The sequence below is a fragment of the Microcebus murinus genome, chromosome X (genome assembly GCF_040939455.1).
Source record: "Microcebus murinus isolate Inina chromosome X, M.murinus_Inina_mat1.0, whole genome shotgun sequence".
Lineage (NCBI taxonomy): Eukaryota > Metazoa > Chordata > Mammalia > Primates > Cheirogaleidae > Microcebus > Microcebus murinus.
Window position 1 is genome coordinate 67,682,420 of NC_134136.1, and position 135,931 is coordinate 67,818,350.

Sequence of the window (135,931 nt, forward strand, 5' to 3'; positions counted from 1 at the left end):
AGCCAAGTATCTGCTTCCTTCAGGAAACACATCTAACCTGAAAGAATGCAGTTAGACTAAAGGTAAAGGGGTGGAGAACAATATTTCAAGCAAACGGAAGCCAAAAGAAAGCTGGCATGGCAGTGCTGATTACAGATGACGTAGTTTTTAAATCAACAAAAGTAATAAAAGACAAAGAAGGTCACTATATAATGGTGAAGGGTACAGTTCAACAAGAAGACATAACAATTCTAAATATATATGCACCCAACCTAGGTGCACCCAGATTCATAAGACAAACTCTACTTGATCTAAACAAATGGATAAAAACAACACCATAATAATCGGAGACTTTAAAACCCCACTGACAGCGCAGGACAGATACTCCAAACAGAAAATCAACAAAGAAATAATGGACTTAAGAGAACTCTAGAACAAATGGGTCTGACTGACATTTACAGGACATTTTACATCCAAACAACTGAATATATGTTCTTCTCATCAGCTCATGGGTCATTCTCTAAGATTGACCATGTCCTAGGACACAAAGCATGTCTCAAACAATTTAAAAAAATAGAAATTATACCATGTATCTTTTCAGATCACAATGGAATAAATGTAGAAATCAATCCTAACAGGAGCTCTTATTTCTACACAAAGTCATGGAAACTAAACAACTTTCTGCTGAATGATCACTTCATAAATGAGGAAATCAAAATGGAAATCAAAAGATTCTTTGAACTAAATGATAAAGGAGACACAAGTCACCAAAACCTGTGAGAAACAGCTAAAGTAGTCCTGAGAGGAAACTTTATCCCCATAAATGCCTGTATCCAAAAGTCGAAAAGATCACAAATAGACAACCTAATGAGTCATCTCAAAGAGCTGGAAAAAGAAGAACAGACCAATCCCAAGCCCAACAGAAGAAGTGAAATCATTAAGATCAAATCAGAACTAAATGAAATTGACAACAGGGAAATTATATGGAAGATTAATAAAACAAAAAGTTGGCTCTTTGAAAAAATAAACAAAATTGACACACCTTTGGCTAGATTAACGAAAATAGAAAAGAAAAATCTCTAATAAGCTACATCAGGAACAATAAGGGAGAAATCACAACAGATGTCACAGAGATAAGAGATATAAATCATGAATACTACAAAAACCTCTATGCACACAAACTAGAAAATGTGGATGAAATGTACAATTTCTTAGAAACACACAGCCTCCCTAGGCTCAACCAGGAAGAAATAGAATTCCTGAACAGACCAATATCAGGTACTGAAATTGAAACGGCAATAAAAAAAATTCCTAAAAAGAAAAGTCCTAGACCAGATGGTTTTACACCTGAATTTTACCACACCTACAAAGAACTGGTGCCTATCCTGCAGAAATTATTCCACAACATCGAGAAGGATGGAAACCTCCCCAACACATTTTATGAAGCAAACATAACCCTGATACAAAAACCAGGAAAGTCTGCAACAAAAAAAGAGAAAACTACAGACCAATATCCCTTATGAATATAGATGCAAAAATCCTCAACAAAATCCTAGCCAATCAAATCCAGGTGCTTGTGAAGAAAATAATTCATCACAACCAAGTGGGCTTCATCCCGGGGATGCAGGGATGGTTTAACATATGGAAATCTATAAATGTAATTCACCATATAAACAGAAGCAAAATCAATGACCATATGACCCTCTCAATAGATGCAGAGAAAGCATTTGACAAAATTCAACACCCTTTTATGATAAGAACGCTCAACAAAACAGGCATAGATGGGGCTTACCTAAAAATGATACAAGCCATATATGACAAACCCACAGCCAATATCATACTGAATGGGGGAAAATTGAAAGCATTCCCAGTTAGAACTGGAACAAGACAATGTTGCCCACTATCTCCACTTCTATTCAACATAGTGCTGGAAGTCCTTGCTACAGCAACCAGACAAGAGAGTGGAATTAAGTGCATCCAAATGGGAGCAGAAGAGATAAAACTCTCACTCTCTGCTGATGACATGATATTACACTTAGAAAACCCCAAGATTCAACCAAGAGACTCCTTGAACTGATAAATGAATTTGGTAAAGTCTCAAGATACAAAATCAATACACAGAAATCAGAGGCATTCATATACACCAACAACAGTACAAGTGAGAACCAAATCAAAGACTCAATTCCCTTCAAAACAGCAAGAAAGAAAATAAAGTACCTAGGAAGATATTTAACTAAGGAGGTAAAAGACCTCTACAGGGAGAACTATTAAACACTGAAGAAGGAAATAGCAGAGGATGTAAACAGGTGGAAGAATATACCATGCTCATGGGGAAGCAGAATCAACATTGTTAAATGTCTATACTACCCAAAGTGACCTACAGAGTCAATGCAATCCCTATTAAAATACTATCATCATTTTTCATATAAATAGAAAAAATAATTTTACGCTTCGTATGGAACCAGGGAAGACCCCATACAGCAAAATCAATCCTAGGCAATAAAAACAAAACAGGAGGTATCAATTTACCAGACTTCAAACTATACTACAAGGCTATAGTAATTAAAACAGCTTTTGACTGGCATAAGAACAGGGACATGGACCACTGGAATAAAACGGAGAACCCAGATATAAAACCATACTCATATAGCCAACTAATTTTCAACAAAGCACACAAAAACATACAATGGAGAAAAGAATCCTTATTCAATAAATGGTGCTGGGAAAACTGGATAGCCACATGTAGAAGACTGAAACAGGTCTCACATCTTTCACCTCTCACAAAAATCAACTCACGCTGGGTAACAGACTTGCACATTAGGTGTGAAACTATTAGAATTCTAGAGGAAAACATTGGAAATACTCTTCAAGACATTGGCCTAGGCAAAGAATTTATGAAGAAGACCCCAAAGGCAATCACAGCAGCAACAAATATAAGTAAATGGAACCTGATCAAACTAAAAAGCTTCTGCACAGCCAAAGAAACTGAGTAAACAGACAACCCACAAAATTGGAGAAAATTTTCGCAAGCTACACATCCAATGAAGGGTTGATAACTAGAATCTATTTAGAACTCAGGAAAATCAGCAAGGAAAAATCAAACAACCCTATCAAAAAGTGGGCACAGGACATGAACAGAAACTTTTCAAAAGAAGACAGAATAATGGCCAACAAACATGAAAAAATGTTCAACATCTCTAATCATCAGGGAAATGCAAGTCAAAACTGCAATGAGATATCACTTATCTCCAGTAACAATGGCCTTTATCAAAAAGTCCCCAAACAATAAATGTTGGCGTGGATGAGGAGAGATAGGAACACTCCTATACTGCTGGTGGGACTGCAAACTGGTTTAGTCTCTGTGGAATGCAATATGCAGACACCTTAAAACGATACAAGTAGATCTATCATTTGATCCAGCAATTCCACTACTGGGCATCTACCCAAAAGATCAAATGACACTCTACAAAAGGGACACCTGCACTCAAATGTTTATAGCAGCACAGTTCACAATTGCAAAGTTGTGGGAACAACGCAGGTGCCCATCAATACATGAGTAGATTAATAAAATGTAGTATATGTATACCATGGAGTACCATTCAGCTTCAAGAAACGGTGATATAGCACCTCTTGTATTTTCCTGGATAGAGCTGGAACCCATACAACTAAATGAAGTATCTCAGGAATGGAAAAACAAGTGCCAGAAGTACTCGCCAGCAAATTGGTATTAACAGATCAACACCTAAGTGGACATATAAGAATAACATTTATGGGGTGTCGGGTGGGTGGGATGGGGGAGGAGGGGATGGGTATATACAAACATAATGAGTGAGATGAGCAACGTTTAGGGGATGGTCACGCTTGAAGCTCTGACTCGAGGGGGGAAGGGAGGGCCTGGGCAATATAGGTAACCTTAACATTTGTACCCCCATAATATGCTGAAAAAAATTTAAAAAACACATCATAGGGACTATTCATTTGTCACTCTCCATGACTGTGTGTGGACAGATTGGAACATGGAAAACAATCTTTTTTTTGGCCGAGAACATCTGAAATCTTCCTTTCACAGGGAAAAAAATGGCACAGAACAAAAATAAACCAAACCAAACTAACCCTGAAGTAGATATTTCAACCATATGGGGAATAAATGAAATTGTTTTTCTCCTCCTTGTGATTAGCTATTAACTCTGCTTTAAAAGACAGTAAGTCTGCTCAAAAGTTGCTTTAAAAATATGTTTTTCTTAGACAACAAACATCCTAATAAAAAACATGCTCTATGCAAATAAACTCATTTCTGTTTCTGCAAATCACATTTATAAGCAGCACAAATACATTTCAATTGATAAAGGGAGCAGTAGGTAAAATGTGTAGTCAAATACTTCCTGTTCACTACCAACATATACATATTTTTCTAGTACATTGCTCAATTGTGCAATCAGGGGCAAAGCATGCAATAAACATTTTTTTGCAGCAAATTTTAGAAAAATATCTGTAAAAAGAAGACCAAATATACCAGTGTTGAATATTACAATGTATTTGATTAATTTTTTCTTCTTTTAATACAAAATTGTCAGATAATCTTGTCCTGAAAAAATACTACATTTTAAAATTCAGTGTGGTGCTATCAGGCACCCCCGGTCTCTTCAAGCTATAACTGGTACCGAGCTCGTGCTGCTTGTCAAAATTTAATGAGAGGGCCCGTTCTAAAATAATTGAATTTTCATATCAGAACGAACCAGGATTACTCAGACAATAAAATTGCTGAGTCCTGTACTGTTACCGGCAAATACCTTTTGCTTTGCTCATGAAATCAGTATGTAAATGTTCAGGGTTTGTATTTAAGGCATCTTAGGCATTTGGACTTGTAGTACTAGCAATAATTTCAAATGGTGCCGGTGATAAGTAGCTGGTTTTTTATAATGTTGAAAGTGTAATTTGTTTGGTGAATCAGGATAAGCATTTGGTTTATATTTTATATAAATGTTAATGCATTTGCAGTTTAATTATATTTCTTAACTTTCAACATTTCAGAAGTCAAATTTGAGGACTAGCCCATCAGAGTGTCTTGCTTTCATAACATTCTGAAAAATGGGAGCACCGATATGTAGTGAGTTTAAAAAGTAAGAGGTGCTTGTAAAGTTCGTGATGGTATGTTTTGGGAGCTGGGAGCACTGATAATGAAGTGGGAGAAATGTCATGCTTAGGTGTGCTCTCCACCATAATGGTGATCTCTCTGAGACACAGCTTCAGACCTGAGAGCCCTTCATCAACAGCAAGGAAGACACCTCCAGGGAGTGGCTAATTTCTTTCTTTTATGATAGCTGAGATGGAGAGCAACTAATGAATAAAGTAGTATAATTTTAAAAAATTAATGAGCGTTTCTGTAACATTGCAATGATTGAGGGTATCAGAACAGAAAAGAGCTCTTTCTAGTGTGACAGAGAAAGTTGGTTTAAGAAATGTTATTTTCCATATTCTTATTTTAAATGATCTGCAGGTCTTTAGCCTTTAAGAAAATGTATACTCAATCAAAAGTTAGCTCTATAATTTGCAAGAGATAACAATACTTGTCAAAATCATAATTTTTTTTCACATCTCTTTCATGTCATGTCTTGGTTTAGTGGAAAGAACATTGGATAATACAGCCTTAGAGGCAGAAGACCTAGCTTTTGCTTTCTTTCATGGTGTAGAATGAAAAGATCATCAAACTACAGCTTGTGGGCCAAATTTAGCTCACTGTTTTTTTTGTTGTAAATAAAGATTTATTGCCATGTTCATTTGTTTATGTATTGTTTATGGTTGCTTTTGTGCTCCAAGGGTGGAGTTGAGTAATTGCAACAGAGATCATGTGGCCTGCCTGAAAAGTCTAAAATACTTGTAATCTGGCCCTTTATGGGAAAATTTACAGCCCCCTGATTTAGTAAATAGCCTTGAGCAGGTTACTTTCCAGTTTTCATTGGTAGTGGTGGTGGTGGTGGTGGTGATGATGATAGCTAACACATACTGAGCACTTAATTTTCCTGAACGCTTTGCACTTATACATTCATTTAACCCTCACAACAACCTTATGTTATAGCACTGTTACTATCCTCATTTTGCATATAAAGAAAAAGAAGCACAGAGAGGTTAAGGGATATTCTACTATCACTTGGCTAGTGAGTGGCAGAGCCAGGCAGTATGGCTCAATAACTTATGTATATTCTTTTCATATTTTAACTTTTAATTATGAAAATTTTCAAGTATACATAAAAAAGAAAAGTATAATGAATCACTACTTGTTACTTAGCTTCAGTAATTAATAGCATATTGCCATTTTTTTTATTTTATCTACTCTTCCTCTCAACATTTCTTCCAATATTTTTATGTATATAGAGAAAATTTCCAACATCGTGTCATTTCACCTGCAGTTACTTCAGTATGTATCTCCAACAGATAAAGATGTAAAAATATGTAACCAAAATGCCATCATGATATCTAACAAAATTCATGATAATCCCATGTCATCTAATATCTGGTCCATATTAATTTTTTTTTCTAATTGCTCTAAATTTTCCTGTTGACCATTGGTTTGTTTAAATCAAAATTCAAGCAAGATTCACTCACTGCTTTTGGAATTATGTTACTACGTTTCTGTTGATGTATAATTGTCCTTGTCCCTTTCTTCCCCTAACCCTGCCATTTATTGGTAAAGAAACTAGTTCTTTGAGCTGTGGAATGTTCTACATTCTGGATTTGATCAATTGCTTATTTTTGCTTTAACTTGTTCCTCTTTTTCCAGTATTTTTTATACTCATAGTTAGGTCTAGATGGTTGATTGAATTAATATGTGTGTATGTGTGTGTGTGTGCACACGCACACATTTTTTTTTTTTTTGGAGATCCTCAGATGGTGCTCGATACTTCCTATTGTATCACATCAAGAACCACATCACTAAAAAGTGATGTAAACTTTTCTCAGGGGGTTCAGGTGATTTCATTCTGATCCTGGAATTATGAAATTTTCCTCATCAACTTCTCTCCTAATCACTCATCAATTAGTGATCATTTCCTTGATCCATTATGTCATAGCAAGTTGCAAAATGGTGATGTTTGGATATTTTTTCATTCCTCTGTCTATATTAGTGGCAATTCTTCCATAAAGAACTTCTTATCAACTATTTGGTTACCCTGAAGTGGAGTTTGTACAGCACAGGCATAAATGCTTAATTCTTTTTTTTTTTTTTGGAGACAGAGTCTTGCTTTGTTGCCCAGGCTAGAGTGAGTGCCATGGCATCAGCCTAGCTCACAGCAACCTCAAACTCCTGGGCTCAAGCAATCCTTCTGCCTCAGCCTCCCAAGTAGCTGGGACTACAGGCATGCGCCACCATGCCCGGCTAATTTTTTCTATGTATATATTAGTTGGCCAATTAATTTCTTTCTATTTATAGTAGAGACGGGGTCTCGGTCTTGCTCAGGCTGGTTTCGAACTCCTGACCTCGAGCAATCCGCCGGCCTCAGCCTCCCAGAGTGCTAGGATTACAGGTGTGAGCCACCGTGCCCGGCCATAAATGGTTAATTCTTATCTATTATTTGAGAATATTCATTGCTACGCCTTAGCATCTTAGCAACTTCTAATAGTGATCAATAATAATTTTATTATAGTATTATTAAAAATTTGTGGATTTTTAAATATATTTTGCTTCAATAGAGTATAGTACATTTTTTTAATGCTCTAATGGCTCCATTTTTAACCAGTGGGAGCTACAGGTTGGCTTTTGTGTATTTTTGACATGACTCTGGTAGTCTTTGAAAATGTATTTGCTTTCTTTTCCTTTTTTTTTCTTTCTAAATATTAAGGTAGTACAAACGTTTTTGTTACACAGATCACTTTTTTAATGCTTGAGTCACAGCTATGAGTGTGCCTATCACCCAGTAGTGTTTATTGTGCTAGTTAGGTAGGTTTTTGCCACTCCCCTCCTCCGGTCTCCCCTCACTTCCCCGCTTGATTTGGACTGAGTTTTACTTCTTTCAGTGCACATGTTTACTTATCTATTAGTTCCAATTTAATAAAGAGTACATGTGGTGTTTGCTTTTCCATTCTTGAGATACCTCTCTTAGGACAATGGTCTCCAGCTCCATCCTAATTGTTTCAAAAGGAATTAATTTATCCGTTTGTGTGGCTGAGTAGTACTCCGTGGTATTCATAGACCACATTTTGTTAATCCACTCATGAATTGATGGGCACATGGGTTGATTAAAGATCTTTGCAATTGTGAATTGTGATGCCATAAACAGAGTACAGGTGTCTTTTTGATAAAATGACTTCTTTTCTTTTGGGTAGATACCCAGTAGTGGGATTGCTGGGTTGAATAATAGGTCTTCTTTTAGTTCTTTGAGGAATTTCCATAGTGTTTTTCATAAAGGTTGTACTAATTTGCAGTCTCACCAACAGTGTATAAGTGTTCATTTCCTTCTGCATCCACACCAGCATCTATTGTTCTTGGACTTTTTAATACAAGCATTCTAACGGGTAAGATGATATCTCATTGTGGTTTTAATTTGCATTTCCCTGATGATTAATGACTTTTTTTTTTGTATGTTTGTTGGCCATTTGTCTATCTTCTTTTGAAAAGCTTCTGTTCATGCCTTTTGCCTACTTTTTAATGGGGTTGTTTGGTTTTTTTCTTGCAAATCAGCTTGCGTTCTTTGTAAATTCTGGTTATCAGCCCTTTATCAGATTATAGTGTGAATATTTTCTCCTATTTTGTAGGCTCTGTGGATTATTTCCTTAGCTGTGCAGAAGCTTTTTAGTTTAATCAAATCCCATTTATTTATTTTCATTGTTGCTATAATCATCATCAGGGTCTCAGCAATAAATTATTTGTCTGGGCCAATATCCAGCAGTGTTTTCCCTACATTTTCTTCTGGAATTCTTATGGTTTTATGCCTTACATTTAAGTCCTTTGTCCATCTTGAATTAGTTTTTGTGACTGGTGAGAGATAGGGATTCTGTTTCACTCTTCTGCATGTGGCTATCCAATTTTCCCAGCACTATTTATTGAATAGGGCTTCTTTTCCTCAGTGTAGATTATTGTCTGCTTTGACAAAGATCAGTTACCTGTAGGTATGTGGTTTTATATCTGGGTACTCTATTCTGTTACATTGGTTGACGTCTCTATTTTTGTGCCAATACCATGTTGTTTTGTGTTGTTTTGTTTACTATAGCTTTGTGGTATAGTTTGAAGTCTGGTAATGTGATGTCTCTAGATTTTTTTTTGCTTAAGATTGCTTGGTTTATTCTTTTAAGTTCTAGGTGGATTCTTGTTATTAGACCTTTATCGGAAGTGTAGAGAGCGAATATTTTCACCCACTCTGTGGGTTGTCTATTTGCTCTAATGATCATTTCCTTAGCAGTGCAGAAACTTTTTAATTCGATCAGATCCCATTTGTGGTGATTGCCTTGGGGGTCTTCCTCATGAATTCTTTACCTAGACCAATATCTGATAGGGTTTTCTCAACCTCTTCATCTAGTATTCTTAAAGTTTCATGCCTTAGGTTTAGATCTGTTATCCATCTTGAGTGAATTTTTGTGAGAGGTGAGAGGTTGGGATCCTGATTCACTTTTCTGCATGTTGCTAACCAGTTTTCCCAGCACTATTTATTGAAGAGAGAATCTTTTCCCCATTGTATATTTTTGTCTGCTTTATCAAAAATTAGGTTGCCATATACAGATGGTTTTATCTCTGGAATCTCAGTTCTATTCCAGATATCGATGATTCTGTTCTTGTGCCAGTACCAGGCAGATTTTACTATTATTGCTTGATAGTACAATTTGAAGTCAGGAAGACTGATGCCTCCCAGTTTGTTCTTTTTACTTAAGATTGCTTTGGCCATACGTGGTTTTCTCTGGTTCCATACAAAGCGAAGAATTATTTTTTCTAGATCTGTTAAGAATGCTGGCTACCTAGAACTTAAAAGAATAAACAAGAAAAAATCAAACAACCCCATCAAGAAACAGGCAATGGAAATGAACAGAAACTTCTCCAAAGAAGACAGAATAATGGCCTACAAACATATAAAAAAATGTTCAACATCTCTAATCATTAGAGAAATGCAAATCAAAACCACAATGAGATACCACCTAACCCCAGTGAGAATGGCCTGTATCAAGAAATCCCAAAACAACAAATGCTGGTGAGGATGCGGAAAGACAGGAACACTCTTACACTGCTGGTTGGACTGCAAATTAGTGCAACCTTTGTGGAAAAGAATTTGGAGATATCTCAAACAGCTAAAAATAGAAATACCATTCAACCCAGAAATAGCATTGTTGGGCATCTACCCAAAAGAACATAAGTCTCTCTATTATAAAAACATCTGCACCCGAATGTTTATGGCAGCACAATTCACCATTGCACGGTCATGGAAACTACCCAAGTGCCCGTCAATTCATGAGTGGATAACTAAAATGTGATATATGCTCACAGTGGAATATTACTCAATCCTAAGAAACGACAGTGAGCTAGCACCATTTATGCTATCCTGGATTAAGCTTAAGCCTGCAATACAAAGCAAGAAAACACAAGATCTGGAAAAGGGGCTCCACATCTCGCCATCAAATTGGTACTGATTGACTAAAACTATGGTGCTCAAAAAAGGGTAGCGTTCAACAGGGATTTGTGTGTGGGGGAGACCCACATCTTAAGGAAGTGGCGAGCATTGTAGGGGGGGATTACCTCTATCCCTTTTTAGGGAGAGATAAAGATACACATTGTAACCAAAATGTGTGGAAAAAAAAATCTGTAATCGGGAAGTGGGCAGGTAGAAGGGGGGAGGAGGGGAAGGGTATGTACTTACACGGTGGGTGTGATGTGCATCACCTGGAGACTGGACACGCTAGAAGCTCTGGCATAGTGGGGTGGGGGAGGGGGGCAGGGGCAAGATATGTAACCCTAACAATATTTGTACTCCCATAATATGAAGTAATAAAAATAAATAAATAAATATAATTTACACCCAGAAAACTGGGAAAAAAAAACACCCTGAATGCCAAGATTTTAAAGTACTTAACAATAAGCTCATTAAAAATAAAAACCCAGACTTTACCACACACACACAAAAAAAGGATCGCTTTGGCTGTTTGGACTCTTCTCTGTTTCTAAATGAAGCATAGAATTATATTTTCTAGACTTGTGAAATATGACATTGATATTTTGATGGAAATGGCATTGAATCTGTAAATCACTTCAGGTATAAGGACATTATGACTATGTTGATTCTACTGATCCGTGAGTATGATATGTTTTCCCATTTGTTTGTGTCATCTGCAATCTCTTTTCTCAATGTTTCACAGTTCTCTTTGTAGAGATCTACACTTCTAAGTGAAGTGTAAAATTATTTTTTCTAGGTATGTGAAATATGATGTAGGTATTTTGATGGGGATTGCATTGAATATGTAAATCACTTTGGATAATATAGCCATTTTAACAATGTTAATTCTACTGATCCATGAGCATGATATATATTTTTCCATTCATTTGTGTCATCTGAGATTTCTTGGCTCAGTGTTTCATAGTTCTCTTTGTAGAGATCTTTCACCTCCTTGGTTAAGCATATTCCTAGGTATTTCATTTTCTTTGTAGCTGTTGTGATTGGTACTGATTTAACTCTCACCTTGATTGTTATTGGTATATAGAAATGCTACTGATTTGTATACATTGATTTTGTAACCTGAGACTTTGCTGAATTTATGAATCAATTCCATGAGTCTCTTGGTGGAGTTTTTGGGGCTTCCCAGATACAAAATCATATCATCAGCTGTGTTTGCTTTCTAACACAAGATATCCCAGGGCTGTCTTGTACATTTTATCTTCCAAACTGAGAATCAGCTCTTTTCTCCATGAAGTTTTGCTTCATTTTACTGGGAAATGGACTGAGAAATCACAGTCTAGGTGCTGAGTAGTCACTGTTTCTAGGCCTTTTAGTGAAAAGAGCTAGGAAATATGTACTTTATAGAAACAGAAAAATAAATCATGAGGTCATTTTGATATTTCCAATTTAAGTATGCAGTTTCAAAATTTTTATATTCTTTGATTTTATATTTATGTCTGCTTTTTCTTATGTTGAGAATCTGAGTTGCTAGTGATATTAGCATACTTATTTGCTTTATCCTATAATTTACATAAGGTAATTAAAAATAACAATAACAATATTAGTATTAATAGTAAGACAGTTTACATTTTCTACCCTCTTAATCTGTATGGTAAATGGCCTCTTCAGAGAATGGAAATTATAATCCTGAACTACCTGAAGGTTCTGTGTGGGAGCAAATGATCTGTTGAGGTCCCTTTATCTGTGAGATATCTTATAAATCAGTATTTCTTTAGATAGTTTCTAAAATGTGTGAGATGGCTAGAGTACTTGTGTTTGGGCCAGAGGGTCCCAGTTGTAAGTTCTACACTAGATTTTGATTCAGAAGTTATCATGATCTTTTGGCATAAGAATATATGCCCCTGCAGATACTAGAAAGCACCCAATTGTCATACAAAACCTAGGCTTATAGGGATTATATATGATTATTTACATATTGTGTATTTTTTCTTATATATAAAACACCTTCTTATATGTCATATTTTGATCCTCATATCTCCCTTTAGTGGCAGGTATTATTATTATCTCTATTTTCCAAATGAGGATCAGAAGGATTAAGTACTTTCCCAGCATCACACAGTTAGTAAGTGGCAGAGTAGGTATCTAAACTGAGGTCTTTGGTCTCATAACATAACCTTCTTTCCAGCACTTCAACATATTCTAGGATGGTGTCTGCAGCCCAGTAGTGGTGGTCCCTTTAACTTCTCTGGGATGATGCAGGAGAGATTGCTTTGGGACATTCTCCTGAGCAGGGCTAATGGTCCTGTCCTTTGGTAGCTCTTAGGTGGTCAGACCTGGAGCCCAAGGCATAGACTTGAGGGCCTCTCGTTTTTATTGTTTCTGTTGCTCTTCCTTTCCCACTCCAGTTGGCTGGTTAAGTTGTTTCAAGCAGGAGGAACAAATCTGGTGAAACTTATTCCTTCAAGTCAGAAAATTACTCAGGAGTAGCCATGCCTGACCTGGTGTCTACTCAACCAAAAACTGCCAGGGTCACCTTCCATTGTCGTTCTGTGTGCAGATCCTGTAGTAGTCATTATAAGAGTCATCCTACTCTTTTCCTCTGATGTATTACATGGAGATTTCAACTCACTTCATATTGGTAATTAGACAGAAAATAGCGTTAGTTTTTCACTATTACCTAGTCCTACTAAAACACTATTTGCTCCCCCAAACTTCTTTGGTTGGAATTTTCAAATGGTTGAAAATTTATTTCAACTATTGCTTCACTAAAAATTATTAAACCTCAGAGCAATATAGGGACTAACCACAAAATGTGGCCAAGTACATGAAGTGGAGCATCTGTATTCTACTAACTTCCTCTAAGGAGCTGGAGACTGTCTGAATTGGACCTGAAGGGAGGAATCCTGGAATGTTTCAGGGTCTGCCATGCCAATGTTGTGACTGTAATTTTGGCAAGTTAGAGGAGAGATAGGAATGTCTCCATCGTGTACACTTGCTGACCTAGGTAATAACTCACTTTGGAGGGTAAAAATTATTTTCTTCACTGTTGCTAGGACCCCTCACCCTCAATTCTCACAAGGGATCCAGAATCAAAATGTCTTGGTTCAAATCCTAACTTTATCAATATACACCCTTGGGAAAGGTATTTAATCTTTCTGCACCTCAGATTTATTATAAGCCAAATAGAGACAAAATAGTACCTAGCTCATAGGGTTGTGAGAAGCCAAGAGATAATGTCATACAATGCTTAGCATAGAGCTTGACACATAACATAGCGATCACTCCAATGCCAGATGTTATTATTTATCATGAATATTATTGTTATTGATTATTGTTATTACCATCATCTTCATCAAAGTAATATATTATCCATGGCTCAAACTCTCATAGTGATATAAATCCCAAGTAGCAGCTGGACTTTTTACTTACCTAAATGGCCACTTTCATTTAAAAGTATGAACATTTTCTTAATAATGTGCTTCAGCTCAAAATGCTTCCCCCCACTCACCAAATCTTCAAACAGCCTGCAGATTATTCCCTCTGCCCCTGGCCTCCAGAACTTTAACATCATGCTTGTCATTTTCTTCCTTAACCTCCTCTTACAGTAAAACACATTGATAGAATTGTTTAGTTTCACTGTCTCCTATTTCTTTTCTCCTCTTCTCTCTTGAACCCACTCCAGCGAGGCTTTCACCCCCACGGCTCCACTCAAAGTACTGTGGTCAACGCCAGTAACAACTTCCATGTTACTAAAGCTCTTGGTCCCTTTTCCATTTTGTTTTATTTTTTTTCCTTATAGGATGACCAAGTGACATTTGATACATTTCTGGATTTTCCTCTTACCTCATAGGCTGTTCCTTCTTTATCTCCTTTGCTGGCTCCACTTTCTTATTGCCACCTGTAAATGAATGTTGGGATATCCTACACCTGCTTCTCTATCTCTTCTTTATCTATGTACAGTTGACCCTTGAACAACATGGGTTTGAACAGCATGGGTCCACTTATACCTGGATGTTTTTCCACCTCTGCCATTCCTGAGACAGTGAGACCAATCCCTCCTCTTCCTCCTCCTCCTGTGCCTACTCAACATGAAGACAATGAGGATGAAGACCTTTTTGATGATCCACTTCCACTTAATGAATAGTAAATAGATTTTCTCTTCTTTATAATTTTCTTAATAACATTTTCTTTTTTCTAACTTTATTGTAAGAATACAGTATATAATATACATAACATACAAAATACATGTTAATCAAGTATTTATGTAAGGCTTCCAGTCAATGGTAGGCTATCAGTAGTTAAGTTTTGGGGAAATCAGGTTATACATAGATTTTCAACTGCATAGGGGATCAGTGCCCCTATCGCTGTGTGGTTCAAGGGTCAACTGCAATTTGTTTATACTAACCACATGTTGAAATGATATTTTTAAATATATTGGGTTAAAGAAAATGTACTAGTAATGTTATCTGTTCTTTTACTTTTTTTTCCAATGCGACTACTGGAAATTTTCAAAATATGTACATGACTTGAATTTGTAGCTCATGTTCTATTTGATTGGACAGCATTAGCCTAGAAGGAGTAACTGCTCCACATCCCTGGGTCTGCCTCATTTTGAGGTCTGGTTAGATCCTCTTCATCCCTCCAGACCTACTGCTAATGCCTCTCACCCCTTTCCTTGCTCTTTGTCATAAGCAAACAGTTAGCCATTCCTCCTAGTCTGCCCTGTCCCTGTAAGTTGTGCTCATTTCCATATCCCCCTGCACCTAACAGGTAATGAAGGAGGCCTGTGGCCACTCCTGGGCTATTGGCAGATTTTCCTCCTTGGTCTTCTCAGAGCTGGTTCATCCTTCTGCTTCAGCGTGGCAGACATTAGTTTCTAGTTAGATATTTATAGCTCTTTCTCTTCACTCTATTGTGAACACCTTGGTGGTCTGCACGGTCTCTATTTTAACTCTTATTTTCAGTGACCAGGCTACCATCTTGCAGTAATTGGGTGTTAATTATGTATTGCAGAGACACACAGATCACTCTCAGGCTGTGTTTCCTGCTGGCAGTTGCCCGCAGCAGTCCCACCCTATGACTTCCAGTTCCCTGGTGAGATTTCACCCATGGCTTTCCCTTCTCTAGCTTGTAACCAGGCCTTCATTGTAATTATTTAGATGACTCCTACTCTGTCTGTGGTATAGCCTGGCTAAGCTGGACCACAACAGGTCTGGCACCAGCTCTGGTATGCAGCCTGGGTAGTAGGTGTGATAGAGGAATAGGTGTGCTCCCTTGAGGGACAGCTGGCTGGAAAAAAATTTCTTTTGTAAAAAGCAGCAATGGGCTGCCTTTTGCCTTGATTGCAGGAGATTTTCCTAACCTGCCTTGTGGTGGGCATCCTTCCAACTTTATGGGTGATGCTTCCATGCCATTTACGGTGAGTAAATGATACACAGAAAGCAGAGTGGGTAGACCCATGGCAGATGTGGGTTTCCTAGCAACATCATTAGCTACGCTGGACCACCATTCAGTCAGCTTTGCCTCCTGTGGCCTGATACCATGGTGACACCACACTCTCTTTGGCCACTCTGTAAACCTTGCACTTACAGTTCTCTCTTTAGAAGGACTGGGGAAAAAATCACTTAGGAGTGTGCTGCTAAGACGCTGAAATCGATGGCAACTTTCTGCTTTCTTTCTTTCTCCCCTGAGGCCTTTGACTGTGTACTTTGTATGAGTTGTTTCCTGGGGATGGACAGCCTTGTAACCTTTTCGTTTTATAAATGTAAAATCTTTGCTAAAGCATCTCATGTCTCTCTGACCATGATGACTGAGAGTAAAAATTTATTTACAAGGATGAAAATGATAAAGTATTTATCTGGCTGAGGTTCCACCCATTTTTAAGGGAACTAAATACCCATCAGATTCCTTCTACAATATTCCAGGAATTGTCAAGGAATGTTTGATATATGTTTGTGAATAACTACTCCTAGCAATCTTATGGTATCTGCCATTTTCTTCCGCCCTGTCCTGGTCCAGCAACTGTAGTGATTCCTGTAGCTGAAATGCCTCAGTGTTCCACCAGGCCACTGCAATAAGGCCATCACTGAGGCCACAAAAGCTGTAATGGTCTCTTTGCTTCTCCACTCCAGATGGGGACTGGCCTGGTTCAGTACACACACTGCTGCCTCCATTTTGTGTTCCAAAAACTTTAGAGTCCCTCCTTCCTCATTCTCCTCCTCCTCCTCTTCCTTTTTCTTCTTCTATTATGGTGTTCCCATTGCTCCAGGACTCATCCTGTGGGGGCTAGACTTGGGGACAACCTGCAGGACAGGCACAGTGATAATGTTTAGAATAATGTCCTCCTCTCCTCTTCCAGACTGGCCTACTGAACATAGACCAAACTGAAGCACCTCAGCTCTCCTTCTAATGGAAAAAGTTCTTTTCTGAGAGGCTACTCAGTCCCTCAAGTAAATAGACACTTGGTGGCCTTGGCCCTATTAGTCTCCTAGACAGGCTAAAGCTGCCAAACTCAAACCCTGCACCACTGATGTGGATGAAAGGTCATCAACTTCTCTATGTCTGCTTGGGCCTTCCCTAAAACATCATCAATGTGGGCACAGAAGAATTTATTCTTCTGGATGGGGCTCTCTCAGGAACTCTGCATGACATCCACAATCAGAGTATTTGGCTTACTGTCTTTAGGATGCCTCCTTCTTAGAGTGTGTCATTTCCTGTGTATTTCTAGAATAGAGTCTAGGTGGTAGGCACTATGAGAATACTATGAAGAATTAGACATGCATTCTGTTTTGAAGGAGCCTTCAGAATAGAGTTTGAGATGATATAACTCAACAATCAACCCAAAGTAGGAACCTCTGTAACAATACTCCTGCCAGGTGGTTATCTGGCTTCTGCTTGGATTCTTACTAGTTTTTTCAAAGCAGGGCTTTTCACACTGTAGTACAGTTTGAATCATTAGAGGTTTTTCCATATTTAAAGTTGAAATCCCAGCTGTGTCCTCTGTAGCCAAACACAATAAATAGAATATTTCCCTTTCACGATAGCCCTTAAGATATTTGAAAACCGCTCTCATAGACCCTCTAGGAATTTTCTTTTCCCCAATTATTAAAGCAATTTTCTTCACATGTTACTTTTATTCTCCCCTGTATGTTCTCTTGTTTTACAAAGCCCTTGTTAGGTAGTGAAGCTCAGAAATAAATCCAATATTATAGGTGTGATCTGACCATCAAGAATAAAGGAGGAGGCAAGTGCCACCACTGCCTCCTCATGCTGCCAGTTCTGGGGCACACTGCTGCCATGGGAAGGCAGTTACCACCAAGCAAGTTGCCAGAGCATGCCTCTATGCCCACAGAAAGTTTCCCCTATGGCTGCTGACAGGAGTTGGTGCAGGGTCTGGTTGCCACCACTGGAAGAGTGCATCCTGAAGCCACCATCAGAAGGAGACCTCAAGAGAAGCTTGGCACCTGTGGGCTCAAAGGGAAAGATACCAGTTGAAAGAGAGTGGTTTTAGGTTTACAAAATATTGATTCAAAAAGTACAGAGGAAGATGGACTAGAAGCAGCCCGTGAGCATGCTGCTCTCAAGGAAAGCAGTGTAAATTGCAGGCAGATGCTGACCTATGGGTAGCTGATCTTGGAAGAAACACTGTGAAATCACAGACAAGTGACACAGGACACCCAGAGTGAAGGACAGGTGACTGGACTATACATTCAACAAGATGGAAGATAACTGTGGGGAAGATCCTACTTGTGGGGAATAGGAGGATAGAATGCTGTGCTCATCCTGCAGGCACTGTGGCTGAGTTGTGAGAAACCTCCGTCCACCGCTGCAGGCCTCTGCCTGGACTGACTAAGGGCCTGCCTGGATTATGTGTACAGTCATTGCACCAGACAACAGGTGCAGTGAGGATTGGGTGGCCATCAATTCTGGGTTTCTGCAGCTAAAGCCATCTTGTACTCTTGAGTGCATGGCACCAAGTTTGCACAGGACTCAAGCTTTACAACAGTGGCCTTCACATTGCCCCTGCTAGGCTGGGGAGGGAACAGGCTAAGCAGATGCTCTTCTGAGCCATACCCTGTGACTATAAGCCAAGCACCCCTCTCCTATAATACAATAGGATCTGAGTATGGGAGTTGACTGAGGCTGTAGGCTTTGACCTGGGAGGCTTTGGGGGACTGCTTCAGTGGGTCCTGGCAGGAGTGGGGAGAACTTCACAGTCACTGGGCCACTAGAACTGACCTCTGCCTATGTGACCTGGCATCTACAAGGTCCCAGAGCCTGCGTAACAGCCTGTTGCCTGCTCAGCCCTGACTCTGCTCTCCAGGTCAGAACAGCCCACTGCATGCAGGGCCCAGCTTTCAGTTCTGAGGCCATGCTCAGAAGCCCTGCTGCTGGCTCCTCCCCTGTCTCAGCTCTGAGGATTTCACACTGGAGTTCAAGGCTTTGCTCCTGTGGCTCAAGAGCTTCCACCAGGCCAAGTAAATGACCCCTGAAATTCCAGGCCTACACCTGGACCCCAAGACCTCACCTTTAAGCCTCCACCCCTGCCACAGGGCTAGCGGAACTGCTCCGAGGTCTAACGCCCCACCAAGGACCTCACAGCCTCAAGCCACCAGTATATTGGGACTGGGTTCAGGCAAATGCCACAGCCTGGGAATTTATAATCACTGCCTAGATAGCCTCACCCAGCTGCCACTGACACCTCCATGGGTAGACTTCAGGCAGAGCAATCCCCACAATGCCAGACTCTGTGGAGAGAGTCTCGTCCAGCTCCCAACTCAAACTTCCTACAACTATTTGGTGAATAATCCAACATCAAGCCCAAAGATCATCCAACACAGACTTGAACAGTAGCCATCACAGATGAACAGGATAAATCAGAACAGCTGTATTACAGGCTTCTAGAGCACACACCCCTTCCCTGCCACATCAACATTCCAGAGTAGGAAAAAAAGCACCATCCAAGGACCTCCCCTTCTTCTAATCAAGCAGGAAAGTTCCCAGCTGTCAGGACTACTCTTCTCTCCAATCCCCTGGTCTGTGGTCTCCCTCTGGCATCTGCCAGTGGGCAGCAGATCAAACTAGCTGAGCTCCCTGATGATGATACTGCAGGCTGGGAGCTTCCCTGTGCAGGATCCCATCCTTGGCTGAAAGCATAGCCTTCCTAAGGGGGAAGGGGTGCTCTGAGAGTGCACTGTGGCTGGGACCCACACTGTACTCTCTTTTCATTTCTGCCCATGCAGGCTCCTTCACCTCATGAGATTAGTTCACAATCTCCCCATCCATGCCCCAAGCAACATGATTGAGTCCTGGAGGTATGGGATCTGGCTTGCAGATCTGTCCCCAGGTCCCCAAAGATCAATCCTTCACTGAGCCAGAGAGAAGTGTGCTGGTCCCAAGTTGCCTATGGGGTGCTCAAGCAGATTTGATGTCCTTCCACTTCGGGGTGTGCCCTGCTCTGATGGAGCAGCCAGGCAAGCAGCATTGGGGAGTGTCAGTGAGTAGGGAGCTCACAATACGAGTGCCCCTTAATCTCCTGCAGGTATTTAAGAGGAAAGGTTTGAGCCCTTCTTTCTGTGGAAGCCCCAGTGTGGTGTACCTACTAACAGGCAGGAAGCAGCAGCTCCTGAGAGCCCTGGCTCAATTGTCTCTCTTGGTAGCTGTGGGTAGAGGAGGAGAAGGGGAGGCAAAGAGTCTGTATGGAGGAAAGCTAGCACTCTGGCCATCTCTGTCCCTCTTTCTGGAAGGCAACCTACCCAGAATGTCCAGGCTCTGGGGTCTTGCAGATCCCAGAGGACCCACCAGCTTTCTGTGCCTCCTGTAGTCTGGGCTACAGTTGGGAAATGTTTATGTGGGAATGAGCAAGACAAAAACTGAGGGGCTGAAGTACCCTGGGGAGGACAAAGGCGAAAGGTTTATGTTGATGGGAAGTGACCCAAGGGGGTTGGCAGGCTGGTGCTTTGTCTTCAAGAAGCTCCCAGTTCAATGGTGGTGGCAGCTGTTTGGTCTCGTCAGGTAGAAAGGCTCTCCAGCAGCTTGGGAACCTGATGACTGCCAGAGATGTGAGGGAGAGAGAAACAAATCACTCCACCTACCTTTTTTTCTGGACTCCAAGCCTCTCAGGGATTGTCCTCTGCCAATATCTTGCTCCTTCTTGTTCTGCTCCACAACTTCTTCCAATGGAAGCTCTTGTAGGTTCTGGCACTTTTCCCTTGGAATTACACCCAATCTATGATTGCTTGTTTGTTTGCTTTTCTTTCATCTAAAGCTTTTCCTTCTTTCTGAGACAATCTGGCAGCTAGCATCTCTGCTCAGCTATCTTGTCTCTCCCTCTTTCACAAAAATTAATTCAAGATGGATAAAAGACTTAAATGTAAGATATGAAACCATAAAAATTCTAGAAGAAAATGTAGGGAAAATTCTTCTAGATAATAGTCTAGGTGAAGAATTTATGACTAAGACTCCAATGGCAATTGTAGCAACAATAAAAATAAATAAATGAGACTTGATTAAATTAAAAGGCGTCTGCACAGCTAAGGACATAATCAACAGAGCAAACAGGCAACCTACAGAATGGGAGAAAATATTTGCAATCTACACATCTGATAAAGGGCTAATATCCAGAATTGACAAAGAACTCAAACAAATCAGCAAGACAAAAACATGCAACCCCATTAAATGTGGACAAAAGACATGAACAGAAGTTTTTCGAAAGAACATAGACAAATGGCCAAGAAACATGAAAAAATGCTCAACATCACTAATTATCAGGGAAATGCAAATTAAAACCACAATGAGATATCACCTTACTCCTGTTAGAATGGCTTTTATTAAAAGGTCCAAAAACAAGAGATGCTGGCACAGATGCAGAGAGAAAGGAACACTTATACACTGTTGGTAGGACTGCAAATTAGTATGATTCCTATTGAAAACAGTGTGGAGATTTTTCAAAAAACTAAAAGTAGGCCTACTATTCAATCCAGCAATCCCACTACTGGATGTTGACCCCAAAGGAAAAGGAGTCATTTTATCAAAAAGATTCCTGCACTCAAATGTTTATTGCATCAAAATTCACAATTGAAAAGATGTGGAATCAATCCAAGTACCCATGAGTTCATGAGTGGATTAACAAAATGTGGCATATGTGTACCATGGAGTATTATTCAGCCATAAAAACTATGAATTAATGCCTTTTGCAGCAATTTGGATGGAACTGGAGACCATTACCCTAAGTGAAGTATCTCAAGAACAGAAAAACAAATATCATATGTATTCTTTAATAAATTGGAAATAACATATGGGTACATAATTTCACATAAGGAAGTAATAAAAGCCATAGGAAATCAAGCACGGGAGAGGGTGAGGAGGGGAGGGTCAAAAACCCACTTAATGGACACAATAAACACTATTCAGGTGATGGGAACATTTATAGCCCTGACTCAAGCCATGTAACAAAAACATTTGCACCCCCTTAATATTTTGAAATAAAAAACAATAAAGTGGGAATATTATTTCTCACATTTGAACTTCAGACATTAAATGCAGCACCTTTTATATTTTAGTAGCCCTTCATTAACATTTCCTTTCTAGGATCTTGGCTCCTATAGTAGAAGCTAGAAACACCCAATGCCTACCACTCGTTCCCCCAGTACTTGCAAGAACAGTGGGGTCTTCAGTGAGCTCCTGGGTGAGCTTAATAACTATGTTCTCACCGTGATGTCCAGTGTTCATGTAGTAGCAGCAGTGTTCATACTATGTGTATTGACTTTATGGAGTGATTTTTGGCTATGACTGTAGCTATTGCCAAGTTTCCTTTATTCCTAACTGTTTAATGAGCCTACTTCCTGATGATTCTATGACCTACCTGATGATTTTTTCAATGGATTTTAGTTTTGTGTAAATTTGCCTCTGTCATTTTCATTTACTTGCAACTAAGAACCCTGATACAACTTCATATTAAACATGAACTCCATTAAAATTTCATGCCCGTGACATGAAAAACTATTAAGCTAGGTCTATCCATCATCCTGTAGATATGCATTTGATATTTTTGAATCCAGACATAAAGTGTATTAATTTGCTAGGGCTGCCATAACAAAATACCACAGACTGGGTGACTTACAGACAGAGATTTATTTTCTCACAGTTCTGTAGTCCAGAGGTCCAAGATCAAGTTGTCAGCAGGTGTTAGTTTCTTCTGAGGTCTGTTTCATTGGCTTGCAGATGGCTGCCTTCTCACTGTGTCCTCACGTGCTCATCTGTCAGTCTGTGTGGTTGCATGTCTGCATCTGAACTTCCTATTCTTATAAGGACACCAGTCTCATTGGATTAGGATCCACCCTAAAAACCTCAGATCTTAATTCCAAATACCATTATGTTCTGAGGTACTGGGGTTAGGACTTCAACATATAAATGTGGGGAGTGGGGGAAACAATTATAGTCATATTTGGGGGGATATTGTTTCAAACTGTGGAATCTTGATTCTGCTGTTACCACAGGTACTATCAATCTGGTTTTGTATTATTTGCAAATTTAACATGCATGTCTCCAATCCTGTGTCTACATCAGTGGTTTCAGGTTATTTTCTATGCAGGTAGGTGCAAGAGAAACCTGTGCTTCTTACACAGAAGGACAAGCAAAAGAGATAAAATGTGAACCAGTGGAAGCTGGAGCAGAGGTTCTACATTCAACCCTAAAAGGTCAAAATCAATGTTTCAGGGCATAGTTTGAAGACAGGTGGTCTAAATTGTTTGTGAACTGTTGAGTGGAGCCTGGTCCCAAATAGGGGCAATCACATGCCGATACAGACTGTTGTCTGGGTTGAGACTGAATTTCTAATGAGCAGCTTTAAAGTACAATTGCTCAAATGCTACCATCCAGCATAAGCGTTTATCTTGCCCAATGTTACACTGAGAGCTTTTGTTTAATGCTTGGTTGAAATCCTGGGCTCTTGAGTTCATTGTTGTGGTTCCCAGATTTAGCTGCAGGGAGAATCATCTGAGGAGTGTCAACTGTAGACAGCCACAGATGAACGCCCACAGCCCAGCTTCGACTATAGTCAATAGCCACAGATGAATGTGCACAGCGACTTTAGCCGACAGCATGATACGACTTTTCTAATTTTTCATATATCAAAATAAAATTGTGAACATTTAAAAATAATGTAATAAAACATATATGTATATGTTATCTATTTTGATATTTACATTACAAGTAAAGCTGCCTGTAAAGTAAAACAAGCTTTCAGTGCTTTAAAGCTTTCCTCATCACACAAGAGCAAAATGGATTCGTCGTCAATGCACACCACAAGCTATCCTGCAGACTATGAGTGCTGGCTGTGGGCAAGGTTTTGCTGCTGGTGAGCGTGGTACCAAAGTGGTTAACAAAGCCCCAAAGCTCCAATGTCCAGGTTGCACCCCACACCAGTATTTTTTGTTTTTTAGAGGCAGGGTCGTTCTGTGTCACCCAGGCTGGAGTGGAATAGTGTGATCATATCTCACTGTAACCTCAAACCCTCAAGCTCAAGCAATTCTCCTGCCTCAGCCTCCCGACTGGCTGAGACTGCAGGCCTGGGCCACCACGCCTGGCTAATTTTTTAATTTTTGTAGAGATGGAGCCTCACCAGGTTTCCCAGGCTGGTCTTGAACTCTTGGCCTCAAGCAATTCTCCTGCCGAGACTTCCCAAAGTGCTGGGATTATAGGCGTGAGCCACGGCACCCATCAGGCATCAGTATTTTTTATGGCTTCCCCAGATTATTCCAATGTACAGCAAAGTTTGGGAATCACAAGTCTATAGCAATTCTCTGATTTATTATTCTCACACCTGATTAAACACACACACACACACACACACACACACACACACACACACACACACACACAGTTCATTTGGTAACTCATGTGGACACCTACGGATTATTTGCATCATTAAATTCAACTATCTGTTTCAAAATTTATTTCAGAATTTATCAGAGGATCTATATTGAGCCAGCCTATGTGGAGGTTCTAGGATTCCTCCTTTCTCCAATATATGAAAATCAGGATATCTCTTTGTGGCTTGAAATCTTGCAGACCCCCTTCTATTCTCCATGAATTATCAAGGTCTGCTGACTATATTTTTCCATCAATTTTGCTGAAGTATAATTTATATACAGCAAAATGCATGTTTTAACATATTTTTGATTTTTGATAAATATATACATCCTTATAACCAGCACCCCAAAGACAGAACATTTATGTCACCTCAAGGGTTTCTTTATCCCCCCTTGTAGCTACCTCCCACCTGCAGCCTCAAGCAAACACTGATTGCTTTACATGACCACACATTATATCTGTCTTTTTACCATATTGCAGGATTCAATACGCCAGAGGTTGGCAAGCATTTTTTCTAAAGGGCCAGATGGAATCATACCGTACGCACACTCTTTTGTGTCTGGCTTCTTTTGCTCAGCATGATGTATTTGAGATGCATTCTTGTTGTTCTGTGTGTCAGTAGTTCATTTCTTTATATTGTTGAGTAGCATTCCATTGTATGTCTATACACTTTGGGTTGATACATTCATCTGTTGATGGACATTTGTGTTGTTTTCCACTTTTTGGATATTATGAATAATGCTGCTGTGAACCTTGGTGTATAAATCTTTGTCGATTCATGTGTTTTCATTTTGCCTGGATAAAATACCTAGGATTGGGATTGTTAAACTTTATGGTAATGATATGTGTTTAACTGAAATAAAGTGCCAAACTATATCCAAAGTGTTCGTAAACATTTACTCCCACCACTAGTGTATGGGAAACTCATATCCTCGCGTGCACTTGATATTTTTAGTCTTTTAAATGTAATCATTTTTAGGAGGTGGTGGCTCAAGCCTATATTCCAGCTACTCAGGAGGCTGGAGCAGGAGGATTGCTTGAGCCCAGGACTTTGAGACCAGTCTGGGCCACAAAGCAAGACTCCATCTCCAAAATTTTTTTTTAATTTAATCATTAAATCATTTAATTTAATCATTAATTTACGCATTTTTAGACTAAGTACTGGCATTTCATTGTGTATGTGTGTGAGTGTTTTAAGATATGGGGGTCTCACCATTGCCCAGGCTGGTCTTGAACTCCTGGCCTCAAGTGATCCTTTCGCCTTAGCCTCTCAAAGTGCTGGGATTACAGGGATTGGCCTCTGTGTCTGGTCTCATTGTGGTTTTCATTTGCACTTCCTGAATGACTAATCTTCATTTCACGTGTTTATTAGTCATTCTGTATTTTATGTGGTAAAATGTCTATTCAAATAATTTCTGTATTTTTAAAAAATTGAACTTTTTTTAGATTATTGCAGATTTACATGCAGTTGTAAGAAATAATACAGAGAGAGTCCAAAGTTATAATACCTCTGGAGAAAACTTTACCCAGGTTTCACCAATGGTAACATCTTGCAAAACTACCGCACAAAATTGTAGAATCAAAATCAAGATATTGACATTGATACAGTTAAGATAGATAACATTTGCACACCATAAGGATCTCTTATATTGCCCCCACTCACTCCCTTCCTGATCTGTCCCCTGCTTAACTGCTGGCAACCACTATACTGTTTGTCTTTTTTATAATTTTTTACAGTACTTAACTGATACAGTTTATTAATAGTAATAATCAACTTTTATTGATTTTTACATAAATAGCTTATAGAATGCCTTTACAAGCATGTTTTTCCAATATAATTATGTTATGACACACATTTCTTCATGAAAGTATTTGTTAAATCTTTGTGCAGAGAAAGTGGGGAAAAGTGAAAGGAGAAGAGGGAAAAGAAGATTTCAAAACAAAGCTTCAGTGATGGGTCTAAATTTTCAACAATTATTTCCTTTTATAAAAAATCACAGGCTTGTAACTTTGAAACATCAAAAGTGCAGTGCATTCATTAAAAAATTAGTAGTGCCAAATATATTACTTGGGCATCACATTTCTCTTTCTAAATAGATTTAGATTCACATATTTTTATACTTATTAAATAATGGTTTTAAACAATAACCATCAAAACCTTTAGTTACATAATCCCAAATCTGGATTAAATCATGGTAGTACTGAAATTTTTAAAATTGCAATTTATTTATTCATCAGTAAAATGTAGTATTTGGCAATGTCCCCAGAGAATAAGCCTCTTATGTGTAGGAAGATGATAGTCTTATTACATCTGCAATCAATTAGGTCATTTACACGGATAATTTGTCCAAATTTTTTTCACACTGATGTTTCCACTTGAATAAAGTAATATCAGTAGTCATTGTTATGCCAATACTGAAGAATTAATCATTCCTAAAACAAGGACCAATCTTTATATTAGCACTTCTTGGTTATGGTTCTTAGTCTTGGTATTGTTAAGCACAATGAATTTTCCTTAATGAATATGTATAGATTAAGGCAAAAGGATATAGCCTAGTCCCCTTAATCATTTATTCTCTATTTTATTTAAAATTGTTGAGGCTATACAAACTACAGATCTGCTGGCTAGAAAGACTCATGTTGTCCCTTGGATCAACATCTGGCCTTTTAAGCATGAGATTAAAATCTTGGTGTTCACCCCGTCTTCTCTCAATTACCATTATGATCATTCCTCAGCAGAACTTACAGTGCTGATTTTCAAATGATACCAATGCTATGTATCTTGGCTGAACAAAGAGAACTTTTCTTAATTTTTCTCTGTATACAAAGAATATTTTTCTTAAATATTAAAAATATTTAAGAATAATTGGGCAATAATCTACTCAGTCTTTGTAAACTCTCCGTTGAATAATTTTTCATTTTTACAACCATTTTCTGCATGGCTGTTGCACTTTTCTTCTGTCATCTTCTTCAGGTAACTAAGTGGTCCTTTCCCCTCAAAGGAGGAGGGATTTGTGAATGAGCCTCCAATTCTATCCCACAATGTAAAATACTGTCCATAGTTGTAGTCAAAGAACATGTGGTGGTCTGTATGATGAGCTGAGTCATTAATAAATGGCTTTAAGATTTTGGGGACATGAAAATCACCATCATGAATGGAAATTGTCCAGATATTAACCAAGATGTACAAATCTAAATAGACCACCTTATGTAATGGAAAAATAAAAGGGTATATATGGTAAGGTAGACTCTGAAGGAAGCCATCCACAGGGTGAAAAGTATGACTTGCAAATGGAGTAGGAATCTTCCAAATATGATAAGGTTTATGTATGCGCTTATATACATGTCTATGATGAAGGCCTCTGTGAATCCAGTAGATCAGCATGTCAGTGAAAAAGAGGAATGATATTACACTAACCATGAGTTGAAATCAACCACTTGGAAACTCGCCTGTGTCGTCATACAATTTGCTGTAACCTCTCAACTCTAGCAGAAACAACGCAACAGTGGGACTACTCATCCATGGCGAAGCCTGGACAGTAAACTTAGTCTCTCGAGAGACTTGATTCTGGTGAGGTCCGCAGTCGCCCCTGATGCCGCGGCTCGCCAGGCTGCCAGGGCAGGTTAGCAATCCGTAGGCGGGCTGGGCCAGGAGGGGCCTGTTTTTCTTTTCTATAATTTTATCATCTCAAAAATGTTATATAATAGAAGCATACAGTGTATGATGTTTTAGGATTGGCTTTTTTACTCAGCATAATTTTCTGGAGATTCATGCAGGTTGTTGCATATATCAATAGTTCATTCTTTTTTATTGCCAAGTAGTATTCCATGGTATGGATGCACCACAGTTTTTTTAGTCATTAACCTGTTGAAAGACATCTGGGTTGTTTCCAGTTTTGACCTAGTACAAATAAAGCTACTTTGAACATCTGTGTACAGGTTTTTGTGTAAACATAAGTTTTCAATTTTCTGAGCTATTTACTACAGTAATATAATTGCTGGGTAATGCAGTAATTGTATGTTTCATTTTATAGCAAACTGCCACATGCTTTTCCAGAGTAGCTGTGACATTTTTAACTCCCACAAACACCGAATGAGTGATCTGGTTCCTCTACATCCTTGCAAGTATTTGATGTTGTCACTATTTTTTATTTTATCCATTATGATAAATGTGTAGTGATATCTCATTGTGATTTTAATTTGAATTACCCTAATAACTAATGAGGTTGAACATCTTTTTATGTGTTTATTTGCCATTTGTCCTCTTCAGTGAAATTTCTCTTTGTGTTTTTTTTTTTTTTTTTGGTCCATTTACTAATGAATTATTTGTTTTTAACTGCTGAGTTTTCAGAGTTCTTTATATATTCTAGATATGAGTCCTTTGTTGGATATGTGGTTTGTGATATTTTTTTCCCACTCTGTAGCTCGTCTTTTCATTCTCTTCACCTGGGCTTTCACAGAACAAATGCTTTTAATCTTGATGAAGTCCAATTTCTTAATTTTGCCATTTATGCATCATACTTTTTGGTGTCAAGTATAAGAATACTTTGCCTAGCCCTAAGATCCCAAAGATTTTCTTTTTCTCTTCCTTTTTTTTTTTTTTTTTTTTTTTGAGACAGAGTCTTGCTCTGTTTCCCTGGCTAGAGTGAGTGCCGTGGCATCAGCCTAGCTCACAGCAACCTCAATCTCCTGGGCTCAAGCAATTCTCCTGCCTCAGCCTCCCGAATAGCTGGGACTAAGGCATGCACCACCATGCCCGGCTAATTTTTTCTATATATATTAGTTGGCCAATAATTTCTTTCTATTTATAGTAGAGATGGGGGTCTCTCTCTTGCTTAGGCTGGTTTCGAACTCCTGACCTCAAGCAATCCTCCCGCCTCGGCCTCCCAGAGTGCTAGGATTACAGGCATGAGCCACCACACCTGGCCGCAAAGATTTTCTTTAATGTTTTTTTCTGGAAGTTTTGTAATTTTGCATTTAAGTCCATGACTCATTTTGAGTTAATTCTTTTATAAAGTGTGAGGTTTAAGTCAATGATCTTTTCTATTTTTTTACTTTTGAATGTCTAATCATTTTGGCACCATTTGTGGAAAAGACTATTCTTCCTATTACACCTCTATCAAAAATCAATTGGGCATATTTGTGTGGGTCTATTTCTGAGTTCTTTATTCGGTTCCATTGATCGATTTATTAATATCTATCTGTCTGCTAAAACCATACTATCTTGATTACTTTAGCTATATAATAGGTCTTAATAATATCAGGTAGAGTGATTATTCCTCAATAATTCTTTTATTATTCAATATTTAGTTATTCTAATGCCTGTGGTTTTCCAAATAAATTTTAGAATATTCTTGTCTATATTTATAAAAACCCTTGTTGAAATTTCTATAAGAATTTCATCAAACCTATATATTAATTTGAGAAGAATGGATATTTTTATTATCCTGAGTCTTCCAATCCATGAACATATTGTCTCTCCATTTATTTAGGTTTACCATCTTAATGGATTGTCTTCTATTTTTAAGTCATAAATATTTTTATTTATATTGTTTTTCTAAGACTAGTCAGGTGAAGCAGTGAAGGTAGAGAAGGAATAAAGAAATGTGTAACTGGTTGTGATCAATTAGTGCTAAACACTGCTGCACTTGGACTAGCTATGTATTCTTGATACAAGTCCTTTGTCAGATATAAATATTGAAAATATTTTCCCCCAGTCTGTGGCTTAACTTTTCATTTTCATAACAGTGATTTTAAGAGCAGAAAATTTAAATTTTAACAAAGTTCATTTTATTATTTTCTTCACTTGTAGTTTGTTTTATATGCCCTAAGTAATCTTTGCCTACCGCCAAACCAGAAAGATTTTCACCTGTGTTTTGTTTAAGATTTATATTTTTAACTTTTAAATTTAGTTGTATCATCCATCTTGAGCTAATTTTTGTGTGAGTGTGAGACAAAGGTTGGAATTTACATTTTCCCACATGGATATCAAATTTAACAAAGGGATAGTACCATTTGTCAAGTAGGATACCTTGATTCTATGTTAAAAATCAATTGAAAATCAATTGCATGCATTTATTCGTGAACCTTCCTGTTTTACTTTTTAAAAAATTGATACATAATATTTATATGTATTTATGGGGTATGTGTGATATTTTGATACAATGTGTAATGATCAAATCAGGATATTTAGGATATCCATCACCTCAAACATTAATCATTTCTTTATGTTGGGAACATTTCAAATTTTCTCTTCTAGTTATTCTGAAATATACAATGTATTATTTTTTAACAATAATCACACTATTGTGCTATCTAACACTAGAACTTATTGTTTTTATGTAACTGTATATTTGTACCCATTAACCAACTTCTGTTCATCTCCCCACACACCTTTTCCAGCCTCTGGTAACTATCATTCTGCTCTGTATTTACATGAGATCAACTTTTTTAGCTCACACATATGAGTGAGAACATGTGATATTTGTCTTTCTGTGCCTGGATTATTTCACTTATAATAATGACCTCGGGTTCCATGTGGACTCTATTTTGTTCTGTTGACCTACTTGTCAATTCTTAAGCCACTACCACAATGTCTTGATTACCAGGTAGTGTAAATTCTCCAGCTTTGTTCCTTTTTTCCCTGTACAAGATTTTTTTGCTACTCTAAGCTCTTTGCAATTCCATATAAATTTTATGATAAACTTGTCAATTTTTACAGAAAAGTTTGTGAAGATTTTATTGGGATTGTATTGATTGCATAGATAAATTTGAGGAAAATGACATTATAAACATATTGAATCTTTTAATTCATTACTTTGGTATATATCTCTATATATTTAAATCTTCATTCATTTGTATTAGTCTTTATAATTTTCAGTATAGGGATTTTGCACATCTTTTATTAATTTGATTTCTAAACATTTTATATTTTGATGCTATTTTGAGTAATTTTTTCAGTTTTATTTTCAAATTGTTTCTACTACTATATAAAAATGCAGTTGATTTTTGTATGTTGATTTAGTATAATATGACCTTAATGAATTTACTTATTAGTTTATTTATTTACTTTTTTCTAGATTACTTAGGGCTTTCTACATAAACAATTATGTTGTTTGCCATTTAATTTTTTTGTTTGTCTTATTGCAATGTCTTCAATGGCCACTAAAATATTGAATAGAAGAGGTAGGAACATACCTCCTTGTTATCTGTATTAGGGTATCAGTGTTCAGTATTTTACCATTAAATATGATGTCATATGTAGAAGTTTTTGATATCATTTATCTCATTGAATAGGTTCACTTTAATTCCTAGTTTTCTGAAATATTTAATCATTAAAGGGTGTTGACTGTTGTCAAATGAACTTTTTAATCTATTAAGATGACTTTATGTGTTTCCTTCTTTATTGTGGTGAATTATATTGTTTGATTTTTGAAGGTTAAACTAATCTTGTATTCCTCATGTATACAGCAATTATTGATAATGTATTATCTTTTAAATATTTAAAAGATTACTGGATTTAATATGCCTGGTGTCAGCAAACTTTTTTCTCTAAAGGACCAGATGTTAAATATTTTCAGTTTTACAGGCCATATGGCCTTTGTGGCAACTACCTAACTTTGCCTTTATAACAGGAAATCAGCCATAGACTATGCATAATTGAATGGGCATGACTGTATTCCAATAATTTTTTTTTTTTAAGTAGTATTATAATTTTTTTTTTTTTTTTATATTTTGGCATATTATGGGGGTACAGATTTTAAGGTTTCAATAAATGCCCAATTCCCCCCTCCCCCCAAAAGTCTGAGTCTCCATCATGACCATCCCCCAGATGGTGCACATTTCACTCATTATGTATGTATATACCCACCCCCCTCCCCCCTCCCACCTGCCCAATACCCTATTACTGTAGTACCTATGTGTCCACTTAGGTGCTACTCAGTTAATACCAGTTTTCTGGAGAATATATCTGGTGCTTGTTTTTCCATTCTTGGGATACTTCACTTAGTAGTATGGGTTCCAGCTCTAACCAGGAAAATATAAGGTGTGCTATATCACCATTGTTTCTTAGAGCTGAATAGTACTCCATGGTATACATATACCACATTTTATTAATCCATTCTTGGATTGATGGGCACTTGGGCTGTTTCCACAGCCTTGCAATTATGAATTGTGCTGCTATAAACATTCGAGTGCAGGTGTCTTTTTTGTAGAGTGTCATTGGATCATTTGGGTAGATGCCCAGCAATGGGATTGCTGGATCAAATGGTAGATTCACTTGTATCGCTTTAAGGTATCTCCATATTGCTTTCCACAGAGGTTGAACTAGTTTGCAGTCCCACCAGCAGTGTAGGAGTGTTCCTCTCTCTCCGCAACCACGCCAGCATTTATTGTTTGGAGATTTTTTGATAAAGGCCATTCTCACTGGGGTTAAGTGATATCTCATTGTGGTTTTGATTTGCATTTCCCTGATGATTAGAGATGTTGAGCATTTCTTCATATGTTTGTTGGCCATTCTTCTGTCTTCTTTAGAAAAATTTCTGTTCAAGTCTTTTGCCCACTTTTTGATGGGGTTATTTGATTTTTTCTTCCTAATTTTCGTGAGTTCTAAGTATATTCTAGTTATCAGTCCCTTATCGGATGCATAGGATGCAAAAATTTTCTCCCATTCTGTAGGTTGTCTGTTTACTTTCATGACTATTTCTTTGGCTGTGCAGAAGCTTTGTAGCTTGATCATGTCCCATTTATTTATTTTTGTTGCTGCTGTGATTGCCTTTGGGGACTTCTTCATAAACTTTTTGCCCAGGCCGATGTCTAGGAGAGTGTTTCCAACTTTTTCCTCTAGAGTTCTAATAGTTTCATATCTTAGGTTTAAGTCTGTTATCCAGCGTGAGTTGGTTTTTGTGAGAGGTGAAAGGTGTGGGTCCTGTTTTAGCCTTCTACAGGTGGCTATCCAGTTTTCCCAGCACCATTTATTGAAGAGAGATTCTTTTCCCCAGCGTATGTTTTTGTCTGCTTTGTCAAAGATGAGATGGCTATATGAGGATGGTTTTATATCAGGATTCTCACATCTGTTCCACTGGTCAATATTCCTGTTTTTGTGCCAATACCATATTGTTTTAATTACTACAGCTTTGTAGTATAGTTTGATATCTGGCATATTAATGCCTCCCATTTTGTTTTTGTTGCCTAGAATTGCTCTTGATATTCGGGGTCTTCTTTGGTTCCATACGAAGCGTAAAATTATTTTTTCTATATCTGTGAAGAATGCTGATGGGATTTTAATAGGTATTGCATTGAATCTGTAGATCAGTTTGGGTAGTATAGACATTTTGATGATATTGAGTCTGCCGATCCACGAGCATGGTATGGATTTCCATCTGTTTACATCCTCTGCTATTTCCTTCCTCAGTGTTTCATAGTTCTCCCTATAGAGGTCTTTTACCTCTTTGGTTAAATATATTCCTAGGTACTTTAATTTCTTTGTTGCTATTGTGAAGGGAATTGAGTCTTTGATTTGGTTCTCAATTAGATTGTTGTTGGCGTATATGAATGCCTCTGATTTCTGTGTATTGATTTTGTATCCTGAGACTTTACTAAATTCATTGATCAGTTCCAGGAGTTTCTTGGTTGAATCCTTGGGGTTTTCTAGATACAATATCATATCATCAGCAAACAGTAAAAGTTTGATCTCTTCTGCCCCTATTTGGATACCTTTGATTCCATTTTCCTGTCTGATTGCTGCAGCCAAGACTTCCAGCACTATGTTGAACAGAAGTGGAGATAGTGGGCAGCCTTGTCTGGTTCCAGTTCTAAGTGGGAATGATTTCAATCTTTCCCCATTCAGTATGATGTTGGCTATGGGTCTGTCATATATGGCTTGTATCATTTTTAGGTATGTCCCTTCTATGCCTATTTTCTTAAGTGTTCGTATCATGAAAGGGTGTTGAATTTTGTCAAAAGCTTTTTCTGCATCTATTGAAAGAATCATGTGGTCTTTGTTTTTGCTTCTGTTGATGTGGTGAATTGCATTTATAGATTTACGTATGTTGAACCATCCCTGCATCCCTGGGATGAAGCCCACTTGGTCGTGGTGGATTATTTTTTTGATAAGTGTCTGGATTCGGTTAGCTAAGATTTTGTTGAAAATTTTTGCATCTATATTCATTAGGGATATTGGTCTGTAGTTTTCTTTTTCTGTTGCATCCTTTCCTGGTTTTGGTATCAGAGTAATATTCGCTTCATAAAAGGTGTCGGGGAGGTTTCCGTTCTTCTCGATGTTGTGGAATAGTTTCTGCAAGATAGGTACTAGTTCTTCTTTGTAAGTATGGTAAAATTCAGGTGTGAAGCCATCTGGACCGGGACTTTTCATTTTAGGGAGATTTTTAATTGCTGTTTCTATTTCAGCTGTTGAGATTGGTCTGTTCAGGGAATCTATTTCTTCCTGGTTGAGCCTAGGGAGGCTGTGTGTTTCTAGAAATTTGTCCATTTCCTCCACATTTTCCAGTTTGTGTGCATAAAGATTTTTGTAGTATTCATAAATTGTATCTTGTATCTCTTTGGGATCAGTTGTGATATCTCCTTTTTTATTCCTGATGGAGCTTATTAGAGATTTCTCTTTTCTGCTTTTTGTTAGCTTAGCCAATGGTGTGTCAATTTTGTTTATTTTTTCAAAGAACCAACTTTTTGTTTTATTAATCTCCTGAATAGCTTTCCTGTTTTCAATTTCATTTAGTTCTGATTTGATCTTGTTGATTTCACTTCTTCTGCTGGGTTTGGGGTTGGTCTGTTCTTCTTTTTCCAGCTCTTTGAGTCGTTTCATTAAATTGTCTATTTGTGATCTTCTTGTCTTTTGGTTATAGGCATTTATGGAGATAAACTTTCCTCTCAGAACTGCTTTAGCTGTGTCCCAGAGGAGTTGATAACTTGTCTCTCCATTGTCATTTTCTTCATAGAAATTTTTTATTTCTGTCTTGATTTCTTCATTTACGAAGTAATCATTTAGTAGGAGGTTGTTTAATTTCCACGTTTTTGTGTAGAAATGTGAGTTTCTGTTAGGGTTGATTTCTAGTTTTATTCCACTGTGATCTGAGAAGGTACATGGTATGATTTCTATTTTTTTAAATTTCTTGAGATTTTCTTTGTGTCCTAGGATATGGTCAATCTTAGAGAATGTCCCGTGAGCTGATGAGAAGAACGTATATTCAGTGGATTTTGGGTAGAATGTTCTGTAGATGTCTGTCAGACCCAATTGTTCTAGAGTTTTGTTTAAGTCCATTATTTCTTTATTAATTTTCTGTTTGGAGGATCTGTCTCGTGCCGTCAGTGGGGTGTTGAAATCTCCGGCGATTATGGAGTTGCTATTAATCCATTTGCTTAGCTCCAATAAGGTTTGCTTTATGAATCTGGGTGCACCTAAGTTGGGTGCATATATATTTAAAATTGTTATCTCTTCTTGTTGGACTGTGCCCTTCACCATTATATAATGACCCTCTTTGTGTTTTACTACTTTTGTTGGTTTAAAAACTAAATCGTCTGAAATTAGAACTGCCACACCAGCCTTCTTTTGGCTTCTATTTGCTTGGAATATTGATCTCCACCCTTTTATTTTTAGTCTATATGCATCCTTGCAGGTTAGATGTGTTTCCTGAAGACAGCATATACTTGGCCTGTATTTTCTTATCCATTCAGCCAGCCTATGTCTCTTGAGTGGAGAGTTTAAGCCATTCACATTTATTGAGAGAACTGATAGGTAAGGTAGATTAATGATCATTCTGTTGGGTTGGATATTGTTGCTATGATTTCTGTCTTGAGCCATTGTAATATCTGGCCTTTAATATCTTTGGGTTTTGGTTGTTTTTATATTCGTGGGTTATTTTTATGATGTTCCGTGCATAACGCTGTTTTAAGTACTTCTTGTAGGGCTGGTCTTGTCTTGGTGAATTCTCTGAGCCTTTGCTTTTCTGAGAATGTTTTTATTTCTCCTTCATATACGAAGCTTAGTTTTGCAGGGAATAATATTCTAGGCTGGGCATTGTTTTGTTTCAAAAGAGTGAGAATGGGGCCCCAGTCTCTCCTTGCTTGTAAAGTCTCATTAGAGAAGTCTGATGTTATTCGAATTGGCTTTCCCTTGTATGTTACTTGCTTCTTTTGTCTTACAGCTCTTTGAAGGGCCTCTTTAGTTGATACTTTGGTTAGTCTGATGACTGCATGTCGTGACGTCTTCCTGTTTGCATTGAATCTCCCAGGGGTCCTCTGAGCTTCTTGAACTTGTATATCAAGATTTTGAGCAAGGCCTGGGAAATTTTCCTCTATTATATCTTCAAACAGCTTGTCCAACCCTTGAGTGTTGTCTTCTTCCCCTTCCTGCAACCCTATGACCCTCACATTAGGTTTCTTCACATAATCCCGCAGCTCTTGTAGGCTTTGCTCTTTTCTCTTGTTTCTCTGCTCTATTTCTGTGACTGATTTATTTAATTGGAGGGTGTTATCTTCAAGCTCTGAGATTCTTTCTTCTGCTTCATCTACCCTGTTCTTGAGACTTTCCACTGTATTTTGTAGTTCCTTGAATTGATTCTTCATTTCCAGGAGTTCGGTTACACTTTTCTTCAATGTGTCTATTTCTTTTCTCATATCCTGGAGATTTTTTGTGGTTTCTTGGTGCTGGTTGTTGAGTTGTTGTTGCAGCTGGGTGAGTGTTCTTATGTTCCACATACGAAATTCCTCTTCTGTCATATTGGTTGCCTGATTTTGGTCGGTGTCCGTTTCTAGGGGGCTGGTGCTCCTCTTTGGGGGTGTGTTTTCCGTTTGGTTCTTCATATTTCCTGAGTTCTTTCGCTGATTTCTTCCCATGTCGATCAGTTGTTGTTTCTTTCCTTTAGGTTATTGTTGGGTATTCACACACCTTGTTTAGTTTCTGAGGCGTTAGGTGGTGCCTGTGGGTGAAATTGGACCACTCCCTGTATATTGAGTCAGTGGGTGCCGTGGAAAGGCTGTGCAAGATGCCGTCCCTGTCAGTAGGTGGCGTTTGCTTGGAGGAACAGGCTATGGTGTTGATTTTGAGTCCTGTTATCAGCTCTGGTTCTGGGCGGAGCTGGGTTGGGTAAGCCTGCCCTCAGGCCATTAGCAGGGGTCAAAGTTCTGTTCTCTGCTGTCAGGGCGGGGCTGGAATGGTCCCGCTCAGCCAGAAAGTCTGGGTGTGGGGGTGGGGCTGTCTGAGACCCGCAGTCTGCAGCAGGCCTCGCTTCTTTCCACCCTCCCCAACTCCGCAGCTACTCCTGGGCCTCTTCCAGCAGGCCAGACCACAAGCTACCAGGCCTCCCCAGACTGTGGTGCCGGCGGGGAGGTTCCCTGCACAGGAACACCACCTGGGTTGGGTGCACGGCCTCCTCCTGGGAGGAGGGTTGCCCTCTAGGACGCCGATCAGCCCCTGGAGGCACACACACCTCAGTAGGCTGTGCACGTATAACCCTTCTGTGCCCCGGGCAATGCTAGCCCTCGGTGCAGGGGATCTGGTCTGCAGGTCCGACCTCTGGGTCCCAGAGTTCAAACTGTATTCCCACCAGGGAGAGGATTTCCGGTCCTAATTCACCCACAGTGAGCCCAAGCTGGGTCTATGTCTCTCAGCCTCTGAGTCGGCACCGTTTTCCTGGGAACACGGTGCCAGCAGCACCTGGGAGGGCGGGCGGGGTCCCAAACGGGAAGGTCCCGTTCCCTGGAGGTGCCTCCGGCTGGTGGCTGTATTGTCTCTCCGGGCAGCCGAGGGTAGGGTCGGCGGAGAGGGGGAGGAGGCAATATGGCGCCTGCCGCACGGCTGGGGTCTGTGCACACGGAGGTGCCCGGAGGAAGTTGGGAACCTGGTGCCACGTCTGCTACAGGCTCACCGTTGGCAGGCGGCGGCAGTCTCTGGGCTGGTGTCCGCAGGTCTCTCCACCCGCTGGGGAGCCCACCAGCAGTCCCGAATGCAGGGGAGGGGAAACAACAGATCCACCTACCCTTGCCGCTGGTCTCCAGGCTGCTCTGGTGGTCTCAGCCTCCAGTTCTCCTACGCAGCCTCCTCCCGTGGAGTCTCCCGGGGTCTCAGGTACCCCTCCTTCCGGCCCTTGTCCGCTGTATGCTCGTCTTCTTGCTTCTTTCCTCTAGTTTCTGCTAGAATCTGTCTTTTCTGCAGAGACCCTCTGTCTGGCAGTGTTATTCCCCAATAATTTTTTTTTTTTTTTTTTTTTGAGACAGAGTTTCACTTTGTTGCCCAGGCTAGAGTGAGTGCTGTGGCGTCAGCCTAGCTCACAGCAACCTCAGACTCCTGAGCTCAAACAATCCTGCTGCCTCAGCCTCCTGAGTAGCTGGGACTACAGGCATGTACCACCATGCCTGTCTCTCTCTCTCTCTCTCTATATATATATATATATTAGTAGGCCAATTAATTTCTTTCTATTTATAGTAGAGATGGGGTCTCACTCTTGATCAGGCTGGTTTCGAACTCCTGACCTTGAGCAATCCGCCCGCCTCGGCCTCCCAGAGTGCTAGGATTACAGGCGTGAGCCACCACACCTGGCCTGTGTTCCAATAAAATTTTTATTTACAAAAACAAATGGCAGGCCAGATTTGGCCTGTGGGTTGTAGTTTTCTGACCTCTGTGACATGGCAATGCTTTGTTAATGATATTTACATCCATTTTTTTTTTTTTTGAGACAGAGTCTGACTCTGTTGCCTGGGCTAGAGTGCCATGGCATCAGCCTAACTCACAGCAACATTGAACTCCTGGGCTCAAGCAATCCTATTGCCTCAGCATCCTGAGTAGCTGGGACTACAAGCATGCACCACCATGCCCAGTTAATTTTTTATGTGTATATTTTTAGTTGTCCAGCTAATTTCTTTCTATTTTTTTAGTAGAGATGGGGGTCTCACTCTTGCTTAGGCTGGTCTCAAACTCCTTAGCTCAAACGATCTGCCCATCTTACTCTCCCAGAGTGCTAGGATTATAGGCAAGAGCCACCATGCCTGGCCCTTTATCAAGTTTTAAAACCAGCATTATGTTGGCCTCATAAAAGAGTTCAGCAGTGTTTCCTCCTCCTCTGTTTTCTGATAGAGTTTGCATAAAATTGATATTTTTTCTTCTTTAAATGTTTGATTGAATTTACCAGTGAAATTGTCTGGATCTGAGTTTTTTTTTTTTAAATGGGGAGATTTTTGAGTTACAAATTCTATTTCTTTCATGTATAAAAGGCTGTTAAAATTTTTGTATTTCTTCTTAAATTAGTTTTGGGAAGTGGTATTTTTAAGGAATTTATTTCATCTAAGCTATTGATATTATTTCTTATTGGTATAAAGTGGTTCATAAAATTGAATTATTAACTTTTAAATGTCTATAGGTTCTATAGTGGTGTCTCCTATTTCATTTTTTTATTGGTCATTTGTGTTTCCTTTTATTGCTCCCAGTCACTCTTGCTAAATGTTTATCCATTTAAGTATTCTTTGCAAAGAACCAACTTATAGTTTGATTAATTTTTTTCTTTGCTTTTTTTATATTTTTCTGTTTCATAGATTTATATACTTATTCTTATCTCCTTGGTTCTACCTAATTTTGATTTAATTTGCTCTTTTACTAGCTTCTTAAGTTCAAAATTTATATCATTGATTTTTAAATTTTTAAAAATTTTCTACTATATATATATTTAAAGATACACATTTTCTAATAAATTCTTTCTTAGCTGTAATCCATACATTTTGATAAATTATATTCTTTTTTATTCGGTTCAAATATTTTCTAATTTCTGTTGTGACTTCTTCTTTGACCCATATATTTAATAATCTTACTTATTTCTGAATAAGTAGTGTTTAATTTCTGAATATGTAGTGTTCTATGTTTTATGTTTTTGATTTCAAATTTAAATTCATTTGGTTAGAGAAAATACTCCATATGTTTTGAATCTGTTATTGAAATGTTTTTGAAAGGTTATTGAAAATATTATTGAAAATGTTTTATGGTCTACAATGTGATCTATCTAGATACATGTTTCTGGTGTATATGAAAATGATATGCAGTTTTGGGGTAGAATGTTCTATAAATGTTTATTATATTATTTGGTTGATGGTGGCATTCAAATTTTATATATCCTCATTAATATTCTGTGTGTCCTATCAATTCATGTGAGAGGGGTGTTGAAGTCTCCATCTATACTGTGGATTTGCCTATTTTTCCTTTCATTTCTTGTGTTTTAACTTCCTTATTTTCAGGCACTCTTCTTCAATGAATGTACATTTAGGATTGTCAAATGTACTTGAGAATGTTACCATTTTATCCCTATGAAATGTCCCTTTTTATTCCTGGTAACATTTCTTGAAATCTGTGTTGTGTGATATGACTTTGTTATGATTAATGCTTATATGGTATAGTTTTATTCATCCTTTACCTATACTGTTCATATTCAAAATGGATATTTTGTAGACAGCATTTCTCTTTTTCATTCAGTTTGGCAAGCTTTGCCTTTATGTAATGTAATTATCAATGCATCTGCCAACTTGCTAGTTGCTTTTTAATTGTTCCATTTTTGTTACGTTTTTCTTTTTCTACTTTTTTAAAATTTCTGTATTTTTTAAGGATTCTATATTACCTCCATTATTTCTTTTGAAAGCAAACAATCTCACTGAAACCTCTTTGTCAAGGCCACTAATCCCATTAATGAAGGCTCTGCCCTCATGACCTAATCAAAGGCCTCACCTTTTAATACTATTGCATTGGGGATTAGGTTTCAACATATGAATTTTGGGGGGTACACAAATATTCAGATCATATCACTTTCTTTCTGCCATTGTTGTCATGGATTTTATTTCTACATGTTATATTTTTTCCTTTAATTGGTCAACTATATTTTTTAACTATTAAGATTATTTTAGGCTTACAGAAGAGTTTCAGAATTAGTGCACAGGTTTCCTGTGTACTCTTCACTCAGCCTCCCTAATGTTAACTTCTTAGGTAACCATAATACAATTATCAGAATAGATTAACATTAATAGCATAGACTTTATTCAAATTCCACCAGTTTCATCATTTATGTCTTTTTCTGTATCAGAATTTAATATGAGATCCTGCATTTCATTTAGTCATCATGTCTTCTTAGTTTCTTCCAGACTGTGAAAGTATTTCAGCTCTGCCTTTTCTTTCATGAATTTGACATTTTTGAATAATACTGGTCAGTTATCTTATAAAATATCACTCATTTGGAGTTTGTCCACATTTTTATCATGATTAGATTGAAGCTATGCATTATTTGAAAGTATACAATGTAGGTGTCATGCTCTTTTCACTGCATCATATCAGGAGCACATGATGTTGCTTCATCTTATTATTGGTCAATTATTTTTAAAGCAATTTTTAAAAATGAGGAAAAAGTCTTTCCTGTTTACTCACATATTCAACATGCCCAGCACTATTCATTTCTTTTTATAGATACACATTTCCATTTATCATTATTTTTCTGCTTGAAGAATCATATTTAAACCTATCATATAATGTATTTCTGCTGGGAACAAATTCCCTCTGATGTTTGTATGAAAAATTCTTATATTGTCTTAACATTTGAAAGATATCTTCATTAAAAAACTCAAAGTTTACATTTTTTTCTTTCAAAATGTTAAAGATGTTCTTCCACTGATATCTGACTTGTGTAGTTTATGATGAGAAGTTTGTGTTTATTCTGATCTCTATTTCTCTGTACCTACTGTATTTTTTTCTGTATTTGCCTCAGCCTCCCGAGTAGCTGGGACTACAGGCACACGCCACCACGCCACCATGCCCGGCTAATTTTTTCTATGTATATATTAGTTGGCCAATTAATTTCCTTCTATGTATAGTAGAGACGGGGTCTCACTCTTGCTCAGGCTGGTTTCGAACTCCTGACCTCGAGCAATCCGCCCTCCTTGGCCTCCCAGAGTGCTAGGATTACAGGTGTGAGCCACCTCGCCCAGCCGGGAGTTTTATTTCTTTAAATTTTTTTTATACACCACAACTTTCTGGGAATACCATTACACAGATATTGGAACTGCTTCGTTTGTTCCATAGGAACTGAGATTCTGCTAATATTTTGATCTCTTTTTATCATTATGCTTTTTTTCCCCTCCTTTTATTTCATTATATTATGGGGGTACAAATATTGTTGGGGTTACATATATTGCCCCTGCCACCCCTCCTCGCCTCTATGCCAGTCCTTTAAGCATGTCCAACCCCCAGTTGGTGCACACCACACCCATTATGTAAGTATGTAAGCATACCCCTTTCCCCTCCTCTCCCCTCCCACCTGCCCCCCACTCGATAAAAGGTTTGTTGTTGTTGTTGTTGTTGTTTTTGACATTTTGGTTACATTGTATTCCTTTGTCTCTCCCTAAGAAGGGTTAGAGGTATTCCTTTCCCCTCCATAATGCTCGCCAGATCCTTAAGATGTGGTGGCCTCCCCACCCCAAAACCCTGGTGCACACTACCACCATTTGAGCAACATAGTTTTAGTCATTCAGTACCAATTTGATGGCGAGTAGATGTGGAGCCCCTTTTCCAGATCTTGTGTCGCCTCACTTTGGATAATGGACTTAAACTTAATCCAGGATAGCATAAATGGTGCAAGCTCACCGTCATTTCTTAGAATTGAGTAATATTCCATTGTGAGCATATACCAAATTTTAATTATCCACTGGTGAATTGACAGGCACTTAGGTTGTTACCATGACCGTGCAATCGTGAATTGTGCTGCCATAAACATTCAGGTGCAGATGTCTTTGTAATAAAATGTCTTATGCTCTTTTGGGTAGATGCCCAACAATGCTATTGCTGGGTCGAATGGTATTTCTATTTCTAGCTGTTTGAGATATCTCCAAATTCTTTTCCACAAAGGTTGCACTAATTTACAGTCCCACCAACAGTGAAAGAGCGTGCCTGTCTCTCCACATCCTCACCAGCATTTGTTGTTTTGGGTTTTCTTGATATAGGCCATTCTCACTGGGGTTAGGTGGTATCTCATTGTGGTTTTGATTTGCATTTCTATAATGATTAGAGATGTTGAGCATTTTTTTATATGTTTGCAGGCCATTATTCTGTCTTCTTTGGAGAAGTTTCTGTTCATTTCTGTTGCCCATTTCTTGATAAGGTTGTTTGATTTTTTTCTTGTTAAATCTTTTAAGTTATAGATAGATTCTTGTTATTAGACCTTTATCAGAAGTGTAGAGAGCAAATATTTTCTCCCATTCTGTGGGTTGTCTATTTGCTCTAATGACAGTTTTCTTAGCTGTGCAGAAGCTTTTCAATTTGATCAGATCCCATTTGTTTAATTTTGATGCTGCGGTGATAGCCTTGGGAGTCTTCCTCAAAAATTCTTTGCCTAGACCAATGTCTGATAGGGTTTTCCCGACATTTTCTTCTAGAATTCTTAAGATTTCATGCCTTTCATTATGCTTTTTTTTTAAAGATAGTTTCTATTGCCATGTCTTCAAGTTCACTAATTTTTTTTTTCTTTTTGGTTGTCTAATCTATTGTTAATTCCATCAAGTGTATTTTTTTCAGATATTTTTCTTCTCAAGAATTTCTATTTGATTATTTATCACAACCATTTATCTCCTCAGTATGTTCATGTTTTCCTTTAAAATCTTGAATAAGATTATAATAACTATAAAACAAATACCACATGATTGCATTATTATTGTGAAATCTTAAAAAATATATATAAATATATGCATTAAAAATCAGAAAGACTTTATTCAATCTTCCCTCATCCCTATTGTCCTAAATCTGCTGTTTTCCAGAGGTTAGTAGTAGTAACATTTTGATGTGCATACCTGAAACTTTTTTCTATGCATTAACATACATATATATATATGTTCTTAATTAAATATATATTATATTATTATTATTTTCACATTGCAATAAGATAATTGAGGCTTAGATTTAACTCAGAGCCACATATGTAGTAAATATTCGAGTCAAAATGCAAACACAGAATATGTGGCTTCAGTATTTTTTTCTTAATTAATAAACTGTCACCCATTTAGAGTATTTTTGGAAACATAGATTCAAAGAAGTGAAATTTCTGGGTAGGTCTTTAAGCTTTGCTAGGTACTGATATACTACTTTCCAGAAAGACTAAGCCAGCTTTTATCTTCTCATTTTAGTGAACCTTCCTTTCTCTACAAATTTATTATAAGCTCCACTCCACTCTCTTCCAAATCTATTTTTTTCTTCAGAGGAAACTACCCATAACAGTTTCATATCCATCCTTTGAGTCACTTTTGTATACAGTTGCTTGTATGTGTGTAGTTTTATCATTTTTATTCAAATATAAATGTTTTACATACTATTTTACAACTTGCATTTCTCATTTTAGGGATATTTCTGTACCAATACTTGTAGATCTTTCTCATTCTTTTTATCAGCTTTTAAGTATTCCATCATTTAGGTATACCATAACTTACTGTGTCATTCCAATATTAGTAGACATTTAATTTTCAGTTTCTCAATATTATAAACACTGTAACAGTTAACATCCTGTACATGTTTATTCAATGAGTATTTATTGAACTCCTGCTACACATCAGACACCATTCCAGATGATGGAGATGCAGAAATGAATGAAACATTAAAAAATAATACCCAGGCCGGGCATGGTAGCTTGTTTCTTTTGTCCCAGCTACTTGGGAGGCTGAGGTAGGAGAATTGCTTGAGACCAGGAGTTTAATACCAGCATGGGCTGCATAGCAACACCCTGTCTCTTAAAAAAATCATCACACATGTAGAGTTTTAATTTAAATAAAAAGACTAAAAAAATCAAACAAAAACTAATTAAAATATATAGGATAACAGATGGTAATAAATGCTATAAAAATAAATCAGGGAGTGATATGAGTGGAGGCTAGTAGTTTAAAATAGATTTCAGGGCAACTATCACTCAGAAGGTGAGAGTTGAGCAAAGTCTTGAAAGAGCTAAATGTAGGAGCCATGTTTATAGTTCGAGAAACAGCATTTTAAGCAGAGAGAAGAACAAATGCTACAACCTGAGATGAGATCATGCCTACCATTTGTAAAAACCAGGATAGAAGGTGAATGTGACTGGAGGAGAGTGAAAGAGAGAAACTGAGAGATGGGAAGAAGTGATTAAGATCAGAGATGTAACAGGGGTCTAGGCTCCTAGGGGCTGTTGTAAGGACGTCAGTTTTATCTTCAGTGTGATGGGAAGCCACCAGATGGCTTTGAAGTAGAGGAATATGACATCATCTCACTGAGGTTTTTAAAGGATTGTTCTGGCTACTTTTTGAAAGAGAATAGGGAGTCAGAGTTGCAACTAGCGAGGCTGGTTAGGAGACTATTGCAATACTCCAGCTGAGTGATGATGGGGGTTTGAGGAATGGTAGAGTAATGGAGACAGTGAGAAGTGGTTGGATCATACATATGCAAGCATACCTCATTTTATTTTGCTTTGCTTTATTGCAATTCACAGATACTGTTTTTCACAAATTGAAGGTTTGTGAAAGCCCTACATTAAGCAAGTCTATCAGCACTATTTTTCCAAGAGAATGTGCTAACTTCATGTCTCTGAATTATGTTTTGATAATTCTCATAATATTTCAAACTTTTATTATTATTCATATCACATCTACTATGGTGATCTGTGATCAGTGATTTTTTATGGTACTATTATAATTGTTCTGAGGGGTGCCACAAATTGTGTGTGTTCTGACTGTTCCATTGACTAACCATTACCCCATTCTCCCACTGTTATGGGGACTACTTATCATCTGAGACACAACAATATTGAAATTATGCCAATTAATAACTCTATGATAGCTCTAAATGTTCAAATGAAAAAAAAGAGTAATATTCCTCTCACTTTATTTTTTTAATTTTTTTAAATTTCAGGATATTATGGGAGTTCACACATTTTGGTTACATGTTATGACTTTGCCACACCCAAACCATGATTTGAGGCGTGCCCTTTCTCCACTACAATGCTCACTGCATCCATTAGTTGTGAGTTTATCCACCCCAACCACCAAAGAATATTGCTACCGTGTGAGCTCCTTAGTGTTGATCAGTTAGTATCAGTTTGATGGTGAGTACATGTGGTGCTTATTCTTCCATTCTTGTGATACCTCACTTTGGAGGATGGGCTCAAGCTCTATCCAGGAAAATATAAGAGGTGCTACACCACCATAGTTCTTACAATTGAGTAGTATTCCATTGTATACATATCCTATATTTTACTAATCCACTCATGGATTGGTGGGCACTTGGGTTGTTTCCACATTCTTTGCAATAGTGAATTGTGCTGACATAAACATTTGGGTGCAGATGTCTTTATTATAGAATGTCTTTTATTCCTTTGGGTAGATGCCTAATAGGGCTATTGCTGGATGAAATGGTATTTCTAATTTTAGCTCTTTGAGGTATCTCCAAGTTCTTTTCCACAGAGGTTGCGCTAATTTGCAGTCCTGCCAGCAGTGTAAGAGTGTTCCTATCTCTCCACATCCTCTCCAGCATTTATTGTTTTGAAATTTTTTGATAAAGGCCAATCTCACTTTAAATCAAAAGCTAAAAGTGATTAAGCCTAGTGAGGAAGGCATGTAGAAAGCCAAGATAGCCTGAAAGCTAGGCCTCTTGTACCAGATAGTTAGCCAAATTGTGAATGCAAAGTAAGAGTTCTTAAAGGAAATTAAAAGTGCTACTCCAGTGAATACAAGAATAATAAAGAAAAAAACAGTCTTATTGTTGATATGGAGAATTTGAGTCACCTGGATAGAAGATCAAACCAGCTACAATATTCCCTTAAGCCAAAGCCTAATCCAGAGCAAGACCCTAACTATCTTCAATTCTATGTAGGCTGAGAGAGGTGAGGAAGCTACAAAAGAAAAGTTGGAAGCTAACAGAGGTGGGTTCATGAAGTATAAGGAAAGAAGCTGTCTCTATAACATAAAAGTACAAGGTAAAGCAGGAAGCTGATGTAGAAGTCACAAGTTATACAGAAGATCTAGCTAAGATCATTGCTAAGACAACAACAGATTTTAAAAGTAGATGAAACACCCTTTTATTGAAAGAAGATGCCATCTAGGACTTCCATAGCTAAAGAGGAGAAGTCAATGCCTGGCTTCAAAGCTTCAGAGGACAGGCTGACTCTCTTGTTAGGGGCTAATGCAGCTGGTAACTTTAAGTTGAAGCCAATGCTTATTTACCATTCCAAAAATCCTGAATCCAAGGGTGATACTAAATCTACTTGGCCTGTGCTCTATAAATGGAACAGCAAAGCCTAGATAACAGCAGAAAAGATTCCTTTCAAAATTTTACTGCTCATTGACAATGCACCAGATCACCCAAGAGCTCTGATGGAGGTGTACAAGGAAATTAATGTTGTTTTCATGACTGTTAACACAACATCCATTTTGCAGCCCATAGATCAAGGAGCAAATTTAACTTTAAAGTTTATTATTTAAGAAATATATATCATAAAGCTACAGCTGCCAATTCCTCTGGTGGATCTAGGCCAGGTAAATTGAAAACCTTCTAAAAAGGATTCACCATTCTAGATGCCATTAAAAACACTGTGATTAATGGGAGGAAGTGAAAATATCAACATAAACAGAAGTTTGGAAGAAGTTGGCTCCAGCCCTCATGGATGACTTTGGAGGATTCAAGAGTCCAGTGGAGGAAGTAATTGCAGATAAGATGGAAATAGCAAAAGAACTAGAATTATAAGTGGAGCCTGAAGATGTGACTGAATTGCTGCAATCTCATGATAAAACTTGAGAAGTTGCTTCATCTGGATGAGCAAAGAAAGTGGTTTCTTCATAATGAATCTACTCCTGGTAAAGATGCTATGAACGTTGTTGAAATGACATCAAAAGACTTAGAATAATACATACACTTGGTTGAAAAAGCAGTGGCACGGTGTGAGAGGATTGACTCTATTTTTGAAAGAAGTTTTACTATGGCTAATATGCTATCAAATAGTATCACATGCTGCAGAGAAATCTTTATTGAAAGGAAGAGTCCATCAATGTGGAAAACTTGATTTTTGTACTATTTTAAGAAATTGTCACAGCTACCCTAACCCTCAGCAATCAACCCCCTGATAAGTTAGCAAGCATTAACATTGAGGTAAGACCCTCCACTAAGGAAAAGGTTATGACTCCATGAAGGCTCAGATGATTAACATATCTTATCAATAAAATATTTTTTTTTTCTTTCTTTTCAGGGATGTTGCAAGATGAAATAAAATATTTTTAATTGTGATATATACATTTTTACACATAATGCTATTGCACACAATAGATGACAGTATAATGTAAACATAACTTTTATAGGCCCTGGGAAACAAAAAAAGTCATGAGACTTGCATTAGTGTGATAGTTACTTTATTGTGGTGGTCTGAAACTGAACCTGCAATATCGCCAAGGTATGCTTGTATTTTGAAGGTAGGACCAATAAGATTTGCTGCTGTTGTAGATATGGAGTAAGGTAGGAATCAATACTGTTCTAGAGTTTCTGATTGATGTAACTAGAAAGATGAGGTTTCCATTGCTATGGTCTAAATGTTAGTTTCCCTACCCCAAATTTATCTATTGAAACCTAATTCCCAATGTAATAGTATTAAGAGGTGAAGCCTTTGGGAGGTGACTAGGTCATGAGGGCAGACTCCTCATGAACAGGATTAGTGATCTTATAAAAGAGCTTCAATGGAATTTGCTTTCCTCTTCCACCATATGAGGATGCGATGAGAAGGATCCATGTATGAAACAGGGAGTCAGCTCTTATCAGACTGATTCTGCTGGTGCCTTGATTGTGGACTTTCCAGCCTCTAGAACTACAAGAAATAAATTACTATTGTTTATAAGCCACTCAGTTTAGTGTATTTTGTTATAGCAGCTTGAATGAACTAAGACACACATCAAACTGAGATTGGGAAGATTATGGGAAGGCCAGATTTGGAGGAGGTCAGGAGTTTAATTTTTGACATGTTAAATGTGAGATGACTATTACACATGTAATTAAAGCTTATATATATATATATATATATATAGAGAGAGAGAGAGAGAGAGAGAGAGGTTAGGCAAGAAGCATGTATTGGAAGTTGTCAGCATATAGATGTGATTCAAAGTCATGAGTCACCAAGCAATTAAGTGTAAATAAAGAAAAGACAATGGTGAAAATCTGAGGCCTAGAGAATTCCTAAATTTGGAGCTCTGGTAAATGAGGAGGAACCAGCAAAGGAGACTAAGAAAGAGTTGCTGTTTACTTAAGCAGAATACCAGGACAGTACAATGTCCTAGAAACCAAATTGATATGTTACTTGAAAGGCCAAGTAAATTGAGGACTGAAATTTGACCATTAGGTTTAGCAACATGGGTGCTGAGAGGGATCTTGGGAAAAGAAGTTTCCATGGATTGGTAGGACAAGAGCCTGAACTGAAATAAGCTCAAGAAAGAATAGGAAGACAGGAATAAGAAACAGTAAATAAAACTACATTCAAAGAAATTTTCTATAAACGAGTCAGAGAAATGGAGAAGTGGAAGTAAATATGATATCAAAGATGTTTTTTTTAAGGTCAAAAAATACATTTGTATCTTGATGGGAATGATCCAGTAGAAAGGGAAAATTTATATCCAGAGTCAATGTGTTAGGAAGAAGGTGATACTTAAAGAGTGGGGAGTTTAAAAGTGTGACTGTGGAGAGTTCATAATTATTAGTATAATATATTATTGTGTGCATATGCAAACATTTCCGTAAGACAGATTCCTAGGAGTAGAATTGGTAGATCAAAGGATATTTATTAAATTATAATGCCTTCAAAAAAGAGTTTATCAATTTATAGTCCCATCTATCATGACTTAAATATTATTTTTCTCATAACATTGCTAATAACTATTCTTATCCTTCAAAATTTTTGCCCATTTAATATTTCAGATATATCTTATTATTAACATTTTCCTGATTGCTATTATTTGAACATATTTTCATGTATTTATTAGCTATTTATATTTCTTCTTTTGTGAATTGTCTGATCTATCCTTGGCCTATTTGTTTTTTGGGTTATTTTTTTCTGGAACTTGAGATATACAGTTTTAGAATAGAAACTTGACTTTTATATTGTCAAATCTGTCAAGAAAGATTCTTAAAGATGCTAAAAATATTTTCCAATATTTAACTCTAACACTTATGGTTTTAGTTTTTCATATTTACCTATCATGTATCTAATTTTTTAGTTTGTGGAGGTAAAGTCCTAAATTTCCTTTTTTTCAAGTTGGAAGTAAATTGTCATATTGTTTATGTAAGAGTATTATTTCCTTTCTTTCATTGAAATGCCATGTATTTTATATATTAAGGTCCCAGATGCACATGTGACTGTTTCTGGCCAACTTTTGTCTACTTCTGCCTGTATACCATGTTTTTTTAATTATCTTAGATTTATAAAATATTTGATACCTGGTAGGGTCAATTGCTATCGGAAGATACTCTATCAACCATTGGCAGCCAGATGCTGTTTTAAGTCAGAGTCTATTCTAGGTTTATTCTAATTTTAGGTTTTGTTCCCTTGTGAATCAGTATACATGGGGCAATAATATAAATTTGTGCTTTTATACTGAATTGACATGCAGTATATTACTATGTGCAAATTTTTAAAAGTGTACATGTAATATAAAAGTGATGAGAGACCAAGAGTGAAGGAATGATTGATTTTGGATTGGGTTAAGAGGGAAATTTTCTAAAGAGAGGTGAAAGTAAATCATCAGCATGTAGAGAACTGAGTCTTTAGTAGATGCATCAATAGTTCATTCTTTTTTATCATATCATAGAGGTACACCACAATTGGTTTATCCATATATCTCCTTTTTGGGTCCTTGCTGGTTTTTGATTATTATAAATAAAGCTGCTATGAACATTCATGTACAAGTCTTTCTGTGGACATATATTTTCTTTTCTTTTGAATAAATACCTAGGAGTGGGATGCCTGGATCTTATGGTAGGTGTATGTTTAACTTTTAAAGAAAATCTCAAATATTTTCCAAGATGGTTGTATTATATCACATTCTCACCAGTAATGTATGAGGGTTCCAGTGCTCCATATCCTCACCAACACTTTGTATGGTCAGTCCTTTCAGCTTTAGGCATTCTAATAGATTTGTTGTGGTATGTCATTGTGGTTTTATTTTGCATTTTCCTCATGACAAGTTAGTTTGAGCATCTGTTCATGTGATTATTTGTTATTGTGTATGTTTTGTGTGGTGATGTGTCTATTCAAATAATTTTTGTACTTTTTATTGCTTTGTTGGCTTATTATTTATTTTTGAGAGCTCTTTATACATTCTCAATATAAGTCCTTTATCAGATATATGATTTGCAAATATGCTACCCAAATTTGTGGTTTGCATTTTAACTCTCTTATCAGTGTCTTTCAAAAATCAATAGTTCTTAATTTGGATTAAATCTAATTTACAAATTTTGTCATTAATTTTTAAATTAATAGATTGTGCTTTTTTGTAATATCTAAAAAATGTATGAATAACCCAAGTTAATAAAGATTTTCTCTTTTGTTTTTAAAGAAGTTTTATAGTTTTATGTTTTATGTGAAGTTTTATGATCCATTTTGATTTTATTTTTACATAGTATGAAATATGGATCAAATCTTACTTACTTTTTGCATATGGGTATCTAATCATTACAGACTCATTTGCTGAAAACACTTTTTTCTATAATCTTTCTTTACATCTTTGTGTACAATCAGTTGTCTACATATGCATCTTTGTTTGGGTCTATTTCTGGACACTTTATTCTGTTCCACTGATATATTTCTATCATTGTGCCAACACCACACTTTCTTGATTGTTGTTGCTTTATAATAAGCCTTGAAATCAAGCAGTATAAGCCTAATTTTATTATTCTTTTTAAAAATTCTTTAAAAAAGATATTGTATACTCTTTTTATTTGCATATGAATTTTATTATCATATCAATGTTAGAATAATCCTGTCAATTTCTATAAAAGTATTTTCTGAAAGTTTTATTGGGATTGTGTTGAATCTGAATTTTGGAGGGATTGACATTTTAACAATATTGAGTGTATGTCTTCATTTATTTCATTATGTCATTAATTTCTCTTTGAAGTATTTTGTAGTTTTTAGTATATAGATCATTTATATAGTTTTCAGATTTATTTCTAAGTATTTAATATTTTAATGATATTTTAAAATGCACTGTTCTTAATTCCAATTTCCAGTTGTTCATTGTAAATATGTAAACATATAATTGATTTTTATGTATTGATCTTATATCTTGCAACCTTGCTAAACTCAGTTATTAGCTGTAGAATTTTTTAAGATTGATAGAATTTTCTATGTAGACTATCATGTACTCTGTGAATAAAGATACTTTACTTCTTCCTGTCCAATCTGAATTCTTTTCTTTTGATCTTGACAGAATCTCCAGTATGAAGTTGAACACCAGTTGAGGGTTCAGACCCACAAGAATGCCTCCCCATCCAGATGCCAATTGAAAGCAATAGGTCGTCACCTATACTTCAATTATCTATAAATTGGGGTTTCCAGCACCTCCTCCCTGAGTTCCATTAATTTGCTAGGACAGCTCACAGATATCAGGAAAGCATTGACTTATATATAGTACTGATTTATTATAAAGGAGTAACTGATTGTAGTACAGCTGTTTCTTCATACCAAGGGTGATCACGTGACCACCCAGGAATCAAGTTTCTTATCCCCAACCCTTTTATCCTTTTTCTTCTTAAATCACATGTTCCTGTGAGCCAAGGCCATTCTAGAAAATCCCATTTCTGACTTCAATTCAAATGATATAGAAGAAAAAAGAAACTCAATTTCTTCCTATTATACTCTCACAACACAAAACACCTTTGTAAACAAATGTGTGGGTTTTTCCCACACACACCAAGCAAGCAATCCGTCAGCAGATAGCAGTTGGATGACTTCAAATTCAATTCAATTCTGATACTATCTACCTGAAAATAGTATCATATCCCACAGGTTAAGGGCTCAGTCCCACAAGACTGTCCTACTCATTTCTAATGCCTATTGCAGATACCAGGTTGTTTCACCTGTGCTTCTGACCAATCAGCTATATATTATGGTTCCCACAACCCCCTCCTCAGTCTTGATTGATTTGCTAAAGTGGCTCACAGAACTCAAAGAAACAGTTAGATTTAGCAATTTATTATAAGGATATTACAAGAATACAGACCAAGAGATACATAAGACAAGACATATAAGAAGGGTGTAGAGCTTACATGCCCTTTCTGGGTGCACCACCCTTTAGGAAGCTCCATGTGTTCAACTATCTGGAAGCTCTTTGAACACTGCCCTTTTGGGGTTTTTATGGAGGCTTTGTTATAGAGACATTATTGATTAAATTATTGGCCATTGGTGATGAACTTAATCTTCAATTCTTCTCCCCTCCCTGGAGGCTGGGTAATGGAGCTTAAAGTCCTAACCCTCTAGACCTGTATTAATCTTTTTGGTGACTAGCTCCTATTCTGAAGCCACCTAATATCTGCTAGCCATCAGTCATCTCATTAGCATACAAAATACATTTATTTATTTGGAGATTTTATGAGTTGTGTGCTAAGAAAAATAGACAAAAACAAAATATATATTTCACAATATGACACAAGTACTTACACTACCTATGAAGCAGTACAATGTTATTTGAAAGTGCACTTGGATTAGTTGTAAATGTATATTGCAAACTCAAGTATACCCACTAAAAAAAGTAAAAAAAAAAAAGAGGAAGCATAACTGATATGCTAAGAAAGGAAATAAAATTCAATCATATAAAATGTTCAATTAAAACCAGAAAAGGCAAAAAAATAGCAGAAGATAAAATAGGAGCAAAGAAAAAGTGTAATAGTAACACATATGATAGATATTAATCCCACTGTATCAATAATCACTTTGAAGGTCAATAGTCTAAATCCACCAATTAAAAGACAGTTTGTCAGAATGGAGCAAAAAACAAGAGTCAACTATATGTTGTTTGCAAGAAACCCACTTTAAATATAAAGACATATATAGGTTAAAAGTAATTGAATGGAAAAAAGTATATCATGCTAACCCTAATCAAAACAAGGCAGGAGTAACTGTATTTATTTCAGACAGGGAAAACTTCAAAGCAAGGATGGTTATCAGGGATAAAGAATGGCATTGCATAAAGATAAAAGGGTCAATTCTCTAAGAAGATATAACAATATTTAATGTGTATGTACCTAACAACAGAGTATCAAAAATACATGAGGCAAAAACTGATAGAACTGCAGAAGAAATAGATGAATTTACTATTAATTATAGTTGGAGGCCTCAACACCCCTCTATCAAAAATGAACAAATATTGCAGGCAGAAAAACAGTAAGGACATAGTTGAACTCCATAAAACTATCAATCAAATGGAGATAATTGACACCTATAGATTACTTCATCCAACAACAGCACAATGCACCTTCTTTTCAAGCTCACATGGACCACATTCTAGGTCATAAAAACACATCAACAGATTTAAAAGAACAGAAATTATACAATGCTTGCTCTTCGACCACAATGAGATTAAACTAGAATTCAATAATAGAAAGATTGTTGGAACATCTTAAAATAAACAAATATTAAACAAAACACTTCTAAATAACACATGGGTCAAAGAATAAATCTCAAGAGAAATTTAAATATATTTTGAACTAAATGAAAATGGGAACACAACTTACCAAAATGTGTGGGATGCAGTAAAAACAGTGCCTAGAGAAATTTACAGCATTGAATACAGGTATTAGAAAAGAAGAACGATCTAAAATCAATCATCTAAGTTTCCGCCTTAGGAAACTAAAAAAAGAGCAAATTAAATTCAAAGTATGAAGAAAAATAGAAATAATAAAAATTAGAACCAAAATCAATAAAATTGAAAGCAGAAAATCAACACAGAAAATCAGCAAACCCAAGAGTTAGTTCATTGAAAAGAGCAAGATAATCAATAAGCCTCTAGTCAGGCTAAGAAAAAAAGAGAGAAGACACTAATCACAAATATCAAAAATGAAAGAGGGACATTGTTACAGATCATATGGACATTAATCAGGGAATATTATGAACAACTCTATGCTCACAAATTTGATAACCTATATGAAATGAATCACTTCTTTGAAAGACACAATTTACTAAAACTCATACAAGAAGAAATATACAGTTTGAGCCTATATCTATTAAAGAAATGGCATCACTGATAACTTTCCAAACAGAAAACACCAGGGTTAGGTTAAAAGAGGGTTAAGACTTTCAGCCCCATTATCCAGCCTCCAGGGAGGGGAGAAGAATTGAAGATTAAGTTCATCACCAATGGCCAATATTTAATCAATAATGTCTCCATAACAAAGCCTCCATAAAAGCTTATGTGAGTTCCCTTATGAGTCCTACCAAACATTTGAGGAAAAAGTTATACCAAATCTCTACAATATCTTTTAGAAGATAGAAGCAGAGAGAATACCTTCTAACTTGTTCTATGAGGCTGATATTGCTCTAATACCAAAACCAGACAAAGACATGACCAGAAAAGAAAACTATAGACCAATATCTCCAATGAACATAGATGTAATAGTCCTCAACAAAACATTAGCAAATCAAATCCAACAATGTATAAAAAGAATTATACATACAACCATGTAGGATTTATCCTGGATAGGCAAAGCTGGTTCAACATATGAAAATCAATTAATGTAATCTGTCACATCAACAGGCTAAAAAATAAAAATTATGTTATCTTATCAATAGATGCAGAAGAAGCATTTCATAAATCCAACACCTTTCCATTATAAAAAACTCTCAGTAAATTAGGAATAGAGGGGAACTTCCTTACATATATATATATATATATATATATATATATATATAAAAAGAATATTCACAAAAAGCCTAAAGCTAACATCATACTTGATGGTGAGAAAGTAGAAACTTTCCCAGTATAATCAGGAACAAGGCAAGGATGTCCCCTCTCACCAATCCTTTCCAATATCTTCCTGGAGGTCCAAGCTAATGCAATAAGATGAGAAAAGGAAATGCAAGGTATACAGATTGGGAAGAAAGAAAGAAAATTGCCTTTGCAGATGACCTAATCATCTGTGGAAAATCTGAAATAATCAATAGAAAAAGAGTTTTGGAACTGAGTGATTATAGTAAGGTTGCAGGAAACTCTGGTTAGGAATGTTGATAATGGTAGATGCTATGCCTGTGTGGAGGTAGAAAATTTTTGTACCTTCCACTTAATTATGTTGTGAACCTAAAATTGTTCTTTTTAATTAAAAAAAAGGTGACAACAGCACCCTCCAAGGATTGAAATAACTATGTTTTGAGACTACAAACCCAGAGCATTGTCTGTAGATATTTTTTCCAGGTTTTATTGAGGTATAATTGACAAATGAAAGTTGTATAAATTTTAGGTGTATAGCATGATGTTTGGATATATGTATACACTGTGAAATGATTACCACAATCAAGCTAATTACCATATTAGTCTCCTCACACAGTTACCATTTGTGTGTGTGTGTGTGTGTGTGTGTGTGTGTGTGTGTGTGTGGTACACCTAAGAACTACTATCTTAGCAAATTTCAAGTGTATGAGTATTATTAACTGTAGTCACTACGCAGTACAATAGATCTCCAGAACTTTATTCATCCCAAATAGTTGAAACTTTGTACCCTTTAATCAACATTTTCCTACTTCCCTTACCACCCCAGTGCCCTGAAAACCACTATTCTACTCTCTGCTTGCAGGAGTTCGAGTTTTAGACCCCACATACATGTGACATAATTCAGTATTCATCTTTCTATGTTTGGCTTATTTCACTTAACATAATGTCCTCCAAGTTCATCCACATTGTTGCAAATGGAAGGATTTCCTTTTTTTCTTTTAAGGCTCAATAGTATTCTATACAGAAGAATAAAACCAAGTAAAAACCAGTCCTGCTTTTATTATTACACAGCATTTATTGATGAAATGATCAAATATTATTCCCCTGGAGAAAAAGTCTTTTTTTGGAAGTGGTGGTCGAGTAGTTTTGAATTTAATTACACAGTGTTGAGTTAATCATATTTTAATCAATTGGGTGGGTTGTTCAAGACTCTCCTGTTTATTTACTCATTTATTTCCACTCCCCAGTCACATTCTCCTTCTTCTTATAATGATTCTAAAGTATTTGATTATTGTAACGTATTTTCTATGTAAGAAAATATATAGTAAATGTTTAGTAAAATGTATGTTGTTATCTGTGAGCATTTGTTTTTAATTATATATCTGTTGTCATAATACAATGTTTTTTCTTAATATTTCACTCAGCCCTGTTTTCAAGATCAGTCCATGTTCCTATGAGTATGTTTAGTCTGTTTTTCCCTTCAAAATAGGTGTGTCAATTATATTCATTGTTACTGTGTACGTTTTAGAAAGATATTTGGATTTTTAATATTTGTGCCCACCCCTGGTACATGTTTGATTTGTACCCAAATGTTTCATTTTCTTTGGAGTGACTGTAAATGATATTTAAGAGATGGGGTACCACCAGGCTTGTCTTGAACTCCTGGTCTCAAGTGATCCTTCTGCCTCAGCCTCCTGAGTAGCTGCAACTACAGAAGCATGCCACTGCACCCAGATTGATTTTTTAAATGAAACTTTTTTATTTTTATATAATTACAGGTTCATATTCAGTTGTAAGAAATAACACAGAAAAATCTCAGTGTATCCTTTACTCAATTTTCCCCAATGGTAACAATTTGCAAAAGTATAGTACAAAATCACTATCAGGAAATCAACATTAATACAATCCATCTACAAACATACATTCATATTTTATTTCTGATATTGGTGATTTGTATCTCTCTTTTTTATTCTTTATCATTCTTGTTAGAAGCTTATAAATTCTAATGATTTTGTGAAGACCTAGGTTTTTTTTTCATTAATTGTCTCTATTGTTTTCTTGTTTTCAATTTCATTGATTTCTGTTTTCATTCTTTCTGTGTGCTCTGAGTTTATTTTCCTCTTCTTTTTTCTAGTTTCATGAAGTAGGAACCTAAATTTGAGACCTTTGTTTCTAACATAACTATTTAATTATGATTTGAGACCTTTGTTTCTAACATAACTATTTAATTCTATAAATTACCCTCTTAGTACTGCTTCGGCTCCATCCTACAAAATTTGATATGTTGTATTTTCAATTTTATTTACTTTTATAGGCCACTGTTACACTGATACTATGACCAGGCAAAAAAGTACAAAAAGCAAAAGAAAACAAAACTATACTTCAATATAACCTACACAAAATATTAGTATATTTTATCTGCCCATGTATAAGAATAATTATACACCATGACCAAATGAAATTTACTCCTGGTATAAAAGATTTGTTCAACATTTAAAAATCACTCAATGTAATTGATCATATTGACAGGCTAAAGAAGAAGAGTGTAATTTAAGAAACTCATGAGAATACAGGACAGTCTATTATATTTACCTCTATATCTACCCATTCTAACCTTTATGTGAAGTATTGAACCCCAGTTCTGAATAGGAGTGTAGGGAATAGTGAATGATTTTCAAAACTGCTTACTTCAAACTCATCACTTCCTCCATGTCCAGACCTGTTCCTCTTACTCTAGACACTAAACCCTGTGGGATCACCATAATTCTCTCCTACATCATTTAAGACTACAAAACTTTGAAAAGTATTTTCATTTATATGAGATCATCTGATTCCTTCCCCTGAATCAATTTCATTATCCCAATTTTATATATGAGGAAACAGTTTGCTGACCTATTAAAGAGTTGCTCAAGGTAAAACAAGTAGAAAGTGAGAGAAGAAAGGAAACTCACATTTTTCACCTATAAGTTCAAAGATTCTCCTACTCTGGGACAAAACCTATCTTCATGCCCATGGCCAATCAGTGTCCAGGCCTCATAATTTCTTCTTTTGCTATTAACTCTTGAATTTATCCCTTCCTATTCATTCCCTATGGCCATTCCTTTTTCCAGGTCTTTGTCACCTCAGCTGGATAGGCTCAGTGGCCTCTTAGGGAGGGCATTGACAACTGAGTTGCTGCCATCCTGCTCTGAAATCTGACTTTTGACTATATCTGGAACAGGTAATGTCATCTATTAGAGGCATACAAACCTAAAAGTCTGGTTGCCTTTTTCCCCCCTTTGGTATTGCTGACACTGAAAAAAAAAATATATATGGTTATATATGTGTGTGTGTATATATATATATACATATATACACCTGGTATATTTGTGCGTGTGTGTATATATATTTACATACATTTCATTATGTTGTTTACCATTCTTATCTTAATAGCATTCTGAATATAATTTAAGTTGACACTGGGGATCAGTAAGATTTTTTCCCCTTTAAAAGTGGTCTCTACATTACTCAATTGAGAAAAACAGGCTCAGATGATCTCTTAGCCCCTTGTGGCTGTGACATTCCATAAGTCTATTATAAGAACTGACTTAGAGATCTTAGTTACAGAGCCCAAGTGAATTGAACTGAAGAATTAAGCAATGTCCAATGAACATTCCCCTTTTAAGTATATTATCCAGAAATGCAAACTAGAAGAATGGCTTTATTAAATTTTCCAATTAGAGATAATATCTAAAAATACAAACAAAATTGGAGAAAATAGCATATATATATAGCATATATATATTTACATATACATATATATACACACACGCACAAATATACCAGGTGTTTATACAGAGATTATGTGATTGTAGAAATGAAAAAAAAAAAGCCCAGAATGGCTAGATGATGACTACAAAGGTGCAGCAGGAGAGTTTTGGTTTGAGTCGAATCATTCTGAACCTTTGGCCTCTGATTGTCGTTCAGTTAGCTGTTTTATGTCTCTCTCCTTATATCTAGTTTCATTTTAATTTTGAATTTTCTTAGTATTACTTAACTCACCTCCTTTTAAAAGCTGTTTTATAATAATATGTAATTTATATGTAAACTTATGGCATTTTCTTGTTTGTCATAAAAGAATGATCATTGGTATGTATCAGCTGAAACAATGGTTTTTGTCATTCTACTAAGAGGTAAAGACTCACTAATATGATCTTAGTCCAAAAAGACTTTAATACTTCCTTGCTTATCTTTGATCAACTTGGTTATAGAACTCTAATTATATAAAAATGTAACTATCATAATGTCAACCACATTTAACCTTTTGATATCCCATGATTCTTTGCACTAAGGGCACAAGGCCAGGTCTTTGCTGACTGCTTGATAACTGAATGAGTGATTATTCTCCCTGTTAATGGACAATGATATAGAAAACTCTTCCATATGTACAGAATATTAATGAGAAGCTGCACAAGCTGAGATAAGACTATAAGATGCTGCAAGCAATCACTTATAAGAACATTATAAAAAATATTACTCGTCAAGGATGTAGCTAGATGGGGGGTCTCTGTGTGACAAATGAGGAGGAAAAAGATGAGACACTCTTATCCACATGAATGAGTGTTTGTTTGAGTAATTCTCAAACAAAAATGTTTCTTTCATGGTTTATAATATTGAGCGTTCCATTTAAATTTTTTAAAAACAACTAACTTTGTCAGATGGCATTAAAGATTTCAAAATGGGAAGGGGAAACCTCCTGCCTCCTTCTCTGCCTCTTTAATGCTTTCTGTGTAAGGTACAATGTGTCATGAGCATTTGTCCTTCATGAAAAATGACACCAAGATGACTGCTAAAGAAATTTCAACCCCAAGAAACTGACCCATCCATAACACTATGCTATTTTCTCCAATTTTGTTTGTATTTTTAGATATTATCTCTAATTGGAAAATTTAATAAAGCCATTCTTCTAGTTTGCATTTCTGGATAATATACTTAAAAGGGGAATGTTCATTGGACATTGCTTAATTCTTCAGTTCAATTCACTTGGGCTCTGTAACTAAGATCTCTAAGTCAGTTCTTATAATAGACTTATGGAATGTCACAGCCACAAGGGGCTAAGAGATCATCTGAGCCTGTTTTTCTCAATTGAGTAATGTAGAGACCACTTTTAAAGGGGAAAAAATCTTACTGATCCCCAGTGTCAACTTAAATTATATTCAGAATGCTATTAAGATAAGAATGGTAAACAACATAATGAAATGCATAATGTATATGTACATACACATATGTTTTAAGTAATACACATAAAACTAGGTATAAACTCTTCACTTAGAACATGTGTGATGATTCCCTTCTCTCATCCCTTTCTTCTAGTCAAAGGACACACCTTCATTGTATAAAGGGTCTTTGTATGATAGGAACACATCTTTAGTCTAACATGTCCACCTTTGTAGGGGTTTTTTCCCTAGTTTTAACAATTACAGCAACACTCTATTTGGTGTCCATTCAACTGTTAACACAAGCACATTAAGTGGTCAGAAAAATAGCATGACACTACTTGATTACACTACTTGATTACAAAAATATTACCTTTGGAAATTTTTAAATAAATTATCATAGATATGAAAACACAGAATTAGAAGATTCTAATAGCAACAGACACCATCTCCCCTAATAACATCTGCAGAGCCTAGTTTGAAAAAAACATCAATTTAGACCAACTTTTGCATTGTACAAAAGGAAAACTGTTAATCAAGGTCATAAACAAGCCAGAAGTAGAGCTGGAACCAGAATCCAGAGCCAGACTCAGCTTCTTTCTTTTTAATTGCAAATTTGTTAAACTTAAAACGTATTTGGAAGAATAGTGCAGGCAATTTTATGAAAGAATTAAAAATGATCAAACCATTAATTCTTTAAAAATACCCTTGACATTGTACTAGAAATAGATATGGTTAAGAAATTGATTGAAGTACTTAATGATGCCTGAAGAATAATTATTTTGCTTGTTATTTTTAATGTTTAGAAAATCAATATAAAGAGCTTGTTATTTTTAATGTTTTTAATGTTTAGAAAATCAATATAAAGAACGCCCCCATTTTGCTCTAATGGTCATGCATATGTTTTATTATTTTTTTGGAAAAATTTATTTTTGAAAACAGTTTTTGAATAGAACTATTTCACAGGTCCACCAAATTAATATAATCAATTTGTTGGTCAGTAAATACATATTTTCAACATTATATAATCATAATTTTTTAAAACTTTTTCTCAAAATACCCCAGTTTGAAGGATGAATTATATGGTTTTTCTAGGGGAAGGGAGTGGTCAGTCCCACTAGAAATCCACCAGCTGAAAGTGAGGGACTAGGGACATTTCAAAGGGAAATAAAGAAGATGTAATGGATGCTGGCTAGGCAGAACCAGCTGTATCTACTATACCCAAGTACCAGATAAGAACTCAGGTTTTCTGATTCTACGTCTGATACTTCAGTGCTGAATTTCATTTTCTATTTGCCCCCCACTCTTTTAACATTCCTTCCCCTTGCCCCTCTGTTCACCAGCTTCTGCATGCAGCTCCAAAGAGTGAAGTTTCCCTTAATGTTCTGATATCAGCTAAGAGAAGTATCTTTAAATATTTCTAAAAGCTGTAACAATCTAATGTCTCAATTCACTGCAAAGCTTAAAATCATTGTGGAACGAGTTTCTTGACCCCTAGTACAGTAATTTTTCTGCAAAGCCATGCTGTTTTTTTTTTTATGTAGAGATTTTTTTATTGTTATTTATTTTTTGTTCAGCATATTATGGGGGTACAAATGTTAAGGTTATGTATATTGCCCTTGCCCCCCAACCCCCCTCATGTCAGAGCTTCAAGTGTGTCCATCCCCCAGTTGGTGCGCACTGCACTCATTATGTATGTATATACCCATCCCCTCCCCCCCACCTGCCAAACACCTAATAAATGTTATTCCTATATGTCCACTTAGGTGTTGATCAGTTAATACCAATTTGCTGGTGAGTACATGTGGTGCTTGTTTTTCCATTCTTGGGATACTTCACTTAGTAGAATGGATTCCAGCTCTATCCAGGAAAACACAAGAGGTGCTATATCACCATTGTTTCTTACAGCTGAGTAGTACTAATGGTATACATATACCACATTTTATTAATCCACTCATGTATTGATGGGGACTTTGGTTGTTTCCACATCTTTGCAATTGTGAATTGTGCTGCTATAAACATTCAAGTGCAGGTGTCTTTTTCATAGAGGGACTTTTGTTCTTGTGGGAAGATGCCCAGTAATGGGATTTCTGGATCAAATGGTAGATCCATTTGTACTGCTTTAAGGTATCTCCATATTTATTTCCACAGAGGTTGAACTAGTTTGCAGTCCCACCAGCAATGTAGGAGTGTTCTTATCTCTCCACATCCACGCCAACATTTATTGTTTGGGGACTTGTTAATAAAGGCCATTGTTACTGGAGATAAGTGATATCTCATTATGGTTTTGATTTGCATTTCCCTGATGATTAGAAATGTTGAGCATTTTTTCATATGTTTGTTGGCCATTATTCTGTCTTCTTTTGAAAAGTTTCTGTTCATGTCCTTTGCCCACTTTTTGATAGGGTTGTTTGATTTTTTTCTTACTGATTTTCCTGAGTTCTAAATAGATTCTAGTTATCAGCCCTTTATCGGATGTGTAGCTTGCTCTCTCCCATTCTGTGGATTGTCTGCTTGCTCTCTTGACAGTTTCTTTGGCTGTGCAGAAGCTTTTTAATTTGATCAGATCCCATTTATTTATTTTTGTTGATGCTGTGATTGCCTTTGGGGTCTTCTTCATAAATTCTTTGCCTAGGCCAATGCCTTGAAGAGTATTTCCGACGTTTTCCTCTAGAATTCTAATAGTTTCACACCTAAGGTTCAAGTCTGTTACCCAGCATAAGTTGATTTTTGTGAGAGGTGAAAGGCATGGGTCCTGTTTCAATCTTCTACATGTGGCTATCCAGTTTTCCCAGCACCATTTATTGAATAAGGATTCTTTTCCCCAGTGTATGTTTTTGTCTCCTTTGTCAAAGATTAGTTGGCTATATGAGGATGGTTTTATATCTGGGTTCTCTGTTCTGTTCCACTGGTCAATGTTCCTGTTCTTGTGCCAGTCAAAAGCTGTTTTAATTACTACAGCCTTGTAGTGTAGTTTGAAGTCTGGTAAATTGATACCTCCCATTTTGTTTTTTATTGTCTAGGATTACTTTTACCATACGGGGTCTTCTATGGTTCCATACGAATTGTAAAATTATTTTTTTATATCTGTGAAAAATGATGATGGTATTTTAATAGGGATTGCATTGACTCTGTAGATCACTTGGGTAGTATAGACCTTTTAACAATGTTGATTCTGCCAACCCAAGAGCATGGTATATTCTTCCACCTGTTTACGTCCTCTGCTATTTCCTTCTTCAGTGTTTCATAGTTCTCTCTGTAGAGGTCTTTTACCTCCTTAGTTAAATATATTCCTAGGTACTTTATTTGCTGTTTTTATTTGTATAATTTAAATTTATCCCATCCAAGATTGAAATCAGAATAATGCTGATTCATTTTGTCTCCCATAATGCCTGGAGTTTTATATCACTGAGGACCTAGGAAGCTTTGCCTATTTACTCTTGTTAGCTGTGTTTTACTTGAAATATTATTTGTTGTGATATTAGTATGATGTCTTATTTTTATATTTGCAACCATCAGTGTTCATATATGCGGAACAGCAGATAATAGGAAAAGTTTCTGGAAAAAGGTAGGTTAGGATAAAAGATCAAGGCTCTGGGGATGCAATGCATTTGGCCAAGGCAAACTCAGTTTAGATACTTGGAGCAGTGACAAGTTCTCAGATTTATAGGTAGGTGTTATTGAGGTCCTAAATCCCATCTTTGGGGTCAAAATTAAAATAAAGGGGCTGAAAAATAAGTGTCACTGGGTGAGGAGTTAACCACATTGCCTCCCTGGACCTCAGTTTCCCCATCTGTAAGATGAGGCAGTGGGTGAAGTCATCTCTAAATATTAATACTTTCTGCTTTGATATTATAGCTGTTACAAGCCAGCAATTTAATTGTTGCCTCACCCTTTTCACTTTATTTTCTCCTATGATTTGGCTCTAAGTTTTGACGGAAATACAGTATAATCAAACAAAACTACAATTTTGCTTTGAGCCCTTTTTGATGTCCTAAATTGAGAGAAACATAAGTGTTTTATGCTACATTATTAGGTAAATTGATAACAACTTCACTGGATTCCCATTTTATTTGATATTCCTTCTATTTTGATTTTAACTTAATTGACTTGAAAGTTTTCAGCAATGTACCGTGCCATGTTGTACTATCGTACATATATAATGGCAGATGTTTCAGGGATAATATTTTGTTGATGCTGCATCAAATGAATATGCAGTGATGTTCATGTGACACCTTGAAGGATGGAAATTATTTGAAAGGGGGATAGACAAAAATGAAGGGCATTCTAGGTTAGGGAGGAGGCTGGCTGGATGAGCCTGGCATGCTCATGGTAAACTAAAGAGCAATGAAGTGGTGGGGAGCAGGGAGAAATGCAGCAAGGCTTTCTGAGAGAGTTCAGGCTGTGGAGGGCCTGGAATGGTAGGCAGGGGAGTTTGAGCTTGGGAAGCACACAGAAGGATCCATCAGGGCTTTCTGTTTCCTGTGTATAGATGTTCCTAGATGAGCATTAAAAAAATGAGTACAGGTCCAAGGCCTGTCAGGTCAGTTGGCTTTGTCCATCCATCAGGGTGATGTGCTCTTTTCCTCCTCTAAATATCACTTAGCACTTTGGCCCCTTGTAGGGACTGCTTTCAGTAACCTTGAATAACTCATTTGGGCTTCAGTTTCCGCATCTATGAAATGAAACCATGGAACTAAATCAGATGGTCATGATTCATTCTCAGTTTCTCAGTCTCTCTCTCTTCCCTAATATTCCCCTGGAATGGAATAGTCTCATCAGTGAAGTGTCTTACTACAGCAGTGATTATCTACCTAGGTGGAGGTGGGAGGAGGTGTGTAGTTTGGGAAAATAAATCCCATTAATGATTCTCTCAATCATCTTTAATATCATTAGGCCTGATAATTTCCAAAGGATTTTCCCAGCTCTGACATTCTGATTTATAGTCCTGGCTCATAAAAGAATCAATCTGATGGCTTTGCAGAATGTCTAGAAAAAAAATCATGTTTTTAGCAATTGTGATCCTTTTGCTTGCGAGTAACAGAATACCCAACTAAAAAAGTGGCTGAAATAACGAGAACATTTTGTTATCTTACATCCAGAGGTTGGATGGTTCTAGAATTATTTAATCCAGTGGCTCAGCAGTATCATCAGAAGTATGGTGTTTTGTTCATCTTTCTCTTCTATTATCCTCAGTGTGTTAACATCTCCCCTCTTGGTTACAAGATGGTTGCAGCAGCTCCAGACATTATATGCAAAAAAAAAAAAAAAAAAAAAAAAAAAACATGTCCAGTGAAGAGGAAGAGGAGACATTTCTTCCTATTATTTTTATTATAAAGGAAAACTTTCCCCAGCCAACATCCCTCAGTTTCCATTGGCTTGATTAGTGATCATCACATAGTCCCTTTTTAGCTGCAAGAGAGGATTAGAATGTGAGTATCTGGCACATCCAACTTCTCTAGTGGAAGGAGAAAGGGGGAGGGAAATGGGTGTTGGGATAGCAACTAATGGCTGCTGCATATGTCCTTTTCTAACACTTAAGACCCCCCTTTCCTTTATGTAGCTGCTGGCTAATTAAAGCTAAGTTTTTAGCATAAATCAGGGATTTTGAGAATTATTTAAATAATTAGAGTCATTGTAAGCACAGGAGACTTATTTCATTTTATCTAAAATTTAATGATAAATGGGCTTCCATTGCCCAAAATGAGTTTCTCTGGTGCCAAAACCAGATGCAATTTTCTATTGAATTGAGTTTTAGGAAAATAACTTAAAATGTACAGGGATTGTGATAAAGAGCAGCGTAAATTCTCATTTTTTTCTTTACAAATCTCCATTAGCTACTAAAAATAAGACCAGATTAAAGGGGTATGTGAATATTTAATGTAAAATTAGGAATACGTTGCTAAAAATCAGGAAAGAGTTTAGGGCTATGACCATGAATAAATTGTGAAATATCAGCTTACTTCTCCACTACAACAGTGACCTAAAGAAGCTTTTCTGTTTCCCCAGCAACCTTGCATGGCATTAGCTTGCTTCCCTCAGAGTAAATTAAATGTGATTTTCAAGTACTACATTTCATTATTTCAGAAATCACAATACCTTGCAGAAATAAGAACATTTTATAAATCATATTGGAGTTTATTTTTAAGCCAGAGCAGAGAAAGTATTTATTTGGGAAAAATATGGTTTTTTCTCTTAAATCTACTAAATTTCCAAGGACTTATAAATTACCTCTATGATGAGTTGGTAAATGGGACATAGTATGCTTTATTTACTTAAAATACATTAGTGATTGCTCAATCATATTTTTAAAGAAGGGTTTAGTTACCAGGGACGTGAAAAAGATAAAGCCACATCTTAAATGAACGATATAACTTTATGATCAAAAGCTCCAGAGGATAAAAAGTCATATTAATGTTAACAATACTTTTCTAAAGTAAAGTTCTCTCATTCATACATCATATCACTTGTGAACAATGTTTTTCCAAACTTGGGGCATAACTTATGTATGTATTATACATACATGCAGACACTCATATATATATATACGTTCCATGCTAAGTATACCCAAAACTGGTCCATTTTACATTTTAGATAAATTATTATTTTAACGTCTGACCTGTCTCTATCCCTGCTGCTTTTGGTGTTCAAAAAAGATGTTACAACTGAAATTGACATACCTTCATTTTTTCAAACTATTTAGTAACCAGTTATTAAAGAGCTTTTGAATTTAACCTGTGTCTCTGTCTAATACATAAGATGGTTGCTTATCCAACCATCAGTTGTAGACTCCTGCCTCAGATAGGAGTTATCCAGGCTCTTTTATTAGACCCGTTAGTAACATGACAACAAGGAGGCTGTTTGGTTTATCTGTGTATTGTCCATAGAGGCTAGCAAGATGCCTTGTGTCAAGTAAGTGATAAATAACGGTTCTTCAATCAAATCCGTTAATATATGAATAGAGCCAGAACTTGCTTTTCTCCAGAGCAGTGGTCTCCAGAGTAGAGTTCTTTCATTCCTAAAGGTGTGTATGTAAGTTGATCCATCCAGGAATTACAAAGGAAATGTTAAAACTTATATTTATTTTGATCTTAACAAGAAATAAATGAATTTCAGTAAAAGTTAATATGTGATTTGCTAGTAGTCCGAGTTTAAACGTTAACGTGTATCATTAAATATGCACATATTAGGAGTGCATGCTCAGATTTTATTACTGGTAAGATAGAGATTAAGGAAGTTTGGAAATCACTGTTTTAGTTGGAAAAAGCCCAGATACACTGATTTTCTGGTGTGGGAGGCACTCTGCTCTCCAAAACTCCATGAACTACTGCTGGATGCCCCAAATTCTATCACATGGCCTCTTTCTTTAGCGTAATCTGGAAAATAAGCTTGAGAGTCAGTTAGATCTGGCTTTGAATCTTAGTGCCCTCACTAGTTGTGTGACTTTGGATAAAACAGGTCACTTTTCAGTTTTCCCATCTTTCAAACAGGGACAAAAATGCCTAACTTATAGAGTACTGTGAGCATTAATAAAGATGTAAAGTTATTGATGGTCGAAATTCAGAAAATATTAGCCACTTTCAAAGTATGTTAAAATTTTAAACAGGTGAGCTGTTATTTGTTATCAGTACTTTTGCATAAATGAGTTTTGGTTGTTTATTTTTACTGTAGCAAAATACACGTAACATTTACTATTTTGACCATTTTAAAGTGAGCAGTTCAGTGGCATTTAGTACATTCACAATGTGTGACCATCACCAATATCTAATTCTAGAATTTTTTCATCATCCCAAATGAAAAACCCATGCTAATTAAGTAGTCACTCAGTAATCCCTCCTTCTCCCACTCCCTGGCATTTTATGTACTTGCGTATTCTGAATACTTCATATGTGTGGAATCATATAACATGTGGTCTTTTGTGACTGGCTTCTTTCACTTAGCATCAGGATTTCAAAGTTCATGCATGTTGCATGCATCAGTATTTCATTCCTTTTAATGGCTGAATAATATTTCATTATATGAATACATCACATTTTCCTTATCCAACCATCAGTTAATGGACATTTGGGTTGTTTCAACCTTTTGGATATTGTGATTAGTACTGCTATGAACATTCATGAATATGTTTTTGTGTGGACACGTATTTTCAATTCTCTCATGTTTGGGTCATAATGGTAATTCTATGTTTAACCTTGCAAAGAACCTGGGATTCATTCTCTTCTAAGAACAGCATATGAAAGGAAGTTGAGAACACACAGTACGGGAACTGACAGAAAAATGATGACACCAACATATTTGAGGCACGTAGTCCTCAAACACATACTTTATTGACTATGTATTTGGGATAAGATCCTGCCTGCATGTGGCCAAAATTAATCCAAATACCTCCTATAATGCAGATGATAAATATATTGCCTTTAGATTCCCTACTGTTCTTTAGTGTTCCATAGTGCCTAAGCTACTCCCTGATAGTTTGAGTTGGCACACTGGATACTGAAAAATAATATCAAGTTGTGCAGTGACAACCCACATCTCTTTCTTTGGTCTCTACTGCCCTGAGATCTCTGAAACAGTGGTTCCTGCTCTGGCATCATCCTTAGGGGGCTCTACTCTGGCCCTCCTTTGCCTGTGCTCCTCCTCATGGGGCAAGATGATTCTGAGGGACCAAGGAGATGAGCACCCCTAGAGCAGGGCCACATGGATGGAGCTTGAATCTGGAGACTGCGGTCTCTGCATGCGAGTACATGAGAATCCTCACTTAAGCATGGAGCCTGTGTAGGAGTGGGAAGAGAAGAGGCGTGGTCTGGGGATAAGGGGCTGGTGTTCCCCTCACTGCCACATTCGGACTCAGCACTCTTAGAAATTTGAGAATTTTCTATTTGAAACTGGCCTTCTGCCATGCTACAGGTGGTAGTGTTTTATTTTACCAGAATTCTCAAGAGTAGTTTGCCTAAGGCACATCTTTATGGAGTATAGGGTTTTTTTTTTTTTTTTTTTCTTTTTTGGTAAGGTCCTATTCTCACAAAATCTTCCTGTTCCAGAGTAGGGGTTACCAATGTTCATACTGATACTAGAAGAAGGGGCATCATCACATTGTTGGATTGGGATGGGTGGTGGGGGGAAGACAGGTGGCACAGCTAGGAAGAGACTCTGGCCTCCCATTCAGTAAGTTAGCCATTTGATACCGTGTTCCATTCTCATTGCCCAAACACACAGGCCTTAAATCAGAAGTTCCCTTGAATTGCAGCCCCAAGCTAGATAAGTTGGACTACATTGTTTTTTAAAAGCCAATATTCGTATTTTTCTTATTTTAGTAACACTGGAAAGTCCCATTCTCCCTATTATAAAATTAGAACTCTGGCCGGGCGCGGTGGCTCACGCTTGTAATCCTAGCACTCTGGGAGGCTGAGGCGGGCGGATTGCTCAAGGTCAGGAGTTCAAAACCAGCCTGAGCGAGACCCCGTCTCTACTATAAAAATAGAAAGAAATTAATTGGCCAACTAATACATATATATATATAAAAAATTAGCCGGGCATGGTGGCTCGTGCCTGTAGTCCCAGCGACTCGGGAGGCTGAGGCAGTAGGATTGCTTAAGCCCAGGAGTTTGAGGTTGCTATGAGCTAGGCTGACGCCACGGCACTCACTCTAGCCTAGGCAAGAAAGCGAGACTCTGTCTCAAAAAAAAAAAAAAAAAATTAGAACTCTGTCCTGATAACTTCAAATGGATATTTGGCATTTGGTGAAAGATATGGGGCAAAAGAGGGCTTAGTTTATTCTTCAATGTTCTGGAGTCTCCTTTCTGTTACCTGCAGTCTCACTTAGAGTTACTGAAGTCACACATAACTTTTGGCCATTTTTTAGATAAATTTCCATAACAAAGTGAGTTCAAACCCTCGGATTTGTGAACGCGTCACTGTAAAATAGGACTCAGGACTCGTGCTGAGCATTTCCTTTTTCCCTGTTATCTTGGGGAATCACAGGGTTCCTTGGGTAGTGAAGAGATGACTTCCTTACAAATCAGCGGAGGCTGTGTGAGTCCTTCATGAGGCCTGAACCTAACTAGCCTAAGCTCCCCTTGAATGAATCCTTTGTCCCTGACACTTTCATAAAGAAAGTTTGAATCAATCAGTTATTAATACCAAAGCCATATGTCTCATAAAACAAACAAGGTCAAATACAAAATAAATCACTTCATTAATGTATTCATCATTACAACATGGTTTGGGTCCCAGCCCTCTGCTACACTATAGGGATCTAGAGATGAATGACATGAATCTCTGCCATACTCATAGACTGCCCAAACTAGGAGAGTCATTAAAGATTATGTCATTTTACAGATTAGAGAACTGCTACTGATATTCTGGGCCAAGACAGAGCAGATCAACTCTCTTAACTTGTATTTTAATGCTCTTTTTATCATATGACTACCCTGATACATGTATATAACTCATGGGTTAAGATTGCTCACCTTCAAAGACAACTTAGGTTATCTGCATATGCCTTGGGAAGCTGGGAAGCCAATGCTCAAGTATGAGAGCAGGGCACATGTTCCAAGCTTGTTGAGGTAAGTGACATTCCACCCTCATCAAACAGGTTGTGAATTTGGTGACCTACATGTATCTCTGTTATACTGAATCTCAACCAGGGTGCCTTGGCACACTGGTATATTGTAAGCCCTTTACAGCTACACAATCAATGTGTGACTCATTTACTTTTCCCCCCTGTTTTATTGAGATATAATTGGTAAAAATTGTATATATTTAAGGTATACAATGTGTTGTTTTGATATACATATACATTGTAAAATAATTACCACCATCAAGCTAATTAACATATCCATCACTTCACATAGTTACCACTAATATTTATTTATTAATTTACTCATAATAAATTTTCTTGCCCTTTGGTCAGTTTTTTTTAAAGGTGAAGTCTTGCTCTGTTGCCCCAGTTGGAGTACAGTGACTATTCACAGGCACAATCATAGCACACTACGGCCTTGAAGTCCTGGGCTCAATTTATCTTCCCACCTCAGCCTCCCAAGTAGCTGGGACTACCTGCTCACACAACCAAACCTGGGTTACCATTTATTTTTGCTAGGACTGAGGCTCAGGACTGCTGGGAAGAGTCCACCAGATGAGACACTGGATACGTGAGGAGTTGTGAGGTACTATTGGCCATGAGTAGAAGTAAGAGGCAGGACATAATTTTAGTCCAGCATGAAGGAAAGATAATGCCGTGCTGGGTACATGTAAAGATTTGTCTTAGAGAATATTCAAGAGGGCCTGGCTATCAGGACAATAAAAAGCTTCACTCAAAGAGCCACATGTGTGTGCAATAATTGTGAATGTGTTTCTAAACATAGAGAAATAGTGATTGTGAGGTCATTATCATTCACATGCTTTGGACTGTTTTGAATCCTTTAATCTGTTTAAGTGTGTTAAGATATAGTATTTGCCTGTGTGCCTTATTCATAGCACAGCTGAGAAACACTGTTCTAGTGAAACTTGCTTTTGCCTGCTGATGAACCATTGTTGAAGCCCCATGGAAAATGTTAGGAGTGAATTCAAAGAAGAGAGAGGTCCTTTCTGGCAGGGTAATTAGGGAAGATTTTGTAAACAGAGTAGTATCTGAGCTAGATCTGGAAACCACTTGCACAAGTACAGGATGGAAGAGATGGACTTCTCAGTAACCCATGTGAAAAAGGGTTTGGGGTTTTAATCAATAGTAAGACCATGAATTAAATGTATTCATTAAAACTTTATCAATGCCTCTTTTGTGAGGGAAAACTAGCTAGATGCTGGAGATAAGGAGCCCAATCAGGTTTAATTGTGCCCTGGAGATACAATTTAGTTGAGGAAAATATGCTAATAGATAGTTGTTATAGATGGGAAACTACCTGACCATTTGGCACCTGAAAGAAATTTGGAAGGCCTGGAGCATAGGGCTCAAGGCAACATGAGGTAGGGGTGATGGACACAGGTCTTATCATTGAGAGCCTTGTCCAACATTTTAAGCAGCTCATACTTGATCATAAATGTATCAGTCAAGAATGCAAAATGTGATTGCCCAAGAATTTACCATATTTTTACCATTTAAAGATGCCATTGATTGCAACTTGTATCATTGATCCAAAATGATCTTTATTAGAAAACATAAAGTGCTACATATTAAATATATGTGGTAACTTCTTCCTTTCATATATATTAAAATGTAAACAATAATGAACCTCAGAATTGAGGAAATGTAGTGATTTGATGTTAGGCTATATTAATTGAAGTTTAGAGTCTGTAATGATGGAGATGTTGCTTACATTGTTGATCACAGTGCACCTGTGTGCCTTTCTGGTTCATTTAAAAAGAAACATCTAGACAAACTAAGTGCATTGAGAGAAAAGTTACTAGGCTAGAGATTGACTCCACCATTCCCTATCCGAAAAAGATACAGGAATCATGTGTGCTCCCATAGTACCTCTACATTTGATCTAGCCCTAGCATTCTCTTGTCACTCTCAAGACCAGTGTTTATCTGTCTTCCCCACTAACCTCTTGAGTCTCGTGAGGCAGGGAGTGCTGTTCCCTGTTATATCCCTACCACCCAGCACAATGCTTGTCATATATTTGACACTTAATACATATTGAATGAATGAATGTATGAAGGGGAGGCTAAGGGTTGAGGGTGGAGGTAGAGAGAGAAACTACTGTAAAGTCTTGGATAAGATTGGCGTGGAAGTGTTAACATGCTTGTTTCCCTATTGTTGCCTTCATAAAATGAGGCCCAATGGAAAGAGAAAGAAACTCCAGGGAGACAGCATGTTCTCCAATCAAGGTAACTGTTATCCATTCTAGTCGCCTAAAGACAAAATGAGTAGTTCATATACTGTAGCAGTGTAATGTTATTAGGGGCAATCTGATGAAAACTATGATCAATATTTCCTAAAAAATTGCATATATACACATACAAATAAAGTTTGCAGAAAATATTAAGGGGTTTGACAAACTTCTCATAGCCCATTTGTGGACCCCACATTAAGAATCTCATTTCCAGGACTTCGCAGTTAACAAAGCGCTTTCACATTGTCTTAGGAGCAGTGACACTGTGGAGAAAGTGAAGCCAGGCTGTGAAATCCAATGTTCAGGCGAAGAAAATGAACCTCAGAGAAGGTAAGTCATTTGCTCAAGGTCACATAGCCAGTAAATGCTAGAGCTGAGATGTGAGTCCAGGTGTGTCTGACTCCAGATTGCTGGGGTTCCACAATGCACCACTGTGGGTTCCATGTCCCAAGAAGTGCCCAAACAGGCTGTGTTATCTCTTTGAAGGCATATAGAGGTGACATGAGCATTGGAAGGGTGGATGTGAAATACTTGATAAATGTATAAAATGCTTTACAAATCATAAAGTGCTGGACACATGCTTGCTCTTGGAGATGCTGTTGGGCATAGCAGGGAAGGGGGTGGATTCTAGAGACAGACCATCTAGCTTTGAATCCCATATGGGGTACATAGCAGGTGGCGTCATTGTGGGCAGGTTGTTTAACTTCTTTAAGTCTTGGCTTCTTCATCTGTAAGAAAGGAATAATAATCATAATATTTGCTTTGTGTATTAGTGAGAGGCTAAAATGAGATAACGTGTATATAGTGCTTAGTATGGTACCTGATATTTGGTAAGCACTCAATAAACATTAGCTGTTCTCAATAAATTATGACTAGTATTGATGTTATCATGATTATTATTTGAAGTAATTTTCATTTTAATTACTCTGTTCATCTCCAAGGAGATAATCTGGTCTCTCATGAGCAGTGCTATGAAGATTTTCTGTATGTTTATCCAAGCTGTGAGGTGACACAAAGATGCTGCTTCAATCCATGCCATGGTGGACACTGGCCTATTCTGAATTTGTTTTTTCTTTTATATTTTTTATTCTTAGGCACCTTAGGCATTCTTATCACCTTAGGCATTTATCATTTCTTTGTGTTAGAAACATTCCAATTCCACTCTTTTAGTTATTTTAATGTATACTCTAACTTATTGTTGATTATGGTTACTTTGTTGTGCTATCAAATATTATTCATTCTATCTAACTAAATTTTTGTACTCATGAACCATTCCCACTTTATTCCCTCCCCCCTCCTCCTCCCAGCCTCTAGTAACCATGATTCTACTCTCTGTCACCATGAGATCAATTGTTTTTAATATTTAGCTCCCACATATGAGTGAGAACATGTGAGATTTGTCTTTCTATGCTTGGCTTATTTCATGTAACATAATGCTTTCGATTTCCATATATGTCCTTGCAAATGGCAGGATTTCATTCTTGTTTATAAGTATAGAATATTTGATTGGGTACATATACTACAATTGCTTTATCCATTCATCTGCTGATGGGCACTTAGGTTGATTCCAAATCTTGGCTACTGTGAATAGTACTGCAATAAACAATGGGAGAGCAGATATCTTTTCAATATACTCAATTCCTTTTTAAAAATATATACCGAGTATTGGGATTTGTAGGTCATCTGGTAGTTCTATTTTTAATTGTATGAGGAACCTCCATACTGTACTCCATAGTGGTCACATTAATTTACATTCCTACCAACAGTGTACAAGTGTTCCCCTTTCTCCACATCCTTGCCAGCACTTGTTATTGCCTTTTTTCATAAAAGTCATTTTAGCTGGGTATCTCATTGAGGTTTTGATTTGCATTTCTCTGATGGCTAATGATGTTGAGCATTTTTTCATATAACTGTTGGCCATTTGTATGTCTCTGTTGAGAAATGTCTATTCAGATCCTTTGCCCATTTTTAATTGGATTATTTGATTTTTTATTGAGTTGTTGGAGCTCTTTATATATTCTAGTTATTAATCCCTTGTCATATGGGTAGTTTGCAAATATTTTCTCCCATTCTGGGTGTTGTCTCTTCACTTTGTTGACTGTTTTCTTTGCTGTGTAGAAGCTTTTTAGCTTGATGTGATCCCATTTGTCCAATTTTGCTTTGGTTGTCTTTTCTTGTTTTTCCTTTTAAGAGCAAAAGAGATAGGGATAAAAACAGTGAAAACAATGACCATAATTTTTATAGTTTTAGTTGTCAAAGAAACTTACATTTGATATTTGTATTTTGACAATAAAATAACACACCCATAATTTGCCCAACTTAAAGCAGCCTCAAGAAAAAGAGAGCAAGCAATTCACTCTTCCCCTAAAAAGTATGTATTCCATTAAATTGGCTAAATGTCAAAAATATCAGTAGAGGTCATGGAGATATTCATAGTGTAAGCCAGAAATTCCCACTTTTGGAATGCTTGGCATTAGGGGGAGATAAAGAGTGAAGTAACAGTGTTGGGAATTGTACAAAACCCACAACTTCTGACATCCTACAGTAAAGTAGAAACAGCATTCGATATTTCTATTTTGTCACTAATGTCTGTGAATTTCTATTTTTGGTAAATAGTTGTTAGATTAGGTATGGCAGTTGACAACTATGACCTTTCAGATTTAAATGGAGGATAGTATTTAAATTGAAAATGGGCATAAAGATGTTTTAATAAAATGATGTCAGGAGGGTTTCCTATCAATAAATTTTTCTAAGCTTTTTCTTTTCTTCCTAAAAAAGCAGCTAGAATGCAGTTTGGTTATGTGCAGTATCTTTAATTTCAACCTACTCCATATGTTTTCATACACTACCGAAGTGTAAGTTTTGGAAAACATACTGGCAAAATCAATTTGGCTTAACTTTTAACTGTCTTTAATATATAAGATTTGAAAACAATTCTTTTAGATTGTGAATAATGTAAACTACCAACTACGATGCCAAATTTACCATTTTATGCTTTATTTTTTCCTGACTGCAAGTTTTCTTGAATTTCCAGACTTTCTTTTTTTATTTTTAAATTTCAGAATATTATGGGGGTATATTTTGGTTACATGTATTTCCAAACTTCTTATAGCTCTTTCAAGGGAGATAATTGAAGGCAGAAAATTAATTCATAGTTTTATAAAAGCAAAAAGAAAGTGGAAGGAAGACTTAGAACTTTATAAATACTGGCTATTAAAATAATCACATAGTTTTTATCTTTGTATTTAAAGTGGAGAGTTGAGGCAACTATCTATAAGGGAGGAAAGTCCCATATTTACCTCAATTATTAGGTTTAAAGGCTTGTTTTGTCATGATCCAGACTTCTTCTGGTCAAGTTTGCTTTTTCTGAGCTATAGAGGGAAGTACTCAGCTATGCTCTATGAATTCAGTGTCTTTCCTAGCTTTATTTTAATATTTCATCTGTATAATAGAAATACAAGCAAAGCTCAAAATAACTAGCTACATCCCTAGGAAAAATGAACAGTTAGCTGACATTTAGTATTATCAAGCAACCTATAGAAGTGATGTCTTAAAATGTAAGTGGCTAATATTTCTGTTTGTTTGTTTTGGTTCTATTTCTCATCACAAAAAAAGAGGACCGATATTTGGCATGAAAAGTACCTGATTTTGGCCTATGTTTGAATAATCCTTAAGGCATTATTGTAATTAAAGGTACTGCCCTTTTATGCTTCTTCATTCCTCTCAGTTTCCAAATAGGTCTTGTCTTGTCTTGTCTTGTCTTGTCTTGTCTTGTCTTTTCTTTTCTTTTCTTTTCTTTTCTTTTCTTTTCTTTTCTTTTCTTTTCTTTTCTTTTCTTTTCTTTTCTTTCTTTTTTACAGGAATAAAGAAGATGAAAGTGTAGGAAATTAGTAAGGATTAACATATACACTTCTTCCTGTCATTTCTTATGCCTGGTTGCCAAAACACTACACTAAATAAAACAGGAAAATATTGCCAAAAAGTCACAAATATTGAAATTAATAATGTAATATAAAGTCTATATTATATACAGGCAGACACTAGATTTTGGAAGAGAGCTATCTGCCCACATTCACTGGGGAAGTATTTCCTTGTGTTATTTTAATATGAAATGGTGTGAATGACTAAAATAGAGAAGGAACTGCCACTGAGGAGATTCCAGCACTGCAGAGGTACTCTCTGCTATTGTTGCTTGCAATTATTTCTTTTTACAGGGGATTGTACTTTTTAATATGACGATGGCGGTGTTTCAGAAACGTATTGATTGAGAGTATTAAAAATAAGGTCCTCTATTTTTTTTCATGAAATAACAAATGAAAAGATGAGTACTCAGTGATGAATGGGCCCTGTTGCCTGTAGAGCAGAATAGCGTTTTGTTACCTGGACCTATTTCATTTTTGTGCCTCTATTGCAATTACTAAATAGCACAATCATTGTCTTATTCTTTTTCTTTCTTTCTTTTTTAAAATTTGGTCTATATCATGGGTCAGGTGTTTTATTAAGACACCAAAACTCTGTTGAGTGATGTGGATGAGATGCCTTGTCTCACATCCCTTTAGGTGAATCTAGACAGAGACTCAAATTGCCATTTCTTTTCTCTTCCATTTGAAGGGGGAGGTGTGGGGTTGGCTACTTTGCTCCTATGGCAGAGTATCCTGTGGTGTACCATCCACGTTAGGAATTCGGGTTAATTCAATACAGCTTCATACAAAGCAATTCAAGAGAGTGCTGGGCTAGACAGCTCTGACACCTGAGAGGTAAGGGAGCCAGTCGGGTAACTGCTTCCCCCTAACTTTTCAAAGGAGTCAGTAAACAATAGGGCCTCTTCTCAACCCAGGTGTAAAAGATGCTTACCACTTACTGGGAGAAGACGTTTGCTACTCTGCAGGGAGAGGAACAGAGTTGAAGGGGGTGGGGATGGGAGCTGTTCTTAGGATAAGACCACCCAAGCATTCTATGCAGTTTCGTGACCCAGCATAGGATCTGAGTGAGGGAGAGGAAGATGTCAGGGAAATGCTGTGAAAGATTTCAGAATGCCAGCCTGCACTCACTTAGGCTTTTCCCGTGGCAGTGGATATAGAGTGAGGCAGAACTCTCAGATGCTTAATGTTGGGAGGAAACAGCATGGAATAGTGGAAAGAGCTTGAAATTTGGAGTCACTGGGCCAGTACCTGAGTCCCTGCCGTGTGACTTAAGCAAGTCGTTCTGCCTTTCTGAGCCCTACCAACTTTATAGGGCTATGGTGAATGTCTAATCCAACAAGAAACTTCAAAGCATTTTCTAAAACCCCAAAGCACTGGATCAGTATTACTTATTTGTGTGAGAACTCACAACTAGAAATATAGATTTGAGCCATCAATATAAATGGGAGAATGAAAGCCTGAGGGAAGTCTTATGAGATTTTTCTGTCAATTTAACTCTTTTAAATGATCAGATGTTGTAAACCCATATTTTCTCACATAAATTTTGTTTCTCTGGTTGTTGACCTTCCTTAACAATCTCTCCCCTCACAGTTAGTTTTGGACCTTTCCTTGCAAAGCCACAATCCTGACAGGTAGACTTTTCCCACTGCTTCAGTTACATTATTTGTTCAGAAAGAGACTTTTGCTGGTCATCCCTGCCATACCATCCATTTATTGTATGGGACATCTCTTCCTGGACCACCAAAGTTAAGCTGAGGAACTAGTCAAGTCCAGCTGGACTTTTTTGCCCTTGAACCTGGGATGACTTGCCCAAGCTGTAGGACACCCTTTCTCTGGAGAGGGGGAGGGGGAGAGGGAGGGAGTACAGTTCCCTGGGGTCTAGGTGGATAGGAAGAATGAAGATGAGAATGGAGAATTAAAATTCACTTCCCAAGCTCTAAACTTTAGATATTGGCTTTTCCTTATTTGGGAGATAAATCCTACAAATTTTAGTGATTGTTTTTAGTGGATCAAATAAAGGAGTAGGGGGTAGAGGCAGGAGGCACTGAAAAGTATGAACTACAACTAGATTAAATTGTCCACAATGCGTTACTTGAAACTGTCATTACACCTCAAGCTATGGCTTTTGTCACATAGCATGCAATATGTTATATTAATGGCAGCTTTCAGAAAACATTGTAAATCCATAATGTAAACTAAGTTCTTAAAATTGCCACACAAGGAGAGTCTTCTGTACAACAAAACAAAACCTGGTACTGAACAGTAATAAAGGCTATAGCTGTAAGTATAGATACATAGAAATACATTAAGAGGAATAGCCACATTATTCATTGTCATTTTTACATACTATGAAGACTTAGAGTGGTATTATTTGGAGGCAGGTATTAGACATGCAATTATCATAAAGATTCTATGCAGAAGGTGACCACATGATGCAAATTTATCTTTATTCTAATATAGTTTACCGAGTTTTTTTCGACAAATTACACTACACTTTATGGAAATGTAACATTTTGTATGAATGGGAAGGATAAGCCTGCTTGCATGCTAATGAGGAAGACAAAGTAGCCTCACTCTTATTTGCAACTTGCCCAGACCTTTCCATTAGCAAATTAAAATCTGTTCAAATTTATTTACTAATATATTGGGAGAAGCTTCAGGCTAACCTCTTGAAGACCTGTATTATATAGCAAACAACTGTAGCAGTGAAAATAATTAATAGCATGTAATGCACCTCCTGTTTATTTCTTCTTCATGCCCAAGGGTCGGCTGTATACTGGGTTTGCCATCTGCATTTGGCTACAAGAGTATATTTACTTAAAAATCATCAATTATAGTTTTAAACAACTTTACTTAATTGCAGTCTTCTTATTCAAATGTGATACATATCATATATGTGCTTTGTGTTTATTTTGTATATCACCTGCTCCTAACCAATTCTGAGAGGAGTCTATTCATTTGAAAATAATGTCTACTGAAACCTGTTATGTTGTTTATGTTTACTGCATAATCACGAGAGCCATGGCTTTGTTCATCCTCATTATACCAATATTGAAACAATTAGTGTTCACTCTCTATATGTAAGAGAAACCTTCTTTCAATTATCTTGTGGATCCTTATAAGGGAGGTTGGGTTGCTAATGGGCTTGAAATGTGCAATATGAAAGTCGGTCTGTGAGGCTGCCCAGGAGTAGACAAGTACACTGGGCTTTACTGACCTCTGCTGTCTACTTTAAAAGATAGTGGTGGTTCGTTCTACTGAGGAGATGATCATAGATTTGAGCAATGGAAATGAAAGTGTTCTTTTGGAATAGCAAATACTTGTAGACAGTAACATAAGAACATGATCTACCCCTGTTTTATCCAAGATCCTAGCCTATGCACTTTTTTTTTTGGACAGAGTCTCATTCTGTCGCCCAGGCTAGAGTGGGCTTGGTGTCAGCCAAGCTCACGGCAACCTCCACCTCCTGGGCTCAAGCAATCCTCCTGCCTCAGTCTCTCGAGTAGCTGGGACTGCAGGCATGTGCCATCATGCCTAGCTAATTTTTCTCTATATATTTTAAGTTGTCTAGCTAATTTGTTTCTATTTTTAGTAGAGACAGGGTCTTGCTCTTGCTCAGGCTGGTCCTGCCTTGGCCTCCCAGAGTGCTTAGGATTTCAGGTGTGAGCCACTGCGCCTGGCCACCTATGCACCTTTTACAAATATAATTCAATTGGAGGACAGGAATTTTCACACATGCAGTGATGTCCTTTTATTGAAATTTTAAAAAAATCTTTGTCAGAAAATGTTTCAATATTCCAGTGGATCAGAATATCTGCATTGGGATGGTTGGAAATGGAATAATACATTATAGGAGTGGTTTAGGGTACAGAGTGCAGAGGAGCTGGGTGAATAGGAGACAACTAACTTCTGTTTGACAAAGGTAAGAGGTACATTTTTTAAAAATATTTACGAACCCAGGGAATTACATCCTCCTTTCTCTCTGAAATTCCCCAGGTGAAATTTTTTCAGGCTAGAGTCTTCCTGCTTATGAATCTCAGAAGCAACAATAAGTTGGGGTGATGAAAGGTCAAGGCAGGTTCTTAGATGAACTCTCTGAGCATCCATTATGTTGGCATCCTCACATTGCTACACATCAAAAGTAGAGCCAAGAAGGGTTGTTATTTTCCTGCAACTGAGCAAAGACAGGTGTGGTTCTATTTCCTGTTTCTACCTAACCCAGGCTGGGCAGATGCTTTGAACCATAGCAGTCCTTCCTATTTGTGTAGAACTCTAGGTCTGCAAAAGTCTCCCAAATAATCTGTGAAGTGGAGGCAGCAGGTTGTTATTTGCCTGTTTCACAGATGAGCAAACAGGTTGGAAATTAAGTGACAAAAATCCATGGATTGGACAATGAGGAGGAGGATCAAGATGGCGGACGAGAAACACCGCCAGAAAGAGTGTCTCTGCAGAAAAGACAGATTCTAGCAGAAATTAGAAAAAAAGAAGCAAGAAGGTGAGCATACAGCAGACGAGGGCCAGAAGGAGGGGTACCTGAGACACCGGGAGACTCCACGGGAGGTGGATTCGGAGCAGAACTGGAAGCTGAGACCGCCGGAGCATCCCGGAGACCAGTGGCAAGGGTAGGTGGATAAAACACCTTTCCCCTCCCCTGCATTTGGGACTGCTGGTGGGCTCCCCAGCGGGTGGAGAGACCTGCGGACACCAGCCCAGAGAAGGCCGCCGCAAGCTAGCGGTGAGCCTGTAGAGGACACGGCACCAGACTCCCAAATCCCTGTGGACCTCCATGTGCACAGACCCGAGCCGCGCGGCAGGTGCCATATTGCCTCCTTCTCCTCTTCGCTGACCCTACCTGCAGCTGCCCAGAGAGACAATACAGGCACCAGCCGGAGGAACCTCCAGGGAACGGGACCTTCCCTTTTGGGACCCTACAGCTGACTAAGGGGAACTCAGACTGTAAGCTCCCTACCCGCCAGCCCTCCCAGGTGCTGCTGGCACAGTGTTCCCAGGAGAACGGTGCCGACTCAGAGGCTGAGAGACACAGACACAGCTTGGGCTCCCTGTGGGTGAATTGGGACCGGAACTCCTCTCCCTGGTGGGGATACAGTTTGAACTCTGGGACCCAGAGGTCGGACCTGCAGACCAGATCCCGTGCACCGAGGTATAGCATTGCCCGGGGAACAGAAGGGATATTTGTGAACAGCCTGCGGAGGTGTGTGTGCCTCCAGGGGCAGATCAGTGTCCTAGAGGGCAATCCTCCCACCAAAGGGAGGCTGTGCGCCCAGCCCAGGCAGCGTTTCTGCACAGGGAACTTCCCCGCCGGCATCACAATCCGGGGAGGCCTGGTGACGTGTGGTCTGGACTGCTGGCAGAGGCCCAGGTGTAGCTGCGGAGTTGGGGAGGGTGGAAAGAAGCGAGGCCTGCTCCAGACTGTGGGTCTCAGACAGCCCCACCGCCACAAGCAGACTTTCTGGCTGAGCAGGACCATTCCAGCCCTGCCCTGACAGCTTTTCCTGGAAGCAGAGAACAGAACTTTGACCCCTGCTAATTGCATTGGTGGTGCCTGAGGGCAGGCTTACCCAACCCAGCTCCGCCCAGAACAAGAGCTGATAACAGGACACAAAAATAACAGCATAACCTGTTCCTCCAAGCAAACGCCACCTACTGACAGGGACGGCATCCTGCACAGCCTTATCACGGCACCCACTGACTCATTATACAGGGAGTGGTCGAATCTCACCCACAGACACCACCTAACTGCTCAGAAACTAAACAAGGCGTGTGAATATCCAAACAAAAACCTAAAGGAAAGAAACAACAACTGATTGACATGGGAAGAAATCAGTGAAGGAACTCAGGAAATATGAAGAACCAAACGGAAAACACACCCCCAAAGAGGAGAACCAGCCCCCTAGAAATGGACACCAACCCAAATCAGGCAACCAAAATGACAAAAGAGGAATTCCGTATGTGGATCATAAGAACACTCACCGAGCTGCAACAACAACTCAATAACCAACACAAAGAAACCACAAAAAGCCTCCAGGATCTGGAAAAAGAAATGGACACAATGAAGAAAAGTTTAACCGAACTCCTGGAAATGAAGAATCAATTCAAGGAACTACAAAATACAGTGGAAAGTCTCAAGAACAGGGTACATCAAACAGAAAAAAGAATCTCAGAGCTTGAAGATAACACCCCCCAACTAAATAAAACCATCACAGAGATAGAGCAGAGAAACAAGAGAAAAGAGCAAAGCCTACAAGAGATATGGGATTATGTGAAGAAACCTAATGTGAGGGTCATAGGGTTACCAGAAGGGGAAGAAGACAACACCCAAGGGTTGGACAAGCTATTTGAAGATATAATAGAGGAAAATTTCCCAAGCCTTGCTCAAAATCTCGATATACAAGTTCAAGAAGCTCAGAGGACCCCTGGGAGATTCAATGCAAACAGGAAGATGTTACGACATGCAGTCATCAGACTGACCAAAATATCAACTAAAGAGGCCCTCCTAAGAGCTGTAAGACGAAAGAAGCAAGTGACATACAAGAGAAAGCCAATTTGAATAACACCAGACTTCTCTTATGAGACTTTACAAGCAAGGAGAGACTGGGGCCCTATTATCACTCTTCTGAAACAAAACAATGCCCAGCCTAGAATCTTCTTCCCTGCAAAACTAAGCTTCATATATGAAGTAGAAATAAAGACATTCTCAGACAAGCAAAGTCTCAGAGAATTCACCAAGACAAGACCAGCCCTTCAAGAAGTACTCAAAACAGTGCTACGCACGGAACACCATAATAAAAACTCACGAATATAAAAACAACCAAAACCCAATGATTAAAGGCCAGATAATACAATGGCTCAAGACAGAAATCAAAGCAACAACATCCAACCCAACAGAATGAACTGTAATCTACGTTACCTATCAGTTCTCTCAATAAATGTGAATGGCTTAAACTCTCCACTCAAGAGACATAGGCTGGCTGAATGGATAAGAAAATACAGGCCAAGTCTATGCTGTCTTCAGGAAACACATCTAACCTGCAAGGATGCATATAGACTAAAAGTAAAAGGGTGGAGATCAGTATTCCAGGGAAGTGGAAGCCAAAAGAAGGCTGGCGTGGCAGTTCTAATTTCAGACAATTTAGTTTTTAAATCAACAAAAGTAGTGAAAGACAAAGAGGGTCATTATATAATGGTGAAGGGCACACTTCAACAAGAAGAGATAACAATTTTAAATATATATGCACCCAACTTAGGTGCACCCATTTTCATAAAGCAAACCTTACTGGATCTAAGCAAATGGATTAATAGCAACTCCATAATCACCGGAGATTTCAACACCCTACTGACGGCACAAGACAGATCCTCCAAACAGAAAATTAATAAAGAAATAATGGACTTAAACAAAACCCTGGAACAACTGGGTCTGACTGACATCTACAGGACATTCTACCCCAAATCCGCTGAATATACGTTCTTTTCATCAGCTCACGGGATATTCTCTAAGATTGACCATATCCTAGAGATTTACACAAAGTAAATCTCAAGAATTTAAAAAAAATAGAAATCATACCATGTACCTTCTCAGATCTCAGTGGAATAAAAGTAGAAATCAACCCTAACAGAAACTCACATTTCTACACAAAAACGTGGAAATTAAACAACCTCCTACTAAATGATTACTTCATAAATGAAGAAATCAAGATGGAAATAAAGGAATTCTATATTCCTACACTGCTGGTGGGACTTCAAATTAGTTCAACCTCTGTGGAAAGCAATATGGAGATACCTTAAAGCGATACAAGTGAATCTACCATTTGATCCAGCAATCCCATTGCTGGGCATCTACCCAAAAGATCCAATGACACTCTACAAAAAAGACACCTGCACTCGAAGGTTTATAGCAGCACAATTCATAATTGCAAAGCTGTGGAAACAGCCCAAGTGCCCATCAATCCAAGAATGGATTAATAAAATGTGGTATATGTATACCATGGAGTACTATTCAGCTCTAAGAAACAATGGTGATATAGCACATCTCATATTTTCCTGGTTAGAGCTTGAACCCATACTATTAAGTGAAGTTTCCCAAGAATGGAAAAACAAGCACCACATATACTCACCAGCAAATTGGTATTAACTGAACAGCACCTAAGTGGTCACGTAGGTACTGTAGTAATAGGGTATTGGGCAGGGGGGGAGGGGGCGGGTATATACATATATAATGAGTGAGATGTGCACCATCTGTGAGATGGTCATGCTGGAGACTCAGACTTGGGGGGGGGAAGGGCATTTATTGAAACCTTAAAATATCTACCCCCATAATATGCCGAAATAAAAAAAAAAAATCCATGGATTGATTGATGCATGACATAAGTCGAATAGAACCAGAACCCCAAACTTCAAAGGCTTCAAAAAGTTATTTAGCTCTAGAGGGATTCTGAATGAGAAATCCTTATGAAATGCACACCATGTACAGCACTCTCTCCCTGGAATCTCCATCCCTTCCTTGCTTTCTCTTCTTACCACCTTCCTATTCCTGCCCCCAAATTCCTGGCCAGTGCCTTCCCTCTTTTTCCCTGCTTCTCCTGTAGCCACTGCCAACTCTTCCTTTGACTCTACACTAAGTTCAAGGAGCCATGTCATGTCCCTTCCAGGTTTGGACCCATTCAACTCTTCTGAAGAGAAATTAAAAGACTTGCTTATCTTACAAAAAATGAATCTTTTGATGGTTAGAGTAAATTGTTGTGCTGATGCCATAGTGCAACTACTTTGGTGTGTAAGATTTAGTCCCCTTTCCCAAATGGCTATCAGCTTCCTCTCTATTAACAGTATTACAGTCTCTGCTGAGAGGTGGCATAGGACCGTAAACTCATAGATGGCTTTCCTTGACAGGTTGCAAACAGTCTTTTGAGTGTGCTGCCTGTGTGCTTCCTCTGCAGCAATAAACTAGAGCATCATCCATAGTTCAGTCATTCCTACCCTTGGGGCTGCACCAGGCATTTACTGTGGACTGAATAAATGATCCCTCAGGAACATAAACATACTGGAGTCTTTTTAATGTATTTAAAAGTTGTTATGCTTAATTAAGTACAAATTGATTTTGAAGCATTACTGAATTTATAGTAGCAGGTTATTAGTAAATGGACAGATACTACTATCATGTGGAAGTCAAGGAAACATTTTGGCATTAAAATGATCTTCTAGTATTAAAAAAAATTGAGAATCTACAGCAAAAAGGACTGAGCTCAAACTCAGAGGACTCATGGTCTAATTGTGTCTCAGTTATATAGTATGGATCCATTATAACTGAGGGATTTGGAGCTAGTGACTTGTTCTCCAGTCCTGTATTTTCTGAGTCTAATAAAAAAATCCATTTGTTACTGAATATTTATTGAGATTCTATTATATTGTTACATACTGCTATTATGTATTCTGTGCTTTATCTGCCTTTTTAGCATTCACAATGGCCCTGCAAGGTAGGTATTATTCTTTCTTCTTTACAGAAAAGGAAACTGAGGCTCACTGAAGGAAGATATTTGTTCTTTATTATTATGATAGAATTTTTCTTTCTTTAAAATCTTTACTTCATCTAGAATTAAATATGTCATGCTGTTAGAATTTCAATTAATTTTATGTTTCCAAATAAATAAAGTTGATTCTCCAATTAATATTTATTGAATCCTTTCATCACTTATTTTAAATGGAAACTTTATCATATACTGAATTTGCATCTGTACTCTATTCTGGTCTATTGATCTATCTACCTTGTCTTATGCTGTTTCATGGTTCCAATGACTGTAATTTAACATATTTTCATATTTTTGCAGAACCTATGTCCATTCTTTATTTTTTCTTAATATTTTCTAGAGGCTAAAAAATCCAGAACATTCTTGCACATTTTCTTTACTAAATAAATGATTAGACTGATATTTTCAAGTTTTATGGGGAAAAATTACATTGAATTAAAATTAATTTGTAGGAAACTAACTTTTCCAGACCATGGTTTATTTCTTCTGTTGTCCTCATCATCTATCATACCCTTCAGTAAAGTGAAATAGTTACATTCATATAAATCTTACATAGTTTTTGTTAGGCTTATTTCTAGATATTAATATTATGCTATTGTGAATAGGTACAGACAGATTTTGAATAATGAATACAATTTGGATCTGGGGAACAAAAATAGCACAAGTGAAGACTCAGTAAAGAAAATAAGCATATCGTGTCTAGGAGAGGGTGAGGTTTAATTATTGGGTGGAGAAGCTATATGGATGGCTCCCTATTATCTCTGAATAAATTTTGCTGATAATACATGCCTTTCCCCTTTGATAGGTCTATTATGAAGGTTCTTGAAATGTGTGGAATATATGAAAATTAGTCTTTTAATTTAATGCAAAATAAGCAGAATTGTTGAGAACTGTTTGTGTTAGATGAACACATTCTGACACCTTGTGGTCATTTAAGGGTATGTGCCATGTTGTAATTCCATCAGTTGAACTGCGAGTGGATGTGTTGTCCACAGAATCATATTTAGAGCTAAAAGGAGGTATAGAGATAATCTAATTCAACCTTCTTTTATTGTACATGGGGAAACTGAGGCCCAGATAACAAACAGACCTTGCCCAAGCTCACACAGCTGCTTCAACCAGAGGTGGGACCAATTTTTCTGGCTTAATGTTCTTTTTGCTATATCACGTTCCATTTAAAGCTTGCTGTAATTTTACAATTATAGAAAAAAAGAACTAAAAGAAATTTATTATATTTTTATGTCATCTCTGAGGAATTTAAATCATTTATATGTGTGTGGGTGGTGGTGGTGATGGTTTTGGTTTCCACAGTTGGGAGGGAGAAGTAGGACTGGTTTTTGAGTGTTACTATAGCTGGCCAAATAATGAGTCCTAAAAAAACTGGTCATTCTGACCAAGTACAGCAGATCTACATAACTCTTTGAACATAAGGGACCTAGAATATTTTCCAAGCTATTAACAGGACTTACTTAATAGCCCAGGGAGGTCTGTATTTTTCAGGAATGAGTGTGCCTTAGTATGCCTGCTGCTCTCAGTCATTAGAAGTGTAACCTCAGCCTCAATGTGGTGATGAAATTACTGAAGATTTAAACAAATGGAGAAGTTTTTCATGTTCATGGATTATAAGACTTAATATAGTTAAATGGAAATTCTTCCCAAGTTGATACTCTTAACGAAATTGACAAGCTGACCCTAAAATATATGTGAAAATGCAATAGGCCCACCCATAATAGGGAAAACAATCTTGAAAAAATAGACCAAAATTGGAGGACTTGTACTTCCTAATTTAAAATGTCACTATAAATCCACAGTTATTAACTAGAAAAAGAATACTTGGCCAATTGATAATAGCCATCCATTATCACTGGCCAGCCCAGAACTGTGAAGATGGGCTCATGAATGGAATGGCCACATTGGCAAAGACAGAGGTTGCATATGGGCCTAACAGCATGAACTCCCACTTCCCAAGGCCAAACTAGCTAATGGCTCTCAATGTCCAAACTGTCAGCAACAGAGACCAACTTTGTGCTCCTGATATGATACTATTCCTCAGAGACCTAGTGGCCACTTGGTTTCAAGTTAAGTATACTTGGGCTCCTGGGAGGCCAAAGCGGGAGGATCGCTCAAGGTCAGGAGTTCAAGAACAGGCTGAGCAAGAGTGAGATCCTGTCTCCACTAAAAATAGAAATAAATAAGCTGCACAACTAAAAATATATAGAAAAACTTAGGAAAAAAGCAAGATTTGGTGGAATTAAAATGGCGGATGAGAAACACCACCAGACAGAGTGTCTCTGCAGAAAAGACAGCTTCTATCAGAAATTAAAAGAAAGACACAAGAAGATGAGCATACATCAGATGAGGGTCAGAAGGAGGGGTACCTGAGACCACAGGAGACTCCATGACAGGAGGTTGCGGAAGAGAACTGGATGCAGAGACCTCCAGAGCAGGCTGGAGACCAGTGGCAAGGGTAGGTGGAGTGGTTAAATTTCCCCTCCCTTGCATCTCAGACTGCTGGTGGGCTCCCCAGCGGGTGGAGAGACCTGCAGATGCCAGCCCAGAGATGGCCACCGCCAGTGGGCGGTAAGCCTGTAGCAGACGCAGCACCAGGCTCCCAACTCCTGCAGGGCACTTCCCTGTACACAGACCCAAGCCATGTGGCAGGCACCATAATGCCCCCTTCTCCCCTCCCCCGACCCTATCCTCAGCTGCCAAGAGAGACAATATAGCCACCAGCCAGAGGCACCTCCAGGGAACAGGACCTTCCCTTTTGGGGCCCTACAGCTGACTGAGGGGAACTCAGACTGTGAGCTCCCTGTAGAACGGGGCAGACCCCGAGGCTGAGAAATGTAGACCCAGCTTGGGCTCCCCGTGGGTGAACTGGGACTGGCACTCCTCTCCCTGGTGGGGATATAGTTTGAATTCTGGGGCCCAGAGGTCAGACCTGCAGACCACATCCCGTGCACCCAGGTCTCGCATTGCCCGGGGCACAGAAGGGATATACGTGGACAGCCTACTGAGGTGTGTGTGCCTTCAGGGGCAGATCAGTGTCATAGAGGGCAACCCTCCTCCCAAAGGGAGGCTGGGCGCCCAGCCCAGGTGGCGTTCCTGTGCAGGGAACTTCGCGGCTGGCATTACAGCCAGGGCAGGCCCAGTGGCGTGAGGTCTGGCCTGCTGACAGATGCCCAGGAGTAGCCTCGGAGTTGGGGAGGGTGGAAAGCAGTGAGGCCTTCTCCAGACTGCAGGCCTCAGACACCCCAAGCCCCACATGCAGACTGTCTGACTGAGTGGAGCCATTCCAGCCCCTCCCTGACAGCTTTTCCGGAAAGCAGAGAACAGAACTTTGATCCCTGCTAACAGCATTGGTCGTGCCTGAGGGCAGGCTTACCAAACCCAGCTCTGCCCAGACTCATTCCTAGACCTGCCCTCACTGAGGGGGAGAAAAGGACACACCTGGAAGTCCCAGGGCTCCACCCACCACCTGAGGCACTAGAGTGCCTCTCCAGAGGAACAAGAGCTGTTTACAGGACACAAAAACAACAGCATAGCCTGTTCCTCCAAGCAAGCTCCACCTCCTGACAGGGAGGATATTCTGTACACCCTTTTGATGGTACCTACTGATTCATCATACAGGGAGTGGTCCAATTTCACCCACAGACACCAACTACCAGCTTAGAAACTAAACAAGGCATGTGAATACCCAAACAAAAACATAAAGGAAAGAAACAACAATGGATTGACATGGGAAGAAATCAGCGAAGGAACTCTGGAAATATGAAGAACCAAACAGAAACCACACCCCCAAAGAGGAGCACCAGCCCCTTAAAATGGACACCAACCCAAATCAGGCAACCAAAATGACAGAAGAGGAATTTCAAATGTGGATCATAAGAAAATTCACCAACCTGCAAGAACAACTCCATAACCAACACAAAGAAACCACAAAAAGCCTCCAGGACCGGGAAAAAACGTTCACTAAAAAAATCAACACAATGAAGAAAAATTTAACTGAACCCCTGGAAATGAAGAATCAATTCAGGGAGCTACAAAATACAATGAAAAGCCCCGAGAACAGGGTAGACCAAACAGAAGAAAGAATCTCAGAGATTGAAGATAACACCTTCCAATTAAATAAATCAGTCACAGAGATAGAGCAGAGAAACCAGAGTAAAGAGCAAACACTAAAAGAGATGTGGGATTATGTGAAGAAACTTAACATGAGGGTCATAGGGTTACCAGAAGGGGAAGAAGACAACACTCATGGGCTGGACAAGCTATTTGAAGATATAATGGAGGAAAATTTCCCAGGCCTTGCTCAAAATCTCGATATACAAGTTCAAGAAGCTCAGAGGACCCCTGGGAGATTCAATGCAAACAGGAAGACATCACGGCATGCAGTCATCAGACTGACCAAAATATCAACTAAAGAGGCCTTACTAAGAGCTGTAAGACAAAAGAAGCAAGTAACATACAAGGGAAAGCCAATTCGAATAACACCAGACTTCTCTACTGAGACTTTACAAGTAAGAAGAGACGGGACCACATTCTCACAATTCTGAAATAAAACAATGCCCAGCCTAGAATCATATTCCCTGCAAAACTAAGTTTTGTATATGAAGGAGAAATCATGACATTCTAAGATAAGGAAAGACTGAGGGAATTCACCAAGACAAGACCAGCCCTACAAGAAGTACTCAAAACAGTGTTACCCACAGATCAGAAAAATAAACACTCACGAATGGAAATCTACTCAAAGCTAAAGATCAAAGCCCAGATACTACAATGGCTCAAGAGAGAAAACAAAGCAATGAAGTTCAACCCAACATAATGAACAGAAATCTGCCCCACCTATCAGTTATCTCAATAAATGTGTATGGCTTGAACTCCCAACTCAAGAGACATAGGCTGGCTGAATGGGTTAAAAAACACAAGCCAAGTATCTGCTGCCTCCAGGACACATGTAACCTGCAAGGATGCAATTAGACTAAAGGTAAAGGGGTGGAGAACAATATTTTAAGCCAACAGAAGCCAAAAGAAAGCTGGAGTGGTGGTGCTGATTACAGATAACTTAGTTTTTAAATCAATAAAAGTAATAATAAAAGATAAATAAGGTCATTATATAATGTTGAAGAGTACAGTTCAACAAGAAGAGGTAACAATTCTAAACATATATGCACCTAACCTTGCTGCACCCAGATTCATATTTCAAACCCTACTGGATCTAAACAAATGGATAAACAACAACACCATAATAGTTGGAGACTTCAACACACCGCTGACAGCACAGGAGAGATCCTCCAAACAGAAAATCAACAAAAAAATAATGGACTTAAACAGAACCCTAGAACAAATGGGCCAGACTGACAACTACAGGACATTCTACCCTCAAACCACTGAATATATGTTCTTCTCATCAGCTCATGGGTCATTCTCTAAAATTGACCATATCCCATATCAGGACACAAAGAACATCTCAAACAATTTAAAAAAATAGAAATTATACCATGTATCTTTTCAGACCACAATGGAATGAATGTAGAAATCAATCCTAACAGAAATCCTCATTTCTACACAAAGTCATGAAACCTAAACAATAATCTGCTGAATGATCACTTCATAAATGAGGAAATCAAGATGGAAATCAGAGAGGAGGGTCAAGATGGCGGATGAGAAACACCGCCAGACAGAGTGTCTCTGCAGAAAAGACACATTCTAGCAGAAATTAGAAAAAAAGAAACAAGAAGAAGAGCATACAGCAGACGAGGGCCGGAAGAAGGGGTACCTGAGACCCTGGGAGACTCCACGGGAGGAGGCTGCAGAGGAGAACTGGAGGCTGAGACCACCGGAGCAGTCCGGAGACCAGCGGCAAGGGTAGGTGGATTTGCTGTTTCCACTCCCCTGCATTTGGGACTCCTGGTGGGCTCCCCAATGGGTGGAGAGACCTGCGGACACCAGCCCAGAGATGGCTGCCGCCAGCCAGCGGTGAGCCTGTAGCGGACGTGGCACCAGACATGGTATGATTTCTATTTTTTTAAATTTCTTGAGATCTACTTTGTGTCCTAGGATATGGTCAATCTTAGAGAATGTCCTGTGAGCTGATGAGAAGAACGTATATTCAGTGGATTTTGGATAGAATGTCCTATAGATGTCAGTGAGAATCAATTGTTCCAGGGTTTCATTTAAGTTCATCATTTCTTTATTAATTTTCTGTTTGGAGGATCTGTCTTGTGCCGTCAGTGGGGTGTTGAAATCTCCGGTGATTATGGAGTTGCTATTAATCCATTTGCTTAGATCAAGTAAGGTTTGCTTTATGAAACTGGGTGCACCTAAGTTGGGTGCATATATATTTAAAATTGTTATCTCTTCTTGTTGGGCTGTGTCCTTCACCATTATATAATGACCCTCTTTGTCTTTCACTACTTTTGTTGATTTAAAAACTAAATTGTCTGAATTAGAACTGCCACGCCAGCCTTCTTTTGGCTTCCACTTCCCTGGAATACTGATCTCCACCCTTTTACTTTTAGTCTATATGCATCCTTGCAGGTTAGATGTGTTTCCTGAAGACAGCATAGACTTGGCCTGTATTTTCTTATCCATTCAGCCAGCCTATGTCTCTTGAGTGGAGAGTTTAAGCCATTTACATTTATTGAGAGAACTGATAGGTAAGGTAGATTACAGTTCATTCTGTTGGGTTGGATGTTGTTGCTTTGATTTCTGTCTTGAGCCATTGTATTATCTGGCCCTTAATCTTTGGGTTTTGGTTGTTTTTATATTCATGAGTTTTTATTATGGTGCTCCGTGCATAACACTGTTTTGAGTACTTCTTGTAGGGCTGGTCTTGTCTTGGTGAATTCTCTGAGACTTTGCTTGTCTGAGAATGTCTTTATTTCTACTTCATATACGAAGCTTAGTTTTTCAGGGAATAAGATTCTAGGCTGGGCATTGTTCTGTTTCAGAAGAGTGAGAATGGGGCCCCAGTCTCTCCTTGCTTGTAAAGTCTCATTAGAGAAGTCTGGTGTTATTCGTATTGGCTTTCCCTTGTATGTTACTTGCTTCTTTCTTATTACAGCTCTTAGAAGGGCCTCTTTAGTTGATATTTTGTTCAGTCTGATGACTGCATGTCATGATGTCTTCCTGTTTGCATTGAATCTCCCAGGGGTCCTCTGAGCTTCTTTAACTTGTATATCGAGATTTTGAGCAAGGCCTGGGAAATTTTCCTCCATTATATCTTAAAAAGCGTGTCCAGCCCTTGAGTGTTGTCTTCTTCCCCTTCTGCTAACCCTATGACCCTCATGTTAGGTTTTTTCACATAATTCCACAGCTCTTGTAGGCTTTGCTCTTTTCTCTTGTATCTCTGCTCTATCTCTGTGAATGATTTATTTAATTGGAAGGTGTTATCTTCAATCTCTGAGATTCTTTCTTCTGTTTGATCTACCCTGTTCTTGAGACTTTCCACAGTATTTTGTAATTCCCTGAGTTGATTCTTCTTCTCCAGGACTTCGGTTAAAGTTTTCTTCACTGTGTCAATCTCTTTAGTGAACCTTTGTTCCATATCCTGGAGGTTTTTTGTGGTTTCTTTGTGTTGGTTATTGAGTGGTTGTTGCAGCTCGGTGAGTGTTCTTATGATCCACATACGAAATTCCTCTTCTGTCAGATTGGTTGCCTGATTTGGGTTGGTGTCCATTTCTAGGGGGCTGGTTCTCCTCTTTGGGGGTGTGTTTTTCATTTGGTTCTTCATATTTCCTGAGTTCTTTCGCTGATTTCTTCCCATGTCGATCCATTGTTGTTTCTTTCCTTTAGGTTTTTGTTTGGGTATTCACACACCTTGTTTATTTTCTGAGCTGTTAGGTGGTGTCTGTCGGTGTGATTCGACCACTCCCTGTTTATAGAGTCAGTGGGTGCCGTGAAAAGGCTGTACAGGATGCTGTCCCTGTCAGTAGGTGGCGCTTGCTTGGAGGAACAGGCTATGCTGTTGATTTTGTGTTCTGTTATCAGCTCTTGTTCTGGGGGAGCTTCGTTGTGTAAGCCTGCCCTCAGGCACCACCAATTCAATTATCAGAGGTCAAAGTTCTGTTCTCTGCTTCCAGAAAAAGCTGTCAGGGTGGGGCTGGAATGGTCCCGCTCAGCCAGAAAGTCTTTGTGTGGGGGTGGGGCTGTCTGAGACTATCTAGATTTTCAAGCATCATTTATTGAATAGGGATTATTTTCCCCAGTGTATGTTTTTGTTTTCTCTGTTGAAGATCAAATGGAATGGTGAGGATGCTTTTATATCTGGGTTCTCTGTTCTGATCCATTGGTCTATGTCTCTGTTCTTGCATCAGTGCAATGCTGTTTTGGTTACTATGGCTTTGTACTATAGCTTGAAGTCTGGTAAAGTGATGCCTTCTAATTTGTTCTTTTTGTTTTAAGATTGCCTTGGCTATTCAGGGTCTTTTCTGGTTCTATACAAAGTATACGATTATTTTTTCTAGATCTGCACTTTAATGGGGATTGCACTAAATCTGCATATCACTTTGGGTAGTATACATATTTTAACAATGTTGATTCTACTGAGCCATAAGCCTGATATGTTGGTCTGTAGTTTTCTTTATTTGTTGTGTCCTTTCCTGGCTTTGGTGTAAGGCAATATTGGCTTCATAGAATGTGTAGGGGAGGATTCCTTCCTTCCTGATGCTATGAAATAATTCCTGCAGTAAAGGCACCAATTCTTCTTTTAAGGTCTGGTAAAATTCAGCTGTGAAATCACCTGGTCTAGGAATTTTTGTTGGGAAATATTTTATTGCTGCTTCAATTCCATTACTTAATATTTGTCTGTTCAGGAATTCTCTTTCTTCACGATTAGGCCTAGGGAGGTTTCGTGTTTTCAAGAATTTGTCCATTTCCTCAACATTTTCAAGTTTATGTGCATAGGGATTTTTATAGTATTCAGAGATGATATTTTGTATTTCTGTGGTATCAGTTGTAATATCTCTTTTTTCATTTCTGATTGAGCTTATTAGTGTCCTTTCTTTTCTCTTTCTGGTTAATCTAGTGAGAGGCCTATTTTGTTTATCTTTCAAAGAACTAACTTTTCATTTCATTAATCTTCTGTATAATTCCTTTGTTATCGATTTCATTTAGTTCTGCTCTGACTTTATTTCTTTTCTTCTTCTAGGTTTGGGATTGGTTTTCCCTTCCTTTTCTAATTACTTGAGATGATTCATTAGATTGCTGATTTGTGATCTTTATGCCTTTTGGATGTAGGCATTTAAGGTTATAAATTTTCTTCTTAGAACTGTTTTTGCTGAATCCCACAGATTTTGATAACTTGTTTTCCCTCTATCATTTAGTTTGAAGAATCTTTTGATTTTCATCTTAATTTCCCCCTGGACCCAATAATCTTTGAGCAGTAGGTTGTTTAATTTCTGTGACTTTGTGTAGGCTTGAGTGTTTTGGTTAGAATTGATTTCTACTTTTATTCCACTGTGGTCTGAGAATATACATGGTGTAATCTCTATTTTTTTTAATTTGTTGAGACATGTTTTGTGGCCTAGAATGTGATCAATTTAGAGAATGTTCCATGAGCTGATGAGAAGAATATATATTCAGTAGTTTTGGTGTAGAATATTTTGTAAATGTCTGTTAGGCCCATTTGTTCTACAGTCCTATTTAAGTCCATATTTACTTATTTATTTTTTGTTTGGAGGATCTGTCATGATCTATCAGTGGGGTATTTAAAGCCCTGGCTATTATGATGCTGGTATTTATCATTTTGTTTAGAACAAGCAGTGTTTGCTTTACATATCTGGGCACACCTGAGTTAGGTACATAAATATTTAGGATTGTTATGTCTTCTTGTTGAATTGTTCCCTTCACTATTATATAATGACTCTCTTTATCTTTCTTAACTTTTGTTGATTTATTGTCTATTTTATTTCATATGAGAATGGCTATACTAGCTTTCTTTTGGTTTCCTTTTACATGGAATATTGTTTTTCATTCCTTCACCCTGAGTTTGAATTAGTTATTGTGGGTTAGATGTGTTTCCTGGAGACAACAGATACTTGGTTTGTATTTTTTTATTTATTCAGTCATCTTAGTCTCTTGAGTGGGACATTCTAGTCTTTCACATTTATTGAAAGAATTGAAAAGCAAGGTGAATTTTTGTTCATCTTGTTAAGTAGAACTTTATTTCTTTGCTTTGTCTCTTGAGTCATTGTGGTATCTGGGTTCTGACCTTTAGCTTTTGGGTGATTTTACACTCGTAGGTGTCCATCTCATTGATCCTTGTGTAATGCAGTTCTGAGTACTTTCTGCAGGGCAGATTTGGTTTTGACAAACTCTCTCAGTTCTTGTTTGTCTTAGAAAGTCTTTAATTCTCCCTCATATAAGAAACTTAGTTTTGGAGGATACAAAATTTTAGGCTGGCCGTTATTCTGTTTGAGAAGACTTAGAATGAGGTCCCAATATTGTTTGGCTTGTAAGGTATTGGTTGAGAAGTCTGCAGTTAGTCTGTTGGTTTTTATTTTGTAAATTACCTGTTGCTTTAATCTTATAGCTCATAGGAGTGCCTCTTTCATGTTTACCTTTGCCAGTTCAATGACTGTGTGTCGTCGTGATTGCCTCCTTGCAGTGAATCTCCCAGGAGTCCTTTGAGCATCTTGTACCTGGATACCTAGATTTCTAACAAGGCCTGGGAAATTTTCTCAATTATTTCCTCAAATAAGTTTTCCAACCCTTGTGTAATTTTTCTTCACCCTCAGGAATGCATATTATTCTTATGTTAGGCCTCTTTACATGATCCCATATTTCTTATAGGCTTTGTTTGTTCCTCTGATTTGTCTTTTCTTTCTCCTTGACTTGTTTAACTCAAAGGTGTTGTCTTCAAGCTCTGAGATTCTTTCTTTTGCCAGATCTATCCTATTCTTAAGGCTCTCCACTGTGTTTTATATTTCCTTTTTTGAATTTTTTATTTCTAGAAGTTTGTTTGATTTTTTAATATAATTTCCTTAGTGAATTTTTCATTTATTTCCTGCATTGTTTTTGTGGTTTCTTTGTGTTGGGCTTCTATTTTTTGTGGTATTTCATTCAGCATCCTAACAATTCATATTTGAAATTCTTCATCTGTCATTTTTATCTTGTCACTGTGGTTGGTATCCATTGGTAAGGAGTTTTCTTTTTGGGGTGTTCTTTTGCTCTGATTTTTTATGTTTCTGGAGTTCTTTTGTTGGTTCCTTCTCTTTTGGCCTCTTGGTCTAGACCTGGGTACACTAGGCCTGGCTTATGGGCCTAGCTTACAGGCCTGTCTCCAGGTCCCTAAAGATTGTTTCCTGAGCATGCCAGGGATAGGGGTGCTGGTCTTAAGTCACCTATGGTGTATTCTAGCAGGTTTCCTGGGTTACCTGTGACCTGCTGTCTTCACCTCTTTCCAACAATGTGTGATCATTTAGGTCCCCCAGCTTAATCTCAGAAGTGGTAAGTGGTATTGTGATTGTGAGTCAGCTGTTCCCTGTTTGCTTCGGTTGGAAGGCTCTATGCTTAGTTATGAGATTGTTCCCCCATCATTGATTGAAATTTGCCTAGAAGAGCCAGATGCCAAGATGGTATTATGTGCTTGTAGTGAGCTCTTATCTCCCAGGTAGGCTACACAAATGTCCCCAAGATTTAGGAGGGACTTTGTAGCTCCCAGGTGGTTGCTTGATCTCTACTGCCCCTGAAGTGTGGGGAGGAGCAAGACAAATTGTGGTTGGATTTTGAGAACCTGAGAGGCTTGCAAAGCCTCCATGGAGCTCAGAGGTTGCTTATACAGTCGCTAGGGGGAGTTGCTGGTATCAAGTTCAGGGCAATCTCTCCATGCCAGGAAGGCTATTCCTGAGGGAGTGGTCTAATTACTTGAGTGCTAAGGCCCTGGAATAGGCTTTTTCCACCCTTGTTCACTAGTGCAATTTCTCTGTGGGGCAAGTGCCCCCCTATTCACTCCCTGAAACTCCACAGCAATCTCAAATCAGAACAGTCCACATGGGTTTTCTTACTGCCCAAGACCTGCCCTGGAGCTACCCTTTAGTCTGTGTGTCTGATGCACTAGCGTGCATCTCTGTGGGGTGCTGGCAGGGAGGGGATCCCCAATTGTGAATGCCTGTTGCACCAGATACCTCAAAGAGAAGAGTTAGGCCTCTCTGTCTGCAGGGGCCTCTGACATTGCTATGCCCCTCCCAGGGAGAAGCAGCCACTTGTGAGTTTCTTGGCTCAAGCTGCACTCCCTATTGTAATGAGTGAGGGAAGGGGTTCCTGCTCCCATTCAGCCAGTTTGCCTGGGGCATTTGATTGTCATGGGACCCAGGGGCTAGGCTAATTCACTCTGAGACCTGCACCCCTATCCAATATGGTGGTTCTCCACTGGAGTTGGAGGATGGGCATGCTTACAGATCCCCATTCCCCAGTCCCCCTCCATACTCTCCTTTTGGATATGTCCATGAGGGCTTCTTTGCCATCGAAGTCCAGAACTGAGGTCTCTCCCCTGCATCTCCCTGCTTTGCTCTCATGTCCAGGGGGCACCAGGTGCAGCCCTCCTGTCTAAGCTGCCAGTACACAATCCCATGAAATAGCGGTGGCTAGGAAGCTTGCAAATTGCGGTGGCCCCACTCTGTGGCAGGCTCTGCTGGGAATGTGCACCCACCATAAAGCAGTAGCTTTTCTTGTGCTTTTTTTGGTTCAGAGTATTCTTGCGGTTGCAATAGGGAAGAAGAGGCTGGGGCTACCTGTTGTCCTGAGTTAAAATCACCCTCTCTGATACCATGATTAGAGGAGGTGCAGAGGAGGAAGTGTCTAGGTGTAAGAAAGGCGGCACTCTGGTTTCTCTTGGCACTCTCCCATGTAGTGTCCCTTTTTAGCACCTGAATTCTTGGTGTTTACTGATTTATCCTACCATTCCCATTCAGCCATCATCCCTGGGCTTGTGGAGGGTAGAAGCACCTCCAATATGTCCCGTGTCCCACTTTTTACCCAAGGCACATAGGTAAGGGAGGAGAAGCCACCCTTACCCTTTTACCAGGCTCTAAGACTCTCTGGATTTGGTCCACACTGCTGTCTTTCATCTCTATGTTCTTATTCTCAGCTTCACCATTTTTCTTGGTTGGGTCCCTGGACTTCTCTGTTATTTATCCCTGTAATCCACACCTGGGCTGTAACCACTCTTGGTTCTTCTCAGTCAAATACACTACATTTCAGGAAGACCCAACAAACTATGTCTCTAGTCGGTCATCTTGGCTGCTCCCACCCTTCATTGTTTTTGATGAGAATTCAACTGTTATTCACATTGAATTTATCTTTTACATGATGAGGTTTCTTTTTAAATGTTTTAATGCTTTTAACTCTTCAATTATGGATTTTTTAGGTGTGGATCTCTGTGTTAATCCCTCTTAGAGATTGTTGAGATTTTTGGACATCTAGATTAATGTTTTTCATCAATATTGAAAATTTCGGGCATTATTTCTTTATATATTTTCTTCCTATTTCTCTTTTCCTTCTGAGATTCTCTTTATGCCTATTTTGGTATGCTTGATAGTGATTAGTCTCTAAGGTTCTGTTGTTTTTTCTCCATTCTTCTTATTTCTGTTTTTCAGATTTGATAATCTCTATTGATCTACCTTTATATTTGCTGATTCTTTCTTCTGAATGTCAAATCTGCTGTTGAATACCTCTAGTAAATTACTTTAGTTATTGTATTTTGCAACTTGGTTCTTTTAAAAATGTCTATCTCTTTATCGATATTTTTATTTTTTATTTATTTTTATTTTTTTATTTTTTCATATTATGGGGGTACAAATATTGTTAGGGTTACATATATTGCCCCTGCCATTCCTCCCCACAACGCCCCGCCCCCCCACCGTACCAAAACATCAAGCATGTCCTACTCTCAGGAGGTGCGCATTGTACCTATTTTGTAAGTGTAAATTCTTCCCCTCCTCCCCCTTCCCATTTGCCCACCACCTGATAAAAGTTTGTTTGTTTGTCTGTTTGTTTTTTCCCTTTTTTTGACCTTTGGTTTACATTGTATATCTTAGCCTTTCCTTTGGAAGGTTTAGATGTATTCCCTCTCCCCCCTCCACTATGCTCACCACAACCCTAAGATGTGTATCTCCCCCCCCTAAACCCTAGTGGGCACTATCCCCATTTGAGCATCATAGTTTTAATCAGTCAGTACCAATTTGATGGCCAGTAGATGTGGAGCCTGTTTTCTTGATCTTGTGTCACCTCACTTTGAATAATGGGTTTAAGCTTAATGCAGGATAGCATAAATGGTGCTAATTCACTGTCATTTATTAGAATTGAATAGTATTCCATTGTGAGCATATACCAAATTTTAGTTATCCACTCGTGAATTGACAGACACTTGGGTTGTTTCCATGATCTTGCAATAGTGAATTGTGCTGCCATAAACATTCGGGTGCAGATGTCTTTATAGTAGAATGTCTTATGCTCTTTCGGGTAGATGCCCAACAATGCTATTGCTGGGTCAAATGGTATTTCTATATCTAGTTTATTGATATTTTTAATCTGATAAGCAATTATCATATTTTCATTAATTCTTTAAACAGTGCTTCTTTTTAATTATTTATAAAATATTTATAATAGTGGTTTTGAAGCTTTGTCGAACTTCTCACCCCATAGAGACACTTTCTATGGACTGCTTTTATTCCTGTTTATGGAAAACTCTTATTTATTTATTTTCTATGTTCTGTAAGATTTTGTTGAAAACTAGACATTTTAGAATAAGATATTATAGCAAATCTGAATTCTCATCCCACCTCCCTTGGAAAATGTTGATTTCTCTTATTTCTATTTTTTTGGTTTATTTAGTAACTTGCTTGAACCAATTATTTAAGAGATTGTCTTCTTTGCAATGTTTCTACTCCACTCCTTTTCTAAATTCTTGTTTTACAATCATTTTAGGCCTGGCTTTCTAGTAGCTATTACTGGATCAATATGCACCATAGTCAGCCAGTGATTATTCAGAAGTTTTACTTAAATAACTTGAGCCAGTAAACCTTCCACCCTTGCAAATAGATCTATGGGGATTGCTTTCAAAGTGCAGAAAATTCACAAGTCTACCCCAGCTTTTACTTTCTGCTGGGTCTTTTCCTGTCTTCTCTGCATATGTGCAAGGCCTTAGATTCAAAAAGGTCTATCAGTAGGTCTTTGGGATCTTCTCTCATCTCTTCTGAGTGCAAGCAGTCTTATATAGGTGTTCAGCCTTCCAGAACACCAGAGATATCTGGTAGCTTAGTTTATCAATGCCCACTATGGCTGTCTTGCTTCCCTGTTAAATTTCTGGCTGTTGTATTGCTTGCCCCAAGCAATATTGTAGCCTCAAGCAGCTGTGATATTGGCCTTCTCTGATTTTTTGACACTATGAACTATTATTTTGACAATGCTCTTGGGTTTGGTGCTTTTTATCAATCTTCTCCAAATCATGTTAGTATCCTCTGGCAGTAGAGCTGCTGCTTTTCATATTTTGTCCTGCTCTGGTAGAATTACGGTGATGTATAATGGGGGAAGGGGATAGGAGGTCAACACCAAAGAACTTCTCTGTTCTTACCAATGTTCAGTAATTTTTCTTCTGTAAATCCTTTTCAATCTGTGGTATGCCTCTGGTCAATTGATAGAGTCATAAAATAGCTATTTTTGTCAATTGTGTTCAGTTTTATTGTTGCCTTTGGGGAGAGGGTTTGCTGAGTTTCTCACTTTATCATTACCATGTTCCTGCTTTCCTCCTGCAGCCCCTTTATTCCTTCCTCTACCATATGCTAGGACAAATAAAGTATTTCCTCCTTAGTGAACATTGGCCATGGATTTTTCCAGGTTTCCAAGATACTCCCAGTACCATATGTGCCTAAACTCATGAGATTCGCACTAGGATGTTAAATCCCATGTCTTAAGAAAGTCCTCCCTTATGAATTAACTCTTTTTTTTTTTTGAAAGAAATGCACATTTATTTCTACAAAAGCAATGTATGATACAGAATTAGAAGGGAACAGACTTAAAGATTTGCCTATTAAAATATACAGATTCTTACTGAAGAGTATAGGATATTTAAAAAAGATGACAAGGGATGTTAATCTTTTTTTATTATTATTATTTTTACATATTTTGGAACCTCACATAATTTTGATAAATAACTCTTACAAAATTATGCAAAAAGTACAAGAATGTCTGGTAAACAAACAGTCTGTATTTTCCAAAAGATTTTTTACAACATGCAATTCTTAAGGCAGCATCCTCCTTACAAGGAAAAGTAATCCTTTTACTCATCAAGAAATCTTCTGCTGCAAAGAATAGGCTAAGAAAGCCTGACTTCTTCCATTAACGCCTTTTGTCTTTCCTGTCTGATTTTCGGTCTCTTTCACTTCTTGAAGATCTTTTTTTTTTTTTTTTTTTTTTTTTTTTTTTTTTTTTGAGACAGAGTCTCACTTTGTTGTCCAGGCTAGAGTGAGTGCCGTGGCGTCAGCCTAGCTCACAGCAACGTCAAACTCCTGGGCTTGAGTGATCCTTCTGCCTCAGCCTCCCGAGTAGCTGGGACTACAGGCATGCGCCACCATGCCCGGCTAATTTTTTATATATATATCAGTTAGGCCAATTAATTTCTTTCTATTTATAGTAGAGACGGGGTCTCGCTCTTGCTCAGGCTGGTTTTGAACTCCTGACCTTGAGCAATCCGCCCGCCTCGGCCTCCCAAGAGCTAGGATTACAGGCGTGAGCCACAGCGCCCGGCACTTCTTGAAGATCTTTTGCCTGATCGACTACTCTCTGATATAGACCTCTTTCTGTCGGACCGAGAATTCTTATCCTTTGATCCTTTTGTATCTCTACTACTACCACCTTTTGAAGATTTGTGACTTCTTTCTAGTCCTGAAGTATCCCTTCTCTTCCGATCCACGCTCCTTCTGTGCTTTCTATCTCTATTATGTCCCCGGCCCCTGCTCCAACTTCTACTCTCACTACTACTACTAGTGCTGCTGCTACTGTCTCTGCTGCTGCTGCCACTTGTACTGGAACTACTACTGGAAGTACTTCGACTGCTACTACTGCCACTACTGGAACTGCTTCCACTGCTACTACTGGTAGAACTGCTACTAGAACTACTACTGCTACTGCTTCGACTTCTACTCTTGCTTGTTTTATTTCTAGCTCGACCTCTACTTCTGCTCCTAGTTTTGGTTTTGCTCTTGCTCTCTGCATGTACTGTCAAGACCGACTCTACTGGCATTTCAGTGAGTTTTACAGACTCTACAGGAAACTCCTTCCTCTCAGGTAGTAAATGCCCTTGCTCCTGAATCACCTGGGGTGGTGGCTGTAAAACAGCTAATGGCAAAGTCTCAGGCTGAGAGGGAAGCTGGGATTGGAGTACTGGCTGGGACTGGGACTGAGATGGAGGATGGGACTGAGATTGAGATTGAGATTGGGGCTGGGGCTGAGACTGAGACTGAGGCTGAGGCTGAGGTTGAGGCTGAAGTTGAGGTTGTGGCAAGAGCTGAGGCTGAGCCAGAGGCTCAGGTTGGGGTTCAGATTCTTTTTCTTCTTTTTCCTCAGACTCCTTTTCCATGTCTAGAGCACTAACATTGTCTTTCCCAGGAGACAGAGATTTACATTCTTTATCTTTCTCAATTTCAAATTCCATCTCTGGCTCTAATTCTTTGCTAGTTTCATTTTCTTAAGGTTCTATACTTTCAACTTGATTAGTTTCCATCGTCTCCTGTTCAACAATTACGTTTTGGACATTCCCAACCATCTCTAATACATCCATAACTTCTTCAGGCTGACTATCCTGGTGCTTCTCACTTTCCCTGACCTCAGTTTCCTCCTCCATCTTAAACTCCATTTCCTGTTTTTGTTCCTCCTCCTCCTGTTCTTTCTCTGCATCACTATGAACAATACCTACTTCCTTTTCCTCTTCCTCTCCTGCTTCCTCTATTTCTACATCATTGTGCTGATTACCTGTCTCCTCCAACTCTTCCTCTCGCTGAGCCACCTTACCCTCTTCTTGCTCCGCCTTCTGTTCTTCATTACGCACCACCTGATGCTCTTTTTCCTTCATTGATTGTCTTCTAGGCCTAGCCTCCATTTTATTTATTTGTTCTGCAAATTAGAGGCGTCTACCTTCAAATAAAGCATTCATTTTTTTTTTTTTTTTTTTTTTTGAGACAGAGTCTCGCTTTGTTGCCCAGGGTAGAGTGAGTGCCGTGGCGTCAGCCTAGCTCACAGCAACCTCACACTCCTGGGCTCCAGTGATCCTGCTGCCTCAGCCTCCCGAGTAGCTGGGACTACAGGCATGCGCCACCATGCCCGGCTAATTTTATATATATATATATATATATATCAGTTGGCCAATTAATTTCTTTCTATTTATAGTAGAGACGGGGTCTCGCTCTTGCTCAGGCTGGTTTTGAACTCCTGACCTTGAGCAATCCGCCCGCCTCGGCCTCCCAAGAGCTAGGATTACAGGCGTGAGCCACAGCGCCCGGCCAGCATTCATTTTTCTCTGTGACTCTTCTATTAGTTTTTGGGTAGCAGGACACATCCTTCCAGGAATATAGAACAAATGGGGCTTAGTCTTAGTTCTTATATATTTAATTATCTTGGCATTATGCTCATTCCATTCTTCTTGCAGCTGTGCAAGCTCAACTTTCTGTTCTAAAAGCCGCAGTTCTGTCTGTTTAGCACGCCTCTCTTCAAACAGCTCTCTCCTCTCATTTTCAACCTGCTTTCTCTCTTCTTCTGCCTGAACTTCAAGTTTTTGCTCAATTTCCTGGCGCCTCTTTTGCCTTTCATTAGCGACAGTAGATTCTTGTTTAAATTTTTGAAGAGTACCCATCAACAAGCCAAATATTCGCCGGTTCCTTTGCTTTCCCTTTTCATCCATATTTTGATCCTGGATAAGGTCTCTACGTGTGCGTTCTTTGGAGGTAGCTACAACTGAAGACTGCAACGCTGGCTTTTTAACATCATCATCCTCTGGGTCGCTTTCTTGGCGTGATTCTCTTCTTGTCCGACGCTCCCCGCCCAGCCTACTGACTGCCCCTTCAAGGTCTCTCTGTTTGGCTGGGGGTCCTCCTCCACTATCTGAGAATCCACGCCTCAGCAATAAACTACCACATCCTCTACCTCCTCCAGGACCAGAAAGGGCCAGCAATCTGGCTTGGATGGGCCTCACGTCATTCGGATCTCGCCCGGTGAGCTTGCGAATATTCTCATTCACGTTCTTTAGGCTCTCTTTGGCCTTTTCTAGCTGCTCCTGCAAAGTTCTCACTGCGACCACCATCTTCTCCGTGAGGCAGGCTTCGAGACTGCTCCTGAATTAACTCTTGATTATACAGTCTTACATTTCAGCTCCCTGGAACAAACAGTCTCAAAATACAATCCCAGGAATACTCTCATAAATCCCCTAGATCCTGCAGATACATGCAGGCTAAATTTTTATAGTTATTTTAGTATTTAGTCACTTTCTTCATTTATTAGGCCTAGCACATCATTATCTGGGTTATGCTGGGATTTAACCTTAGTTATTGGTCTGGTAGTTGGGAGAGGAAGTGAAGGCAGCTCCTTAATGGGGCATCTGTTTTCTCCTAAGGGAGAAGCCTATGCAGCACCTTCTAAGTACAGCAGATGCACTTGTACTTACTAGACACAATGGGCTACCTTTGCAATCCCAGGGTGTTCAAGGTATGTTGGAGAGGGGGACAGGGGCTGCAGAGCCAATATCTTCTGGTACTTCATTTAGACATTCCCACTGCATAGTTCAGTGTCCCAGGTTTCCTTCCTTAGTATCCTAGCTTTTGCATAGCTGATCTTGCCTGGGATGAGCATTCAAATATCTCTTACTCAACAACTTCAACAATTGGGTCTTTAGTTGTGTTTGCTCTTCACTGCAGGAGATAAGAGCCTCTTTGTGAGCTACCACCAGCCATTCTCACACTTAGATATTAACTGCTGGGCCAGAGCAGTGGCTCATACCTGTAATCCTAGCACTCTGGGAGGCCGAGGCAGGTGGATGGTTTGAGCTCAGGAGTTCAAGACCAGCCTGAGCAAGAGCGAGACCCCATCTCTAATAAAAATAGAAAGAAATTAGCTGGACAACTGAAAATACATAGAAAAAATTAGCCGAGCATGGTGGTGCATGCCTGTAGTCCCAGCTACTCAGGAGGCTGAGACAGTAGGATTGCTTGAGCCCAGAAGTTTGAGGTTGCTGTGAGCTAGGCTGACGCCACGGCACTCTAGCCTGGGTAACAGAGTGAGACTCTGTCTCAATAATAATAATAAAAAAAGTTACTAACTGCTTATTAGAGGCCCACAATTTCTCATTATCCCTCTTCAAGATATTAGTTTAACTTATCAGTAACCAACCAACTCTTCTCATTTTTTAGGCATTATTATCATACCTCACAAATGCTTGAACCATCACACCTACAGCAACATTCCCCTTCATTAGGACATTACCTGGGTCAGCACTGGGGAAATGTTTAGCAATTGAACCACCATCTTGTGCCAGAGACTATCCATGTTCCATTTACCAACCAGGATGGTGTCTTCTCTCTCCACACACAGTGAGTGAGTCAGTCCAAAATCCCCATCTTACTGCTTGTTTTTTTCTCAGACAACTCTTGGTATCATTTGTGCTGTTTCAGGTCCCCAAGAAGCAACACACCCCCAAAGAGGAGCACCAGCCCCCTAGAAGCCCCCAAGAAGCAAATGGCAAGATGGGATTAGACATGCAAGAGAGTTATTAGGAAGAATGACTATAAAGGAAAATGTGAAGATTGCCAGAGGAAGCTGGCAGAGCTGTAAGATCATGATGCAAGTTGACCCTTGTGAAGGAGTAAGAGAAGGAAAGAAGGTTGGGTGGAAGAATCTCAGACTCAGTGCAACTCTAAGGAAGTTAGGCAAGGCAAATGTTGGTGGGGTGGGATCTTTGAACCAAAGCTGTGTCAGAGGAGTCCTGCATCTCCCAGGCATTGACCTACGTTAGTACTCTGTCTTGTTCAGTTACTGCCTAGGAGCAGCTGATGTAAAGAGTGACTTCTGACAACTACAGTGATATATTTCAGAGAACAGCAGTGTGTCAGTAAAATACAGTCTCTGTAGTTTGAGTTCTGAGTGGCACAGAAAAAAGAGGAGATTGCATGGCTTCCACAAGTATTCTTTATTTTTATTTCTTTAATAAATTTTCCAAATTTGTATTTTCACTTACTTTTTTCTTTCTAATATTGATCTTCCTTGTTTATTTTATAACCAATATTTAGACAAAATATTATTGAGCTACTAATTGTTGAGAAGTAAAAATGAAAACAGAAAGGGTAAGAAAAAAGTAAGGAAGGATAAAAGTGTTAACAATGGGGAATGGGAGGATCAAGATGGCGGACGAGAAACACCGCCAGACAGAGTGTCTCTGCAGAAAAAACAGATTCTAGCAGAAATTAGAAAAAAGAAGCAAGAAGGCGAGCATACAGCAGACGAGGGCCGGAAGGAGGGTTACCTGAGACCCTGGGAGACTCCACCGGAGGAGGCTACGGAGGAGAACTGGAAGCTGAGACAGCCAGAGCAGCCCGGACCAGCGGGAAGGGTAGGTGGATAAATCACCTTTTCCTTCCCCTGCATTTGGGACTGCTGGTGGGCTCCCCAGCGGGTGGAGACCTGCGGACACCAGCCCAGAGATGGCCACCGCCAGCTAGCTGTGAGCCTGTAGCGGACACGGCACCAGACTCCCAAATCCCTCGGGGCACCTTCGTGTGCACAGATTCGAGCCGCGCGGCAGGCGCCATATTGCCTCCTCCTCCCCTCCGCCAACCCAACCCGCAGCTGCCCAGAGAGACAATACAGCCACCAGCCAGAGGCGCCTCCAGGGAACGGGACCTTCCCTTTTGGGACCCTACAGCTGACTAAGGGGAACTCAGACTGTGAGCTCCCTACCCGCCAGCCCTCCCAGGTGCTGCTGGCACGGTGATCCAAGGAGAACGGTGCAGACCCTGAGGCTGAGAGACATAGACCCAGCTTGGGCTCCCTGTGGGTGAATTGGGACCGGAACTCCTCTCCCTGGTGGGGATACAGTTTGAACTCTGGGACCCAGATGTCGGACCTGTAGACCAGATCCCGTGCACCAAGGTCTAGCATTGCCCGGGGCACAGAAGGGATATTTGTGAACAGCCTGCGGAGGTGTGTGTGCCTCCAGGGGCAGATCAGTGTCCTAGAGGGCAACCCTCCCCCCAAAGGGAGGCCTTGCGCCCAGCCCAGGTGGCGTTCCGGTGTAGGGAACCTCCCCGCTGGCATCACAGTCCGGGGAGGCGTGGTGGCATGTGGTCTGGCCTGCTGGCAGAGGCCTAGGAGTAGCTGCGGAGTTGGGGAGGGTGGAAAGAAGCGAGGCCCGCTCCAGACTGTGGGTCTCAGACAGCCCCACCCCCACACAAAGACTTTCTGGCTGAGCGGGACCATTCCAGCCCCACCCTGACAGCTTTTCCTGGAAGCAGAGAACAGAACTTTGATCCCTGCTAATTGCATTGGTGGTGCCTGAGGGCAAGCTTACCCAACTCAGCTCTGCCCAAAACAAGACCAGATAACAGGACACAAAATCAACAGCATAGCCTGTTCCTCCAAGCAAGCGCCACCTACTGACAGGGACAGCATCCTGTACAGCCTTTTCACGGCACCCACTGACACATTATACAGGGAGTGGTCGAATCTCACCCACAGACACCACCTAACAGCTCAGAAACTAAACAAGGCGTGTGAATACCCAAACAAAAACCTAAAGGAAAGAAACAACAACTGATCGACATGGGAAGAAATCACCGAAGGAACTCAGGAAATATGAAGAACCAAATGGAAAACACACCCCCAAAGAGGAGAACCAGCCCCCTAGAAACAGACACCAACCCAAATCAGGCAACCAAAATGACAGAAGAGGAATTTCAAATGTGGATCATAAGAACACTCACCGAGCTGCAACAACAACTCAATAACCTACACAAAGAAACCACAAAAAACCTCCAGGATCTGGAAAAAGAAACAGACACAATGAAGAAAAGTTTAACCGAACTCCAAGAAATGAAGAATCAATTCAAGGAACTACAAAATACAGTGGAAAGTCTAAAGAACAGGGTAGATCAAACAGAAGAAAGAATCTCAGAGATTGAAGATAACACCTTCCAATTAAATAAATCAGTCACAGAGATAGAGCAGAGAAACAAGAGAAAAGAGCAAAGCCTACAAGAGATATGGGATTATGTGAAGAAACCTAATGTGAGGGTCATAGGTTTACCAGAAGGGGAAGAGGACAACACCCCAGGGTTGGACAAGCTATTTGAAGATATAATAGAGGAAAATTTCCCAAGCCTTGCTCAAAATCTTGATATAAAAGTTCAAGAAGCTCAGAGGACCCCTGGGATATTCAATGCAAACAGGAAGACATCATGATATGCAGTCATCAGACTGACCAAAATATCAACTAAAAGGACCTTCTAAGAGCTGTAAGACAAAAGAAGCAAGTGACATACAAGGGAAAGCCAATTCAAATAACACCACACTTCTCTAATGAGACTTTACAAGCAAGCAGAGACTGGGGCCCCATTCTCACTCTTCTGAAACAAAACAATGCCCAGCCTAGAATCTTCTTCCCTGCAAAACTAAGCTTCATATATGAAGGAGAAATAAAGACATTCTCAGACAAGCAAAGGCTCAGAGAATTCACCAAGACAAGACCAGCCCTACAAGAAGTACTCAAAACAGTGTTATGCACAGAACACCATAATAAAAACTCACGATTATAAAAACAATCAAAACCCAAAGATTAAAGGCCAGATAATACAATGGCTCAAGACAGAAATCAAAGCAACAACATCCAACCCAACAGAATGAACTGTAATCTACCATACCTATCAGTTCTCTCAATAAATGTGAATGGCTTAAACTCTCCACTCAAGAGACATAGGCTGGCTGAATGGATAAGAAAATACAGGCCAAGTATATGCTGTCTTCAGGAAACACATCTAACCTGCAAGGATGCATTTAGACTAAAAGTAAAAGGGTGGAGATCAGTATTCCAGGGAAGTGGAAGCCAAAAGAAGGCTGGCGTGGCAGTTCTAATTTCAGATGATTTAGTTTTTAAACCAACAAAAGTAGTGAAAGACAAAGAGGGTCATTATATAATGGTGAAGGGCACACTTCAACAAGAAGAGATAACAATTTTAAATATATATGCACCCAACTTAGGTGCACCCAGTTTCATAAAGCAAACCTTACTTGATCTAAGCAAATGGATTAATAGCAACTCCATAATCACCGGAGATTTCAACACCCCACTGACGGCACAAGACAGATCCTCCAAACAGAAAATTAATAAAGAAATAATGGACTTAAACAAAACCTTGGAACAACTGGGTCTGACTGACATCTACAGGACATTCTACCCACAATCCACTGAATATACGTTCTTCTCATCAGCTCATGGGACATTCTCTAAGATTGACCATATCCTAGGACACAAAGTAAATCTCAAGAAATTTAAAAAAATAGAAATCATAACATGTATCTTCTCAGATCACAGTGGAATAAAAGTAAAAATCAACCCTAACAGAAACACACAATTCTACACAAAAACGTGGAAATTAAACAACCTCCTACTAAATGATTACTTCATAAATGAAGAAAACAAGATGGAAATAAAAATATTCTATACTCCTACACTGCTTGTGGGACTGCAAATTAGTTCAACCTCTGTGGAAAGCAATGTGGAGATACCTTAAAGCGATACAAGTGAATCTACCATTTGATCCAGCAATCCCATTGCTGGGCATCTACCCAAAAGATCCAATGACACTCCACAAAAAGGACACCTGCACTCGAATGTTTATAGCAGCACAATTCATAACTGCAAGGCTATGGAAACAGCCCAAGTGCCCATAAATCCAAGAATGGATTAATAAAATATGGTATATGTATACCATGGAGTACTATTCAGCTCTAAGAAACAATGGTGATATAGCACATCTTATATTTTCCTGGTTAGAACTGGAACCCATACTATTAAGTGAAGTTTCCCAAGAATGGAAAAACAAGCACCACATATACTCACCAGCAAATTGGTATTAACTGAACAGCACCTAAGTGGTCACATAGGTACTGCAGTAATATGGTATTGGGCAGGGGGGAGGGGGGCGGGTATATACATATATAATGAGTGAGATGTGCACCATCTGGGGAATGGTCATGCTGGAGACTCAGACTTGTGGGGGGAGGGGGGAAATGGGCATTTATTGAAACCTTAAAATCTGTACCCCCATAATATGCTGAAATAAAAAAAAATAAAAAAAATAAAGAGAAAACAAACAAACAAACAAAAAAAGATTAATCCAAAAAACTGTGTTAACAATGGAATTTTGAGGAAATGATTTGCTCCTATTGTCTAAAAAGGATTTTGAAAATTGAATTTTAAACTTGATTTCCTGCATTTCTCAAAATTTATAAAGAATGTCTTTCACCTGTGCTAAAATAATATTTAAAAATATTTTTTGTATAGGATATGACAATAGCCATCTACTTGAGTTAACATCCATTATCTCTTTGTCTCTTGGGTCCTTTGTCCCTCCTTTTGAATGCTTCTATGTGTATACCTTGAATTGTCAAAGAGGTAACCTATATATGCCTTAGTTAATGTGTTTTAAAAGGGCACTTTACCATCTAAATGTTTTTGCTTTAGATTTTCTGAGACAGGTATCCTGAAATTTTAGAACTTTTACAAAAACAGGTTTGTATGATCATATGTATTGTACTCTTATTACTATTATATACAGAATACTTTTTATCACAGGCATGTCTCTAAAATAGGAAACTTTCATTGGGGATGAATGTTTTTACTAACATTCCTTGATGTTGTTTGCACAAGGATGCACTTAAGTGGGCTTGGTTCATGTTTCTATATCAGATTGAGGCAGTTGGCATGCGTGGAAGAGGTACCACCTGTGCTCTAACAGCAAGAAGAGCACCACCATAGATATGTACATTTATGGGAAATGTTTTATCTAAGAAAATAGTTTTTTCACAGAACTGTTTTAGATACTTGGAATTTCCCTGAAAATTGAAATAAGCAACCAAATAAGTTGTTTGTCCCTCAGTATAACTTGATGAAAACTGCTCTATTTCTGCAGATATTGCTTGAATATTAATCTTCATTTATCTTTGACTGCACTCACTCCCATTTAGCTTTCATATAACCTAAGATTTAACAAATTAAAGTGGTAAATTTTCTGCCTGAGAGAAAGAACATTTCTAGTAGTTTCTCAGTTTCTATGGAACTGAGAAATAAATAAAACAATAAAAGTGTTACAGTTGCTATAAATTGAATAAAAGGGTAAGAGATAATATAATGTGGATATAGCTAGGAGGATAATATAATGTGGATAGCTAGGAGGACATTTTTGTCCTAGCTATCTTCTTCCACAACTAATAATGATATTTGAACATATTGATGCAGCCAATTAAGTTGAGGTCTCTTTTCAAACTGTGCCAGACAACTAGACATATTAATAAATATGAATATATCCATAAATGTGACTGGGAACTATGCCTTAATCATGTAACCATTTTATTGGAAAAACATAAAACCATTTGTGTCTCTTGTGAGTGGATGTTAGTGGGAGAGAAAGACAGAAATTGACCTTTAAACCATTATAGCTAATTATTAAATTTCTATATAAATTTTGGTAAGAAAAGAGTGGCTCTAATGATTCCAAAGAGTGGACTATCCAACAGCTGTTTCTCTTTGATGTGGAAATGGATAATAAAAATTTTTTACTTTTTCCTTACATACTGACTTCCTTAATTCTATTTGACTTCTGTAATGAAAAGTAATTTTTGACTTAGCTTATTTGTGTTTTAAGAGTAATGGATGAGAGGTGAGAGTCACTGCAGAAGCATACTGGTTGGTGGGAAGAATTTTACCTATATTAAACTTTGTTAAAGATATTCAAGAAATTGGGTAAGACAGATATGAAAACTATGAGACATTACTTCAGCTCATTATTTGAACATTATTTGAACATTAAATAATCAGGGGGATATTCTTTCTATTTAAATTTTAGAGAATTACTTTAGAAACTTTATGTTTGTGTTGATATTTGTATGCACTAATAAAATACACAAAAACTGTATCTTTGAATAAATGGAATCAATGTAGGTCTAGTTAACCCAGATATCTAAATAACCAAACTAGATAACCTCAAAACAAGCATTCTGGTTACTTTTTCTCAGTAGTGAGTTTCCTTTGATCTTTGTTTTCCATCTCATTTTGCCCATATTTGCTTATTGCAAAGTGATCCTAAAATGGCTACCTGAAAAAATAAATAGACTTACATAGGAATATGCTCTCTATTTCTAGTTAATTGTAGAACAAATAAGATTGTACTTCTTCAAACGTTTCATGATGTTATACATTTGAATCTGGAGTACAGTGATCATATGTGGGTTCTATTTGGAGTCTATCTCTTCCTGCTAGTAATATGATGATACTTTGTGGCTCACTTTGTCTGATACTAATGTCAACTTGATAATACCCTCAAAAGTAATTGAGCTTGACCACAAGCTTAATGTATGCAAAAATATGATCTATATGCCAAAAATAATATTATCACAGAGTAGGCTGATAAGAATATAGAGAAAAAAGAGGTGGTTGTCTTTCTTTGCTCTGCACTGTTAAAACTTCAGCTGGAATAGTATGTTTGTTTCATGGCACTGAATTTTTGGGATGTTGTGAAGATAGCTAATATCTTGAACAGTGGCTTTCAAAACTTTCTTGATCAAATACGTTTTATATCATAACCCATTAGTTATGTTTGCGTGTGGAAGTGTGTAATGGAAAAGTTTCACAAAACCTTTATTACATGTGATGTACTACAATATTTTCTATTCTACTAAGTTGAATTATATTCTGATTTATTTTTTAAAAAATAATATCATGATCCAACTCAGGAACACATCCCCACATTTTGAAAAATACTGATAAGAAACATTTGACTATAATAATTTAGTAGTTGTTATTATTCGTTGACATTAAATAAGAACTTAGTTAATGTGCAATTGCTAACTTAATGGATAATGTGTGCTGTTTAGTATACATAGTCGTTCAATGGGGATATGTTCTGCAAAATGCATCATCAGGTGATTTTGTCATTGTGCAAACATCATAGAGTGTATTCACACAAACCTATATGGTATAGCCCACTGCACACCTAGGTGATATAGTATAGCCAATTGCTCCTAGGCTACAAACCTATACAGCATGTTATGGTACTATAGGCAGTTGTAACACAATGGTAAGTATTTGTGTATCTAAACATAGAAAAAGTACAGTAAAAATATTGTATTATAATCTTATGGGACCACCTTTGTATATGCAGTCCACCATTGACTGAAAAGTCATTATATGGTATATGATTGTACTTATGTGTCGCAAAAAATTATAGTCATTCTATCTTTCAGGGAAATGTGATGACTGGCTACACATGCAATTATAATTACTTGAGCAAGAGCTGGTCTATGTGGAATCACTGCTTAAAAATAAAAAGAAAAATTGTCATGATAATTTTATTTTAACTTTGTCTGTCAGAAGCATATTTGTTAATCATATGGTTATTCCCATAGGGGAATAGAAGAGAAAATCAGATAAACCTAAAGAAATAAGAAATAGGACTTTAAATTAATATAAAAGAACTGAGACCAGATTGCACAGTCTTGTATAAGTAAATAAAAATCCAATTCCCATTGCATGCCTGGGTCTCTTATTTGGTATGCATCTTGTCTCTAGTCAAAGCATCTCTCTCTTGCATTGTAGAGAATTTGAATTCCTAATTCAGTATAATGATATTTGCAATCTATTTGGTTAAAAGAAGAGTGGCCATGCTTTTCTGATTAAAGATGCATTTATTGTCTCAATTTGTATGGCACTGTAATGAAAAGGAATCATAGGACAATTTTAAATTAAATTTCATAAATCCATATTCCCAATATTCCATTTGATGTATCTTTTAGGTATACCATATGCTATATCATCATCCTTCTGGGTTTTAATTTCTGAGATAACACTTCTGTTTTTCACTATACCTGGAATAAAACAATAAAAATGTTACAGTTGCTATAAATTGAATAAAAGGGTAAGAGATAATATAACTATATTCCTCATTAATTCCTTAAATGTGACAATTTGAGTTGACTGTCCCTAACCCCACCCTTTGGCTTCCCTCTCTTTCTGTCCCTTCATTGGCACAAGATGAGGTGGCTTAGCCCACTAGAGCTGAAAAAGGCCCTGAGGTTCATGCCATCAATAGAAAGAGAGAATGGAATGATAAAAATAACATGGGTTATAAAAACAAAATATAGCAAAATGTTCAATTTAATATATAAATGATAAGTTTGTTTCAATTTTTCTGCATATCTAAAAATTTGCACAAAAATGTTAGGAAAAAATGTGGTTCAGATAAGATTAGGATGGAGAGTTGACAATGAAATGGCAACGTGGAGATAATTAGAGATGTTGGCAAGGTAAGTTTGGGTGGAGTGACGAGGATATGAGCCTGGGTAGGATGTATTCAAGAGAAAAGAGGAGGAAAGGAACAAGAGACAAAAAGTTTAGCAGCTTTTTTTGTGGGGCAGGAAATTTACCATAAATGGAGCAGTAGCTAAAAAGGGCTGAAGGAACAAGAGAGGAGAAATAACAGCATGCTTGTGTGCCAATGTCAATGATCCAGTAGAGAGGTAAAAACATAATGATATAGGAAAGGAAAAGAATTAAAAGAGGGATGTCCTTGAGTTCGTGTTGGTGGATAGAATTGTGTGCACAGGTGGAAAGTTTGGCCTGAACATGTATAATTCATCTATAACAACAGGAGAAAAGGTAGAGAATATATGCAGATGCAGGTACAAGGGGGTATAGTGGTGGGAGCTTGTGGAAGTTCCCTTTTTACCACTTGTATTTTCTCAGTGAAAGAGGAAACAAGATCATCATCTGAGAGTGAAGCTGTGAGAAACTATGTTAGGGATTTGAGAAGAGAAGAAAATATATGAGATAATCTTCTTGGAAAATAGTAGAGTATATGGACTAGGAAAATGGAATAGTATATGTTTTAGAAAAAAATCCTAAAAGTTGTATTGCTAGGTAAAAAACAGCATGCACATTCTTTTCTTTTGATATTGACAATTTATGTCTATAAAAGTTATACCCATTCATACTCCTACAAATAATATATTAACTTATATGTTTCCCCATTCCTGTTACAGCATAGTGTATTATCAAACATTCTGACATTTTTCAACATGATAGCTGAGAACCAGTATTTTGGTGTACTTTAAAATTGTATATCTCTTATTATGCATGAGGTAAGCATGTTTTCATATGATTAATAGTCAAAGGTTACAGGAAAAAATGGGATTTTTCTGGGGAACTATTTCTCAATCTGATGAGGCAAACAATTCTTTCTGTCTTCATGACTAATCCTACATTGGTACCCCGGGGCCCAGGATCACAGAAACCTGGGGGTAGGAAGTTCTTAGAAGTCTATAAACTCTAAGAGGAATTTATAGATTTTGTTCAGGCTCTTAAGAAACAAGTTAGTGTTAGAATAAGAACCATAACCCAGAACTTCTGATACCCTGGCCAGGACTCAAGGTTTACATTTGGTGCATGGGGAAAACAAACATTTTGGTGCAGGCAAGTGATGAAACATTCATACTTGAGCTTTATAAAGATGGACAAAGCTTTTATGACCATGCTTTTATGATGAATGAGGATAGGTGAGGAGCAGTGGCTTGCTCATAGCAGGCATTTAGTGAATATACAAAAAAAGAAAGAAAAAGGATCCTGTCAAGAAGGGAGAGAGCTGCAAGAGACAACGGTGGCCTTCTGGCTCAAAGAACTCTGAATCAAATGGCCTTATATGGTTCCAGGAGACAAAGCCAAGACAGAAGAAAAGATGCCAGAAGTGCTGCTCACAAGACTGCTGTGTAAGATCACAATTTGTGTGCTGTACTGGTGGGTACCAGGAAGGCATAGAATTGAGCATGCATTCTGTTTGCTATGCCATAAGCCCATAGGGCTGTGTAACCCACAAAAATTTCTCTTTCTAATATATTTCACAAGAGCAGATGTTTTAATAACTTGTTAACTGAAAGAGGTGTCCCTTTCCAATCCATCTGTCCAGAGAGGTCACCTTTCTTTAATTTGCACAAAGGTGCTGTGTAAGCTAGTGTTCATCACATTGGTGGTGCTTTCTGGAGTTATGTAGTACAATGTCACTGGCAACAGCTGTGATTCCCCACCCACCCACCCTCCCAGGTCCTGGACTTCCTGTCATGTTACAGGAGGAATTATATGGAATGGCTGGAGGTAGGGACCCAGTTAGAAGGCTGCGGAAGGAGATCAGAGGGTAGAGACATGTTAGAGATAGATTTAGGGAGACAAGGAAATGAATTCATATTATATATACAAAGAGCTCCTAAAATGTAGTTTTCATATAGATAAAATGTTAAATATTAATAAATGTAATGTAATGTATTCCAATATTCAACAGAATAATTTGCCTGTATTTGCAAAATTCTTAGGGATTATTCACACTGAATGCTTGTCATCAGTAATATGGAACATTAAGAATAGATTCCATTTGGTTTCTGGTCTACTCTTGCTATAGCACACCTTGGGAAGCCTCTTCCTGGGTTGAGGACCTGGAGGGAATCTTGTTTTTTCATCAAAAGTTCCAAAAGCCAGTGTCAGAAAGGGACCAAGAATAACAGTAATTAAATGTTATATTGTATAGATTTCAGTCTCTTTGTAAGAAATTGATCATTTTTGCATACCACATATCCCCAACAATGATTTACTTCTTGACTTTACAAATTGTCAAGTGTTGATTTCTGTCTTTTGAGATAAACAGAATTTGAACTAGCTTTCAAACAAAAAAGCAGTGAGCATGGTGACACATGCCTGTAGTCTAAGCTACTTGGGAAGCTAAGGTGGGAAAATCTCTTGAGACCAGGAGTTTAAGTCCAGGCCGGGCAACATAGCGAGACCCCATTTCTGACAAAAGAAACAAAGAAAAGCAAAGCAAAACAGAAGACAAATAACTTTATAGAAAGCTGTACACTTGTAAATTGCCTATCTGGACTAATAGTCTTTACCACCAAAACACGTGCATCAAATTATAATTAAAGTCATATAGCCATGTTCATATGATCTGGTTGGGATTGTGTTTTTTGTGTGTGTTAACCAAAAATAAATGAAAGAGAAGAAAGCAGCAATCTCTAAAGAGAATTTTCAGCCTACAGGCATGAAAGATTATCTGAAGAAATGCTCATCCAATCATTGTATTTTATGTACAGTGCTGGTAACCAATACACTGGCAAAGACAGAATCACATACCATACAAAAGAAGACCTAGTCTACATTATCTTTTGAAATAACAGTAATCTCACTGAATGTGAAGAATGCATTGATTTACCTGAGTATTTTGAAGAATATCCATTATTTTGATGTGCTCTGTCTTTTTCATTTTGTCCGGATTGTGCTCCATTAAATTTTATGGGTGCTGAAAAATATTTGTGAGAATTTGTTATCTGGATAACATGTAGCAGTGAAATATAAAGTACTCTAGATACTTTTGTTTCCCTAATGGTTAATGTTATTTTTTAAGTCTGTTAGTTGTCCCATTAATTTTCACTTACCTGAATAAGCCAAGTGTAAATGAAGTTGGCATTCTACTAAAAATACAAAAATAAGAAAATACAAGAAGACTGGAATTTTGTTCATCGTTGAAATATGTTTAAGTTTTGTCACATGGACAAAAGGAAAAGTTTAACTGTAATCTGGTTATCTGCTCTTTCTCTATCCTTTTAACTAAGATACTCTTCTTCAGGATTCCGAAGTGGCACCACCAATATGAAGTCAGCATACATCACCATAATGGTATTATGTCATAGAACCAAGCCAGCCAATAGGAAAACATAAGAGAATGAGGGGGGAGGCCTAGAGGGTTGCTTAGAGGTTGTGCTGAGCCTGTGAACACAGGGGTGAAATATTAAGTCCCTGCCCTTAGGAAGATTCTGGTTCAGTAACAGAAGTAGACACCTAATTTAGAGGGACACACACATCACATGAAGGAAAGAAGCTTTGTCAAATATATCTTCCCCACTTAGGTACTTATGGTCCATTTTCTTCACAATTTTCACCATACCTCTATCAGAGTATTTACTGCACTGTATTGTAATAATTTGTTTTATTTCTCTGTCTTGCCCACTTAACTTTGAGCTCTTCAAAGGCCGAGACCATGTCTTATTCTTTTCTATATCCTTAGTACAAATATTGGCTTATGGGAATCAATGTTTGTGGGATACATTGTTCATTCATTCAACAAAGAGTTATTAATCATCTACTGTGTTCTAGGATTTGTGAAGAAGAGGTAATGAGCATGACAAGAGAGGGGATGGGTAAGCCTGTAGATGGCAGTATCAGTGACTCCCACTCAGCAGAGCTGGGGAAGGAAAAGACTGATATGCAGAAGACCCCCTAGGTCTTTTAATTTCTTCTGTTCAGCATATTCCTGTTGGGAAATGGAAGGTGGAACTTGGACAGGTAGAGCTAGTAAGTGAGACCATGGAGCCAGAATTCCAATCCAAGTCTGAGTACAAACCCATATTCTTTCTCTACAATTCAATTCCTCTCGTCCTTGAGAATGATTGCATGCTCTGACTCTGAAATGCCATAAAGCAGACATCCCAATACAGGTGAAAGAAACTCATCAAGATGCATGTATAAAAAGCATATCATCAACCACAGCCTGCCCATTTACCTTGTGTAAAGGCTAGTACTTTTCTAAGGCATGATTACTTAGAGATTACTTTATTTTAGGTCATTTATCAGTTATGTGCATCTGTGCATCTGAGAAAGTTATTTTATCTTTTAGATGTGCTCTCCTCATCCATTAAGAGAAAACTTAAAATGGGCTAGAATTGATGAAAGTCATCTTGTAATTAAAAGGACTAAAAATAAATAAATGCACATGAAAGAACCTAGCATAGTGACAGGCACCAGGAAGGAACTCCAGAGATATTTCTTTTCTTCATTTGTGCACAATTTATTTGAGGTCCCACTCCTGTGAGGCATGTCTGATTTGATATATTATATTATATTTACTTAGCTTTTTCATATATGAAGGTGAAGGGCAGCAGGAATTACTGGAAATAATATGGCTTTTGGATAAAAACAGATCTTGGTTTGACTCCAGATTCTGTCCTTCCTTTTTTTTTTTTTTTTTTTTTTGAGACAGAGTCTCGCTTTGTTACCCAGGCTAGAGTGAGTGCCATGGCGTCAGCCTAGTCAGCCTAGCTCACAGCAACCTCAAACTCCTGGGCTCAAGCAATCCTGCTGCCTCAGCCTTCTGAGTAGCTGGGACTACAGGCATGCACCACCATGCCCGGCTAAATTTTTTCTGTATGTATTAGTTAGCCAATTAATTTCTTTCTTATTAATTAATTTATAGTAGAGACGGGGTCTCACTCTTGCTCAGAGTTGGTTTTGAACTCCTGATCTCGAGCAATCCACCAGCCTCGGCCTCCCAGAGTGTTAGGATTACAGGTGTGAGCCACCACGCCCAGCCTTATCCTTTCTTATGTGTATCCTATGTAGGTCACTTACTTTTGCTTAGCCTCAGTTTTCCCATATGAAAAAATGGGGTGAGTAGTATTTACCTTGCAAGGTTTTGGTGATGATGAAATAAGATAATGTCCATAAATTGTGATGTCTGTCACATCATAGCTTTATTAATATGGCATTACCATATTAACTTTAGTTTTTATGTACTTTGATTCTTTCTCAAATAATGAGGAGATTCCCTTATGTCTCTCAGCAGACTAGATTTAGTGTGTCGAATATATGGTTCCTGAACATAGTTACCCGGTTAATATAGAGATTAAGAATTGACCAACAGAGATGTTTTTGTGTCTCTAAAAACACAGTAGTAAAGGGTGTTATAGTGTTCAATAAACATGACCTCACCTTCAAAAAGTGATCATATTATTTTATCAATTTAAAACATTTTTATATTTCAAAACACAGTTAATTGTACAAGTGAAAACCATTAATGTGCAAATGAGAACCTAAATTTGGTGTCCAAATGATCTGATTTAGACCAATCTTGCTGAAAACAATTAAAGATGCTAGATAAAATATTTGCAAACATATCTTTGTAAAAGTATGGAAAAGTTGATCAGATAGTAAGGAACTACAAGGCAGAAATCTAAGTGTAAGTGAGAACTTGAAAAGATAAGGAGAACATTGAAGCTATTCTTGCCCTGAGGATATTTGCCCAACTCAGTAAATTTGAGGTTCAGTTTTCATAACTTTACAAAGTGATAGGGACAGAAGTCAAAGAAATCTCAATAATGTCTAAAGGATTGAAATAATATAGTTTTTTTCTGACCATGATTCAATTAAGCCAGAAATAAATAGAAATATAAGTGAGAAAATACTATAAATTTGGAAACTAAGAACTACATTTCTAAATAACATATGGGGATGAAATAGAAATTAGGAGATATTTTGCAAAATATGGTAATAAAAATTCCACATATTTAAATTGTTTCAGTGAAGCCAAAGTAGTTCTTTGAAGGCATTTTACAGCCTTAACTATACATATTATTATAGAAAAGAAGAAAGGCTAAAAATTAGTGAGCTAAGTATGCACCTCAGAAAGTCAGAAAATAAAAAAAACACTATAAATTCAAAGAAAATATAATGAAAATTATAAATATAAGAACATAAATTAACAAAATATAAAACAAATGTAAAATATAGAAGATCAACAAAGCCCAATATTTGCTCATTATAAAATTGGTAAAATTGATAAACCTTTGGTAATACCTGATCAAGAAAAAAATGGAGAAGTCACAAATAGCCAGTATGATAAATGGGAAGTGACTATAGATGCTCTAGAGAGTTAAAGAAAATAAGGGAATATTTGAAAAGTTGAATATCTTAATGAAATAAACAATCCCTAGAAAAATATATCTTAGCAAAGCAGATTCAAGGAAAGTTACCCAAAAAACTTTAAAAATATTGGCACAAAGAAAACTCCAGGCCCAGATTGCCTCAGCAGTGACCTTTACCAAATATTTAAAGAAGACAAGTTCCAAGTTTACATAAATGATATTGTAGAAAAAGGAACTAAGGAACATGACCAGACTCATTTTATGAGATTAGAATAAACTTGATACCAAAATTTAACAGGCTAGAACAAAAAAGAAAATTATAGTTCTATCTCACTCATAAAATTATGCAAATATGCAAAACAAAATGTTAGCAAATAAAATATAGCAAAGTATAAAATAGATAATACATCAAGACCAAATTGGGTTTGTTCTAGAACTGCAATGTTGGTTTAACATTTAAAATTCAGGTGTAGGCCAGGCACAGTGGATCATGCTTGTAATCCCAGCACTTCAGGAGACGGAAGTGGGAGGATCATTTAGGCCAGGAATTCAAGACCAGCCTGGGAAACATAGCAAGACTCCATCTCTATAAAAAATTTAAAAATTAGCTGAGCATGGTGGCACACACCTGTAGTCCCAGCTACTCGGGAGGCAGGAGGATCCCTTAAGCCCAGGAGTTCGAGGCTGCAGTGAGATATCAGGCCACTGCACTCCAGCCTGGGTGACAGAATAGGCCTCAACTCAAAAAAAAAATCAATTGTCATTTGTCACACTAACAAACTAAATGAGAAAAACTCATATGATCATCTTAATAAATTCAACAAAAGCAAAATTCAATATCCATTCATGCATGATTAGAACAACTTATCAAAGCAGGAGTAAAAAGAGACTTCCTTAATCTAGTAAGGTATTTCTGTCCCACCTCCAAATTAAAACCTCTACTAAATGTCATACTGAGTTGTGAAAGGATGAAGATTTTTCCTTCAAATTAGGAATGAGGCAAGGATGTCTGCTATCATCAGTTTTGCTAATGAACCTAGCCAGTGCAACAATGTAAGGAAAAGAAATTCAAGGTTGAAGAGCTGGAAAAGAAGAAATGAAACTGTCATTGTTTGCACATGATATGGTTATGTTCTTAGAAAATATAAGGCAGAATACAGATAAATTTTTTAAATGTATAAGAGAATTTAATAAGATTCTTGAATACAAAGTCAGTGTAAAAATTACTTGTATTTCTATCAGCATAAAAGTTAGAAAATGAAGCACTTTAAAAAGTTGCAATTTTCATAGCACAAAATATCAAGCATTTATATAAAATCCCTAGGAATAATTCTGTAACAAAAGGTGTACAAGAGCCCTATATGGAAAATTGTATAACATTATCAAGAGAGATTTAAAAAGTCTAAATAAATGGATAAATATAGCATTTCTGTAGATTAAAAGACTCAATATTGTAAGGATATAAGTCGTTCTCAAATTGATTCATAGAATCATCATAATACAATCCCAATTCAAACTCTACATGTTCTCTTTTTTGTGAAATTTGAAAGCTGATTTGAAAATTTATATGGAAGTACAAATGGCAAGGACATGAAAAACACCTCTTGTAGAAGAAAAGTGAAGTAGGAAGCCTTACCCTAAGAGCTATCACAACTTCTTCAAAGCTATGGTAATTAAGACAGTGTGATATTGGCACAGGAATAGATAAAACAATGGAACAGAAAAAAGAGCCCTGGTAAAGAACTTCAAATATAGGGGCACATGATATGTGATGTAGTATTTTCTGCCAGTGATGGAAGGATGAATTTCCAATAAATGTTTCTGGACAACTGGGATCTATGTGAGAAATAGGGAAACTTGTTCCCTATTTTATACCCTATACAAAAATCAATTCCAGATGGCTTGTAGATGTAAATATAAAGTCAAAGCCATAACGTTTTTAGAAGATAACATAGATTATATTTGTGATCTTGGAATACAGAAGGACTTTTAAGACACAAAAACTGCTAACCATAAATGAAAAGATTAATAAATCTGACTACAGTACACTGATACCATAAAGAAAATGAAAACATAAGCCACGAAGTTGGAGAAAGTATTTGCAACACAACAACACAGATAACCAACAAAACATTGGTAACCAGAACGTAAAAAGAACACTATCCAATAGGAAAATGAAAATACCCTTTAATAACCACATTACAACACAAAGAGGAACCCCCCAAAATTAAATAATGGCAATAGTAAAATAATAATAATGATGATGCTAAACCTCATTATTATTCCAGGAAGTGAAAATTAAAACCACAATGAATACCATTATATATTTCCCAGATTGGTAAAACTTAAAGAGTCTGACAATATCAAGTGTTGGCAAGGATACTGAACATCAGAAATTGAATGCACTGCTAATAGATGTGTAAACTGGTATAACCACTCTGGAAAATAAGTTAGTATTATCTAATAAATTTGGAGATATATGCCCTCTAATCCAGCAATTTCACTTCTAGGCTCTCATGCCCATGTGTACCAGGATGCATGCACAATCCGGTTCATAGAAGCATTTTTAAAAATGACTCCAAACTGGAAGTGACCATAATGTATTTCAACAAGAGAATGATTTAAAATTTGCGATATATTTGAACAATGGAATACTATACAGAAGTAAATGGAAGTTATTATCTTTATATATTTTTTAAACTGTATAAATGTTTTTTTTTTTTTTTTTTTTTTTTTTTTTTGAGACAGAGTCTCACTTTGTTGCCCAGGCTAGAGTGAGTGCCGTGGCGTCAGCCTGGCTCACAGCAACCTCAATCTCCGGGGCTCAGCGATCCTACTGCCTCAGCCTCCCGAGTAGCTGGGACTACAGGCATGCACCACCATGCCCGGCTAATTTTTTTTGTATATATATTTTTAGTTGGTCAATTAATTTATTTCTATTTTTGGTAGAGACGGGGTCTCGCTCAGGCTGGTTTCGAACTCCTGACCTTGAGCAATCCACCCGCCTCGGCCTCCCAAAGTGCTAGGATTACAGGCGTGAGCCACCATGCTCGGCCTGTATAAATGTTTTATATACTCTTTTTCATGTATAATTATATTTCACAGTAACAAATAGAAAAAAGAAAAAAGAGAAGAGCATGGAAAGAAAACATTTTTGACTGCCTACCATGTGTCAGGCCTTTTATGTACATTTAAGTCTCATGACAACCATATGGGTTTTTGAGTAAATGAGGCTCAGGTAAAATGAATCAGGAATTGACTCCAGGCTTCCTGGTTCTAAATTCCATGTTGTATTTTCCTAAAGCTGGGTGATTCACTTTGTAGTCTGGAAAACAAACGTACCTTTTAGCAAAAGAAGCCTTTAAACTAATTAATTTGGAAACATGAGTTAGTAGGACCTAAACACCTGCCATGTAATAAACCTGAGAAATGTGGATTTAGAATTTCCCTGTAGATCATTTGTTACAGATGGGAGAAAACAGCCTTAGGTGACTTATTCCTGTCACAAGAGGTTGTTGTGTCCAGTTCTGATAGAATGATTAATGGGATGTTTTTCTGCTGTGAACCTAGCAAGTAAAGGTTACTACATGATGAACGTAATTATTTATTTTTAGTATGAGTTTAAGCAGCATTTGGAATAACTTTAAACAGTGTACAGATAAACTTCATTTTTAATGCAACCAGAAAACTAGGCATGAGTAATAGTGCAAGGTATATGCTAGATAGCTAGATGGCTTTTTTAGATTGAGGACATTTTTTTTTTTTAAGTAAAAGCGTGGTGTAACACATTGAACTTTAAACTATGGAGAATAAAACAAGAGTTTATCATGTACCAAATACTGCTCTAAGCATTTTATAAGTATTAATTCATTCTCCATTTCCCTATCTCCAGACACTGGCAAACACTAATCAGTTTAAAACTTCAAGCACTCCCTCACTGCAAAGCAGCAGCTTCTTTCTTTACCAAGTCTTCTCCTAGCTGTTTTAAATATTTTTGACAGATCCCAGAGTTCTGCAAAAAGTTAATTCTGACAGATTTTGCCAGCTCATTAGTTGCTTTTGTGGGGGGCTGGAGTCTTGGAGTTCCATCTCTGCCATTTTCAGTGATGTCCACAGAGCAATGTTTTTGGGATGATGCTATGTTCTGTATCTTGATATGTCTGAAAGTTTTCCAAAACTGATTAAATTGTGTATTTAACATCTGTACCTTTTATTCAATGGAAATTATACTTCACTAAAACTATGTTATCATCTATCTCTTACCATATACAAAACCCAGCTGAAAATGGATTAAAGACTTAAATGTAAGACCTGAAACTGTGAAACTACTAGAAGAAATCATAGGGAAACACTTCATAACATTAGTATGGGCATGCACTTTTTGGATAAACACAAGCAACAAAAGCAAAAATAGACAAATGGGATTTACTTCAAATCAAAAAAGCATCTGCACAGCAAAGGAAACAACCAACAGAGTGAAGAGACAACCTACAGAATGAGAGAAAGGGATTAATATCCCAAATATATGAGGAACTTAATAGCAGGAAAAACACAAATAATTTGATTAACAAATGGGCAAAAGACCTCAATAGGCATTTCTCAAAAGAAAACAGACAAATGTCCAATAGGTATATGAAAAAATGTTCAACGTCACTAATTGTAAGGGAAATGCAAATCAAAAACACAATGAGATATAATTTCACCTCAGAATGGCTATTATCAAAAAGACAAAAATAAATGCTGGTGAGGATGTAGAGAAAGGGGAACTCTTACATACTGTTGGTGTAAGTGAAATAAACCAAGCACAGGAGGACAAATACTGCATGATCTCACTCATATGTGAAATCTTAAAAAGTGGATCTCATCAATGCAGAGAACATAATAATGGTTGTTAGAGGCTGGGGAGGGTAGAAGGAATAGGAGGATGGAGAGAAGTAGATAAGTGGGCACTAAGTTGCAATTAGATAGGATAAATAAGTTCTGATGTTCTATTGCATAGTAGGGTCACTATAGTTAACAATAATATATTGTATATTTCAAAATAGCTGAAGCGAGGATTTTGATTGTACTCAGCACAAAGAAATGGTAAGTATTTGAGGTGATAGGTATGCTAACTACTATAATTTGATCATTATACAATGTACAAATGTATTGAAACATCACATTGAGCCCCATACATATGTGTAATTATTATATTTTATTAAAAATAAATTAATTAATAAAAATTAGGATGAAGGATGGATATCTACCTATATAGATAAGAATAAAAACAAAGACAACAGTTTAAATACTTCAAAAAAAGTGTTTAAAAATAATTTGATTACTGTATGAGGAACATGTCGACACAGGCCACAGCCCAAATAGGGGGCTGTTTAGATTGTTTAGGATAGAGAGACTAGCAGATTAAAGTGATGTTACAAGACTAAGTAGAATTATTTTAGGGTTGTTGATGACGTTAACTATGGACATCAATTTCTTTGAAACTCTTTGCACTTGAGTGCAGAATTTCCCACTGCTGGTATACAAACTTATCTGTAGTGGTTGCTGAGCTTTTTCAAAGGTTCTAAACTTTTAAAGTGATAATTAAGGCTGGGTGTGGTGTCTCACACTTGTAGTCCTAGCTACTTGGGAAGCTGAGGCAGTAGGATCACTTGAACACAGGAGTTTGAGCTAACAGTGAGTTATGATTGTGCCACTGCACTCCAGCCTGGATGACAGTGAGACCCTGTCAAAAAGAAAAGTGATAGTTACCTCTACTTTTCTTTTTAAAAATCAGCATAATTGTTAGTTTCCTTTAAAAAATTGTTTTGGTGACTCTGAGTGTGTGTTGCATGGTGGTTAGTAGAGTTTAGTTAATCATATCCAAAATTCAGTCATTCAATTGGCTTATTACTCAGCTGAAAGCTGGAAATTAATCATGCTGGTTTTGATCAATATACAGGTTTTTAATTTTTTTCTATTAGTCATATTGCTCATTGATGGTTAAATGTCAACTTTTTTACATGCAATAAACATTTTTATGCAGACACATTAAAATAAGTCATTAATACTGTACTTTAACTAAAATTGTCACATGTCACATAAAAGTTACAAAATGATTTTTTAAATCAGAGTTTACATTACTGTTTAAAGGGTTTGCAAATCATAAAAGATCAGGAAATTCTAACTTTATCCCTTTCATTTAGAGAAAGTAAAATCCCTGTCAAGCATTCTGGCAGTCTGTAAGCAAGCGGTTTGGCTTGCCACTCTGTCATACATTCAGCTGGTAAAAATACAACGGGCCTAAATGGATGCAGACAGTTTATTACTAACACAGGCTGCATAAACAAGAACATCATGGTGTCAGTTTCCCATATCCCCAGTCCCACAAGAGTCAGAGGGGCCATATGATAGATGACATGAGCATTGCTCTGTTATAGGAGAACTGTTTCCATGCTACATCTAAGTGGTTCCATAGCCTGAAGATGTACCACAAGGGAAGAAACAACATGGAAAGTCCCATGCCTCAGCAGAATAAGGAAAGTAGATGAGAAACTATCTCTTGAAAGCCTCCCACAAGATAGGGAGGCAGTGAAAAACAGTCCTCACAAGACCACTTTTCTCATCATGTTACCAGGAGGATGATAGGCCACTTCACCAAGAGGTAGGTCAGTTTGCATTTGAGCCTTGCCTATATGTCCTATGTGGAGATATGCAAGGTTTTCTGGACATCTAAGCAGAGGCATTCCTAATAACCAACAGTGAATATTGAAAATTAAGAGAACTACCTTTTAACTATATTGATGCACAGTAATTCAAAAATGCTTTTATTTATTCGTTTAACTACAATAAAAAATAAAGTAATATTGAATAGGTCATTTGTCAAATTCAGTGTTATTAGAAATCCTTTAGTCATGGTAAATCAAGACTTTACCACTAGATGGCGCATGAGAAACATAGTCGTTCTTTGGTGTGTGTTAATTGCTTCTAGGACGTCCCCAGTTACCAAAATCTGAAGGTGCTCAAGTTCCTGATATAAAATGGTGTAGTATTTGCATATAACCTACACATATCATTCTGTATACTTTCGATCACCTCTAGATTACTTATAATACCTAATACAATGTAAATGCTATGTCAATAGCTATTATCCAGGCATACCTTCGTGATATTACAGGTTTGGTTCCAGACCACGGCAATAAAGCAAATATCACCGTAAAGCAAGTCACACAATATTTTTTGTTTTCCAAGTGCACATAAAAGTTATGTTTACACTATACTTTAGTCTAGGAAGTGTGCAATGACATTATGTCCTTAAAACCAATGTGCTTATTTAAAAATACTTTTTTGCTAAAAAATGCTAACAATCATCTGAGCCTTAGGCAAGTTGTAATCTTTTTCCTGGTGGAGGGTCTTGCCTCAATATTGATGACTGCTGACTGATCAGACTGCTAGTTGTTGAAGGTCAGGGTGACTGTGACAATTTCTTAAAATAAAAAAAGAAAAAACGAAGTTTACCAAACCGATTGACTCTTCCTTTTAGGAAAGATTTCTCTTTAATATGTGATGCTGTTTAATAGCATTTTACCCACAGTAGAATTTCTTCGAAAATTGTTATCAATCCTCTAAAGCCCTGCTGCTGATTTACCAGCTAATTTTTATGTAATAGTCTAAGTCCTTTGTTGTCATTTCAACAATGTTCACAAAATCTTCACCAGGAGTAGATATCATCTGAAGAAATCATTTTCTTTACTCATCCATAAAAAGCAACTTCTCATTCGTTCAAGTTTTATCATGAGATTGCAGCAATTCTGTCATATCTTCAGGCTCCACTTCTGATTCTAGTACTCTATTTCCACTACATCTGCAGTAACTACCTCCACTGAAATCCTGAAACCCTCAAAGTTATCCATGAGAGTTGAAATCAACTTCCTCCAAACTCCTGTCAATGTTGATGTTTTGACCTTCTCTCACGAATTGTGAATGTTCTTAATGGCATCTAAAATGGTGAATCCTTTCCAGAAGGATGCAATTTATTTTGTCCAGATCCATCAGAGGAATTAACAGCTGTACCCTTACAAAATGTATTTCTTAAATAATAAGACTTAAAAGTTGAAATTATTCCTTGATCCAGGGCTGCAGACTGGATGTTGTCTTAGCAGGCATGAAAACAACATTAATCTCCTTGGACACCTCTATCAGAGCTCTTGGGTGAATAGGTGCATTGTCAATTAGAAGTAATATATATATATATATATATATATATATTTTATTTTGGCATATTATGGGGGTACAGATTTTAAGGTTTCAATAAATGCCCATTTCCCCCTCTTCCCCCACAAGTCTGAGTCTCCAGCATGACCATCCCCCAGATGGTGCACATATCACTCATTATGTATGTATATACCCGCCCCCCTCCCCCTCCCACCTGCCCAATACCCTATTACTGTAGTACCTATGTGACCACTTAGGTGCTGTTCAGTTAATACCAATTTGCTGGTGAGTATATGTGGTGCTTGTTTTTCGATTCTTGGGATACTTCACTTAGTAGTATGGGTTCCAGTTCTAACCAGGAAAATATAAGATGTGCTAAGTCACCATTATTTCTTAGAGCTGAATAGTACTCCATGGTATACATATACGACATTTTATTAATCCATTCTTGGATTGATAGGCACTTGGGCTGTTTCCACAGCCTTGCAATTATGAATTCTGCTGCTATAAATATTCGAGTGCAGGTGTCTTTTTTGTAGAGTGCCATTGGAACTTTTGGGTAAATGCCCAGCAATGGGATTACTGGATCAAATGGTAGAATCAATTGTATTGCTTTAAGATATCTCCATATTGCTTTCCACAGAGGTTGAACTAGTTTGCAGTCCCACCAGCAGTGTAGGAGTGTTCCTCTCTCTCCACAACCACGCCAGCATTTATTGTTTGGAGATTTCTTGATAAAGGCCACTCTCACTGGGGTTAAGTGATATCTCATTGTGGTTTTGATTTGCATTTCCCTGATGATTAGAGATGTTGGGCATTTTTTCATATGTTTGTTGGCCATTCTTCTGTCTTCTTTAGAAAAGTTTCTGTTTAAGTCCTTTGCCCATTTTTTAATGGGGTTATTTGATTTTTTCTTCCTGATTTTCGTGAGTTCTAAGTATATTCTAGTTATCAGTCCCTTATCAGATGCATAGGATGCAAAAATTTTCTCCCATTCTGTAGGTTGTCTGTTCACTTTCATGACTATTTCTTTGGCTGTGTAAAAGCTTTGTAGTTTTATCATGTCCCATTTATTTATTTTTGTTGCTGCTGCGATTGCCTTTGGGGACTTCTTCATAAACTCTTTGCCCAGGCCGATGTCTAGGAGAGTGTTTCCAACTTTTTCCTCTAGAGTTCTAATAATTTCATACCTTAGGCTTAAGTGTGTTATCCAGCGTGAGTTGATTTTTGTGAGAGGTGAAAGGTGTGGGTCCTGTTTTAGCCTTCTACAGGTGGCTATCCAGTTTTCCCAGCACCATTTATTGAAAAGGGATTCTTTTCCCCAGCGTATATGTTTGTCTGCTTTGTCAAAGATGAGATGGCTATATGAGGATGGTTTTATATCAGGATTCTCACATCTGTTCCACTGGTCAACATTCCTATTTTTGTGCCAATACCATATTGATTTAATTACTACAGCTTTGTAGTATAGTTTGATATCTGGCATATTAATGCCTCCCATTAAGTTTTTGTTGCCTAGAATTGCTCTTGATATTCGGGGTCTTCTTTGGTTCCATAGGAAGCGTAAAATTATTTTTTCTATATCTGTGAAGAATGCTGATGGGATTTTAATAGGTATTGCATTGAATCTGTAGATCAGTTTGGGTAGTATAGACATTTTGATGATATTGAGTCTACTGATCCACGAGCATGGTATGGATTTCCATCTGTTTACATCCTCTGCTGTTTCCTTCCTCAGTGTTTCATAGTTCTCCCTGTAGAGGTCTTTTACCTCCTTGGTTAAGTATATTCCTAGGTACTTTAATTTATTTGTTGCTATTGTGAAGGGAATTGAGTCTTTGATTTGGTTCTCAATTACATTGTTGTTGGCGTATATGAATGCCTCTGATTTCTGTGTATTGATTTTGTATCCTGAGACTTTACTAAATTCATTGATCAGTTCCAGAAGTTTCTTGGTTGAATTTTGGGGGTTTTCTAGATGCAATATCATATCATCAGCAAACAGTGAAAGTTTGATCTGTTCTGCCCCTATTTGGATACCTTTGATTCCATTTTCCTGTCTGATTGCTGCAGCCAAGAATTCCAGCACTATGTGGAACAGAAGTGGAGATAGTGGGCAGCCTTGTCTGGTTCCAGTTTTAAGTGGGAATGATTTCAATTTTTCTCCATTCAGTATGATGTTGGCTATGGGTCTGTCATATATGGCTTGTATCATTTTTAGGTATGTCCCTTCTATGCCTATTTTCTTAAGTGTTCGTATCATGAAAGGGTGTTGAATTTTGTCAAAAGCTTTTTCTGCATCTATTGAAAGAATCATGTGGTCTTTGTTTTTGCTTCTGTTTATGTGGTGAATTGCATTTATAGATTTACGTATATTGAACCATCCCTGCATCCCTGGGATGAAGCCCACTTGGTCGTGGTGGATTATTTTTTTGATAAGCGTCTGGATTCGGTTAGCTAAGATTTTGTTGAAAATTTTTGAATCTATATTTATTAGGGATATTGGTCTGTAGTTTTCTTTTTTTGTTGCATCCTTTCCTGGTTTTGGTATCAGAGTAATATTCGCTTCATAAAAGGTGTTGGGGAGGTTTCCGTTCTTCTCGATTTTGTGGAATAGTTTCTGCAAGATAGGTACTAGTTCTTCTTTATAAGTATGGTAAAATTAGGATGTGAAGCCATCTGGACCGGGACTTTTCTTTTTAGAGAGATTTTTAATTGCTGTTTCTATTTCAGCTGTTGAGATTGGTCTGTTCAGGGAATCTATTTCTTCCTGGTTGAGCCTAGGGAGGCTGTGTGTTTCTAGAAATTTGTCCATTTCCTCCACATTTTCCAGTTTGTGTGCATAAAGATTTTTGTAGTATTCATAAATTGTATTTTGTATCTCTTTGGGATCAGTTGTGATACCTCCTTTTTTATTCCTGATGGAGCTTATTAGATTTCTCTTCTCCGCTTTTCGTTAGGTTAGCCAATGGTGTGTCAATTTTGTTTATTTTTTCAAAGAACCAACTTTTTGTTTTATTAATCTCCTTAATAGCTTCCCTGTTTTCAATTTCCTTTAGTTATGGTTTGATCTTGTTGATTTCACTTCTTCTGCTGGGTTTGGGGTTGGTCCATTCTTCTTTTTCCAGCTCTTTGAGTCGGTTCATTAGATTGTCTATTTGTGATCTTCTTGTCTTTGGGTTATAGGCATTTATGGAGATAAACTGTCCTCTCAGAACTGTTTTAGCTGTGTCCTAGAGGAGTTGATAACTTGTCTCTCCATTGTCGTTTTTTTCATAGAATTTTTTTATTTCCGTCTTGATTTCTTCATTTATGAAGTAATCGTTTAGTGGGAGGTTGTTTAATTTCCACGTTTTTGTGTAGAAATGTGAGTTTTTGTTAGGGTTGATTTCTAGTTTTATTCCACTGTGATCTGAGAAGGTACATGGTATGATTTCTATTTTTTTAAATTTCTTGAGATTTTCTTTGTGTCCTAGGATATGGTCAATCGTAGAGAATGTCCCGTGAGCTGATGAGAAGAACGTATATTCAGTGGATTTTGGGTAGAATGTTCTGTAGATGTCTGTCAGACCCAATTGTTCTAGAGTTTTGTTTAAGTCCATTATTTCTTTATTAATTTTCTGTTTGGAGGATCTGTCTCGTGCCGTCAGTGGGGTGTTGAAATCTCCGGCAATTATGGAGTTGCTATTAATCCATTTGCTTAGCTCCAGTAAGGTTTGCTTTATGAATCTGGGTGCACCTAAGTTGGGTGCATATATATGTAAAATTGTTATCTCTTCTTGTTGGACTGTGCCCTTCACCATTATATAATGACCCTCTTTGTCTTTCACTACTTTTGTTGGTTTAAAAACTAAATCGTCTGAAATTAGAAGTGGCACACCAGCCTTC

General features: G+C 37.8%; 1 long non-coding RNA gene and 2 pseudogenes across 1 annotated transcript; all 3 read right to left on the reverse strand.

The window, feature by feature from the left end:
- Positions 1 to 27,311: 27,311 nt before the first annotated feature.
- On the reverse strand, positions 27,312 to 100,932 carry LOC105863093 (lathosterol oxidase pseudogene; annotated as a pseudogene).
- Positions 100,933 to 104,582: 3,650 nt separating this feature from the next.
- Positions 104,583 to 107,177, reverse strand: LOC105863099 (pinin pseudogene; annotated as a pseudogene).
- Positions 107,178 to 116,780: 9,603 nt separating this feature from the next.
- Positions 116,781 to 120,820, reverse strand: LOC142865955 (uncharacterized). The gene is made up of 3 exons (XR_012916045.1): positions 120,590 to 120,820; positions 120,367 to 120,453; positions 116,781 to 116,980 (listed from the first exon to the last, which is right to left on the reverse strand). It is a non-coding gene; the product is annotated as an uncharacterized LOC142865955 (long non-coding RNA).
- Between the last annotated feature and the right edge of the window lie 15,111 nt (positions 120,821 to 135,931).